Raw genomic sequence first — 132367 nt, 5'->3', positions numbered from 1 at the left:
GGTTGTTATTGTAGTAGTAGTAGTGGTTGTTCTTGTAATAGTAGTAGTAGTAGTAGTGGTTGATCTTGTAGTAGTAGTGGTTGCACTTGTAGTAGTACTAGTAGTTGTAGTGGTTGTTCTTGAAGTAGTAGTAGTGGTAGTAGTGGTTGTCCTTGTAGTAGTAGTAGTGGTTGTTCTTGTAATGGTAGTAGTAGTAGTAGTGGTCTTTGTTCTTGTAGGAGTAGTAGTGATTGTTCTTGTAGTAGCAGTAGTAGTGGTGGTGGTTGTAATTTTAGTAGTAGTAGTGGTTGTTATTGTAATAGTAGTAGTACTAGTAGTAATAGTGGTTTTTGTTGTAATAGTAGTAATAGCAGTAGTGGTTGTTCTTGTAGTAGTAGAGGTTGTTCTTGTAGTAGTAGTGGTTGTTCTTGTAGTAGTAGTAGTAGTAGTAGTAGTAGTTGTAGTAGTAGTACTAATGGTTTTTCTTGTAGTAGTAGTAGTGGTAGTTGTAGTGGTTGTTCTTGTAGTAGTAGTAGTGGCTGTTTTTGTAGTAGTAGTAGTAGTGGTTGTTCTTGTAGTATTAGTAGTGCTTGTTCTTGTAGTAGTAGTAGTAGAAGAGGTTGTTCTTGTAGTAGTAGTAGTGGTTGTTCTTGTAGTAGTAGTAGTAGTAGTAGTAGTAATGGTTCTTCTTGTAGTAGTAGTAGTGGTTGTTGTAGTGATTGTTCTTGTAGTAGTAGTAGTAGAGGTGGTGGTTGTTCTTGTAGTAGAAGTAGTGGTTGTTATTGTAATAGTAGTAGTACTAGTAGTAGTAGTGGTTTTTGTTGTAATAGTAGTAATAGCTGTAGTGGTTGTTCTTGTAGTAGTAGAGGTTGTTCTTGTAGTAGTAGTAGTGGTTGTTCTTGTAGTAGTATTAGAAGTAGTAATAGTAGTAATGGTTCTTCTTGTAGTAATAGTAGTGGTAGTTGTAGTGGTTGTTCTTGTAGTAGTAGTGGTTGTTTTGTAGTAGTAGTAGTAGTGGTTGTTCTTGTAGTATTAGTAGTGTTTGTTCTTGTAGTAGTAGTAGTAGTAGTAGAGGTTGTGCTTGTAGTAGTAGTAGTGGTTGTTCTTGTAGTAGTAGTAGTGGTTGTTCTTGTAATGTTACTAGTAGTAGTAGTGGTTGTTCTTGTAGTAGTAGTAGTGGTTTGTCTTGTAGTAGTAGTAGTGGTTGTTCCAGTAATATTAGTAGTAGTAGTAGTAGTGGTGGTTCTTGTTGTAGAAATAGTGTTTGTTCTTGTAGTAGTAGTAGTGGTTGTTCTTGTAATAGTTGTAGTAGTAGTAGCTGTAGTGGTTGTTCTTAAAATAGTTGTATTAGTAGTATTAGTAGTGGTTGTTCTTGTAATAGTTGTAGTAGTAGTAGTGGTTGTTTTTGTAGTAGTAGTACTGGTTGTTCTTGTAATAGTTGTAGTAGTAGTTGTAGTAGTGGTTTTTCTTGTAGTAGTTGTAGTGGTTGATCTTGTTGTAGTAGTACTACTAGTAGTAGTACTGGTGGTTCTTGTTGTGGTAGTAGTGGTTGTTCTTGTAGTAGTAGTAGTGGTTGTTCTTCTAATAGTAGTAGTAGTAGTAGTGGTTGTTCTTGCAGTAGTATTGGTGTACTTGTAGTAGTAGTAGTAGTAGTAGTAGTAGTAGTTGTAGTGGTTGTTCTTGTAGTAGTAGTAGTAGTAGTAGTAGTAGTAGTAGAGAGTGGTTGTTCTTGTACTAATATTGGTGTACTTCTAGTAGTAGTAGTGGTAGTTGTAGTGTTTTTTCTTGTAGTAGTAGTAGTGGTTGTTCTTGTAATATTAGAAGTAGTAGTAGTGATGTTTCTTGTTGTAGTAGTAGTGGTTGTTATTGTAGTAGTAGAAGTGGTTGTTCTTGTAATAGTAGTAGTAGTAGTAGTGGTTGTTCTTGTAGTATTAGCAGTGGTTGCTCTTGTAGTAGTAGTAGAGTTTTTTCTTGTAGTAGTAGTAGTGGTTGTTCTTGTAGTAGTATTAGTAGTATTAGTAGTAGTAATGGTTCTTCTTGTCGTAGTAGGAGTGGTAGTTGTAGTTGTTGTTCTTGCAGTAGTAGTAGAGGTTGTTTTTGTAGTAGTAGTAGTGGTTGTTCTTGTAGTATTAGTAGTGGTTGTTCTTGAAGTAGTAGTAGTAGTAGAGGTTGTTCTTGTAGTAGTAGTAGTGGTTGTTCTTGTAGTAGTAGTAGTAGAAGTGGTTGTTCTTGTAATAGTAGTAGTAGTAGTGGTTGTTCTTGTAGTAGTAGTAGTGGTTGTTCTTGCAATATTAGAATTAGTAGTAGTGGTGGTTCTTGTTGTAGTAGTAGTGGTTGTTCTTGTAATAGTAGTTGTAGTAGTGGTTGTAGTGGTTGTTCTTGTAGTAGTAGTAGTGATTGTTCTTGTAGTGGTAGTAGTAGTGGTGGTGGTTGTTCTTGTAGTAGTAGTAGTGGTTGTTATTGTAATAGTAGTAGTACTAGTATTAGTAGTGTTTTTTGTTGTAATAGTAGTAATAGCAGTAGTGGTTGTTCTAGTAGTAGTAGAGGTTGATCTTGTAGTAGTAGTAGTGGTTGTTCTTGTAGTAGTAGTAGTAGTAGTAGTAGTAGTAGTAGTAGTAGTAGTAATGGTTCTTCTTGTAGTAGTATTGGTGGTAGTTGTAGTGGTTGTGCTTGTAGTAGTAGTAGTAGTGGTTGTTTTTGTAGTAGTAGTAGTAGTGGTTGTTCTTGTAGTATTAGTAGTGCTTGTTCTTGTAGTAGTAGTAGTAGAAGAGGTTGTTTTTGTAGTAGTAGTAGTGGTTGTTCTTATAGTAGTATTGGTGTACTTGTAGTAGTAGTAGTAGTTGTAGTGGTTGTTCTTGTAGTAGTAGTAGTAGCAGAAGTGGTTGTTCTTGTACTAGTATTGGTGTACTTGTAGTAGTAGTAGTGGTAGTTGTAGTGGTTTTTCTTGTAGTAGTAGTAGTGGTTGTTCTTGTAATATTAGAAGTAGTAGTAGTGATGTTTCTTGTTGTAGTAATAGTGGTTGTTATTGTAGTAGTAGTAGTGGTTGTTCTTGTAATAGTAGTAGTAGTAGTAGTGGTTGTTCTTGTAGTAGTAGTGGTTGCACTTGTAGTAGTACTAGTAGTTGTAGTGGTTGTTCTTGAAGTAGTAGTAGTGGTAGTAGTGGTTGTCCTTGTAGTAGTAGTAGTGGTTGTTCTTGTAATGGTAGTAGTAGTAGTACTGGTCTTTGTTCTTGTAGGAGTAGTAGTGATTGTTCTTGTAGTAGCAGTTGTAGTGGTGGTGGTTGTAATTGTAGTAGTAGTAGTGGTTGTTATTGTAATAGTAGTAGTACTAGTAGTAATAGTGGTTTTTGTTGTAATATTAGTAATAGCAGTAGTGGTTGTTCTTGTAGTAGTAGAGGTTGTTCTTGTAGTAGTAGTAGTGGTTGTTCTTGTAGTAGTAGTAGTAGTAGTAGTAGTAGTAGTTGTAGTAGTAGTACTAATGGTTTTTCTTGTAGTAGTAGTAGTGGTAGTTGTAGTGGTTGTTCTTGTAGTAGTAGTAGCGGCTGTTTTTGTAGTAGTAGTAGTAGTGGTTGTTCTTGTAGTATTAGTTGTGCTTGTTCTTGTAGTAGTAGTAGTAGAAGAGGTTGTTCTTGTAGTAGTAGTAGTGGTTGTTCATGTAGTAGTAGTAGTAGTAGTAGTAATGGTTCTTCTTGTAGTAGTAGTAGTGGTTGTTGTAGTGATTGTTCTTGTAGTAGTAGTAGTAGAGGTGGTGGTTGTTCTTGTAGTAGTAGTAATGGTTGTTATTGTAATAGTAGTAGTACTAGTAGTAGTAGTGGTTTTTGTTGTAATAGTAGTAATAGCTGTAGTGGTTGTTCTTGTAGTAGTAGAGGTTGTTCTTGTAGTAGTAGTAGTGGTTGTTCTTGTAGTAGTATTAGAAGTAGTAATAGTAGTAATGGTTCTTCTTTTAGTAATAGTAGTGGTAGTTGTAGTGGTTGTTCTTGTAGTAGTAGTGGTTGTTTTGTAGTAGTAGTAGTAGTGGTTGTTCTTGTAGTATTAGTAGTGTTTGTTCTTGTAGTAGTAGTAGTAGTAGTAGAGGTTGTGCTTGTAGTAGTAGTAGTGGTTGTTCTTGTAGTAGTAGTAGTAGTAGTAGTAGTAGTAGAAGTGGTTGTTCTTGTACTAATATTGGTGTACTTCTAGTAGTAGTAGTGGTAGTTGTAGTGTTTTTTCTTGTAGTAGTAGTAGTGGTTGTTCTTGTAATATTAGAAGTAGTAGTAGTGATGTTTCTTGTTGTAGTAGTAGTGGTTGTTATTGTAGTAGTAGAAGAGGTTGTTCTTGTAATAGTAGTAGTAGTACTAGTGGTTGTTCTTGTAGTATTAGCAGTGGTTGTTCTTGTAGTAGTAGTAGAGGTTTTTCTTGTAGTAGTAGTAGTGGTTGTTCTTGTAGTAGTATTAGTAGTATTAGTAGTAGTAATGGTTCTTCTTGTCGTAGTAGGAGTGGTAGTTGTAGTTGTTGTTCTTGCAGTAGTAGTAGAGGTTGTTTTTGTAGTAGTAGTAGTAGTGGTTGTTCTTGTAGTATTAGTAGTGGTTGTTCTTGAAGTAGTAGTAGTAGTAGAGGTTGTTCTTGTAGTAGTAGTAGTGGTTGTTCTTGTAATAGTAGTAGTAGTAGTAGTGGTTGTTCTTGTAGTAGTATTGGTGTACTTGTAGTAGTAGTAGTAGTAGTAGTAGTTGTAGTAGTTGTTCTTGTAGTAGTAGTAGTAGTAGTAGTAGTAGTAGTAGTAGTAGTAGTAGAAGTGGTTGTTCTTGTACTAATATTGGTGTACTTCTAGTAGTAGTAGTGGTAGTTGTAGTGTTTTTTCTTGTAGTAGTAGTAGTGGTTGTTCTTGTAATATTTGAAGTAGTAGTAGTGATGTTTCTTGTTGTAGTAGTAGTGGTTGTTATTGTAGTAGTAGAAGTGGTTGTTCTTGTAATAGTAGTATTAGTTGTAGTGGTTGTTCTTGTAGTATTAGCAGTGGTTGTTCTTGTAGTAGTAGTAGAGGTTTTTCTTGTAGTAGTAGTAGTGGTTGTTCTTGTAGTAGTATTAGTAGTGTTAGTAGTAGTAATGGTTCTTCTTGTCGTAGTAGGAGTGGTAGTTGTAGTTGTTGTTCTTGCAGTAGTAGTAGAGGTTGTTTTTGTAGTAGTAGTAGTAGTGGTTGTTCTTGTAGTATTAGTAGTGGTTGTTCTTGAAGTAGTAGTAGTAGTAGAGGTTGTTCTTGTAGTAGTAGTAGTGGTTGTTCTTGTAGTAGTAGAAGTGGTTGTTCTTGTAATATTAGTAGTACTAGTAGTAGTAGTGGTTTTTCTTGTAATATTAGTAGTAGTAGTAGTGGTTGTTCTTGTAGTAGTAGTAGTAGAAGTGGTTGTTCTTGTAATAGTAGTAGTAGTAGTGGTTGTTCTTGTAGTAGTAGTAGTGGTTGTTCTTGCAATATTAGAATTAGTAGTAGTGGTGGTTCTTGTTGTAGTAGTAGTGGTTGTTCTTGTAATAGTAGTTGTAGTAGTGGTTGTAGTGGTTGTTCTTGTAGTAGTAGTAGTGATTGTTCTTGTAGTGGTAGTAGTAGTGGTGGTGGTTGTTCTTGTAGTAGTAGTAGTGGTTGTTATTGTAATAGTAGTAGTACTAGTAGTAGTAGTGGTTTTTGTTGTAATAGTAGTAATAGCAGTAGTGGTTGTTCTAGTAGTAGTAGAGGTTGATCTTGTAGTAGTAGTAGTGGTTGTTCTTGTAGTAGTAGTAGTAGTAGTAGTAGTAGTAGTAGTAGTAGTAATGGTTCTTCTTGTAGTAGTAGTGGTGGTAGTTGTAGTGGTTGTTCTTGTAGTAGTAGTAGTGGTTGTTTTTGTAGTAGTAGTAGTAGTGGTTGTTCTTGTAGTATTAGTAGTGCTTGTTCTTGTAGTAGTAGTAGTAGAAGAGGTTGTTTTTGTAGTAGTAGTAGTGGTTGTTCTTGTAGTAGTATTGGTGTACTTGTAGTAGTAGTAGTAGTTGTAGTGGTTGTTCTTGTAGTAGTAGTAGTAGTAGCAGAAGTGGTTGTTCTTGTACTAGTATTGGTGTACTTGTAGTAGTAGTAGTGGTAGTTGTAGTGGTTTTTCTTGTAGTAGTAGTAGTGGTTGTTCTTGTAATATTAGAAGTAGTAGTAGTGATGTTTCTTGTTGTAGTAATAGTGGTTGTTAATGTAGTAGTAGTAGTGTTTGTTCTTGTAATAGTAGTAGTAGTAGTAGTGGTTGTTCTTGTAGTAGTAGTGGTTGCACTTGTAGTAGTACTAGTAGTTGTAGTGGTTGTTCTTGAAGTAGTAGTAGTGGTAGTAGTGGTTGTCCTTGTAGTAGTAGTAGTGGTTGTTCTTGTAATGGTAGTAGTAGTAGTAGTGGTCTTTGTTCTTGTAGGAGTAGTAGTGATTGTTCTTGTAGTAGCAGTAGTAGTGGTGGTGGTTGTAATTGTAGTAGTAGTAGTGGTTGTTATTGTAATAGTAGTAGTACTAGTAGTAATAGTGGTTTTTGTTGTAATAGTAGTAATAGCAGTAGTGGTTGTTCTTGTAGTAGTAGAGGTTGTTCTTGTAGTAGTAGTAGTGGTTGTTCTTGTAGTAGTAGTAGTAGTAGTAGTAGTTGTAGTAGTAGTACTAATGATTTTTCTTGTAGTAGTAGTAGTGGTAGTTGTAGTGGTTGTTCTTGTAGTAGTAGTAGTGGCTGTTTTTGTAGTAGTAGTAGTAGTGGTTGTTCTTGTAGTATTAGTAGTGCTTGTTCTTGTAGTAGTAGTAGTAGAAGAGGTTCTTCTTCTAGTAGTAGTAGTGGTTGTTCTTGTAGTAGTAGTAGTAGTAGTAGTAGTAGTAATGGTTCTTCTTGTAGTAGTAGTAGTGGTTGTTGTAGTGATTGTTCTTGTAGTAGTAGTAGTAGAGGTGGTGGTTGTTCTTGTAGTAGTAGTAGTGGTTGTTATTGTAATAGTAGTAGTACTAGTAGTAGTAGTGGTTTTTGTTGTAATAGTAGTAATAGCAGTAGTGGTTGTTCTAGTAGTAGTAGAGGTTGATCTTGTAGTAGTAGTAGTGGTTGTTCTTGTAGTAGTAGTAGTAGTAGTAGTAGTAGTAGTAGTAGTAGTAGTAGTAGTAGTAATGGTTCTTCTTGTAGTAGTAGTGGTGGTAGTTGTAGTGGTTGTTCTTGTAGTAGTAGTAGTGGTTGTTTTTGTAGTAGTAGTAGTAGTGGTTGTTCTTGTAGTATTAGTAGTGCTTGTTTTTGTAGTAGTAGTAGTAGAAGAGGTTGTTTTTGTAGTAGTAGTAGTGGTTGTTCTTGTAGTAGTATTGGTGTACTTGTAGTAGTAGTAGTAGTAGTTGTAGTGGTTGTTCTTGTAGTAGTAGTAGTAGTAGTAGCAGAAGTGGTTGTTCTTGTACTAGTATTGGTGTACTTGTAGTAGTAGTAGTGGTAGTTGTAGTGGTTTTTCTTGTAGTAGTAGTAGTGGTTGTTCTTGTAATATTAGAAGTAGTAGTAGTGATGTTTCTTGTTGTAGTAATAGTGGTTGTTATTGTAGTAGTAGTAGTGGTTGTTCTTGTAATAGTAGTAGTAGTAGTAGTGGTTGATCTTGTAGTAGTAGTGGTTGCACTTGTAGTAGTACTAGTAGTTGTAGTGGTTGTTCTTGAAGTAGTAGTAGTGGTAGTAGTGGTTGTCCTTGTAGTAGTAGTAGTGGTTGTTCTTGTAATGGTAGTAGTAGTAGTAGTGGTCTTTGTTCTTGTAGGAGTAGTAGTGATTGTTCTTGTAGTAGCAGTAGTAGTGGTGGTGGTTGTAATTTTAGTAGTAGTAGTGGTTGTTATTGTAATAGTAGTAGTACTAGTAGTAATAGTGGTTTTTGTTGTAATAGTAGTAATAGCAGTAGTGGTTGTTCTTGTAGTAGTAGAGGTTGTTCTTGTAGTAGTAGTGGTTGTTCTTGTAGTAGTAGTAGTAGTAGTAGTAGTAGTTGTAGTAGTAGTACTAATGGTTTATCTTGTAGTAGTAGTAGTGGTAGTTGTAGTGGTTGTTCTTGTAGTAGTAGTAGTGGCTGTTTTTGTAGTAGTAGTAGTAGTGGTTGTTCTTGTAGTATTAGTAGTGCTTGTTCTTGTAGTAGTAGTAGTAGAAGAGGTTCTTCCTGTAGTAGTAGTAGTGGTTGTTCTTGTAGTAGTAGTAGTAGTAGTAGTAGTAATGGTTCTTCTTGTAGTAGTAGTAGTGGTTGTTGTAGTGATTGTTCTTGTAGTAGTAGTAGTAGAGGTGGTGGTTGTTCTTGTAGTAGAAGTAGTGGTTGTTATTGTAATAGTAGTAGTACTAGTAGTAGTAGTGGTTTTTGTTGTAATAGTAGTAATAGCTGTAGTGGTTGTTCTTGTAGTAGTAGAGGTTGTTCTTGTAGTAGTAGTAGTGGTTGTTCTTGTAGTAGTATTAGAAGTAGTAATAGTAGTAATGGTTCTTCTTGTAGTAATAGTAGTGGTAGTTGTAGTGGTTGTTCTTGTAGTAGTAGTGGTTGTTTTGTAGTAGTAGTAGTAGTGGTTGTTCTTGTAGTATTAGTAGTGTTTGTTCTTGTAGTAGTAGTAGTAGTAGTAGAGGTTGTGCTTGTAGTAGTAGTAGTGGTTGTTCTTGTAGTAGTAGTAGTGGTTGTTCTTGTAATGTTACTAGTAGTAGTAGTGGTTGTTCTTGTAGTAGTAGTAGTGGTTTGTCTTGTAGTAGTAGTAGTGGTTGTTCCAGTAATATTAGTAGTAGTAGTAGTAGTGGTGGTTCTTGTTGTAGAAATAGTGTTTGTTCTTGTAGTAGTAGTAGTGGTTGTTCTTGTAATAGTTGTAGTAGTAGTAGCTGTAGTGGTTGTTCTTAAAATAGTTGTATTAGTAGTATTAGTAGTGGTTGTTCTTGTAATAGTTGTAGTAGTAGTAGTGGTTGTTTTTGTAGTAGTAGTACTGGTTGTTCTTGTAATAGTTGTAGTAGTAGTTGTAGTAGTGGTTTTTCTTGTAGTAGTTGTAGTGGTTGATCTTGTTGTAGTAGTACTACTAGTAGTAGTACTGGTGGTTCTTGTTGTGGTAGTAGTGGTTGTTCTTGTAGTAGTAGTAGTGGTTGTTCTTCTAATAGTAGTAGTAGTAGTAGTGGTTGTTCTTGCAGTAGTATTGGTGTACTTGTAGTAGTAGTAGTAGTAGTAGTAGTAGTAGTTGTAGTGGTTGTTCTTGTAGTAGTAGTAGTAGTAGTAGTAGTAGTAGTAGTAGAAGTGGTTGTTCTTGTACTAATATTGGTGTACTTCTAGTAGTAGTAGTGGTAGTTGTAGTGTTTTTTCTTGTAGTAGTAGTAGTGGTTGTTCTTGTAATATTAGAAGTAGTAGTAGTGATGTTTCTTGTTGTAGTAGTAGTGGTTGTTATTGTAGTAGTAGAAGTGGTTGTTCTTGTAATAGTAGTAGTAGTAGTAGTGGTTGTTCTTGTAGTATTAGCAGTGGTTGCTCTTGTAGTAGTAGTAGAGTTTTTTCTTGTAGTAGTAGTAGTGGTTGTTCTTGTAGTAGTATTAGTAGTATTAGTAGTAGTAATGGTTCTTCTTGTCGTAGTAGGAGTGGTAGTTGTAGTTGTTGTTCTTGCAGTAGTAGTAGAGGTTGTTTTTGTAGTAGTAGTAGTGGTTGTTCTTGTAGTATTAGTAGTGGTTGTTCTTGAAGTAGTAGTAGTAGTAGAGGTTGTTCTTGTAGTAGTAGTAGTGGTTGTTCTTGTAGTAGTAGTAGTAGAAGTGGTTGTTCTTGTAATAGTAGTAGTAGTAGTGGTTGTTCTTGTAGTAGTAGTAGTGGTTGTTCTTGCAATATTAGAATTAGTAGTAGTGGTGGTTCTTGTTGTAGTAGTAGTGGTTGTTCTTGTAATAGTAGTTGTAGTAGTGGTTGTAGTGGTTGTTCTTGTAGTAGTAGTAGTGATTGTTCTTGTAGTGGTAGTAGTAGTGGTGGTGGTTGTTCTTGTAGTAGTAGTAGTGGTTGTTATTGTAATAGTAGTAGTACTAGTATTAGTAGTGTTTTTTGTTGTAATAGTAGTAATAGCAGTAGTGGTTGTTCTAGTAGTAGTAGAGGTTGATCTTGTAGTAGTAGTAGTGGTTGTTCTTGTAGTAGTAGTAGTAGTAGTAGTAGTAGTAGTAGTAGTAGTAGTAGTAGTAATGGTTCTTCTTGTAGTAGTATTGGTGGTAGTTGTAGTGGTTGTGCTTGTAGTAGTAGTAGTAGTGGTTGTTTTTGTAGTAGTAGTAGTAGTGGTTGTTCTTGTAGTATTAGTAGTGCTTGTTCTTGTAGTAGTAGTAGTAGAAGAGGTTGTTTTTGTAGTAGTAGTAGTGGTTGTTCTTATAGTAGTATTGGTGTACTTGTAGTAGTAGTAGTAGTTGTAGTGGTTGTTCTTGTAGTAGTAGTAGTAGCAGAAGTGGTTGTTCTTGTACTAGTATTGGTGTACTTGTAGTAGTAGTAGTGGTAGTTGTAGTGGTTTTTCTTGTAGTAGTAGTAGTGGTTGTTCTTGTAATATTAGAAGTAGTAGTAGTGATGTTTCTTGTTGTAGTAATAGTGGTTGTTATTGTAGTAGTAGTAGTGGTTGTTCTTGTAATAGTAGTAGTAGTAGTAGTGGTTGTTCTTGTAGTAGTAGTGGTTGCACTTGTAGTAGTACTAGTAGTTGTAGTGGTTGTTCTTGAAGTAGTAGTAGTGGTAGTAGTGGTTGTCCTTGTAGTAGTAGTAGTGGTTGTTCTTGTAATGGTAGTAGTAGTAGTACTGGTCTTTGTTCTTGTAGGAGTAGTAGTGATTGTTCTTTAGTAGCAGTTGTAGTGGTGGTGGTTGTAATTGTAGTAGTAGTAGTGGTTGTTATTGTAATAGTAGTAGTACTAGTAGTAATAGTGGTTTTTGTTGTAATATTAGTAATAGCAGTAGTGGTTGTTCTTGTAGTAGTAGAGGTTGTTCTTGTAGTAGTAGTAGTGGTTGTTCTTGTAGTAGTAGTAGTAGTAGTAGTAGTAGTAGTTGTAGTAGTAGTACTAATGGTTTTTCTTGTAGTAGTAGTAGTGGTAGTTGTAGTGGTTGTTCTTGTAGTAGTAGTAGCGGCTGTTTTTGTAGTAGTAGTAGTAGTGGTTGTTCTTGTAGTATTAGTTGTGCTTGTTCTTGTAGTAGTAGTAGTAGAAGAGGTTGTTCTTGTAGTAGTAGTAGTGGTTGTTCATGTAGTAGTAGTAGTAGTAGTAGTAATGGTTCTTCTTGTAGTAGTAGTAGTGGTTGTTGTAGTGATTGTTCTTGTAGTAGTAGTAGTAGAGGTGGTGGTTGTTCTTGTAGTAGTAGTAATGGTTGTTATTGTAATAGTAGTAGTACTAGTAGTAGTAGTGGTTTTTGTTGTAATAGTAGTAATAGCTGTAGTGGTTGTTCTTGTAGTAGTAGAGGTTGTTCTTGTAGTAGTAGTAGTGGTTGTTCTTGTAGTAGTATTAGAAGTAGTAATAGTAGTAATGGTTCTTCTTTTAGTAATAGTAGTGGTAGTTGTAGTGGTTGTTCTTGTAGTAGTAGTGGTTGTTTTGTAGTAGTAGTAGTAGTGGTTGTTCTTGTAGTATTAGTAGTGTTTGTTCTTGTAGTAGTAGTAGTAGTAGTAGAGGTTGTGCTTGTAGTAGTAGTAGTGGTTGTTCTTGTAGTAGTAGTAGTAGTAGTAGTAGTAGTAGTAGAAGTGGTTGTTCTTGTACTAATATTGGTGTACTTCTAGTAGTAGTAGTGGTAGTTGTAGTGTTTTTTCTTGTAGTAGTAGTAGTGGTTGTTCTTGTAATATTAGAAGTAGTAGTAGTGATGTTTCTTGTTGTAGTAGTAGTGGTTGTTATTGTAGTAGTAGAAGAGGTTGTTCTTGTAATAGTAGTAGTAGTACTAGTGGTTGTTCTTGTAGTATTAGCAGTGGTTGTTCTTGTAGTAGTAGTAGAGGTTTTTCTTGTAGTAGTAGTAGTGGTTGTTCTTGTAGTAGTATTATTAGTATTAGTAGTAGTAATGGTTCTTCTTGTCGTAGTAGGAGTGGTAGTTGTAGTTGTTGTTCTTGCAGTAGTAGTAGAGGTTGTTTTTGTAGTAGTAGTAGTAGTGGTTGTTCTTGTAGTATTAGTAGTGGTTGTTCTTGAAGTAGTAGTAGTAGTAGAGGTTGTTCTTGTAGTAGTAGTAGTGGTTGTTCTTGTAATAGTAGTAGTAGTAGTAGTGGTTGTTCTTGTAGTAGTATTGGTGTACTTGTAGTAGTAGTAGTAGTAGTAGTAGTTGTAGTAGTTGTTCTTGTAGTAGTAGTAGTAGTAGTAGTAGTAGTAGTAGTAGTAGTAGTAGTAGAAGTGGTTGTTCTTGTACTAATATTGGTGTACTTCTAGTAGTAGTAGTGGTAGTTGTAGTGTTTTTTCTTGTAGTAGTAGTAGTGGTTGTTCTTGTAATATTTGAAGTAGTAGTAGTGATGTTTCTTGTTGTAGTAGTAGTGGTTGTTATTGTAGTAGTAGAAGTGGTTGTTCTTGTAATAGTAGTATTAGTTGTAGTGGTTGTTCTTGTAGTATTAGCAGTGGTTGTTCTTGTAGTAGTAGTAGAGGTTTTTCTTGTAGTAGTAGTAGTGGTTGTTCTTGTAGTAGTATTAGTAGTGTTAGTAGTAGTAATGGTTCTTCTTGTCGTAGTAGGAGTGGTAGTTGTAGTTGTTGTTCTTGCAGTAGTAGTAGAGGTTGTTTTTGTAGTAGTAGTAGTAGTGGTTGTTCTTGTAGTATTAGTAGTGGTTGTTCTTGAAGTAGTAGTAGTAGTAGAGGTTGTTCTTGTAGTAGTAGTAGTGGTTGTTCTTGTAGTAGTAGAAGTGGTTGTTCTTGTAATATTAGTAGTACTAGTAGTAGTAGTGGTTTTTCTTGTAATATTAGTAGTAGTAGTAGTGGTTGTTCTTGTAGTAGTAGTAGTAGAAGTGGTTGTTCTTGTAATAGTAGTAGTAGTAGTGGTTGTTCTTGTAGTAGTAGTAGTGGTTGTTCTTGCAATATTAGAATTAGTAGTAGTGGTGGTTCTTGTTGTAGTAGTAGTGGTTGTTCTTGTAATAGTAGTTGTAGTAGTGGTTGTAGTGGTTGTTCTTGTAGTAGTAGTAGTGATTGTTCTTGTAGTGGTAGTAGTAGTGGTGGTGGTTGTTCTTGTAGTAGTAGTAGTGGTTGTTATTGTAATAGTAGTAGTACTAGTAGTAGTAGTGGTTTTTGTTGTAATAGTAGTAATAGCAGTAGTGGTTGTTCTAGTAGTAGTAGAGGTTGATCTTGTAGTAGTAGTAGTGGTTGTTCTTGTAGTAGTAGAAGTAGTAGTAGTAGTAGTAGTAGTAGTAGTAGTAGTAGTAGTAGTAGTAATGGTTCTTCTTGTAGTAGTAGTGGTGGTAGTTGTAGTGGTTGTTCTTGTAGTAGTAGTAGTGGTTGTTTTTGTAGTAGTAGTAGTAGTGGTTGTTCTTGTAGTATTAGTAGTGCTTGTTCTTGTAGTAGTAGTAGTAGAAGAGGTTGTTCTTGTAGTAGTAGTAGTGGTTGTTCTTGTAGTAGTATTGGTGTACTTGTAGTAGTAGTAGTAGTTGTAGTGGTTGTTCTTGTAGTAGTAGTAGTAGTAGTAGCAGAAGTGGTTGTTCTTGTACTAGTATTGGTGTACTTGTAGTAGTAGTAGTGGTAGTTGTAGTGGTTTTTCTTGTAGTAGTAGTAGTGGTTGTTCTTGTAATATTAGAAGTAGTAGTAGTGATGTTTCTTGTTGTAGTAATAGTGGTTGTTATTGTAGTAGTATTAGTGGTTGTTCTTGTAATAGTAGTAGTAGTAGTAGTGGTTGTTCTTGTAGTAGTAGTGGTTGCACTTGTAGTAGTACTAGTAGTTGTAGTGGTTGTTCTTGAAGTAGTAGTAGTGGTAGTAGTGGTTGTCCTTGTAGTAGTAGTAGTGGTTGTTCTTGTAATGGTAGTAGTAGTAGTAGTGGTCTTTGTTCTTGTAGGAGTAGTAGTGATTGTTCTTGTAGTAGCAGTAGTAGTGGTGGTGGTTGTAATTGTAGTAGTAGTAGTGGTTGTTATTGTAATAGTAGTAGTACTAGTAGTAATAGTGGTTTTTGTTGTAATAGTAGTAATAGCAGTAGTGGTTGTTCTTGTAGTAGTAGAGGTTGTTCTTGTAGTAGTAGTAGTGGTTGTTCTTGTAGTAGTAGTAGTAGTAGTAGTAGTAGTTGTAGTAGCAGTACTAATGGTTTTTCTTGTAGTAGTAGTAGTAGTGGTAGTTGTAGTGGTTGTTCTTGTAGTAGTAGTAGTGGCTGTTTTTGTAGTAGTAGTAGTAGTGGTTGTTCTTGTAGTATTAGTAGTGCTTGTTCTTGTAGTAGTAGTAGTAGAAGAGGTTGTTCTTGTAGTAGTAGTAGTGGTTGTTCTTGTAGTAGTAGTAGTAGTAGTAGTAGTAGTAGTAGTAATGGTTCTTCTTGTAGTAGTAGTAGTGGTTGTTGTAGTGATTGTTCTTGTAGTAGTAGTAGTAGAGGTGGTGGTTGTTCTTGTAGTAGTAGTAGTGGTTGTTATTGTAATAGTAGTAGTACTAGTAGTAGTAGTGTTTTTTGTTGTAATAGTAGTAATAGCTGTAGTGGTTGTTCTTGTAGTAGTAGAGGTTGTTCTTGTAGTAGTAGTAGTGGTTGTTCTTGTAGTAGTATTAGAAGTAGTAATAGTAGTAATGGTTCTTCTTGTAGTAATAGTAGTGGTAGTTGTAGTGGGTGTTCTTGTAGTAGTAGTGGTTGTTTTGTAGTAGTAGTAGTAGTGGTTGTTCTTGTAGTATTAGTAGTGTTTGTTCTTGTAGTAGTAGTAGTAGTAGTAGAGGTTGTGCTTGTAGTAGTAGTAGTGGTTGTTCTTGTAGTAGTAGTAGTGGTTGTTCTTGTAATATTACTAGTAGTAGTAGTGGTTGTTCTTGTAGTAGTAGTAGTGGTTTTTCTTGTATTAGTAGTAGTAGTAGAAGTGGTTTGTCTTGTAGTAGTAGTAGTGGTTGTTCCAGTAATATTAGTAGTAGTAGTAGTAGTGATGGTTCTTGTTGTAGAAATAGTGTTTGTTCTTGTAGTAGTAGTAGTGGTTGTTCTTGTAATAGTTGTAGTAGTAGTAGCTGTAGTGGTTGTTCTTAAAATAGTTGTATTAGTAGTAGTAGTAGTGGTTGTTCTTGTAATAGTTGTAGTAGTAGTAGTGGTTGTTTTTGTAGTAGTAGTAGTGGTTGTTCTTGTAATAGTTGTAGTAGTAGTTGTAGTAGTGGTTTTTCTTGTAGTAGTTGTAGTGGTTGATCTTGTTGTAGTAGTACTACTAGTAGTAGTACTGGTGGTTCTTGTTGTGGTAGTAGTGGTTGTTCTTGTAGTAGTAGTAGTGGTTGTTCTTCTAATAGTAGTAGTAGTAGTAGTAGTGGTTGTTCTTGTAGTAGTATCGGTGTACGTGTAGTAGTAGTAGTAGTAGTAGTTGTAGTGGTTGTTCTTGTAGTAGTAGTAGTAGTAGTAGTAGTAGAAGTGGTTGTTCTTGTACTAATATTGGTGTACTTCTAGTAGTAGTAGTGGTAGTTGTAGTGTTTTTTCTTGTAGTAGTAGTAGTAGTGGTTGTTCTTGTAATATTAGAAGTAGTAGTAGTGATGTTTCTTGTTGTAGTAGTAGTGGTTGTTATTGTAGTAGTAGAAGTGGTTGTTCTTGTAATAGTAGTAGTAGTAGTAGTGGTTGTTCTTGTAGTATTAGCAGTGGTTGTTCTTGTAGTAGTAGTAGAGGTTTTTCTTGTAGTAGTAGTAGTGGTTGTTCTTGTAGTAGTATTAGTAGTATTAGTAGTAGTAATGGTTCTTCTTGTCGTAGTAGGAGTGGTAGTTGTAGTTGTTGTTCTTGCAGTAGTAGTAGAGGTTGTTTTTGTAGTAGTAGTAGTAGTGGTTGTTCTTGTAGTATTAGTAGTGGTTGTTCTTGAAGTAGTAGTAGTAGTAGAGGTTGTTCTTGTAGTAGTAGTAGTGGTTGTTCTTGTAGTAGTAGAAGTGGTTGTTCTTGTAATATTAGTAGTACTAGTAGTAGTAGTGGTTTTTCTTGTAATATTAGTAGTAGTAGTAGTGGTTGTTCTTGTAGTAGTAGTAGTAGAAGTGGTTGTTCTTGTAATAGTAGTAGTAGTAGTGGTTGTTCTTGTAGTAGTAGTAGTGGTTGTTCTTGCAATATTAGAATTAGTAGTAGTGGTGGTTCTTGTTGTAGTAGTAGTGGTTGTTCTTGTAATAGTAGTTGTAGTAGTGGTTGTAGTGGTTGTTCTTGTAGTAGTAGTAGTGATTGTTCTTGTAGTGGTAGTAGTAGTGGTGGTGGTTGTTCTTGTAGTAGTAGTAGTGGTTGTTATTGTAATAGTAGTAGTACTAGTAGTAGTAGTGGTTTTTGTTGTAATAGTAGTAATAGCAGTAGTGGTTGTTCTAGTAGTAGTAGAGGTTGATCTTGTAGTAGTAGTAGTGGTTGTTCTTGTAGTAGTAGTAGTAGTAGTAGTAGTAGTAGTAGTAGTAATGGTTCTTCTTGTAGTAGTAGTGGTGGTAGTTGTAGTGGTTGTTCTTGTAGTAGTAGTAGTGGTTGTTTTTGTAGTAGTAGTAGTAGTGGTTGTTCTTGTAGTATTAGTAGTGCTTGTTCTTGTAGTAGTAGTAGTAGAAGAGGTTGTTTTTGTAGTAGTAGTAGTGGTTGTTCTTGTAGTAGTATTGGTGTACTTGTAGTAGTAGTAGTAGTTGTAGTGGTTGTTCTTGTAGTAGTAGTAGTAGTAGCAGAAGTGGTTGTTCTTGTACTAGTATTGGTGTACTTGTAGTAGTAGTAGTGGTAGTTGTAGTGGTTTTTCTTGTAGTAGTAGTAGTGGTTGTTCTTGTAATATTAGAAGTAGTAGTAGTGATGTTTCTTGTTGTAGTAATAGTGGTTGTTAATGTAGTAGTAGTAGTGTTTGTTCTTGTAATAGTAGTAGTAGTAGTAGTGGTTGTTCTTGTAGTAGTAGTGGTTGCACTTGTAGTAGTACTAGTAGTTGTAGTGGTTGTTCTTGAAGTAGTAGTAGTGGTAGTAGTGGTTGTCCTTGTAGTAGTAGTAGTGGTTGTTCTTGTAATGGTAGTAGTAGTAGTAGTGGTCTTTGTTCTTGTAGGAGTAGTAGTGATTGTTCTTGTAGTAGCAGTAGTAGTGGTGGTGGTTGTAATTGTAGTAGTAGTAGTGGTTGTTATTGTAATAGTAGTAGTACTAGTAGTAATAGTGGTTTTTGTTGTAATAGTAGTAATAGCAGTAGTGGTTGTTCTGGTAGTAGTAGAGGTTGTTCTTGTAGTAGTAGTAGTGGTTGTTCTTGTAGTAGTAGTAGTAGTAGTAGTAGTAGTTGTAGTAGTAGTACTAATGATTTTTCTTGTAGTAGTAGTAGTGGTAGTTGTAGTGGTTGTTCTTGTAGTAGTAGTAGTGGCTGTTTTTGTAGTAGTAGTAGTAGTGGTTGTTCTTGTAGTATTAGTAGTGCTTGTTCTTGTAGTAGTAGTAGTAGAAGAGGTTCTTCTTCTAGTAGTAGTAGTGGTTGTTCTTGTAGTAGTAGTAGTAGTAGTAGTAGTAGTAATGGTTCTTCTTGTAGTAGTAGTAGTGGTTGTTGTAGTGATTGTTCTTGTAGTAGTAGTAGTAGAGGTGGTGGTTGTTCTTGTAGTAGTAGTAGTGGTTGTTATTGTAATAGTAGTAGTACTAGTAGTAGTAGTGGTTTTTGTTGTAATAGTAGTAATAGCAGTAGTGGTTGTTCTAGTAGTAGTAGAGGTTGATCTTGTAGTAGTAGTAGTGGTTGTTCTTGTAGTAGTAGTAGTAGTAGTAGTAGTAGTAGTAGTAGTAGTAGTAGTAGTAATGGTTCTTCTTGTAGTAGTAGTGGTGGTAGTTGTAGTGGTTGTTCTTGTAGTAGTAGTAGTGGTTGTTTTTGTAGTAGTAGTAGTAGTGGTTGTTCTTGTAGTATTAGTAGTGCTTGTTTTTGTAGTAGTAGTAGTAGAAGAGGTTGTTTTTGTAGTAGTAGTAGTGGTTGTTCTTGTAGTAGTATTGGTGTACTTGTAGTAGTAGTAGTAGTAGTTGTAGTGGTTGTTCTTGTAGTAGTAGTAGTAGTAGTAGCAGAAGTGGTTGTTCTTGTACTAGTATTGATGTACTTGTAGTAGTAGTAGTGGTAGTTGTAGTGGTTTTTCTTGTAGTAGTAGTAGTGGTTGTTCTTGTAATATTAGAAGTAGTAGTAGTGATGTTTCTTGTTGTAGTAATAGTGGTTGTTATTGTAGTAGTAGTAGTGGTTGTTCTTGTAATAGTAGTAGTAGTAGTAGTGGTTGATCTTGTAGTAGTAGTGGTTGCACTTGTAGTAGTACTAGTAGTTGTAGTGGTTGTTCTTGAAGTAGTAGTAGTGGTAGTAGTGGTTGTCCTTGTAGTAGTAGTAGTGGTTGTTCTTGTAATGGTAGTAGTAGTAGTAGTGGTCTTTGTTCTTGTAGGAGTAGTAGTGATTGTTCTTGTAGTAGCAGTAGTAGTGGTGGTGGTTGTAATTTTAGTAGTAGTAGTGGTTGTTATTGTAATAGTAGTAGTACTAGTAGTAATAGTGGTTTTTGTTGTAATAGTAGTAATAGCAGTAGTGGTTGTTCTTGTAGTAGTAGAGGTTGTTCTTGTAGTAGTAGTGGTTGTTCTTGTAGTAGTAGTAGTAGTAGTAGTAGTAGTTGTAGTAGTAGTACTAATGGTTTATCTTGTAGTAGTAGTAGTGGTAGTTGTAGTGGTTGTTCTTGTAGTAGTAGTAGTGGCTGTTTTTGTAGTAGTAGTAGTAGTGGTTGTTCTTGTAGTATTAGTAGTGCTTGTTCTTGTAGTAGTAGTAGTAGAAGAGGTTGTTCTTGTAGTAGTAGTAGTGGTTGTTCTTGTAGTAGTAGTAGTAGTAGTAGTAGTAATGGTTCTTCTTGTAGTAGTAGTAGTGGTTGTTGTAGTGATTGTTCTTGTAGTAGTAGTAGTAGAGGTGGTGGTTGTTCTTGTAGTAGAAGTAGTGGTTGTTATTGTAATAGTAGTAGTACTAGTAGTAGTAGTGGTTTTTGTTGTAATAGTAGTAATAGCTGTAGTGGTTGTTCTTGTAGTAGTAGAGGTTGTTCTTGTAGTAGTAGTAGTGGTTGTTCTTGTAGTAGTATTAGAAGTAGTAATAGTAGTAATGGTTCTTCTTGTAGTAATAGTAGTGGTAGTTGTAGTGGTTGTTCTTGTAGTAGTAGTGGTTGTTTTGTAGTAGTAGTAGTAGTGGTTGTTCTTGTAGTATTAGTAGTGTTTGTTCTTGTAGTAGTAGTAGTAGTAGTAGAGGTTGTGCTTGTAGTAGTAGTAGTGGTTGTTCTTGTAGTAGTAGTAGTGGTTGTTCTTGTAATGTTACTAGTAGTAGTAGTGGTTGTTCTTGTAGTAGTAGTAGTGGTTTGTCTTGTAGTAGTAGTAGTGGTTGTTCCAGTAATATTAGTAGTAGTAGTAGTAGTGGTGGTTCTTGTTGTAGAAATAGTGTTTGTTCTTGTAGTAGTAGTAGTGGTTGTTCTTGTAATAGTTGTAGTAGTAGTAGCTGTAGTGGTTGTTCTTAAAATAGTTGTATTAGTAGTATTAGTAGTGGTTGTTCTTGTAATAGTTGTAGTAGTAGTAGTGGTTGTTTTTGTAGTAGTAGTACTGGTTGTTCTTGTAATAGTTGTAGTAGTAGTTGTAGTAGTGGTTTTTCTTGTAGTAGTTGTAGTGGTTGATCTTGTTGTAGTAGTACTACTAGTAGTAGTACTGGTGGTTCTTGTTGTGGTAGTAGTGGTTGTTCTTGTAGTAGTAGTAGTGGTTGTTCTTCTAATAGTAGTAGTAGTAGTAGTGGTTGTTCTTGCAGTAGTATTGGTGTACTTGTAGTAGTAGTAGTAGTAGTAGTAGTAGTAGTTGTAGTGGTTGTTCTTGTAGTAGTAGTAGTAGTAGTAGTAGTAGTAGTAGAAGTGGTTGTTCTTGTACTAATATTGGTGTACTTCTAGTAGTAGTAGTGGTAGTTGTAGTGTTTTTTCTTGTAGTAGTAGTAGTGGTTGTTCTTGTAATATTAGAAGTAGTAGTAGTGATGTTTCTTGTTGTAGTAGTAGTGGTTGTTATTGTAGTAGTAGAAGTGGTTGTTCTTGTAATAGTAGTAGTAGTAGTAGTGGTTGTTCTTGTAGTATTAGCAGTGGTTGCTCTTGTAGTAGTAGTAGAGTTTTTTCTTGTAGTAGTAGTAGTGGTTGTTCTTGTAGTAGTATTAGTAGTATTAGTAGTAGTAATGGTTCTTCTTGTCGTAGTAGGAGTGGTAGTTGTAGTTGTTGTTCTTGCAGTAGTAGTAGAGGTTGTTTTTGTAGTAGTAGTAGTGGTTGTTCTTGTAGTATTAGTAGTGGTTGTTCTTGAAGTAGTAGTAGTAGTAGAGGTTGTTCTTGTAGTAGTAGTAGTGGTTGTTCTTGTAGTAGTAGTAGTAGAAGTGGTTGTTCTTGTAATAGTAGTAGTAGTAGTGGTTGTTCTTGTAGTAGTAGTAGTGGTTGTTCTTGCAATATTAGAATTAGTAGTAGTGGTGGTTCTTGTTGTAGTAGTAGTGGTTGTTCTTGTAATAGTAGTTGTAGTAGTGGTTGTAGTGGTTGTTCTTGTAGTAGTAGTAGTGATTGTTCTTGTAGTGGTAGTAGTAGTGGTGGTGGTTGTTCTTGTAGTAGTAGTAGTGGTTGTTATTGTAATAGTAGTAGTACTAGTAGTAGTAGTGTTTTTTGTTGTAATAGTAGTAATAGCAGTAGTGGTTGTTCTAGTAGTAGTAGAGGTTGATCTTGTAGTAGTAGTAGTGGTTGTTCTTGTAGTAGTAGTAGTAGTAGTAGTAGTAGTAGTAGTAGTAGTAGTAGTAGTAATGGTTCTTCTTGTAGTAGTATTGGTGGTAGTTGTAGTGGTTGTGCTTGTAGTAGTAGTAGTAGTGGTTGTTTTTGTAGTAGTAGTAGTAGTGGTTGTTCTTGTAGTATTAGTAGTGCTTGTTCTTGTAGTAGTAGTAGTAGAAGAGGTTGTTTTTGTAGTAGTAGTAGTGGTTGTTCTTATAGTAGTATTGGTGTACTTGTAGTAGTAGTAGTAGTTGTAGTGGTTGTTCTTGTAGTAGTAGTAGTAGCAGAAGTGGTTGTTCTTGTACTAGTATTGGTGTACTTGTAGTAGTAGTAGTGGTAGTTGTAGTGGTTTTTCTTGTAGTAGTAGTAGTGGTTGTTCTTGTAATATTAGAAGTAGTAGTAGTGATGTTTCTTGTTGTAGTAATAGTGGTTGTTATTGTAGTAGTAGTAGTGGTTGTTCTTGTAATAGTAGTAGTAGTAGTAGTGGTTGTTCTTGTAGTAGTAGTGGTTGCACTTGTAGTAGTACTAGTAGTTGTAGTGGTTGTTCTTGAAGTAGTAGTAGTGGTAGTAGTGGTTGTCCTTGTAGTAGTAGTAGTGGTTGTTCTTGTAATGGTAGTAGTAGTAGTACTGGTCTTTGTTCTTGTAGGAGTAGTAGTGATTGTTCTTGTAGTAGCAGTTGTAGTGGTGGTGGTTGTAATTGTAGTAGTAGTAGTGGTTGTTATTGTAATAGTAGTAGTACTAGTAGTAATAGTGGTTTTTGTTGTAATATTAGTAATAGCAGTAGTGGTTGTTCTTGTAGTAGTAGAGGTTGTTCTTGTAGTAGTAGTAGTGGTTGTTCTTGTAGTAGTAGTAGTAGTAGTAGTAGTAGTAGTTGTAGTAGTAGTACTAATGGTTTTTCTTGTAGTAGTAGTAGTGGTAGTTGTAGTGGTTGTTCTTGTAGTAGTAGTAGCGGCTGTTTTTGTAGTAGTAGTAGTAGTGGTTGTTCTTGTAGTATTAGTTGTGCTTGTTCTTGTAGTAGTAGTAGTAGAAGAGGTTGTTCTTGTAGTAGTAGTAGTGGTTGTTCATGTAGTAGTAGTAGTAGTAGTAGTAATGGTTCTTCTTGTAGTAGTAGTAGTGGTTGTTGTAGTGATTGTTCTTGTAGTAGTAGTAGTAGAGGTGGTGGTTGTTCTTGTAGTAGTAGTAATGGTTGTTATTGTAATAGTAGTAGTACTAGTAGTAGTAGTGGTTTTTGTTGTAATAGTAGTAATAGCTGTAGTGGTTGTTCTTGTAGTAGTAGAGGTTGTTCTTGTAGTAGTAGTAGTGGTTGTTCTTGTAGTAGTATTAGAAGTAGTAATAGTAGTAATGGTTCTTCTTGTAGTAATAGTAGTGGTAGTTGTAGTGGTTGTTCTTGTAGTAGTAGTGGTTGTTTTGTAGTAGTAGTAGTAGTGGTTGTTCTTGTAGTATTAGTAGTGTTTGTTCTTGTAGTAGTAGTAGTAGTAGTAGAGGTTGTGCTTGTAGTAGTAGTAGTGGTTGTTCTTGTAGTAGTAGTAGTAGTAGTAGTAGTAGTAGTAGTAGTAGAACTGGTTGTTCTTGTACTAATATTGGTGTACTTCTAGTAGTAGTAGTGGTAGTTGTAGTGTTTTTTCTTGTAGTAGTAGTAGTGGTTGTTCTTGTAATATTAGAAGTAGTAGTAGTGATGTTTCTTGTTGTAGTAGTAGTGGTTGTTATTGTAGTAGTAGAAGAGGTTGTTCTTGTAATAGTAGTAGTAGTACTAGTGGTTGTTCTTGTAGTATTAGCAGTGGTTGTTCTTGTAGTAGTAGTAGAGGTTTTTCTTGTAGTAGTAGTAGTGGTTGTTCTTGTAGTAGTATTAGTAGTATTAGTAGTAGTAATGGTTCTTCTTGTCGTAGTAGGAGTGGTAGTTGTAGTTGTTGTTCTTGCAGTAGTAGTAGAGGTTGTTTTTGTAGTAGTAGTAGTAGTGGTTGTTCTTGTAGTATTAGTAGTGGTTGTTCTTGAAGTAGTAGTAGTAGTAGAGGTTGTTCTTGTAGTAGTAGTAGTGGTTGTTCTTGTAATAGTAGTAGTAGTAGTAGTGGTTGTTCTTGTAGTAGTATTGGTGTACTTGTAGTAGTAGTAGTAGTAGTAGTTGTAGTAGTTGTTCTTGTAGTAGTAGTAGTAGTAGTAGTAGTAGTAGTAGTAGTAGAAGTGGTTGTTCTTGTACTAATATTGGTGTACTTCTAGTAGTAGTAGTGGTAGTTGTAGTGTTTTTTCTTGTAGTAGTAGTAGTGGTTGTTCTTGTAATATTAGAAGTAGTAGTAGTGATGTTTCTTGTTGTAGTAGTAGTGGTTGTTATTGTAGTAGTAGAAGTGGTTGTTCTTGTAATAGTAGTAGTAGTAGTAGTAGTGGTTGTTCTTGTAGTATTAGCAGTGGTTGTTCTTGTAGTAGTAGTAGAGGTTTTTCTTGTAGTAGTAGTGGTTGTTCTTGTAGTAGTATTAGTAGTATTAGTAGTAGTAATGGTTCTTCTTGTCGTAGTAGGAGTGGTAGTTGTAGTTGTTGTTCTTGCAGTAGTAGTAGAGGTTGTTTTTGTAGTAGTAGTAGTAGTGGTTGTTCTTGTAGTATTAGTAGTGGTTGTTCTTGAAGTAGTAGTAGTAGTAGAGGTTGTTCTTGTAGTAGTAGTAGTGGTTGTTCTTGTAGTAGTATTGGTGTACTTGTAGTAGTAGTAGTAGTAGTTGTAGTGGTTGTTCTTGTAGAAGTAGTAGTAGTAGTAGTAGTAGTAGTAGTAGTAGTAGTAGAAGTGGTTGTTCTTGTACTAATATTGGTGTACTTCTAGTAGTAGTAGTGGTAGTTGTAGTGTTTTTTCTTGTAGTAGTAGTAGTGGTTGTTCTTGTAATATTAGAAGTAGTAGTAGTGATGTTTCTTGTTGTAGTAGTAGTGGTTGTTATTGTAGTAGTAGAAGTGGTTGTTCTTGTAATAGTAGTAGTAGTAGTAGTGGTTGTTCTTGTAGTATTAGCAGTGGTTGTTCTTGTAGTAGTAGTAGAGGTTTTTCTTGTAGTAGTAGTAGTGGTTGTTCTTGTAGTAGTATTAGTAGTATTAGTAGTAGTAATGGTTCTTCTTGTCGTAGTAGGAGTGGTAGTTGTAGTTGTTGTTCTTGCAGTAGTAGTAGAGGTTGTTTTTGTAGTAGTAGTAGTAGTGGTTGTTCTTGTAGTATTAGTAGTGGTTGTTCTTGAAGTAGTAGTAGTAGTAGAGGTTGTTCTTGTAGTAGTAGTAGTGGTTGTTCTTGTAGTAGTAGAAGTGGTTGTTCTTGTAATATTAGTAGTACTAGTAGTAGTAGTGGTTTTTCTTGTAATATTAGTAGTAGTAGTAGTGGTTGTTCTTGTAGTAGTAGTAGTAGAAGTGGTTGTTCTTGTAATAGTAGTAGTAGTAGTGGTTGTTCTTGTAGTAGTAGTAGTGGTTGTTCTTGAAATATTAGAATTAGTAGTAGTGGTGGTTCTTGTTGTAGTAGTAGTGGTTGTTCTTGTAATAGTAGTTGTAGTAGTGGTTGTAGTGGTTGTTCTTGTAGTAGTAGTAGTGATTGTTCTTGTAGTGGTAGTAGTAGTGGTGGTGGTTGTTCTTGTAGTAGTAGTAGTGGTTGTTATTGTAATAGTAGTAGTACTAGTAGTAGTAGTGTTTTTTGTTGTAATAGTAGTAATAGCAGTAGTGGTTGTTCTAGTAGTAGTAGAGGTTGATCTTGTAGTAGTAGTAGTGGTTGTTCTTGTAGTAGTAGTAGTAGTAGTAGTAGTAGTAGTAGTAGTAGTAGTAATGGTTCTTCTTGTAGTAGTATTGGTGGTAGTTGTAGTGGTTGTGCTTGTAGTAGTAGTAGTAGTGGTTGTTTTTGTAGTAGTAGTAGTAGTGGTTGTTCTTGTAGTATTAGTAGTGCTTGTTCTTGTAGTAGTAGTAGTAGAAGAGGTTGTTTTTGTAGTAGTAGTAGTGGTTGTTCTTATAGTAGTATTGGTGTACTTGTAGTAGTAGTAGTAGTTGTAGTGGTTGTTCTTGTAGTAGTAGTAGTAGCAGAAGTGGTTGTTCTTGTACTAGTATTGGTGTACTTGTAGTAGTAGTAGTGGTAGTTGTAGTGGTTTTTCTTGTAGTAGTAGTAGTGGTTGTTCTTGTAATATTAGAAGTAGTAGTAGTGATGTTTCTTGTTGTAGTAATAGTGGTTGTTATTGTAGTAGTAGTAGTGGTTGTTCTTGTAATAGTAGTAGTAGTAGTAGTGGTTGTTCTTGTAGTAGTAGTGGTTGCACTTGTAGTAGTACTAGTAGTTGTAGTGGTTGTTCTTGAAGTAGTAGTAGTGGTAGTAGTGGTTGTCCTTGTAGTAGTAGTAGTGGTTGTTCTTGTAATGGTAGTAGTAGTAGTAGTGGTCTTTGTTCTTGTAGGAGAAGTAGTGATTGTTCTTGTAGTAGCAGTAGTAGTGGTGGTGGTTGTAATTGTAGTAGTAGTAGTGGTTGTTATTGTAATAGTAGTATTACTAGTAGTAATAGTGGTTTTTGTTGTAATATTAGTAATAGCAGTAGTGGTTGTTCTTGTAGTAGTAGAGGTTGTTCTTGTAGTAGTAGTAGTGGTTGTTCTTGTAGTAGTAGTAGTAGTAGTAGTAGTAGTAGTAGTTGTAGTAGTAGTACTAATGTTTTTTCTTGTAGTAGTAGTAGTGGTAGTTGTAGTGGTTGTTCTTGTAGTAGTAGTAGCGGCTGTTTTTGTAGTAGTAGTAGTAGTGGTTGTTCTTGTAGTATTAGTTGTGCTTGTTCTTGTAGTAGTAGTAGTAGAAGAGGTTGTTCTTGTAGTAGTAGTAGTGGTTGTTCTTGTAGTAGTAGTAGTAGTAGTAGTAGTAATGGTTCTTCTTGTAGTAGTAGTAGTGGTTGTTGTAGTGATTGTTCTTGTAGTAGTAGTAGTAGAGGTGGTGGTTGTTCTTGTAGTAGTAGTAATGGTTGTTATTGTAATAGTAGTAGTACTAGTAGTAGTAGTGGTTTTTGTTGTAATAGTAGTAATAGCTGTAGTGGTTGTTCTTGTAGTAGTAGAGGTTGTTCTTGTAGTAGTAGTAGTGGTTGTTCTTGTAGTAGTATTAGAAGTAGTAATAGTAGTAATGGTTCTTCTTGTAGTAATAGTAGTGGTAGTTGTAGTGGTTGTTCTTGTAGTAGTAGTGGTTGTTTTGTAGTAGTAGTAGTAGTGGTTGTTCTTGTAGTATTAGTAGTGTTTGTTCTTGTAGTAGTAGTACTAGTAGTAGAGGTTGTGCTTGTAGTAGTAGTAGTGGTTGTTCTTGTAGTAGTAGTAGTAGTAGTAGTAGTAGTAGTAGTAGTAGAAGTGGTTGTTCTTGTACTAATATTGGTGTACTTCTAGTAGTAGTAGTGGTAGTTGTAGTGTTTTTTCTTGTAGTAGTAGTAGTGGTTGTTCTTGTAATATTAGAAGTAGTAGTAGTGATGTTTCTTGTTGTAGTAGTAGTGGTTGTTATTGTAGTAGTAGAAGAGGTTGTTCTTGTAATAGTAGTAGTAGTAGTAGTGGTTGTTCTTGTAGTATTAGCAGTGGTTGTTCTTGTAGTAGTAGTAGAGGTTTTTCTTGTAGTAGTAGTAGTGGTTGTTCTTCTAGTAGTATTAGTAGTATTAGTAGTAGTAATGGTTCTTCTTGTCGTAGTAGGAGTGGTAGTTGTAGTTGTTGTTCTTGCAGTAGTAGTAGAGGTTGTTTTTGTAGTAGTAGTAGTAGTGGTTGTTCTTGTAGTATTAGTAGTGGTTGTTCTTGAAGTAGTAGTAGTAGTAGAGGTTGTTCTTGTAGTAGTAGTAGTGGTTGTTCTTGTAATAGTAGTAGTAGTAGTAGTGGTTGTTCTTGTAGTAGTATTGGTGTACTTGTAGTAGTAGTAGTAGTAGTAGTAGTTGTAGTAGTTGTTCTTGTAGTAGTAGTAGTAGTAGTAGTAGTAGTAGTAGTAGTAGTAGTAGAAGTGGTTGTTCTTGTACTAATATTGGTGTACTTCTAGTAGTAGTAGTGGTAGTTGTAGTGTTTTTTCTTGTAGTAGTAGTAGTGGTTGTTCTTGTAATATTAGAAGTAGTAGTAGTGATGTTTCTTGTTGTAGTAGTAGTGGTTGTTATTGTAGTAGTAGAAGTGGTTGTTCTTGTAATAGTAGTAGTAGTAGTAGTGGTTGTTCTTGTAGTATTAGCAGTGGTTGTTCTTGTAGTAGTAGTAGAGGTTTTTCTTGTAGTAGTAGTAGTGGTTGTTCTTGTAGTAGTATTAGTAGTATTAGTAGTAGTAATGGTTCTTCTTGTCGTAGTAGGAGTGGTAGTTGTAGTTGTTGTTCTTGCAGTAGTAGTAGAGGTTGTTTTTGTAGTAGTAGTAGTAGTGGTTGTTCTTGTAGTATTAGTAGTGGTTGTTCTTGAAGTAGTAGTAGTAGTAGAGGTTGTTCTTGTAGTAGTAGTAGTGGTTGTTCTTGTAGTAGTAGAAGTGGTTGTTCTTGTAATATTAGTAGTACTAGTAGTAGTAGTGGTTTTTCTTGTAATATTAGTAGTAGTAGTAGTGGTTGTTCTTGTAGTAGTAGTAGTAGAAGTGGTTGTTCTTGTAATAGTAGTAGTAGTAGTGGTTGTTCTTGTAGTAGTAGTAGTGGTTGTTCTTGCAATATTAGAATTAGTAGTAGTGGTGGTTCTTGTTGTAGTAGTAGTGGTTGTTCTTGTAATAGTAGTTGTAGTAGTGGTTGTAGTGGTTGTTCTTGTAGTAGTAGTAGTGATTGTTCTTGTAGTGGTAGTAGTAGTGGTGGTGGTTGTTCTTGTAGTAGTAGTAGTGGTTGTTATTGTAATAGTAGTAGTACTAGTAGTAGTAGTGGTTTTTGTTGTAATAGTAGTAATAGCAGTAGTGGTTGTTCTTGTAGTAGTAGAGGTTGTTCTTGTAGTAGTAGTAGTGGTTGTTCTTGTAGTAGTATTAGAAGTAGTAATAGTAGTAATGGTTCTTCTTGAGTAATAGTAGTGGTAGTTGTAGTGGGTGTTCTTGTAGTAGTAGTGGTTGTTTTGTAGTAGTAGTAGTAGTGGTTGTTCTTGTAGTATTAGTAGTGTTTGTTCTTGTAGTAGTAGTAGTAGTAGTAGAGGTTGTGCTTGTAGTAGTAGTAGTGGTTGTTCTTGTAGTAGTAGTAGTGGTTGTTCTTGTAATATTACTAGTAGTAGTAGTGGTTGTTCTTGTAGTAGTAGTAGTGGTTTTTCTTGTATTAGTAGTAGTAGTAGAAGTGGTTTGTCTTGTAGTAGTAGTAGTGGTTGTTCCAGTAATATTAGTAGTAGTAGTAGTAGTGGTGGTTCTTGTTGTAGAAATAGTGTTTGTTCTTGTAGTAGTAGTAGTGGTTGTTCTTGTAATAGTTGTAGTAGTAGTAGCTGTAGTGGTTGTTCTTAAAATAGTTGTATTAGTAGTAGTAGTAGTGGTTGTTCTTGTAATAGTTGTAGTAGTAGTAGTGGTTGTTTTTGTAGTAGTAGTAGTGGTTGTTCTTGTAATAGTTGTAGTAGTAGTTGTAGTAGTGGTTTTTCTTGTAGTAGTTGTAGTGGTTGATCTTGTTGTAGTAGTACTACTAGTAGTAGTACTGGTGGTTCTTGTTGTGGTAGTAGTGGTTGTTCTTGTAGTAGTAGTAGTGGTTGTTCTTCTAATAGTAGTAGTAGTAGTAGTAGTGGTTGTTCTTGTAGTAGTATCGGTGTACTTGTAGTAGTAGTAGTAGTAGTAGTTGTAGTGGTTGTTCTTGTAGTAGTAGTAGTAGTAGTAGTAGTAGTAGAAGTGGTTGTTCTTGTACTAATATTGGTGTACTTCTAGTAGTAGTAGTGGTAGTTGTAGTGTTTTTTCTTGTAGTAGTAGTAGTAGTGGTTGTTCTTGTAATATTAGAAGTAGTAGTAGTGATGTTTCTTGTTGTAGTAGTAGTGGTTGTTATTGTAGTAGTAGAAGTGGTTGTTCTTGTAATAGTAGTAGTAGTAGTAGTGGTTGTTCTTGTAGTATTAGCAGTGGTTGTTCTTGTAGTAGTAGTAGAGGTTTTTCTTGTAGTAGTAGTAGTGGTTGTTCTTGTAGTAGTATTAGTAGTATTAGTAGTAGTAATGGTTCTTCTTGTCGTAGTAGGAGTGGTAGTTGTAGTTGTTGTTCTTGTAGTAGTAGTAGAGGTTGTTTTTGTAGTAGTAGTAGTAGTGGTTGTTCTTGTAGTATTAGTAGTGGTTGTTCTTGAAGTAGTAGTAGTAGTAGAGGTTGTTCTTGTAGTAGTAGTAGTGGTTGTTCTTGTAGTAGTAGAAGTGGTTGTTCTTGTAATATTAGTAGTACTAGTAGTAGTAGTGGTTTTTCTTGTAATATTAGTAGTAGTAGTAGTGGTTGTTCTTGTAGTAGTAGTAGTAGAAGTGGTTGTTCTTGTAATAGTAGTAGTAGTAGTGGTTGTTCTTGTAGTAGTAGTAGTGGTTGTTCTTGCAATATTAGAATTAGTAGTAGTGGTGGTTCTTGTTGTAGTAGTAGTGGTTGTTCTTGTAATAGTAGTTGTAGTAGTGGTTGTAGTGGTTGTTCTTGTAGTAGTAGTAGTGATTGTTCTTGTAGTGGTAGTAGTAGTGGTGGTGGTTGTTCTTGTAGTAGTAGTAGTGGTTGTTATTGTAATAGTAGTAGTACTAGTAGTAGTAGTGTTTTTTGTTGTAATAGTAGTAATAGCAGTAGTGGTTGTTCTAGTAGTAGTAGAAGTTGATCTTGTAGTAGTAGTAGTGGTTGTTCTTGTAGTAGTGGTAGTAGTAGTAGTAGTAGTAGTAGTAATGGTTCTTCTTGTAGTAGTAGTGGTGGTAGTTGTAGTGGTTGTTCTTGTAGTAGTAGTAGTGGTTGTTTTTGTAGTAGTAGTAGTAGTGGTTGTTCTTGTAGTATTAGTAGTGCTTGTTCTTGTAGTAGTAGTAGTAGAAGAGGTTGTTTTTGTAGCAGTAGTAGTGGTTGTTCTTGTAGTAGTATTGGTGTACTTGTAGTAGTAGTAGTGGTAGTTGTAGTGGTTTTTCTTATAGTAGTAGTAGTGGTTGTTCTTGTAGTATTAGTAGTGCTTGTTCTTGTAGTAGTAGTAGTAGAAGAGGTTCTTCCTGTAGTAGTAGTAGTGGTTGTTCTTGTAGTAGTAGTAGTAGTAGTAGTAATGGTTCTTCTTGTAGTAGTAGTAGTGGTTGTTGTAGTGATTGTTCTTGTAGTAGTAGTAGTAGAGGTGGTGGTTGTTCTTGTAGTAGTAGTAGTGGTTGTTATTGTAATAGTAGTAGTACTAGTAGTAGTAGTGGTTTTTGTTGTAATAGTAGTAATAGCTGTAGTGGTTGTTCTTGTAGTAGTAGAGGTTGTTCTTGTAGTAGTAGTAGTGGTTGTTCTTGTAGTAGTATTAGAAGTAGTAATAGTAGTAATGGTTCTTCTTGTAGTAATAGTAGTGGTAGTTGTAGTGGTTGTTCTTGTAGTAGTAGTGGTTGTTTTGTAGTAGTAGTAGTAGTGGTTGTTCTTGTAGTATTAGTAGTGTTTGTTCTTGTAGTAGTAGTAGTAGTAGTAGAGGTTGTGCTTGTAGTAGTAGTAGTGGTTGTTCTTGTAGTAGTAGTAGTGGTTGTTCTTGTAATGTTACTAGTAGTAGTAGTGGTTGTTCTTGTAGTAGTAGTAGTGGTTTGTCTTGTAGTAGTAGTAGTGGTTGTTCCAGTAATATTAGTAGTAGTAGTAGTAGTGGTGGTTCTTGTTGTAGAAATAGTGTTTGTTCTTGCAGTAGTAGTAGTGGTTGTTCTTGTAATAGTTGTAGTAGTAGTAGCTGTAGTGGTTGTTCTTAAAATAGTTGTATTAGTAGTATTAGTAGTGGTTGTTCTTGTAATAGTTGTAGTAGTAGTAGTGGTTGTTTTTGTAGTAGTAGTACTGGTTGTTCTTGTAATAGTTGTAGTAGTAGTTGTAGTAGTGGTTTTTCTTGTAGTAGTTGTAGTGGTTGATCTTGTTGTAGTAGTACTACTAGTAGTAGTACTGGTGGTTCTTGTTGTGGTAGTAGTGGTTGTTCTTGTAGTAGTAGTAGTGGTTGTTCTTCTAATAGTAGTAGTAGTAGTAGTGGTTGTTCTTGCAGTAGTATTGGTGTACTTGTAGTAGTAGTAGTAGTAGTAGTAGTAGTTGTAGTGGTTGTTCTTGTAGTAGTAGTAGTAGTAGTAGTAGTAGTAGTAGTAGAAGTGGTTGTTCTTGTACTAATATTGGTGTACTTCTAGTAGTAGTAGTGGTAGTTGTAGTGTTTTTTCTTGTAGTAGTAGTAGTGGTTGTTCTTGTAATATTAGAAGTAGTAGTAGTGATGTTTCTTGTTGTAGTAGTAGTGGTTGTTATTGTAGTAGTAGAAGTGGTTGTTCTTGTAATAGTAGTAGTAGTAGTAGTGGTTGTTCTTGTAGTATTAGCAGTGGTTGTTCTTGTAGTAGTAGTAGAGGTTTTTCTTGTAGTAGTAGTGGTTGTTCTTGTAGTAGTATTAGTAGTATTAGTAGTAGTAATGGTTCTTCTTGTCGTAGTAGGAGTGGTAGTTGTAGTTGTTGTTCTTGCAGTAGTAGTAGAGGTTGTTTTTGTAGTAGTAGTAGTAGTGGTTGTTCTTGTAGTATTAGTAGTGGTTGTTCTTGAAGTAGTAGTAGTAGTAGAGGTTGTTCTTGTAGTAGTAGTAGTAGTGGTTGTTCTTGTAGTAGTATTGGTGTACTTGTAGTAGTAGTAGTAGTTGTAGTGGTTGTTCTTGTAGTAGTAGTAGTAGTAGTAGTACTAGTAGTAGTAGTAGTAGTAGAAGTGGTTGTTCTTGTACTAATATTGGTGTACTTCTAGTAGTAGTAGTGGTAGTTGTAGTGTTTTTTCTTGTAGTAGTAGTAGTGGTTGTTCTTGTAATATTAGAAGTAGTAGTAGTGATGTTTCTTGTTGTAGTAGTAGTGGTTGTTATTGTAGTAGTAGAAGTGGTTGTTCTTGTAATAGTAGTAGTAGTAGTAGTGGTTGTTCTTGTAGTATTAGCAGTGGTTGCTCTTGTAGTAGTAGTAGAGTTTTTTCTTGTAGTAGTAGTAGTGGTTGTTCTTGTAGTAGTATTAGTAGTATTAGTAGTAGTAATGGTTCTTCTTGTCGTAGTAGGAGTGGTAGTTGTAGTTGTTGTTCTTGCAGTAGCAGTAGAGGTTGTTTTTGTAGTAGTAGTAGTGGTTGTTCTTGTAGTATTAGTAGTGGTTGTTCTTGAAGTAGTAGTAGTAGTAGAGGTTGTTCTTGTAGTAGTAGTAGTGGTTGTTCTTGTAGTAGTAGAAGTGGTTTCTTCTTGTAATATTAGTAGTACTAGTAGTAGTAGTGGTTTTTCTTGTAATATTAGTAGTAGTAGTAGTGGTTGTTCTTGTAGTAGTAGTAGTAGAAGTGGTTGTTCTTGTAATAGTAGTAGTAGTAGTGGTTGTTCTTGTAGTAGTAGTAGTGGTTGTTCTTGCAATATTAGAATTAGTAGTAGTGGTGGTTCTTGTTGTAGTAGTAGTGGTTGTTCTTGTAATAGTAGTTGTAGTAGTGGTTGTAGTGGTTGTTCTTGTAGTAGTAGTAGTGATTGTTCTTGTAGTGGTAGTAGTAGTGGTGGTGGTTGTTCTTGTAGTAGTAGTAGTGGTTGTTATTGTAATAGTAGTAGTACTAGTAGTAGTAGTGTTTTTTGTTGTAATAGTAGTAATAGCAGTAGTGGTTGTTCTAGTAGTAGTAGAGGTTGATCTTGTAGTAGTAGTAGTGGTTGTTCTTGTAGTAGTAGTAGTAGTAGTAGTAGTAGTAGTAGTAGTAGTAGTAGTAGTAGTAGTAGTAATGGTTCTTCTTGTAGTAGTATTGGTGGTAGTTGTAGTGGTTGTGCTTGTAGTAGTAGTAGTAGTGGTTGTTTTTGTAGTAGTAGTAGTAGTGGTTGTTCTTGTAGTGTTAGTAGTGCTTGTTCTTGTAGTAGTAGTAGTAGAAGAGGTTGTTTTTGTAGTAGTAGTAGTGGTTGTTCTTATAGTAGTATTGGTGTACTTGTAGTAGTAGTAGTAGTTGTAGTGGTTGTTCTTGTAGTAGTAGTAGTAGCAGAAGTGGTTGTTCTTGTACTAGTATTGGTGTACTTGTAGTAGTAGTAGTGGTAGTTGTAGTGGTTTTTCTTGTAGTAGTAGTAGTGGTTGTTCTTGTAATATTAGAAGTAGTAGTAGTGATGTTTCTTGTTGTAGTAATAGTGGTTGTTATTGTAGTAGTAGTAGTGGTTGTTCTTGTAATAGTAGTAGTAGTAGTAGTGGTTGTTCTTGTAGTAGTAGTGGTTGCACTTGTAGTAGTACTAGTAGTTGTAGTGGTTGTTCTTGAAGTAGTAGTAGTGGTAGTAGTGGTTGTCCTTGTAGTAGTAGTAGTGGTTGTTCTTGTAATGGTAGTAGTAGTAGTAGTGGTCTTTGTTCTTGTAGGAGTAGTAGTGATTGTTCTTGTAGTAGCAGTAGTAGTGGTGGTGGTTGTAATTGTAGTAGTAGTAGTGGTTGTTATTGTAATAGTAGTAGTACTAGTAGTAATAGTGGTTTTTGTTGTAATAGTAGTAATAGCAGTAGTGGTTGTTCTTGTAGTAGTAGAGGTTGTTCTTGTAGTAGTAGTAGTGGTTGTTCTTGTAGTAGTAGTAGTAGTAGTAGTAGTAGTAGTAGTTGTAGTAGTAGTACTAATGGTTTTTCTTGTAGTAGTAGTAGTGGTAGTTGTAGTGGTTGTTCTTGTAGTAGTAGTAGTGGCTGTTTTTGTAGTAATAGTAGTGGTTGTTCTTGTAGTATTAGTAGTGCTTGTTCTTGTAGTAGTAGTAGTAGAAGAGGTTCTTCCTGTAGTAGTAGTAGTGGTTGTTCTTGTAGTAGTAGTAGTAGTAGTAGTAATGGTTCTTCTTGTAGTAGTAGTAGTGGTTGTTGTAGTGATTGTTCTTGTAGTAGTAGTAGTAGAGGTGGTGGTTGTTCTTGTAGTAGTAGTAGTGGTTGTTATTGTAATAGTAGTAGTACTAGTAGTAGTAGTGGTTTTTGTTGTAATAGTAGTAATAGCTGTAGTGGTTGTTCTTGTAGTAGTAGAGGTTGTTCTTGTAGTAGTAGTAGTGGTTGTTCTTGTAGTAGTATTAGAAGTAGTAATAGTAGTAATGGTTCTTCTTGTAGTAATAGTAGTGGTAGTTGTAGTGGTTGTTCTTGTAGTAGTAGTGGTTGTTTTGTAGTAGTAGTAGTAGTGGTTGTTCTTGTAGTATTACTAGTGTTTGTTCTTGTAGTAGTAGTAGTAGTAGTAGAGGTTGTGCTTGTAGTAGTAGTAGTGGTTGTTCTTGTAGTAGTAGTAGTGGTTGTTCTTGTAATGTTACTAGTAGTAGTAGTGGTTGTTCTTGTAGTAGTAGTAGTGGTTTTTCTTGTATTATTAGTAGTAGTAGAAGTGGTTTGTCTTGTAGTAGTAGTAGTGGTTTTTCCAGTAATATTAGTAGTAGTAGTAGTAGTGGTGGTTCTTGTTGTAGAAATAGTGTTTGTTCTTGTAGTAGTAGTAGTGGTTGTTCTTGTAATAGTTGTAGTAGTAGTAGCTGTAATGGTTGTTCTTAAAATAGTTGTATTAGTAATATTAGTAGTGGTTGTTCTTGTAATAGTTGTAGTAGTAGTAGTGGTTGTTTTTGTAGTAGTAGTAGTGGTTGTTCTTGTAATAGTTGTAGTAGTAGTTGTAGTAGTGGTTTTTCTTGTAGTAGTTGTAGTGGTTGATCTTGTTGTAGTAGTACTACTAGTAGTAGTACTGGTGGTTCTTGTTGTGGTAGTAGTGGTTGTTCTTGTAGTAGTAGTAGTGGTTGTTCTTCTAATAGTAGTAGTAGTAGTAGTGGTTGTTCTTGCAGTAGTATTGGTGTACTTGTAGTAGTAGTAGTAGTATTAGTAGTAGTAGTAGTAGTAGTTGTAGTGGTTGTTCTTGTAGTAGTAGTAGTAGTAGTAGTAGTAGTAGAAGTGGTTGTTCTTGTACTAATATTGGTGTACTTCTAGTAGTAGTAGTGGTAGTTGTAGTTTTTTTTCTTGTAGTAGTAGTAGTGGTTGTTCTTGTAATATTAGAAGTAGTAGTAGTGATGTTTCTTGTTGTAGTAGTAGTGGTTGTTATTGTAGTAGTAAAAGTGGTTGTTCTTGTAATAGTAGTAGTAGTAGTAGTGGTTGTTCTTGTAGTATTAGCAGTGGTTGTTCTTGTAGTAGTAGTAGAGGTTTTTCTTGTAGTAGTAGTAGTGGTTGTTCTTGTAGTAGTATTAGTAGTATTAGTAGTAGTAATGGTTCTTCTTGTCGTAGTAGGAGTGGTAGTTGTAGTTGTTGTTCTTGCAGTAGTAGTAGAGGTTGTTTTTGTAGTAGTAGTAGTAGTGGTTGTTCTTGTAGTATTAGTAGTGGTTGTTCTTGAAGTAGTAGTAGTAGTAGAGGTTGTTCTTGTAGTAGTAGTAGTGGTTGTTCTTGTAGTAGTAGAAGTGGTTGTTCTTGTAATATTAGTAGTACTAGTAGTAGTAGTGGTTTTTCTTGTAATATTAGTAGTAGTAGTAGTGGTTGTTCTTGTAGTAGTAGTAGTAGAAGTGGTTGTTCTTGTAATAGTAGTAGTAGTAGTGGTTGTTCTTGTAGTAGTAGTAGTGGTTGTTCTTGAAATATTAGAATTAGTAGTAGTGGTGGTTCTTGTTGTAGTAGTAGTGGTTGTTCTTGTAATAGTAGTTGTAGTAGTGGTTGTAGTGGTTGTTCTTGTAGTAGTAGTAGTGATTGTTCTTGTAGTGGTAGTAGTAGTGGTGGTGGTTGTTCTTGTAGTAGTAGTAGTGGTTGTTATTGTAATAGTAGTAGTACTAGTAGTAGTAGTGTTTTTTGTTGTAATAGTAGTAATAGCAGTAGTGGTTGTTCTAGTAGTAGTAGAGGTTGATCTTGTAGTAGTAGTAGTGGTTGTTCTTGTAGTAGTAGTAGTAGTAGTAGTAGTAGTAGTAGTAGTAGTAGTAATGGTTCTTCTTGTAGTAGTATTGGTGGTAGTTGTAGTGGTTGTGCTTGTAGTAGTAGTAGTAGTGGTTGTTTTTGTAGTAGTAGTAGTAGTGGTTGTTCTTGTAGTATTAGTAGTGCTTGTTCTTGTAGTAGTAGTAGTAGAAGAGGTTGTTTTTGTAGTAGTAGTAGTGGTTGTTCTTATAGTAGTATTGGTGTACTTGTAGTAGTAGTAGTAGTTGTAGTGGTTGTTCTTGTAGTAGTAGTAGTAGCAGAAGTGGTTGTTCTTGTACTAGTATTGGTGTACTTGTAGTAGTAGTAGTGGTAGTTGTAGTGGTTTTTCTTGTAGTAGTAGTAGTGGTTGTTCTTGTAATATTAGAAGTAGTAGTAGTGATGTTTCTTGTTGTAGTAATAGTGGTTGTTATTGTAGTAGTAGTAGTGGTTGTTCTTGTAATAGTAGTAGTAGTAGTAGTGGTTGTTCTTGTAGTAGTAGTGGTTGCACTTGTAGTAGTACTAGTAGTTGTAGTGGTTGTTCTTGAAGTAGTAGTAGTGGTAGTAGTGGTTGTCCTTGTAGTAGTAGTAGTGGTTGTTCTTGTAATGGTAGTAGTAGTAGTAGTGGTCTTTGTTCTTGTAGGAGAAGTAGTGATTGTTCTTGTAGTAGCAGTAGTAGTGGTGGTGGTTGTAATTGTAGTAGTAGTAGTGGTTGTTATTGTAATAGTAGTATTACTAGTAGTAATAGTGGTTTTTGTTGTAATATTAGTAATAGCAGTAGTGGTTGTTCTTGTAGTAGTAGAGGTTGTTCTTGTAGTAGTAGTAGTGGTTGTTCTTGTAGTAGTAGTAGTAGTAGTAGTAGTTGTAGTAGTAGTACTAATGGTTTTTCTTGTAGTAGTAGTAGTGGTAGTTGTAGTGGTTGTTCTTGTAGTAGTAGTAGCGGCTGTTTTTGTAGTAGTAGTAGTAGTGGTTGTTCTTGTAGTATTAGTTGTGCTTGTTCTTGCAGTAGTAGTAGTAGAAGAGGTTGTTCTTGTAGTAGTAGTAGTGGTTGTTCTTGTAGTAGTAGTAGTAGTAGTAGTAATGGTTCTTCTTGTAGTAGTAGTAGTGGTTGTTGTAGTGATTGTTCTTGTAGTAGTAGTAGTAGAGGTGGTGGTTGTTCTTGTAGTAGTAGTAATGGTTGTTATTGTAATAGTAGTAGTACTAGTAGTAGTAGTGGTTTTTGTTGTAATAGTAGTAATAGCTGTAGTGGTTGTTCTTGTAGTAGTAGAGGTTGTTCTTGTAGTAGTAGTAGTGGTTGTTCTTGTAGTAGTATTAGAAGTAGTAATAGTAGTAATGGTTCTTCTTGTAGTAATAGTAGTGGTAGTTGTAGTGGTTGTTTTGTAGTAGTAGTAGTAGTGGTTGTTCTTGTAGTATTAGTAGTGTTTGTTCTTGTAGTAGTAGTACTAGTAGTAGAGGTTGTGCTTGTAGTAGTAGTAGTGGTTGTTCTTGTAGTAGTAGTAGTAGTAGTAGTAGTAGTAGTAGTAGTAGAAGTGGTTGTTCTTGTACTAATATTGGTGTACTTCTAGTAGTAGTAGTGGTAGTTGTAGTGTTTTTTCTTGTAGTAGTAGTAGTGGTTGTTCTTGTAATATTAGAAGTAGTAGTAGTGATGTTTCTTGTTGTAGTAGTAGTGGTTGTTATTGTAGTAGTAGAAGAGGTTGTTCTTGTAATAGTAGTAGTAGTAGTAGTGGTTGTTCTTGTAGTATTAGCAGTGGTTGTTCTTGTAGTAGTAGTAGAGGTTTTTCTTGTAGTAGTAGTAGTGGTTGTTCTTCTAGTAGTATTAGTAGTATTAGTAGTAGTAATGGTTCTTCTTGTCGTAGTAGGAGTGGTAGTTGTAGTTGTTGTTCTTGCAGTAGTAGTAGAGGTTGTTTTTGTAGTAGTAGTAGTAGTGGTTGTTCTTGTAGTATTAGTAGTGGTTGTTCTTGAAGTAGTAGTAGTAGTAGAGGTTGTTCTTGTAGTAGTAGTAGTGGTTGTTCTTGTAATAGTAGTAGTAGTAGTAGTGGTTGTTCTTGTAGTAGTATTGGTGTACTTGTAGTAGTAGTAGTAGTAGTAGTAGTTGTAGTAGTTGTTCTTGTAGTAGTAGTAGTAGTAGTAGTAGTAGTAGTAGTAGTAGTAGTAGAAGTGGTTGTTCTTGTACTAATATTGGTGTACTTCTAGTAGTAGTAGTGGTAGTTGTAGTGTTTTTTCTTGTAGTAGTAGTAGTGGTTGTTCTTGTAATATTAGAAGTAGTAGTAGTGATGTTTCTTGTTGTAGTAGTAGTGGTTGTTATTGTAGTAGTAGAAGTGGTTGTTCTTGTAATAGTAGTAGTAGTAGTAGTGGTTGTTCTTGTAGTATTAGCAGTGGTTGTTCTTGTAGTAGTAGTAGAGGTTTTTCTTGTAGTAGTAGTAGTGGTTGTTCTTGTAGTAGTATTAGTAGTATTAGTAGTAGTAATGGTTCTTCTTGTCGTAGTAGGAGTGGTAGTTGTAGTTGTTGTTCTTGCAGTAGTAGTAGAGGTTGTTTTTGTAGTAGTAGTAGTAGTGGTTGTTCTTGTAGTATTAGTAGTGGTTGTTCTTGAAGTAGTAGTAGTAGTAGAGGTTGTTCTTGTAGTAGTAGTAGTGGTTGTTCTTGTAGTAGTAGAAGTGGTTGTTCTTGTAATATTAGTAGTACTAGTAGTAGTAGTGGTTTTTCTTGTAATATTAGTAGTAGTAGTAGTGGTTGTTCTTGTAGTAGTAGTAGTAGAAGTGGTTGTTCTTGTAATAGTAGTAGTAGTAGTGGTTGTTCTTGTAGTAGTAGTAGTGGTTGTTCTTGCAATATTAGAATTAGTAGTAGTGGTGGTTCTTGTTGTAGTAGTAGTGGTTGTTCTTGTAATAGTAGTTGTAGTAGTGGTTGTAGTGGTTGTTCTTGTAGTAGTAGTAGTGATTGTTCTTGTAGTGGTAGTAGTAGTGGTGGTGGTTGTTCTTGTAGTAGTAGTAGTGGTTGTTATTGTAATAGTAGTAGTACTAGTAGTAGTAGTGGTTTTTGTTGTAATAGTAGTAATAGCAGTAGTGGTTGTTCTAGTAGTAGTAGAGGTTGATCTTGTAGTAGTAGTAGTGGTTGTTCTTGTAGTAGTAGTAGTAGTAGTAGTAGTAGTAGTAGTAGTAATGGTTCTTCTTGTAGTAGTAGTGGTGGTAGTTGTAGTGGTTGTTCTTGTAGTAGTAGTAGTGGTTGTTTTTGTAGTAGTAGTAGTAGTGGTTGTTCTTGTAGTATTAGTAGTGCTTGTTCTTGTAGTAGTAGTAGTAGAAGAGGTTGTTTTTGTAGTAGTAGTAGTGCTTGTTCTTGTAGTAGTATTGGTGTACTTGTAGTAGTAGTAGTAGTTGTAGTGGTTGTTCTTGTAGTAGTAGTAGTAGTAGTAGCAGAAGTGGTTGTTCTTGTACTAGTATTGGTGTACTTGTAGTAGTAGTAGTGGTAGTTGTAGTGGTTTTTCTTGTAGTAGTAGTAGTGGTTGTTCTTGTAATATTAGAAGTAGTAGTAGTGATGTTTCTTGTTGTAGTAATAGTGGTTGTTATTGTAGTAGTAGTAGTGGTTGTTCTTGTAATAGTAGTAGTAGTAGTAGTGGTTGTTCTTGTAGTAGTAGTGGTTGCACTTGTAGTAGTACTAGTAGTTGTAGTGGTTGTTCTTGAAGTAGTAGTAGTGGTAGTAGTGGTTGTCCTTGTAGTAGTAGTAGTGGTTGTTCTTGTAATGGTAGTAGTAGTAGTAGTGGTCTTTGTTCTTGTAGGAGTAGTAGTGATTGTTCTTGTAGTAGCAGTAGTAGTGGTGGTGGTTGTAATTGTAGTAGTAGTAGTGGTTGTTATTGTAATAGTAGTAGTACTAGTAGCAATAGTGGTTTTTGTTGTAATAGTAGTAATAGCAGTAGTGGTTGTTCTTGTAGTAGTAGAGGTTGTTCTTGTAGTAGTAGTAGTGGTTGTTCTTGTAGTAGTAGTAGTAGTAGTAGTAGTTGTAGTAGTAGTACTAATGGCTTTTCTTGTAGTAGTAGTAGTGGTAGTTGTAGTGGTTGTTCTTGTAGTATTAGTAGTGCTTGTTCTTGTAGTAGTAGTAGTAGAAGAGGTTCTTCCTGTAGTAGTAGTAGTGGTTGTTCTTGTAGTAGTAGTAGTAGTAGTAGTAATGGTTCTTCTTGTAGTAGTAGTAGTGGTTGTTGTAGTGATTGTTCTTGTAGTAGTAGTAGTAGAGGTGGTGGTTGTTCTTGTAGTAGTAGTAGTGGTTGTTATTGTAATAGTAGTAGTACTAGTAGTAGTAGTGGTTTTTGTTGTAATAGTAGTAATAGCTGTAGTGGTTGTTCTTGTAGTAGTAGAGGTTATTCTTGTAGTAGTAGTAGTGGTTGTTCTTGTAGTAGTATTAGAAGTAGTAATAGTAGTAATGGTTCTTCTTGTAGTAATAGTAGTGGTATTTGTAGTGGTTGTTCTTGTAGTAGTAGTGGTTGTTTTGTAGTAGTAGTAGTAGTGGTTGTTCTTGTAGTATTAGTAGTGTTTGTTCTTGTAGTAGTAGTAGTAGTAGTAGAGGTTGTGCTTGTAGTAATAGTAGTGGTTGTTCTTGTAGTAGTAGTAGTGGTTGTTCTTGTAATATTACTAGTACTAGTAGTGGTTGTTCTTGTAGTAGTAGTAGTGGTTTTTCTTGTATTAGTAGTAGTAGTAGAAGTGGTTTGTCTTGTAGTAGTAGTAGTGGTTGTTCCAGTAATATTAGTAGTAGTAGTAGTAGTGGTGGTTCTTGTTGTAGAAATAGTGTTTGTTCTTGAAGTAGTAGTAGTGGTTGTTCTTGTAATAGTTGTAGTAGTAGTAGCTGTAGTGGTTGTTCTTAAAATAGTTGTATTAGTAGTAGTAGTAGTGGTTGTTCTTGTAATAGTTGTAGTAGTAGTAGTGGTTGTTTTTGTAGTAGTAGTAGTGGTTGTTCTTGTAATAGTTGTAGTAGTAGTTGTAGTAGTGGTTTTTCTTGTAGTAGTTGTAGTGGTTGATCTTGTAGTAGTACTACTAGTAGTAGTACTGGTGGTTCTTGTTGTGGTAGTAGTGGTTGTTCTTGTAGTAGTAGTAGTGGTTGTTCTTCTAATAGTAGTAGTAGTAGTAGTGGTTGTTCTTGCAGTAGTATTGGTGTACTTGTAGTAGTAGTAGTAGTAGTTGTAGTGGTTGTTCTTGTAGTAGTAGTAGTAGTAGTAGTAGTAGTAGTAGTAGTAGAAGAAGTGGTTGTTCTTGTACTAATATTGGTGTACTTCTAGTAGTAGTAGTGGTAGTTGTAGTGTTTTTTCTTGTAGTAGTAGTAGTGGTTGTTCTTGTAATATTAGAAGTAGTAGTAGTGATGTTTCTTGTTGTAGTAGTAGTGGTTGTTATTGTAGTAGTAGAAGTGGTTGTTCTTGTAATAGTAGTAGTAGTAGTAGTGGTTGTTCTTGTAGTATTAGCAGTGGTTGTTCTTGTAGTAGTAGTAGAGGTTTTTCTTGTAGTAGTAGTAGTGGTTGTTCTTGTAGTAGTATTAGTAGTATTATTAGTAGTAATGGTTCTTCTTGTCGTAGTAGGAGTGGTAGTTGTAGTTGTTGTTCTTGCAGTAGTAGTAGAGGTTGTGCTTGTAGTAGTAGTAGTGGTTGTTTTTGTAGTAGTAGTAGTAGTGGTTGTTCTTGTAGTATTAGTAGTGCTTGTTCTTGTAGTAGTAGTAGTAGTAGAAGAGGTTGTTTTTGTAGTAGTAGTAGTGGTTGTTCTTGTAGTAGTATTGGTGTACTTGTAGTAGTAGTAGTAGTTGTAGTGGTTGTTCTTGTAGTAGTAGTAGTAGTAGCAGAAGTGGTTGTTCTTGTACTAGTATTGGTGTACTTGTAGTAGTAGTAGTGGTAGTTGTAGTGGTTTTTCTTGTAGTAGTAGTAGTGGTTGTTCTTGTAATATTAGAAGTAGTAGTAGTGATGTTTCTTGTTGTAGTAATAGTGGTTGTTATTGTAGTAGTAGTAGTGGTTGTTCTTGTAATAGTAGTAGTAGTAGTAGTGGTTGTTCTTGTAGTAGTAGTGGTTGCACTTGTAGTAGTACTAGTAGTTGTAGTGGTTGTTCTTGAAGTAGTAGTAGTGGTAGTAGTGGTTGTCCTTGTAGTAGTAGTAGTGGTTGCTCTTGTAATGGTAGTAGTAGTAGTAGTGGTCTTTGTTCTTGTAGGAGTAGTAGTGATTGTTCTTGTAGTAGCAGTAGTAGTGGTGGTGGTTGTAATTGTAGTAGTAGTAGTGGTTGTTATTGTAATAGTATTAGTACTAGTAGTAATAGTGGTTTTTGTTGTAATAGTAGTAATAGCAGTAGTGGTTGTTCTTGTAGTAGTAGAGGTTGTTCTTGTAGTAGTAGTAGTGGTTGTTCTTGTAGTAGTAGTAGTAGTAGTAGTAGTCGTTGTAGTAGTAGTACTAATGGTTTTTCTTGTGGTAGTAGTAGTGGTAGTTGTAGTGGTTGTTCTTGTAGTAGTAGTAGTGGCTGTTTTTGTAGTAGTAGTAGTAGTGGTTGTTCTTGTAGTATTAGTAGTGCTTGTTCTTGTAGTAGTAGTAGTAGAAGAGGGTGTTCTTGTAGTAGTAGTAGTGGTTGTTCTTGTAGTAGTAGTAGTAGTAGTAGTAGTAGTAATGGTTCTTCTTGTAGTAGTAGTAGTGGTTGTTGTAGTGATTGTTCTTGTAGTAGTAGTAGTAGAGGTGGTGGTTGTTCTTGTAGTAGTAGTAGTGGTTGTTATTGTAATAGTAGTAGTACTAGTAGTAGTAGTGGTTTTTGTTGTAATAGTAGTAATAGCTGTAGTGGTTGTTCTTGTAGTAGTAGAGGTTGTTCTTGTAGTAGTAGTAGTGGTTGTTCTTGTAGTAGTATTAGAAGTAGTAATAGTAGTAATGGTTCTTCTTGTAGTAATAGTAGTGGTAGTTGTAGTGGTTGTTCTTGTAGTAGTAGTGGTTGTTTTGTAGTAGTAGTAGTAGTGGTTGTTCTTGTAGTATTAGTAGTGTTTGTTCTTGTAGTAGTAGTAGTAGTAGAGGTTGTGCTTGTAGTAGTAGTAGTGGTTGTTCTTGTAGTAGTAGTAGTGGTTGTTCTTGTAATATTACTAGTAGTAGTAGTGGTTGTTCTTGTAGTAGTAGTAGTGGTTTTTCTTGTATTAGTAGTAGTAGTAGAAGTGGTTTGTCTTGTAGTAGTAGTAGTGGTCGTTCCAGTAATATTAGTAGTAGTAGTAGTAGTAGTGGTTCTTGTTGTAGAAATAGTGTTTGTTCTTGTAGTAGTAGTAGTGGTTGTTCTTGTAATAGTTGTAGTAGTAGTAGCTGTAGTGGTTGTTCTTAAAATAGTTGTATTAGTAGTAGTAGTAGTGGTTGTTCTTGTAATAGTTGTAGTAGTAGTAGTGGTTGTTTTTGTAGTAGTAGTAGTGGTTGTTCTTGTAATAGTTGTAGTAGTAGTTGTAGTAGTGGTTTTTCTTGTAGTAGTTGTAGTGGTTGATCTTGTTGTAGTAGTACTACTAGTAGTAGTACTGGTGGTTCTTGTTGTGGTAGTAGTGGTTGTTCTTGTAGTAGTAGTAGTGGTTGTTCTTCTAATAGTAGTAGTAGTAGTAGTGGTTGTTCTTGTAGTAGTATTGGTGTACTTGTAGTAGTAGTAGTAGTAGTAGTAGTAGTAGTAGTAGTTGTAGTGGTTGTTCTTGTAGTAGTAGTAGTAGTAGTAGTAGTAGTAGTAGTAGTAGTAGAAGTGGTTGTTCTTGTACTAATATTGGTGTACTTCTAGTAGTAGTAGTGGTAGTTGTAGTGTTTTTTCTTGTAGTAGTAGTAGTGGTTGTTCTTGTAATATTAGAAGTAGTAGTAGTGATGTTTCTTGTTGTAGTAGTAGTGGTTGTTATTGTAGTAGTAGAAGTGGTTGTTCTTGTAATAGTAGTAGTAGTAGTGGTTGTTCTTGTAGTATTAGCAGTGGTTGTTCTTGTAGTAGTAGTAGAGGTTTTTCTTGTAGTAGTAGTAGTGGTTGTTCTTGTAGTAGTATTAGTAGTATTAGTAGTAGTAATGGTTCTTCTTGTCGTAGTAGGAGTGGTAGTTGTAGTCGTTGTTCTTGCAGTAGTAGTAGAGGATGTTTTTGTAGTAGTAGTAGTAGTGGTTGTTCTTGTAGTATTAGTAGTGGTTGTTCTTGAAGTAGTAGTAGTAGTAGAGGTTGTACTTGTAGTAGTAGTAGTGGTTGTTCTTGTAATAGTAGTAGTAGTAGTAGTAGTAGTAGTAGTTGTTCTTGTAGTAGTATTGGTGTACTTGTAGTAGTAGTAGTAGTAGTAGTTGTAGTGGTTGTTCTTGTAGTAGTAGTAGTAGTAGTAGTAGTAGTAGTAGTAGTAGTAGTAGAAGTGGTTGTTCTTGTACTAATATTGGTGTACTTCTAGTAGTAGTAGTGGTAGTTGTAGTGTTTTTTCTTGTAGTAGTAGTAGTGGTTGTTCTTGTAATATTAGAAGTAGTAGTAGTGATGTTTCTTGTTGTAGTAGTAGTGGTTGTTATTGTAGTAGTAGAAGAGGTTGTTCTTGTAATAGTAGTAGTATTAGTAGTGGTTGTTCTTGTAGTATTAGCAGTGGTTGTTCTTGTAGTAGTAGTAGAGGTTTTTCTTGTAGTAGTAGTAGTGGTTGTTCTTGTAGTAGTATTAGTAGTATTAGTAGTAGTAATGGTTCTTCTTGTCGTAGTAGGAGTGGTAGTTGTAGTTGTTGTTCTTGCAGTAGTAGTAGAGGTTGTTTTTGTAGTAGTAGTAGTAGTGGTTGTTCTTGTAGTATTAGTAGTGGTTGTTCTTGAAGTAGTAGTAGTAGTAGAGGTTGTTCTTGTAGTAGTAGTAGTGGTTGTTCTTGTAGTAGTAGAAGTGGTTGTTCTTGTAATATTAGTAGTACTAGTAGTAGTAGTGGTTTTTCTTGTAATATTAGTAGTAGTAGTAGTGGTTGTTCTTGTAGTAGTAGTAGTAGAAGTGGTTGTTCTTGTAATAGTAGTAGTAGTAGTGGTTGTTCTTGTAGTAGTAGTAGTGGTTGTTCTTGCAATATTAGAATTAGTAGTAGTGGTGGTTCTTGTTGTAGTAGTAGTGGTTGTTCTTGTAATAGTAGTTGTAGTAGTGGTTGTAGTGGTTGTTCTTGTAGTAGTAGTAGTGATTGTTCTTGTAGTGGTAGTAGTAGTGGTGGTGGTTGTTCTTGTAGTAGTAGTAGTGGTTGTTATTGTAATAGTAGTAGTACTAGTAGTAGTAGTGGTTTTTGTTGTAATAGTAGTAATAGCAGTAGTGGTTGTTCTAGTAGTAGTAGAGGTTGATCTTGTAGTAGTAGTAGTGGTTGTTCTTGTAGTAGTAGTAGTAGTAGTAGTAGTAGTAGTAGTAATGGTTCTTCTTGTAGTAGTAGTGGTGGTAGTTGTAGTGGTTGTTCTTGTAGTAGTAGTAGTGGTTGTTTTTGTAGTAGTAGTAGTAGTGGTTGTTCTTGTAGTATTAGTAGTGCTTGTTCTTGTAGTAGTAGTAGTAGAAGAGGTTGTTTTTGTAGTAGTAGTAGTGCTTGTTCTTGTAGTAGTATTGGTGTACTTGTAGTAGTAGTAGTAGTTGTAGTGGTTGTTCTTGTAGTAGTAGTAGTAGTAGTAGCAGAAGTGGTTGTTCTTGTACTAGTATTGGTGTACTTGTAGTAGTAGTAGTGGTAGTTGTAGTGGTTTTTCTTGTAGTAGTAGTAGTGGTTGTTCTTGTAATATTAGAAGTAGTAGTAGTGATGTTTCTTGTTGTAGTAATAGTGGTTGTTATTGTAGTAGTAGTAGTGGTTGTTCTTGTAATAGTAGTAGTAGTAGTAGTGGTTGTTCTTGTAGTAGTAGTGGTTGCACTTGTAGTAGTACTAGTAGTTGTAGTGGTTGTTCTTGAAGTAGTAGTAGTGGTAGTAGTGGTTGTCCTTGTAGTAGTAGTAGTGGTTGTTCTTGTAATGGTAGTAGTAGTAGTAGTGGTCTTTGTTCTTGTAGGAGTAGTAGTGATTGTTCTTGTAGTAGCAGTAGTAGTGGTGGTGGTTGTAATTGTAGTAGTAGTAGTGGTTGTTATTGTAATAGTAGTAGTACTAGTAGCAATAGTGGTTTTTGTTGTAATAGTAGTAATAGCAGTAGTGGTTGTTCTTGTAGTAGTAGAGGTTGTTCTTGTAGTAGTAGTAGTGGTTGTTCTTGTAGTAGTAGTAGTAGTAGTAGTAGTTGTAGTAGTAGTACTAATGGCTTTTCTTGTAGTAGTAGTAGTGGTAGTTGTAGTGGTTGTTCTTGTAGTATTAGTAGTGCTTGTTCTTGTAGTAGTAGTAGTAGAAGAGGTTCTTCCTGTAGTAGTAGTAGTGGTTGTTCTTGTAGTAGTAGTAGTAGTAGTAGTAATGGTTCTTCTTGTAGTAGTAGTAGTGGTTGTTGTAGTGATTGTTCTTGTAGTAGTAGTAGTAGAGGTGGTGGTTGTTCTTGTAGTAGTAGTAGTGGTTGTTATTGTAATAGTAGTAGTACTAGTAGTAGTAGTGGTTTTTGTTGTAATAGTAGTAATAGCTGTAGTGGTTGTTCTTGTAGTAGTAGAGGTTGTTCTTGTAGTAGTAGTAGTGGTTGTTCTTGTAGTAGTATTAGAAGTAGTAATAGTAGTAATGGTTCTTCTTGTAGTAATAGTAGTGGTATTTGTAGTGGTTGTTCTTGTAGTAGTAGTGGTTGTTTTGTAGTAGTAGTAGTGGTTGTTCTTGTAGTATTAGTAGTGTTTGTTCTTGTAGTAGTAGTAGTAGTAGTAGAGGTTGTGCTTGTAGTAATAGTAGTGGTTGTTCTTGTAGTAGTAGTAGTGGTTGTTCTTGTAATATTACTAGTACTAGTAGTGGTTGTTCTTGTAGTAGTAGTAGTGGTTTTTCTTGTATTAGTAGTAGTAGTAGAAGTGGTTTGTCTTGTAGTAGTAGTAGTGGTTGTTCCAGTAATATTAGTAGTAGTAGTAGTAGTGGTGGTTCTTGTTGTAGAAATAGTGTTTGTTCTTGAAGTAGTAGTAGTGGTTGTTCTTGTAATAGTTGTAGTAGTAGTAGCTGTAGTGGTTGTTCTTAAAATAGTTGTATTAGTAGTAGTAGTAGTGGTTGTTCTTGTAATAGTTGTAGTAGTAGTAGTGGTTGTTTTTGTAGTAGTAGTAGTGGTTGTTCTTGTAATAGTTGTAGTAGTAGTTGTAGTAGTGGTTTTTCTTGTAGTAGTTGTAGTGGTTGATCTTGTAGTAGTACTACTAGTAGTAGTACTGGTGGTTCTTGTTGTGGTAGTAGTGGTTGTTCTTGTAGTAGTAGTAGTGGTTGTTCTTCTAATAGTAGTAGTAGTAGTAGTGGTTGTTCTTGCAGTAGTATTGGTGTACTTGTAGTAGTAGTAGTAGTAGTTGTAGTGGTTGTTCTTGTAGTAGTAGTAGTAGTAGTAGTAGTAGTAGTAGTAGTAGAAGAAGTGGTTGTTCTTGTACTAATATTGGTGTACTTCTAGTAGTAGTAGTGGTAGTTGTAGTGTTTTTTCTTGTAGTAGTAGTAGTGGTTGTTCTTGTAATATTAGAAGTAGTAGTAGTGATGTTTCTTGTTGTAGTAGTAGTGGTTGTTATTGTAGTAGTAGAAGTGGTTGTTCTTGTAATAGTAGTAGTAGTAGTAGTGGTTGTTCTTGTAGTATTAGCAGTGGTTGTTCTTGTAGTAGTAGTAGAGGTTTTTCTTGTAGTAGTAGTAGTGGTTGTTCTTGTAGTAGTATTAGTAGTATTAGTAGTAGTAATGGTTCTTCTTGTCGTAGTAGGAGTGGTAGTTGTAGTTGTTGTTCTTGCAGTAGTAGTAGAGGTTGTGCTTGTAGTAGTAGTAGTGGTTGTTTTTGTAGTAGTAGTAGTAGTGGTTGTTCTTGTAGTATTAGTAGTGCTTGTTCTTGTAGTAGTAGTAGTAGTAGAAGAGGTTGTTTTTGTAGTAGTAGTAGTGGTTGTTCTTGTAGTAGTATTGGTGTACTTGTAGTAGTAGTAGTAGTTGTAGTGGTTGTTCTTGTAGTAGTAGTAGTAGTAGTAGCAGAAGTGGTTGTTCTTGTACTAGTATTGGTGTACTTGTAGTAGTAGTAGTGGTAGTTGTAGTGGTTTTTCTTGTAGTAGTAGTAGTGGTTGTTCTTGTAATATTAGAAGTAGTAGTAGTGATGTTTCTTGTTGTAGTAATAGTGGTTGTTATTGTAGTAGTAGTAGTGGTTGTTCTTGTAATAGTAGTAGTAGTAGTAGTGGTTGTTCTTGTAGTAGTAGTGGTTGCACTTGTAGTAGTACTAGTAGTTGTAGTGGTTGTTCTTGAAGTAGTAGTAGTGGTAGTAGTGGTTGTCCTTGTAGTAGTAGTAGTGGTTGCTCTTGTAATGGTAGTAGTAGTAGTAGTGGTCTTTGTTCTTGTAGGAGTAGTAGTGATTGTTCTTGTAGTAGCAGTACTAGTGGTGGTGGTTGTAATTGTAGTAGTAGTAGTGGTTGTTATTGTAATAGTATTAGTACTAGTAGTAATAGTGGTTTTTGTTGTAATAGTAGTAATAGCAGTAGTGGTTGTTCTTGTAGTAGTAGAGGTTGTTCTTGTAGTAGTAGTAGTGGTTGTTCTTGTAGTAGTAGTAGTAGCAGTAGTAGTAGTTGTAGTAGTAGTACTAATGGCTTTTCTTGTAGTAGTAGTAGTGGTAGTTGTAGTGGTTGTTCTTGTAGTATTAGTAGTGCTTGTTCTTGTAGTAGTAGTAGTAGAAGAGGTTCTTCCTGTAGTAGTAGTAGTGGTTGTTCTTGTAGTAGTAGTAGTAGTAGTAGTAGTAATGGTTCTTCTTGTAGTAGTAGTAGTGGTTGTTGTAGTGATTGTTCTTGTAGTAGTAGTAGTAGAGGTGGTGGTTGTTCTTGTAGTAGTAGTAGTGGTTGTTATTGTAATAGTAGTAGTACTAGTAGTAGTAGTGGTTTTTGTTGTAATAGTAGTAATAGCTGTAGTGGTTGTTCTTGTAGTAGTAGAGGTTGTTCTTGTAGTAGTAGTAGTGGTTGTTCTTGTAGTAGTATTAGAAGTAGTAATAGTAGTAATGGTTCTTCTTGTAGTAATAGTAGTGGTAGTTGTAGTGGTTGTTCTTGTAGTAGTAGTGGTTGTTTTGTAGTAGTAGTAGTGGTTGTTCTTGTAGTATTAGTAGTGTTTGTTCTTGTAGTAGTAGTAGTAGTAGTAGAGGTTGTGCTTGTAGTAATAGTAGTGGTTGTTCTTGTAGTAGTAGTAGTGGTTGTTCTTGTAATATTACTAGTACTAGTAGTGGTTGTTCTTGTAGTAGTAGTAGTGGTTTTTCTTGTATTAGTAGTAGTAGTAGAAGTGGTTTGTCTTGTAGTAGTAGTAGTGGTTGTTCCAGTAATATTAGTAGTAGTAGTAGTAGTGGTGGTTCTTGTTGTAGAAATAGTGTTTGTTCTTGAAGTAGTAGTAGTGGTTGTTCTTGTAATAGTTGTAGTAGTAGTAGTTGTAGTGGTTGTTCTTAAAATAGTTGTATTAGTAGTAGTAGTAGTGGTTGTTCTTGTAATAGTTGTAGTAGTAGTAGTGGTTGTTTTTGTAGTAGTAGTAGTGGTTGTTCTTGTAATAGTTGTAGTAGTAGTTGTAGTAGTGGTTTTTCTTGTAGTAGTTGTAGTGGTTGATATTGTAGTAGTACTACTAGTAGTAGTACTGGTGGTTCTTGTTGTGGTAGTAGTGGTTGTTCTTGTAGTAGTAGTAGTGGTTGTTCTTCTAATAGTAGTAGTAGTAGTAGTGGTTGTTCTTGCAGTAGTATTGGTGTACTTGTAGTAGTAGTAGTAGTAGTAGTAGTAGTTGTAGTGGTTGTTCTTGTAGTAGTAGTAGTAGTAGTAGTAGTAGTAGTAGTAGAAGAAGTGGTTGTTCTTGTACTAATATTGGTGTACTTCTAGTAGTAGTAGTGGTAGTTGTAGTGTTTTTTCTTGTAGTAGTAGTAGTGGTTGTTCTTGTAATATTAGAAGTAGTAGTAGTGATGTTTCTTGTTGTAGTAGTAGTGGTTGTTATTGTAGTAGTAGAAGTGGTTGTTCTTGTAATAGTAGTAGTAGTAGTAGTGGTTGTTCTTGTAGTATTAGCAGTGGTTGTTCTTGTAGTAGTAGTAGAGGTTTTTCTTGTAGTAGTAGTAGTGGTTGTTCTTGTAGTAGTATTAGTAGTATTATTAGTAGTAATGGTTCTTCTTGTCGTAGTAGGAGTGGTAGTTGTAGTTGTTGTTCTTGCAGTAGTAGTAGAGGTTGTGCTTGTAGTAGTAGTAGTGGTTGTTTTTGTAGTAGTAGTAGTAGTGGTTGTTCTTGTAGTATTAGTAGTGCTTGTTCTTGTAGTAGTAGTAGTAGTAGAAGAGGTTGTTTTTGTAGTAGTAGTAGTGGTTGTTCTTGTAGTAGTATTGGTGTACTTGTAGTAGTAGTAGTAGTTGTAGTGGTTGTTCTTGTAGTAGTAGTAGTAGTAGTAGCAGAAGTGGTTGTTCTTGTACTAGTATTGGTGTACTTGTAGTAGTAGTAGTGGTAGTTGTAGTGGTTTTTCTTGTAGTAGTAGTAGTGGTTGTTCTTGTAATATTAGAAGTAGTAGTAGTGATGTTTCTTGTTGTAGTAATAGTGGTTGTTATTGTAGTAGTAGTAGTGGTTGTTCTTGTAATAGTAGTAGTAGTAGTAGTGGTTGTTCTTGTAGTAGTAGTGGTTGCACTTGTAGTAGTACTAGTAGTTGTAGTGGTTGTTCTTGAAGTAGTAGTAGTGGTAGTAGTGGTTGTCCTTGTAGTAGTAGTAGTGGTTGCTCTTGTAATGGTAGTAGTAGTAGTAGTGGTCTTTGTTCTTGTAGGAGTAGTAGTGATTGTTCTTGTAGTAGCAGTAGTAGTGGTGGTGGTTGTAATTGTAGTAGTAGTAGTGGTTGTTATTGTAATAGTATTAGTACTAGTAGTAATAGTGGTTTTTGTTGTAATAGTAGTAATAGCAGTAGTGGTTGTTCTTGTAGTAGTAGAGGTTGTTCTTGTAGTAGTAGTAGTGGTTGTTCTTGTAGTAGTAGTAGTAGTAGTAGTAGTCGTTGTAGTAGTAGTACTAATGGTTTTTCTTGTGGTAGTAGTAGTGGTAGTTGTAGTGGTTGTTCTTGTAGTAGTAGTAGTGGCTGTTTTTGTAGTAGTAGTAGTAGTGGTTGTTCTTGTAGTATTAGTAGTGCTTGTTCTTGTAGTAGTAGTAGTAGAAGAGGTTGTTCTTGTAGTAGTAGTAGTGGTTGTTCTTGTAGTAGTAGTAGTAGTAGTAGTAGTAATGGTTCTTCTTGTAGTAGTAGTAGTGGTTGTTGTAGTGATTGTTCTTGTAGTAGTAGTAGTAGAGGTGGTGGTTGTTCTTGTAGTAGTAGTAGTGGTTGTTATTGTAATAGTAGTAGTACTAGTAGTAGTAGTGGTTTTTGTTGTAATAGTAGTAATAGCTGTAGTGGTTGTTCTTGTAGTAGTAGAGGTTGTTCTTGTAGTAGTAGTAGTGGTTGTTCTTGTAGTAGTATTAGAAGTAGTAATAGTAGTAATGGTTCTTCTTGTAGTAATAGTAGTGGTAGTTGTAGTGGTTTTTCTTGTAGTAGTAGTGGTTGTTTTGTAGTAGTAGTAGTAGTGGTTGTTCTTGTAGTATTAGTAGTGTTTGTTCTTGTAGTAGTAGTAGTAGTAGAGGTTGTGCTTGTAGTAGTAGTAGTGGTTGTTCTTGTAGTAGTAGTAGTGGTTGTTCTTGTAATATTACTAGTAGTAGTAGTGGTTGTTCTTGTAGTAGTAGTAGTGGTTTTTCTTGTATTAGTAGTAGTAGTAGAAGTGGTTTGTCTTGTAGTAGTAGTAGTGGTTGTTCCAGTAATATTAGTAGTAGTAGTAGTAGTAGTGGTTCTTGTTGTAGAAATAGTGTTTGTTCTTGTAGTAGTAGTAGTGGTTGTTCTTGTAATAGTTGTAGTAGTAGTAGCTGTAGTGGTTGTTCTTAAAATAGTTGTATTAGTAGTAGTAGTAGTGGTTGTTCTTGTAATAGTTGTAGTAGTAGTAGTGGTTGTTTTTGTAGTAGTAGTAGTGGTTGTTCTTGTAATAGTTGTAGTAGTAGTTGTAGTAGTGTTTTTTCTTGTAGTAGTTGTAGTGGTTGATCTTGTTGTAGTAGTACTACTAGTAGTAGTACTGGTGGTTCTTGTTGTGGTAGTAGTGGTTGTTCTTGTAGTAGTAGTAGTGGTTGTTCTTCTAATAGTAGTAGTAGTAGTAGTGGTTGTTCTTGCAGTAGTATTGGTGTACTTGTAGTAGTAGTAGTAGTAGTAGTAGTAGTAGTAGTAGTAGTTGTAGTGGTTGTTCTTGTAGTAGTAGTAGTAGTAGTAGTAGTAGTAGTAGTAGTAGTAGTAGAAGTGGTTGTTCTTGTACTAATATTGGTGTACTTCTAGTAGTAGTAGTGGTAGTTGTAGTGTTTTTTCTTGTAGTAGTAGTAGTGGTTGTTCTTGTAATATTAGAAGTAGTAGTAGTGATGTTTCTTGTTGTAGTAGTAGTGGTTGTTATTGTAGTAGTAGAAGTGGTTGTTCTTGTAATAGTAGTAGTAGTAGTGGTTGTTCTTGTAGTATTAGCAGTGGTTGTTCTTGTAGTAGTAGTAGAGGTTTTTCTTGTAGTAGTAGTAGTGGTTGTTCTTGTAGTAGTATTAGTAGTATTAGTAGTAGTAATGGTTCTTCTTGTCGTAGTAGGAGTGGTAGTTGTAGTCGTTGTTCTTGCAGTAGTAGTAGAGGTTGTTTTTGTAGTAGTAGTAGTAGTGGTTGTTCTTGTAGTATTAGTAGTGGTTGTTCTTGAAGTAGTAGTAGTAGTAGAGGTTGTACTTGTAGTAGTAGTAGTGGTTGTTCTTGTAATAGTAGTAGTAGTAGTAGTAGTAGTAGTAGTAGTTGTTCTTGTAGTAGTATTGGTGTACTTGTAGTAGTAGTAGTAGTAGTAGTTGTAGTGGTTGTTCTTGTAGTAGTAGTAGTAGTAGTAGTAGTAGTAGTAGTAGTAGTAGAAGTGGTTGTTCTTGTACTAATATTGGTGTACTTCTAGTAGTAGTAGTGGTAGTTGTAGTGTTTTTTCTTGTAGTAGTAGTAGTGGTTGTTCTTGTAATATTAGAAGTAGTAGTAGTGATGTTTCTTGTTGTAGTAGTAGTGGTTGTTATTGTAGTAGTAGAAGAGGTTGTTCTTGTAATAGTAGTAGTATTAGTAGTGGTTGTTCTTGTAGTATTAGCAGTGGTTGTTCTTGTAGTAGTAGTAGAGGTTTTTCTTGTAGTAGTAGTAGTGGTTGTTCTTCTAGTAGTATTAGTAGTATTAGTAGTAGTAATGGTTCTTCTTGTCGTAGTAGGAGTGGTAGTTGTAGTTGTTGTTCTTGCAGTAGTAGTAGAGGTTGTTTTTGTAGTAGTAGTAGTAGTGGTTGTTCTTGTAGTATTAGTAGTGGTTGTTCTTGAAGTAGTAGTAGTAGTAGAGGTTGTTCTTGTAGTAGTAGTAGTGGTTGTTCTTGTAGTAGTAGAAGTGGTTGTTCTTGTAATATTAGTAGTACTAGTAGTAGTAGTGGTTTTTCTTGTAATATTAGTAGTAGTAGTAGTGGTTGTTCTTGTAGTAGTAGTAGTAGAAGTGGTTGTTCTTGTAATAGTAGTAGTAGTAGTGGTTGTTCTTGTAGTAGTAGTAGTGGTTGTTCTTGAAATATTAGAATTAGTAGTAGTGGTGGTTCTTGTTGTAGTAGTAGTGGTTGTTCTTGTAATAGTAGTTGTAGTAGTGGTTGTAGTGGTTGTTCTTGTAGTAGTAGTAGTGATTGTTCTTGTAGTGGTAGTAGTAGTGGTGGTGGTTGTTCTTGTAGTAGTAGTAGTGGTTGTTATTGTAATAGTAGTAGTACTAGTAGTAGTAGTGTTTTTTGTTGTAATAGTAGTAATAGCAGTAGTGGTTGTTCTAGTAGTAGTAGAGGTTGATCTTGTAGTAGTAGTAGTGGTTGTTCTTGTAGTAGTAGTAGTAGTAGTAGTAGTAGTAGTAGTAGTAGTAGTAATGGTTCTTCTTGTAGTAGTATTGGTGGTAGTTGTAGTGGTTGTGCTTGTAGTAGTAGTAGTAGTGGTTGTTTTTGTAGTAGTAGTAGTAGTGGTTGTTCTTGTAGTATTAGTAGTGCTTGTTCTTGTAGTAGTAGTAGTAGAAGAGGTTGTTTTTGTAGTAGTAGTAGTGGTTGTTCTTATAGTAGTATTGGTGTACTTGTAGTAGTAGTAGTAGTTGTAGTGGTTGTTCTTGTAGTAGTAGTAGTAGCAGAAGTGGTTGTTCTTGTACTAGTATTGGTGTACTTGTAGTAGTAGTAGTGGTAGTTGTAGTGGTTTTTCTTGTAGTAGTAGTAGTGGTTGTTCTTGTAATATTAGAAGTAGTAGTAGTGATGTTTCTTGTTGTAGTAATAGTGGTTGTTATTGTAGTAGTAGTAGTGGTTGTTCTTGTAATAGTAGTAGTAGTAGTAGTGGTTGTTCTTGTAGTAGTAGTGGTTGCACTTGTAGTAGTACTAGTAGTTGTAGTGGTTGTTCTTGAAGTAGTAGTAGTGGTAGTAGTGGTTGTCCTTGTAGTAGTAGTAGTGGTTGTTCTTGTAATGGTAGTAGTAGTAGTAGTGGTCTTTGTTCTTGTAGGAGAAGTAGTGATTGTTCTTGTAGTAGCAGTAGTAGTGGTGGTGGTTGTAATTGTAGTAGTAGTAGTGGTTGTTATTGTAATAGTAGTATTACTAGTAGTAATAGTGGTTTTTGTTGTAATATTAGTAATAGCAGTAGTGGTTGTTCTTGTAGTAGTAGAGGTTGTTCTTGTAGTAGTAGTAGTGGTTGTTCTTGTAGTAGTAGTAGTAGTAGTAGTAGTAGTAGTTGTAGTAGTAGTACTAATGGTTTTTCTTGTAGTAGTAGTAGTGGTAGTTGTAGTGGTTGTTCTTGTAGTAGTAGTAGCGGCTGTTTTTGTAGTAGTAGTAGTAGTGGTTGTTCTTGTAGTATTAGTTGTGCTTGTTCTTGTAGTAGTAGTAGTAGAAGAGGTTGTTCTTGTAGTAGTAGTAGTGGTTGTTCTTGTAGTAGTAGTAGTAGTAGTAGTAATGGTTCTTCTTGTAGTAGTAGTAGTGGTTGTTGTAGTGATTGTTCTTGTAGTAGTAGTAGTAGAGGTGGTGGTTGTTCTTGTAGTAGTAGTAATGGTTGTTATTGTAATAGTAGTAGTACTAGTAGTAGTAGTGGTTTTTGTTGTAATAGTAGTAATAGCTGTAGTGGTTGTTCTTGTAGTAGTAGAGGTTGTTCTTGTAGTAGTAGTAGTGGTTGTTCTTGTAGTAGTATTAGAAGTAGTAATAGTAGTAATGGTTCTTCTTGTAGTAATAGTAGTGGTAGTTGTAGTGGTTGTTCTTGTAGTAGTAGTGGTTGTTTTGTAGTAGTAGTAGTAGTGGTTGTTCTTGTAGTATTAGTAGTGTTTGTTCTTGTAGTAGTAGTACTAGTAGTAGAGGTTGTGCTTGTAGTAGTAGTAGTGGTTGTTCTTGTAGTAGTAGTAGTAGTAGTAGTAGTAGTAGTAGTAGTAGAAGTGGTTGTTCTTGTACTAATATTGGTGTACTTCTAGTAGTAGTAGTGGTAGTTGTAGTGTTTTTTCTTGTAGTAGTAGTAGTGGTTGTTCTTGTAATATTAGAAGTAGTAGTAGTGATGTTTCTTGTTGTAGTAGTAGTGGTTGTTATTGTAGTAGTAGAAGAGGTTGTTCTTGTAATAGTAGTAGTAGTAGTAGTGGTTGTTCTTGTAGTATTAGCAGTGGTTGTTCTTGTAGTAGTAGTAGAGGTTTTTCTTGTAGTAGTAGTAGTGGTTGTTCTTCTAGTAGTATTAGTAGTATTAGTAGTAGTAATGGTTCTTCTTGTCGTAGTAGGAGTGGTAGTTGTAGTTGTTGTTCTTGCAGTAGTAGTAGAGGTTGTTTTTGTAGTAGTAGTAGTAGTGGTTGTTCTTGTAGTATTAGTAGTGGTTGTTCTTGAAGTAGTAGTAGTAGTAGAGGTTGTTCTTGTAGTAGTAGTAGTGGTTGTTCTTGTAATAGTAGTAGTAGTAGTAGTGGTTGTTCTTGTAGTAGTATTGGTGTACTTGTAGTAGTAGTAGTAGTAGTAGTAGTTGTTGTAGTGGTTGTTCTTCTAGTAGTAGTAGTAGTAGTAGTAGTAGTAGTAGTAGTAGTAGTAGTAGAAGTGGTTGTTCTTGTACTAATATTGGTGTACTTCTAGTAGTAGTAGTGGTAGTTGTAGTGTTTTTTCTTGTAGTAGTAGTAGTGGTTGTTCTTGTAATATTAGAAGTAGTAGTAGTGATGTTTCTTGTTGTAGTAGTAGTGGTTGTTATTGTAGTAGTAGAAGAGGTTGTTCTTGTAATAGTAGTAGTAGTAGTAGTGGTTGTTCTTGTAGTATTAGCAGTGGTTGTTCTTGTAGTAGTAGTAGAGGTTTTTCTTGTAGTAGTAGTAGTGGTTGTTCTTGTAGTAGTATTAGTAGTATTAGTAGTAGTAATGGTTCTTCTTGTCGTAGTAGGAGTGGTAGTTGTAGTTGTTGTTCTTGCAGTAGTAGTAGAGGTTGTTTTTGTAGTAGTAGTAGTAGTGGTTGTTCTTGTAGTATTAGTAGTGGTTGTTCTTGAAGTAGTAGTAGTAGTAGAGGTTGTTCTTGTAGTAGTAGTAGTGGTTGTTCTTGTAGTAGTAGAAGTGGTTGTTCTTGTAATATTAGTAGTACTAGTAGTAGTAGTGGTTTTTCTTGTAATATTAGTAGTAGTAGTAGTGGTTGTTCTTGTAGTAGTAGTAGTAGAAGTGGTTGTTCTTGTAATAGTAGTAGTAGTAGTGGTTGTTCTTGTTGTAGTAGTAGTGGTTGTTCTTGTAATAGTAGTTGTAGTAGTGGTTGTAGTGGTTGTTCTTGTAGTAGTAGTAGTGATTGTTCTTGTAGTGGTAGTAGTAGTGGTGGTGGTTGTTCTTGTAGTAGTAGTAGTGGTTGTTATTGTAATAGTAGTAGTACTAGTAGTAGTAGTGGTTTTTGTTGTAATAGTAGTAATAGCAGTAGTGGTTGTTCTAGTAGTAGTAGAGGTTGATCTTGTAGTAGTAGTAGTGGTTGTTCTTGTAGTAGTAGTAGTAGTAGTAGTAGTAGTAGTAGTAATGGTTCTTCTTGTAGTAGTAGTGGTGGTAGTTGTAGTGGTTGTTCTTGTAGTAGTAGTAGTGGTTGTTTTTGTAGTAGTAGTAGTAGTGGTTGTTCTTGTAGTATTAGTAGTGCTTGTTCTTGTAGTAGTAGTAGTAGAAGAGGTTGTTTTTGTAGTAGTAGTAGTGCTTGTTCTTGTAGTAGTATTGGTGTACTTGTAGTAGTAGTAGTAGTTGTAGTGGTTGTTCTTGTAGTAGTAGTAGTAGTAGTAGCAGAAGTGGTTGTTCTTGTACTAGTATTGGTGTACTTGTAGTAGTAGTAGTGGTAGTTGTAGTGGTTTTTCTTGTAGTAGTAGTAGTGGTTGTTCTTGTAATATTAGAAGTAGTAGTAGTGATGTTTCTTGTTGTAGTAATAGTGGTTGTTATTGTAGTAGTAGTAGTGGTTGTTCTTGTAATAGTAGTAGTAGTAGTAGTGGTTGTTCTTGTAGTAGTAGTGGTTGCACTTGTAGTAGTACTAGTAGTTGTAGTGGTTGTTCTTGAAGTAGTAGTAGTGGTAGTAGTGGTTGTCCTTGTAGTAGTAGTAGTGGTTGTTCTTGTAATGGTAGTAGTAGTAGTAGTGGTCTTTGTTCTTGTAGGAGTAGTAGTGATTGTTCTTGTAGTAGCAGTAGTAGTGGTGGTGGTTGTAATTGTAGTAGTAGTAGTGGTTGTTATTGTAATAGTAGTAGTACTAGTAGCAATAGTGGTTTTTGTTGTAATAGTAGTAATAGCAGTAGTGGTTGTTCTTGTAGTAGTAGAGGTTGTTCTTGTAGTAGTAGTAGTGGTTGTTCTTGTAGTAGTAGTAGTAGTAGTAGTAGTAGTTGTAGTAGTAGTACTAATGGCTTTTCTTGTAGTAGTAGTAGTGGTAGTTGTAGTGGTTGTTCTTGTAGTATTAGTAGTGCTTGTTCTTGTAGTAGTAGTAGTAGAAGAGGTTCTTCCTGTAGTAGTAGTAGTGGTTGTTCTTGTAGTAGTAGTAGTAGTAGTAGTAATGGTTCTTCTTGTAGTAGTAGTAGTGGTTGTTGTAGTGATTGTTCTTGTAGTAGTAGTAGTAGAGGTGGTGGTTGTTCTTGTAGTAGTAGTAGTGGTTGTTATTGTAATAGTAGTAGTACTAGTAGTAGTAGTGGTTTTTGTTGTAATAGTAGTAATAGCTGTAGTGGTTGTTCTTGTAGTAGTAGAGGTTGTTCTTGTAGTAGTAGTAGTGGTTGTTCTTGTAGTAGTATTAGAAGTAGTAATAGTAGTAATGGTTCTTCTTGTAGTAATAGTAGTGGTATTTGTAGTGGTTGTTCTTGTAGTAGTAGTGGTTGTTTTGTAGTAGTAGTAGTAGTGGTTGTTCTTGTAGTATTAGTAGTGTTTGTTCTTGTAGTAGTAGTAGTAGTAGTAGAGGTTGTGCTTGTAGTAATAGTAGTGGTTGTTCTTGTAGTAGTAGTAGTGGTTGTTCTTGTAATATTACTAGTACTAGTAGTGGTTGTTCTTGTAGTAGTAGTAGTGGTTTTTCTTGTATTAGTAGTAGTAGTAGAAGTGGTTTGTCTTGTAGTAGTAGTAGTGGTTGTTCCAGTAATATTAGTAGTAGTAGTAGTAGTGGTGGTTCTTGTTGTAGAAATAGTGTTTGTTCTTGAAGTAGTAGTAGTGGTTGTTCTTGTAATAGTTGTAGTAGTAGTAGCTGTAGTGGTTGTTCTTAAAATAGTTGTATTAGTAGTAGTAGTAGTGGTTGTTCTTGTAATAGTTGTAGTAGTAGTAGTGGTTGTTTTTGTAGTAGTAGTAGTGGTTGTTCTTGTAATAGTTGTAGTAGTAGTTGTAGTAGTGGTTTTTCTTGTAGTAGTTGTAGTGGTTGATCTTGTAGTAGTACTACTAGTAGTAGTACTGGTGGTTCTTGTTGTGGTAGTAGTGGTTGTTCTTGTAGTAGTAGTAGTGGTTGTTCTTCTAATAGTAGTAGTAGTAGTAGTGGTTGTTCTTGCAGTAGTATTGGTGTACTTGTAGTAGTAGTAGTAGTAGTTGTAGTGGTTGTTCTTGTAGTAGTAGTAGTAGTAGTAGTAGTAGTAGTAGTAGAAGAAGTGGTTGTTCTTGTACTAATATTGGTGTACTTCTAGTAGTAGTAGTGGTAGTTGTAGTGTTTTTTCTTGTAGTAGTAGTAGTGGTTGTTCTTGTAATATTAGAAGTAGTAGTAGTGATGTTTCTTGTTGTAGTAGTAGTGGTTGTTATTGTAGTAGTAGAAGTGGTTGTTCTTGTAATAGTAGTAGTAGTAGTGGTTGTTCTTGTAGTATTAGCAGTGGTTGTTCTTGTAGTAGTAGTAGAGGTTTTTCTTGTAGTAGTAGTAGTGGTTGTTCTTGTAGTAGTATTAGTAGTATTATTAGTAGTAATGGTTCTTCTTGTCGTAGTAGGAGTGGTAGTTGTAGTTGTTGTTCTTGCAGTAGTAGTAGAGGTTGTGCTTGTAGTAGTAGTAGTGGTTGTTTTTGTAGTAGTAGTAGTAGTGGTTGTTCTTGTAGTATTAGTAGTGCTTGTTCTTGTAGTAGTAGTAGTAGTAGAAGAGGTTGTTTTTGTAGTAGTAGTAGTGGTTGTTCTTGTAGTAGTATTGGTGTACTTGTAGTAGTAGTAGTAGTTGTAGTGGTTGTTCTTGTAGTAGTAGTAGTAGTAGTAGCAGAAGTGGTTGTTCTTGTACTAGTATTGGTGTACTTGTAGTAGTAGTAGTGGTAGTTGTAGTGGTTTTTCTTGTAGTAGTAGTAGTGGTTGTTCTTGTAATATTAGAAGTAGTAGTAGTGATGTTTCTTGTTGTAGTAATAGTGGTTGTTATTGTAGTAGTAGTAGTGGTTGTTCTTGTAATAGTAGTAGTAGTAGTAGTGGTTGTTCTTGTAGTAGTAGTGGTTGCACTTGTAGTAGTACTAGTAGTTGTAGTGGTTGTTCTTGAAGTAGTAGTAGTGGTAGTAGTGGTTGTCCTTGTAGTAGTAGTAGTGGTTGTTCTTGTAATGGTAGTAGTAGTAGTAGTGGTCTTTGTTCTTGTAGGAGTAGTAGTGATTGTTCTTGTAGTAGCAGTAGTAGTGGTGGTGGTTGTAATTGTAGTAGTAGTAGTGGTTGTTATTGTAATAGTATTAGTACTAGTAGTAATAGTGGTTTTTGTTGTAATAGTAGTAATAGCAGTAGTGGTTGTTCTTGTAGTAGTAGAGGTTGTTCTTGTAGTAGTAGTAGTGGTTGTTCTTGTAGTAGTAGTAGTAGTAGTAGTAGTCGTTGTAGTAGTAGTACTAATGGTTTTTCTTGTGGTAGTAGTAGTGGTAGTTGTAGTGGTTGTTCTTGTAGTAGTAGTAGTGGCTGTTTTTGTAGTAGTAGTAGTAGTGGTTGTTCTTGTAGTATTAGTAGTGCTTGTTCTTGTAGTAGTAGTAGTAGAAGAGGTTGTTCTTGTAGTAGTAGTAGTGGTTGTTCTTGTAGTAGTAGTAGTAGTAGTAGTAGTAGTAATGGTTCTTCTTGTAGTAGTAGTAGTGGTTGTTGTAGTGATTGTTCTTGTAGTAGTAGTAGTAGAGGTGGTGGTTGTTCTTGTAGTAGTAGTAGTGGTTGTTATTGTAATAGTAGTAGTACTAGTAGTAGTAGTGGTTTTTGTTGTAATAGTAGTAATAGCTGTAGTGGTTGTTCTTGTAGTAGTAGAGGTTGTTCTTGTAGTAGTAGTAGTGGTTGTTCTTGTAGTAGTATTAGAAGTAGTAATAGTAGTAATGGTTCTTCTTGTAGTAATAGTAGTGGTAGTTGTAGTGGTTGTTCTTGTAGTAGTAGTGGTTGTTTTGTAGTAGTAGTAGTAGTGGTTGTTCTTGTAGTATTAGTAGTGTTTGTTCTTGTAGTAGTAGTAGTAGTAGAGGTTGTGCTTGTAGTAGTAGTAGTGGTTGTTCTTGTAGTAGTAGTAGTGGTTGTTCTTGTAATATTACTAGTAGTAGTAGTGGTTGTTCTTGTAGTAGTAGTAGTGGTTTTTCTTGTATTAGTAGTAGTAGTAGAAGTGGTTTGTCTTGTAGTAGTAGTAGTGGTTGTTCCAGTAATATTAGTAGTAGTAGTAGTAGTAGTGGTTCTTGTTGTAGAAATAGTGTTTGTTCTTGTAGTAGTAGTAGTGGTTGTTCTTGTAATAGTTGTAGTAGTAGTAGCTGTAGTGGTTGTTCTTAAAATAGTTGTATTAGTAGTAGTAGTAGTGGTTGTTCTTGTAATAGTTGTAGTAGTAGTAGTGGTTGTTTTTGTAGTAGTAGTAGTGGTTGTTCTTGTAATAGTTGTAGTAGTAGTTGTAGTAGTGGTTTTTCTTGTAGTAGTTGTAGTGGTTGATCTTGTTGTAGTAGTACTACTAGTAGTAGTACTGGTGGTTCTTGTTGTGGTAGTAGTGGTTGTTCTTGTAGTAGTAGTAGTGGTTGTTCTTCTAATAGTAGTAGTAGTAGTAGTGGTTGTTCTTGCAGTAGTATTGGTGTACTTGTAGTAGTAGTAGTAGTAGTAGTAGTAGTAGTAGTTGTAGTGGTTGTTCTTGTAGTAGTAGTAGTAGTAGTAGTAGTAGTAGTAGTAGTAGTAGTAGTAGTAGAAGTGGTTGTTCTTGTACTAATATTGGTGTACTTCTAGTAGTAGTAGTGGTAGTTGTAGTGTTTTTTCTTGTAGTAGTAGTAGTGGTTGTTCTTGTAATATTAGAAGTAGTAGTAGTGATGTTTCTTGTTGTAGTAGTAGTGGTTGTTATTGTAGTAGTAGAAGTGGTTGTTCTTGTAATAGTAGTAGTAGTAGTGGTTGTTCTTGTAGTATTAGCAGTGGTTGTTCTTGTAGTAGTAGTAGAGGTTTTTCTTGTAGTAGTAGTAGTGGTTGTTCTTGTAGTAGTATTAGTAGTATTAGTAGTAGTAATGGTTCTTCTTGTCGTAGTTGGAGTGGTAGTTGTAGTCGTTGTTCTTGCAGTAGTAGTAGAGGTTGTTTTTGTAGTAGTAGTAGTAGTGGTTGTTCTTGTAGTATTAGTAGTGGTTGTTCTTGAAGTAGTAGTAGTAGTAGAGGTTGTACTTGTAGTAGTAGTAGTGGTTGTTCTTGTAATAGTAGTAGTAGTAGTAGTAGTAGTAGTAGTTGTTCTTGTAGTAGTATTGGTGTACTTGTAGTAGTAGTAGTAGTAGTAGTTGTAGTGGTTGTTCTTGTAGTAGTAGTAGTAGTAGTAGTAGTAGTAGTAGTAGTAGTAGAAGTGGTTGTTCTTGTACTAATATTGGTGTACTTCTAGTAGTAGTAGTGGTAGTTGTAGTGTTTTTTCTTGTAGTAGTAGTAGTGGTTGTTCTTGTAATATTAGAAGTAGTAGTAGTGATGTTTCTTGTTGTAGTAGTAGTGGTTGTTATTGTAGTAGTAGAAGTGGTTGTTCTTGTAATAGCAGTAGTAGTAGTAGTGGTTGTTCTTGTAGTATTAGCAGTGGTTGTTCTTGTAGTAGTAGTAGAGGTTTTTCTTGTAGTAGTAGTAGTGGTTGTTCTTGTAGTAATATTAGTAGTATTAGTAGTAGTAATGGTTCTTCTTGTCGTAGTAGGAGTGGTAGTTGTAGTTGTTGTTCTTGCAGTAGTAGTAGAGGTTGTTTTTGTAGTAGTAGTAGTAGTAGTGGTTGTTCTTGTAGTATTAGTAGTGGTTGTTCTTGAAGTAGTAGTAGTAGTAGAGGTTGTTCTTGTAGTAGTAGTAGTGGTTGTTCTTGTAGTAGTAGAAGTGGTTGTTCTTGTAATATTAGTAGTACTAGTAGTAGTAGTGGTTTTTCTTGTAATATTAGTAGTAGTAGTAGTGGTTGTTCTTGTAGTAGTAGTAGTAGAAGTGGTTGTTCTTGTAATAGTAGTAGTAGTGGTGGTTGTTCTTGTAGTAGTAGTAGTGGTTGTTCTTGCAATATTAGAATTAGTAGTAGTGGTGGTTCTTGTTGTAGTAGTAGTGGTTGTTCTTGTAATAGTAGTTGTAGTAGTGGTTGTAGTGGTTGTTCTTGTAGTAGTAGTAGTGATTGTTCTTCTAGTGGTAGTAGTAGTGGTGGTGGTTGTTCTTGTAGTAGTAGTAGTGGTTGTTATTGTAATAGTAGTAGTGGTTTTTGTTGTAATAGTAGTAATAGCAGTAGTGGTTGTTCTAGTAGTAGTAGAGGTTGATCTTGTAGTAGTAGTAGTGGTTGTTCTTGTAGTAGTAGTAGTAGTAGTAGTAGTAGTAGTAGTAGTAGTAATGGTTCTTCTTGTAGTAGTAGTGGTGGTAGTTGTAGTGGTTGTTCTTGTAGTAGTAGTAGTGGTTGTTTTTGTAGTAGTAGTAGTAGTGGTTGTTCTTGTAATATTAGAAGTAGTAGTAGTGATGTTTCTTGTTGTAGTAGTAGTGGTTGTTATTGTAGTAGTAGAAGTGGTTGTTCTTGTAATAGTAGTAGTAGTAGTAGTAGTGGTTGTTCTTGTAGTATTAGCAGTGGTTGTTCTTGTAGTAGTAGTAGAGGTTTTTCTTGTAGTAGTAGTAGTGGTTGTTCTTGTAGTAGTATTAGTAGTATTAGTAGTAGTAATGGTTCTTCTTGTCGTAGTAGGAGTGGTAGTTGTAGTCGTTGTTCTTGCAGTAGTAGTAGAGGTTGTTTTTGTAGTAGTAGTAGTAGTGGTTGTTCTTGTAGTATTAGTAGTGGTTGTTCTTGAAGTAGTAGTAGTAGTAGAGGTTGTACTTGTAGTAGTAGTAGTGGTTGTTCTTGTAATAGTAGTAGTAGTAGTAGTAGTAGTTGTTCTTGTAGTAGTATTGGTGTACTTGTAGTAGTAGTAGTAGTAGTAGTTGTAGTGGTTGTTCTTGTAGTAGTAGTAGTAGTAGTAGTAGTAGTAGTAGTAGTAGTAGTAGTAGTAGAAGTGGTTGTTCTTGTACTAATATTGGTGTACTTCTAGTAGTAGTAGTGGTAGTTGTAGTGTTTTTTCTTGTAGTAGTAGTAGTGGTTGTTCTTGTAATATTAGAAGTAGTAGTAGTGATGTTTCTTGTTGTAGTAGTAGTGGTTGTTATTGTAGTAGTAGAAGTGGTTGTTCTTGTAATAGCAGTAGTAGTAGTAGTGGTTGTTCTTGTAGTATTAGCAGTGGTTGTTCTTGTAGTAGTAGTAGAGGTTTTTCTTGTAGTAGTAGTAGTGGTTGTTCTTGTAGTAGTATTAGTAGTATTAGTAGTAGTAATGGTTCTTCTTGTCGTAGTAGGAGTGGTAGTTGTAGTTGTTGTTCTTGCAGTAGTAGTAGAGGTTGTTTTTGTAGTAGTAGTAGTAGTAGTGGTTGTTCTTGTAGTATTAGTAGTGGTTGTTCTTGAAGTAGTAGTAGTAGTAGAGGTTGTTCTTGTAGTAGTAGTAGTGGTTGTTCTTGTAGTAGTAGAAGTGGTTGTTCTTGTAATATTAGTAGTACTAGTAGTAGTAGTGGTTTTTCTTGTAATATTAGTAGTAGTAGTAGTGGTTGTTCTTGTAGTAGTAGTAGTAGAAGTGGTTGTTCTTGTAATAGTAGTAGTAGTAGTGGTTGTTCTTGTAGTAGTAGTAGTGGTTGTTCTTGCAATATTAGAATTAGTAGTAGTGGTGGTTCTTGTTGTAGTAGTAGTGGTTGTTCTTGTAATAGTAGTTGTAGTAGTGGTTGTAGTGGTTGTTCTTGTAGTAGTAGTAGTGATTGTTCTTGTAGTGGTAGTAGTAGTGGTGGTGGTTGTTCTTGTAGTAGTAGTAGTGGTTGTTATTGTAATAGTAGTAGTGGTTTTTGTTGTAATAGTAGTAATAGCAGTAGTGGTTGTTCTAGTAGTAGTAGAGGTTGATCTTGTAGTAGTAGTAGTGGTTGTTCTTGTAGTAGTAGTAGTAGTAGTAGTAGTAGTAATGGTTCTTCTTGTAGTAGTAGTGGTGGTAGTTGTAGTGGTTGTTCTTGTAATATTAGAAGTAGTAGTAGTGATGTTTCTTGTTGTAGTAGTAGTGGTTGTTATTGTAGTAGTAGAAGTGGTTGTTCTTGTAATAGTAGTAGTAGTAGTAGTAGTGGTTGTTCTTGTAGTATTAGCAGTGGTTGTTCTTGTAGTAGTAGTAGAGGTTTTTCTTGTAGTAGTAGTAGTGGTTGTTCTTGTAGTAGTATTAGTAGTATTAGTAGTAGTAATGGTTCTTCTTTTCGTAGTAGGAGTGGTAGTTGTAGTTGTTGTTCTTGCAGTAGTAGTAGAGGTTGTTTTTGTAGTAGTAGTAGTAGTAGTGGTTGTTCTTGTAGTATTAGTAGTGGTTGTTCTTGAAGTAGTAGTAGTAGTAGAGGTTGTTCTTGTAGTAGTAGTAGTGGTTGTTCTTGTAGTAGTAGAAGTGGTTGTTCTTGTAATATTAGTAGTACTAGTAGTAGTAGTGGTTTTTCTTGTAATATTAGTAGTAGTAGTAGTGGTTGTTCTTGTAGTAGTAGTAGTAGAAGTGGTTGTTCTTGTAATAGTAGTAGTAGTGGTTGTTGTTGTAGTAGTAGTAGTGGTTGTTCTTGCAATATTAGAATTAGTAGTAGTGGTGGTTCTTGTTGTAGTAGTAGTGGTTGTTCTTGTAATAGTAGTTGTAGTAGTGGTTGTAGTGGTTGTTCTTGTAGTAGTAGTAGTGATTGTTCTTGTATTGGTAGTAGTAGTGGTGGTGGTTGTTCTTGTAGTAGTAGTAGTGGTTGTTATTGTAATAGTAGTAGTACTAGTAGTAGTAGTGGTTTTTGTTGTAATAGTAGTAATAGCAGAAGTGGTTGTTCTAGTAGTAGTAGAGGTTGATCTTGTAGTAGTAGTAGTGGTTGTTCTTGTAGTAGTAGTAGTAGTAGTAGTAGTAGTAGTAGTAGTAGTAGTAATGGTTCTTCTTGTAGTAGTAGTGGTGGTAGTTGTAGTGGTTGTTCTTGTAGTAGTAGTAGTGGTTGTTTTTGTAGTAGTAGTAGTAGTGGTTGTTCTTGTAGTATTAGTAGTGCTTGTTCTTGTAGTAGTAGTAGTAGAAGAGGTTGTTTTTGTAGTAGTAGTAGTGGTTGTTCTTGTAGTAGTATTGGTGTACTTGTAGTAGTAGTAGTAGTTGTAGTGGTTGTTCTTGTATTAGTAGTAGTAGTAGTAGCAGAAGTGGTTGTTCTTGTACTAGTATTGGTGTACTTGTAGTAGTAGTAGTGGTAGTTGTAGTGGTTTTTCTTGTAGTAGTAGTAGTGGTTGTTCTTGTAATATTAGAAGTAGTAGTAGTGATGTTTCTTGTTGTAGTAATAGTGGTTGTTATTGTAGTAGTAGTAGTGGTTGTTCTTGTAATGGTAGTAGTAGTAGTAGTGGTCTTTGTTCTTGTAGGAGTAGTAGTGATTGTTCTTGTGGTAGCAGTAGTAGTGGTGGTGGTTGTAATTGTAGTAGTAGTAGTGGTTGTTATTGTAATAGTAGTAGTACTAGTAGTAATAGTGTTTTTTGTTGTAATAGTAGTAATAGCAGTAGTGGTTGTTCTTGTAGTAGTAGAGGTTGTTCTTGTAGTAGTAGTAGTGGTTGTTCTTGTAGTAGTAGTAGTAGTAGTAGTAGTAGTAGTAGTAGTTGTAGTAGTAGTACTAATGGTTTTTCTTGTAGTAGTAGTAGTGGTAGTTGTAGTGGTTGTTCTTGTAGTAGTAGTAGTGGCTGTTTTTGTAGTAGTAGTAGTAGTGGTTGTTCTTGTAGTATTAGTAGTGCTTGTTCTTGTAGTAGTAGTAGTAGAAGAGGTTCTTCCTGTAGTAGTAGTAGTGGTTGTTCTTGTAGTAGTAGTAGTAGTAGTAGTAATGGTTCTTCTTGTAGTAGTAGTAGTGGTTGTTGTAGTGATTGTTCTTGTAGTAGTAGTAGTAGAGGTGGTGGTTGTTCTTGTAGTAGTAGTAGTGGTTGTTATTGTAATAGTAGTAGTACTAGTAGTAGTAGTGGTTTTTGTTGTAATAGTAGTAATAGCTGTAGTGGTTGTTCTTGTAGTAGTAGAGGTTGTTCTTGTAGTAGTAGTAGTGGTTGTTCTTGTAGTAGTATTAGAAGTAGTAATAGTAGTAATGGTTCTTCTTGTAGTAATAGTAGTGGTAGTTGTAGTGGTTGTTCTTGTAGTAGTAGTGGTTGTTTTGTAGTAGTAGTAGTAGTGGTTGTTCTTGTAGTATTAGTAGTGTTTGTTCTTGTAGTAGTAGTAGTAGTAGTAGAGGTTGTGCTTGTAGTAATATTAGTGGTTGTTCTTGTAGTAGTAGTAGTGGTTGTTCTTGTAATATTACTAGTACTAGTAGTGGTTGTTCTTGTAGTAGTAGTAGTGGTTTTTCTTGTATTAGTAGTAGTAGTAGAAGTGGTTTGTCTTGTAGTAGTAGTAATGGTTGTTCCAGTAATATTAGTAATAGTAGTAGTAGTGGTGGTTCTTGTTGTAGAAATAGTGTTTGTTCTTGAAGTAGTAGTAGTGGTTGTTCTTGTAATAGTTGTAGTAGTAGTAGCTGTAGTGGTTGTTCTTAAAATAGTTGTATTAGTAGTAGTAGTAGTGGTTGTTCTTGTAATAGTTGTAGTAGTAGTAGTGGTTGTTTTTGTAGTAGTAGTAGTGGTTGTTCTTGTAATAGTTGTAGTAGTAGTTGTAGTAGTGGTTTTTCTTGTAGTAGTTGTAGTGGTTGATCTTGTAGTAGTAGTACTGGTGGTTCTTGTTGTGGTAGTAGTGGTTGTTCTTGTAGTAGTAGTAGTGGTTGTTCTTCTAATAGTAGTAGTAGTAGTAGTGGTTGTTCTTGCAGTAGTATTAGTGTACTTGTAGTAGTAGTTGTTGTTGTAGTGGTTGTTCTTGTAGTAGTAGTAGTAGTAGTAGTAGTAGAAGAAGTGGTTGTTCTTGTACTAATATTGGTGTACTTCTAGTAGTAGTAGTGGTAGTTGTAGTGTTTTTTCTTGTAGTAGTAGTAGTGGTTGTTCTTGTAATATTAGAAGTAGTAGTAGTGATGTTTCTTGTTGTAGTAGTAGTGGTTGTTATTGTAGTAGTAGAAGTGGTTGTTCTTGTAATAGTAGTAGTAGTAGTAGTGGTTGTTCTTGTAGTATTAGCAGTGGTTGTTCTTGTAGTAGTAGTAGAGGTTTTTCTTGTAGTAGTAGTAGTGGTTGTTCTTGTAGTAGTATTAGTAGTATTAGTAGTAGTAATGGTTCTTCTTGTCGTAGTAGGAGTGGTAGTTGTAGTTGTTGTTCTTGCAGTAGTAGTAGAGGTTGTTCTTGTAGTAGTAGTAGTGGTTGTTTTTGTAGTAGTAGTAGTAGTGGTTGTTCTTGTAGTATTAGTAGTGCTTGTTCTTGTAGTAGTAGTAGTAGAAGAGGTTGTTTTTGTAGTAGTAGTAGTGGTTGTTCTTGTAGTAGTATTGGTGTACTTGTAGTAGTAGTAGTAGTTGTAGTGGTTGTTCTTGTAGTAGTAGTAGTAGTAGTAGTAGCAGAAGTGGTTGTTCTTGTACTAGTATTGGTGTACTTGTAGTAGTAGTAGTGGTAGTTGTAGTGGTTTTTCTTGTAGTAGTAGTAGTAGTGGTTGTTCTTGTAATATTAGAAGTAGTAGTAGTGATGTTTCTTGTTGTAGTAATAGTGGTTGTTATTGTAGTAGTATTAGTGGTTGTTCTTGTAATAGTAGTAGTAGTAGTAGTGGTTGTTCTTGTAGTAGTAGTGGTTGCACTTGTAGTAGTACTAGTAGTTGTAGTGGTTGTTCTTGAAGTAGTAGTAGTGGTAGTAGTGGTTGTCCTTGTAGTAGTAGTAGTGGTTGTTCTTGTAATGGTAGTAGTAGTAGTAGTGGTCTTTGTTCTTGTAGGAGTAGTAGTGATTGTTCTTGTAGTAGCAGTAGTAGTGGTGGTGGTTGTAATTGTAGTAGTAGTAGTGGTTGTTATTGTAATAGTAGTAGTACTAGTAGTAATAGTGGTTTTTGTTGTAATAGTAGTAATAGCAGTAGTGGTTGTTCTTGTAGTAGTAGAGGTTGTTCTTGTAGTAGTAGTAGTGGTTGTTCTTGTAGTAGTAGTAGTAGTAGTAGTAGTAGTTGTAGTAGTAGTACTAATTGTTTTTCTTGTAGTAGTAGTAGTGGTAGTTGTAGTGGTTGTTCTTGTAGTAGTAGTAGTGGCTGTTTTTGTAGTAGTAGTAGAAGTGGTTGTTCTTGTAGTATTAGTAGTGCTTGTTCTTGTAGTAGTAGTAGTAGAAGAGGTTGTTCTTGTAGTAGTAGTAGTGGTTGTTCTTGTAGTAGTAGTAGTAGTAGTAGTAATGGTTCTTCTTGTAGTAGTAGTGGTTGTTGTAGTGATTGTTCTTGTAGTAGTAGTAGTAGAGGTGGTGGTTGTTCTTGTAGTAGTAGTAGTGGTTGTTATTGTAATAGTAGTAGTACTAGTAGTAGTAGTGGTTTTTGTTGTAATAGTAGTAATAGCTGTAGTGGTTGTTCTTGTAGTAGTAGAGGTTGTTCTTGTAGTAGTAGTAGTGGTTGTTCTTGTAGTAGTATTAGAAGTAGTAATAGTAGTAATGGTTCTTCTTGTAGTAATAGTAGTGGTAGTTGTAGTGGTTGTTCTTGTAGTAGTTGTGGTTGTTTTGTAGTAGTAGTAGTAGTGGTTGTTCTTGTAGTATTAGTAGTGTTTGTTCTTGTAGTAGTAGTAGTAGTAGAGGTTGTGCTTGTAGTAGTAGTAGTGGTTGTTCTTGTACTAGTAGTAGTGGTTGTTCTTGTAATATTAAGTAGTAGTAGTAGTGGTTGTTCTTGTAGTAGTAGTAGTGGTTTTTCTTGTATTAGTAGTAATAGTAGAAGTGGTTTGTCTTGTAGTAGTAGTAGTAGTGGTTGTTCCAGTAATATTAGTAGTAGTAGTAGTGGTGGTGGTTCTTGTTGTAGAAATAGTGTTTGTTCTTGTAGTAGTAGTAGTGGTTGTTCTTGTAATAGTTGTAGTAGTAGTAGCTGTAGTGGTTGTTCTTAAAATAGTTGTATTAGTAGTAGTAGTAGTGGTTGTTCTTGTAATAGTTGTAGTAGTAGTAGTGGTTGTTTTTGTAGTAGTAGTAGTGGTTGTTCTTGTAATAGTTGTAGTAGTAGTTGTAGTAGTGGTTTTTCTTGTAGTAGTTGTAGTGGTTGATTTTGTTGTAGTAGTACTACTAGTGGTAGTACTGGTGGTTCTTGTTGTGGTAGTAGTGGTTGTTCTTGTAGTAGTAGTAGTGGTTGTTCTTCTAATAGTAGTAGTAGTAGTAGTGGTTGTTCTTGCAGTAGTATTGGTGTACTTGTAGTAGTAGTAGTAGTAGTAGTAGTAGTAGTAGTTGTAGTGGTTGTTCTTCTAGTAGTAGTAGTAGTAGTAGTAGTAGTAGTAGTAGAAGTGGTTGTTCTTGTACTAATATTGGTGTACTTCTAGTAGTAGTAGTGGTAGTTGTAGTGTTTTTTCTTGTAGTAGTAGTAGTGGTTGTTCTTGTAATATTAGAAGTAGTAGTAGTGATGTTTCTTGTTGTAGTAGTAGTGGTTGTTATTGTAGTAGTAGAAGTGGTTGTTCTTGTAATAGTAGTAGTAGTAGTAGTGGTTGTTCTTGTAGTAGTAGTAGAGGTTTTTCTTGTAGTAGTAGTAGTGTTTGTTCTTGTAGTAGTATTAGTAGTATTAGTAGTAGTAATGGTTCTTCTTGTCGTAGTAGGAGTGGTAGTTGTAGTTGTTGTTCTTGCAGTAGTAGTAGAGGTTGTTTTTGTAGTAGTAGTAGTGGTGGTTGTTCTTGTAGTATTAGTAGTGGTTGTTCTTGAAGTAGTAGTAGTAGTAGAGGTTGTTCTTGTAGTAGTAGTAGTGGCTGTTCTTGTAGTAGTAGAAGTGGTTGTTCTTGTAATATTAGTAGTACTAGTAGTAGTAGTGGTTTTTCTTGTAATATTAGTAGTAGTAGTAGTGGTTGTTCTTGTAGTAGTAGTAGTAGAAGTGGTTGTTCTTGTAATAGTAGTAGTAGTAGTGGTTGTTCTTGTAGTAGTAGTAGTGGTTGTTCTTGCAATATTAGAATTAGTAGTAGTGGTGGTTCTTGTTGTAGTAGTAGTGGTTGTTCTTGTAATAGTAGTTGTAGTAGTGGTTGTAGTGGTTGTTCTTGTAGTAGTAGTAGTGATTGTTCTTGTAGTGGTAGTAGTAGTGGTGGTGGTTGTTCTTGTAGTAGTATTAGTGGTTGTTATTGTAATAGTAGTAGTACTAGTAGTAGTAGTGGTTTTTGTTGTAATAGTAGTAATAGCAGTAGTGGTTGTTCTAGTAGTAGTAGAGGTTGATCTTGTAGTAGTAGTAGTGGTTGTTCTTGTAGTAGTAGTAGTAGTAGTAGTAGTAGTAGTAGTAGTAATGGTTCTTCTTGTAGTAGTAGTGGTGGTAGTTGTAGTGGTTGTTCTTGTAGTAGTAGTAGTGGTTGTTTTTGTAGTAGTAGTAGTAGTGGTTGTTCTTGTAGAATTAGTAGTGCTTGTTCTTGTAGTAGTAGTAGTAGAAGAGGTTGTTTTTGTAGTAGTAGTAGTGGTTGTTCTCGTAGTAGTATTGGTGTACTTGTAGTAGTAGTAGTAGTTGTAGTGGTTGTTCTTGTAGTAGTAGTAGTAGTAGTAGCAGAAGTGGTTGTTCTTGTACTAGTATTGGTGTACTTTTAGTAGTAGTAGTGGTAGTTGTAGTGGTTTTTCTTGTAGTAGTAGTAGTGGTTGTTCTTGTAATATTAGAAGTAGTAGTAGTGATGTTTCTTGTTGTAGTAATAGTGGTTGTTATTGTAGTAGTAGTAGTGTTTGTTCTTGTAATAGTAGTAGTAGTAGTAGTGGTTGTTCTTGTAGTAGTAGTGGTTGCACTTGTAGTAGTACTAGTAGTTGTAGTGGGTGTTCTTGAAGTAGTAGTAGTGGTAGTAGTGGTTGTCCTTGTAGTAGTAGTAGTGGTTGTTCTTGTAATGGTAGTAGTAGTAGTAGTGGTCTTTGTTCTTGTAGGAGTAGTAGTGATTGTTCTTGTAGTAGCAGTAGTAGTGGTGGTGGTTGTAATTGTAGTAGTAGTAGTGGTTGTTATTGTAATAGTAGTAGTACTAGTAGTAATAGTGGTTTTTGTTGTAATAGTAGTAATAGCAGTAGTGGTTGTTCTTGTAGTAGTAGAGGTTGTTCTTGTAGTAGTAGTAGTGGTTGTTCTTGTAGTAGTAGTAGTAGTAGTAGTTGTAGTAGTAGTACTAATGGTTTTTCTTGTAGTAGTAGTAGTGGTAGTTGTAGTGGTTGTTCTTGTAGTAGTAGTAGTGGCTGTTTTTGTAGTAGTAGTAGTAGTAGTGGTTGTTCTTGTAGTATTAGTATTGCTTGTTCTTGTAGTAGTAGTAGTAGAAGAGGTTCTTCTTCTAGTAGTAGTAGTGGTTGTTCTTGTAGTAGTAGTAGTAGTAGTAGTAGTAGTAGTAATGGTTCTTCTTGTAGTAGTAGTAGTGGTTGTTGTAGTGATTGTTCTTGTAGTAGTAGTAGTAGAGGTGGTGGTTGTTCTTGTAGTAGTAGTAGTGGTTGTTATTGTAATAGTAGTAGTACTAGTAGTAGTAGTGGTTTTTGTTGTAATAGTAGTAATAGCAGTAGTGGTTGTTCTAGTAGTAGTAGAGGTTGATCTTGTAGTAGTAGTAGTGGTTGTTCTTGTAGTAGTAGTAGTAGTAGTAGTAGTAGTAGTAGTAGTAGTAGTAGTAGTAGTAGTAATGGTTCTTCTTGTAGTAGTAGTGGTGGTAGTTGTAGTGGTTGTTCTTGTAGTAGTAGTAGTGGTTGTTTTTGTAGTAGTAGTAGTAGTGGTTGTTCTTGTAGTATTAGTAGTGCTTGTTTTTGTTGTAGTAGTAGTAGAAGAGGTTGTTTTTGTAGTAGTAGTAGTGGTTGTTCTTGTAGTAGTATTGGTGTACTTGTAGTAGTAGTAGAAGTAGTTGTAGTGGTTGTTCTTGTAGTAGTAGTAGTAGTAGTAGCAGAAGTGGTTGTTCTTGTACTAGTATTGGTGTACTTGTAGTAGTAGTAGTGGTAGTTGTAGTGGTTTTTCTTGTAGTAGTAGTAGTGGTTGTTCTTGTAATATTAGAAGTAGTAGTAGTGATGTTTCTTGTTGTAGTAATAGTGGTTGTTATTGTAGTAGTAGTAGTGGTTGTTCTTGTAATAGTAGTAGTAGTAGTAGTGGTTGATCTTGTAGTAGTAGTGGTTGCACTTGTAGTAGTACTAGTAGTTGTAGTGGTTGTTCTTGAAGTAGTAGTAGTGGTAGTAGTGGTTGTCCTTGTAGTAGTAGTAGTGGTTGTTCTTGTAATGGTAGTAGTAGTAGTAGTGGTCTTTGTTCTTGTAGGAGTAGTAGTGATTGTTCTTGTAGTAGCAGTAGTAGTGGTGGTGGTTGTAATTGTAGTAGTAGTAGTGGTTGTTATTGTAATAGTAGTAGTACTAGTAGTAATAGTGGTTTTTGTTGTAATAGTAGTAATAGCAGTAGTGGTTGTTCTTGTAGTAGTAGAGGTTGTTCTTGTAGTAGTAGTAGTGGTTGTTCTTGTAGTAGTAGTAGTAGTAGTAGTAGTAGTTGTAGTAGTAGTACTAATGGTTTTTCTTGTAGTAGTAGTAGTGGTAGTTGTAGTGGTTGTTCTTGTAGTAGTAGTAGTGGCTGTTTTTGTAGTAGTAGTAGTAGTGGTTGTTCTTGTAGTATTAGTAGTGCTTGTTCTTGTAGTAGTAGTAGTAGAAGAGGTTGTTCTTGTAGTAGTAGTAGTGGTTGTTCTTGTAGTAGTAGTAGTAGTAGTAGTAATGGTTCTTCTTGTAGTAGTAGTAGTGGTTGTTGTAGTGATTGTTCTTGTAGTAGTAGTAGTAGAGGTGGTGGTTGTTCTTGTAGTAGTAGTAGTGGTTGTTATTGTAATAGTAGTAGTACTAGTAGTAGTAGTGGTTTTTGTTGTAATAGTAGTAATAGCTGTAGTGGTTGTTCTTGTAGTAGTAGAGGTTGTTCTTGTAGTAGTAGTAGTGGTTGTTCTTGTAGTAGTATTAGAAGTAGTAATAGTAGTAATGGTTCTTCTTGTAGTAATAGTAGTGGTAGTTGTAGTGGTTGTTCTTGTAGTAGTAGTGGTTGTTTTGTAGTAGTAGTAGTAGTGGTTGTTCTTGTAGTATTAGTAGTGTTTGTTCTTGTAGTAGTAGTAGTAGTAGTAGAGGTTGTGCTTGTAGTAGTAGTAGTGGTTGTTCTTGTAGTAGTAGTAGTGGTTGTTCTTGTAATGTTACTAGTAGTAGTAGTGGTTGTTCTTGTAGTAGTAGTAGTGGTTTGTCTTGTAGTAGTAGTAGTGGTTGTTCCAGTAATATTAGTAGTAGTAGTAGTAGTGGTGGTTCTTGTTGTAGAAATAGTGTTTGTTCTTGTAGTAGTAGTAGTGGTTGTTCTTGTAATAGTTGTAGTAGTAGTAGCTGTAGTGGTTGTTCTTAAAATAGTTGTATTAGTAGTATTAGTAGTGGTTGTTCTTGTAATAGTTGTAGTAGTAGTAGTGGTTGTTTTTGTAGTAGTAGTAGTGGTTGTTCTTGTAATAGTTGTAGTAGTAGTTGTAGTAGTGGTTTTTCTTGTAGTAGTTGTAGTGGTTGATCTTGTTGTAGTAGTACTACTAGTAGTAGTACTGGTGGTTCTTGTTGTGGTAGTAGTGGTTGTTCTTGTAGTAGTAGTAGTGGTTGTTCTTCTAATAGTAGTAGTAGTAGTAGTGGTTGTTCTTGCAGTAGTATTGGTGTACTTGTAGTAGTAGTAGTAGTAGTAGTAGTAGTTGTAGTGGTTGTTCTTGTAGTAGTAGTAGTAGTAGTAGTAGTAGTAGTAGAAGTGGTTGTTCTTGTACTAATATTGGTGTACTTCTAGTAGTAGTAGTGGTAGTTGTAGTGTTTTTTCTTGTAGTAGTAGTAGTGGTTGTTCTTGTAATATTAGAAGTAGTAGTAGTGATGTTTCTTGTTGTAGTAGTAGTGGTTGTTATTGTAGTAGTAGAAGTGGTTGTTCTTGTAATAGTAGTAGTAGTAGTAGTGGTTGTTCTTGTAGTATTAGCAGTGGTTGCTCTTGTAGTAGTAGTAGAGTTTTTTCTTGTAGTAGTAGTAGTGGTTGTTCTTGTAGTAGTATTAGTAGTATTAGTAGTAGTAATGGTTCTTCTTGTCGTAGTAGGAGTGGTAGTTGTAGTTGTTGTTCTTGCAGTAGTAGTAGAGGTTGTTTTTGTAGTAGTAGTAGTGGTTGTTCTTGTAGTATTAGTAGTGGTTGTTCTTGAAGTAGTAGTAGTAGTAGAGGTTGTTCTTGTAGTAGTAGTAGTGGTTGTTCTTGTAGTAGTAGAAGTGGTTTCTTCTTGTAATATTAGTAGTACTAGTAGTAGTAGTGGTTTTTCTTGTAATATTAGTAGTAGTAGTAGTGGTTGTTCTTGTAGTAGTAGTAGTAGAAGTGGTTGTTCTTGTAATAGTAGTAGTAGTAGTGGTTGTTCTTGTAGTAGTAGTAGTGGTTGTTCTTGCAATATTAGAATTAGTAGTAGTGGTGGTTCTTGTTGTAGTAGTAGTGGTTGTTCTTGTAATAGTAGTTGTAGTAGTGGTTGTAGTGGTTGTTCTTGTAGTAGTAGTAGTGATTGTTCTTGTAGTGGTAGTAGTAGTGGTGGTGGTTGTTCTTGTAGTAGTAGTAGTGGTTGTTATTGTAATAGTAGTAGTACTAGTAGTAGTAGTGTTTTTTGTTGTAATAGTAGTAATAGCAGTAGTGGTTGTTCTAGTAGTAGTAGATGTTGATCTTGTAGTAGTAGTAGTGGTTGTTCTTGTAGTAGTAGTAGTAGTAGTAGTAGTAGTAGTAGTAGTAGTAGTAGTAATGGTTCTTCTTGTAGTAGTATTGGTGGTAGTTGTAGTGGTTGTTTTTGTAGTAGTAGTAGTAGTGGTTGTTCTTGTAGTATTAGTAGTGCTTGTTCTTGTAGTAGTAGTAGTAGAAGAGGTTGTTTTTGTAGTAGTAGTAGTGGTTGTTCTTATAGTAGTATTGGTGTACTTGTAGTAGTAGTAGTAGTTGTAGTGGTTGTTCTTGTAGTAGTAGTAGTAGCAGAAGTGGTTGTTCTTGTACTAGTATTGGTGTACTTGTAGTAGTAGTAGTGGTAGTTGTAGTGGTTTTTCTTGTAGTAGTAGTAGTGGTTGTTCTTGTAATATTAGAAGTAGTAGTAGTGATGTTTCTTGTTGTAGTAATAGTGGTTGTTATTGTAGTAGTATTAGTGGTTGTTCTTGTAATAGTAGTAGTAGTAGTAGTGGTTGTTCTTGTAGTAGTAGTGGTTGCACTTGTAGTAGTACTAGTAGTTGTAGTGGTTGTTCTTGAAGTAGTAGTAGTGGTAGTAGTGGTTGTCCTTGTAGTAGTAGTAGTGGTTGTTCTTGTAATGGTAGTAGTAGTAGTAGTGGTCTTTGTTCTTGTAGGAGTAGTAGTGATTGTTCTTGTAGTAGCAGTAGTAGTGGTGGTGGTTGTAATTGTAGTAGTAGTAGTGGTTGTTATTGTAATAGTAGTAGTACTAGTAGTAATAGTGGTTTTTGTTGTAATAGTAGTAATAGCAGTAGTGGTTGTTCTTGTAGTAGTAGAGGTTGTTCTTGTAGTAGTAGTAGTGGTTGTTCTTGTAGTAGTAGTAGTAGTAGTAGTAGTTGTAGTAGTAGTACTAATTGTTTTTCTTGTAGTAGTAGTAGTGGTAGTTGTAGTGGTTGTTCTTGTAGTAGTAGTAGTGGCTGTTTTTGTAGTAGTAGTAGAAGTGGTTGTTCTTGTAGTATTAGTAGTGCTTGTTCTTGTAGTAGTAGTAGTAGAAGAGGTTGTTCTTGTAGTAGTAGTAGTGGTTGTTCTTGTAGTAGTAGTAGTAGTAGTAGTAATGGTTCTTCTTGTAGTAGTAGTAGTGGTTGTTGTAGTGATTGTTCTTGTAGTAGTAGTAGTAGAGGTGGTGGTTGTTCTTGTAGTAGTAGTAGTGGTTGTTATTGTAATAGTAGTAGTACTAGTAGTAGTAGTGGTTTTTGTTGTAATAGTAGTAATAGCTGTAGTGGTTGTTCTTGTAGTAGTAGAGGTTGTTCTTGTAGTAGTAGTAGTGGTTGTTCTTGTAGTAGTATTAGAAGTAGTAATAGTAGTAATGGTTCTTCTTGTAGTAATAGTAGTGGTAGTTGTAGTGGTTGTTCTTGTAGTAGTTGTGGTTGTTTTGTAGTAGTAGTAGTAGTGGTTGTTCTTGTAGTATTAGTAGTGTTTGTTCTTGTAGTAGTAGTAGTAGTAGAGGTTGTGCTTGTAGTAGTAGTAGTGGTTGTTCTTGTACTAGTAGTAGTGGTTGTTCTTGTAATATTAAGTAGTAGTAGTAGTGGTTGTTCTTGTAGTAGTAGTAGTGGTTTTTCTTGTATTAGTAGTAATAGTAGAAGTGGTTTGTCTTGTAGTAGTAGTAGTAGTGGTTGTTCCAGTAATATTAGTAGTAGTAGTAGTGGTGGTGGTTCTTGTTGTAGAAATAGTGTTTGTTCTTGTAGTAGTAGTAGTGGTTGTTCTTGTAATAGTTGTAGTAGTAGTAGCTGTAGTGGTTGTTCTTAAAATAGTTGTATTAGTAGTAGTAGTAGTGGTTGTTCTTGTAATAGTTGTAGTAGTAGTAGTGGTTGTTTTTGTAGTAGTAGTAGTGGTTGTTCTTGTAATAGTTGTAGTAGTAGTTGTAGTAGTGGTTTTTCTTGTAGTAGTTGTAGTGGTTGATTTTGTTGTAGTAGTACTACTAGTGGTAGTACTGGTGGTTCTTGTTGTGGTAGTAGTGGTTGTTCTTGTAGTAGTAGTAGTGGTTGTTCTTCTAATAGTAGTAGTAGTAGTAGTGGTTGTTCTTGCAGTAGTATTGGTGTACTTGTAGTAGTAGTAGTAGTAGTAGTAGTAGTAGTAGTAGTTGTAGTGGTTGTTCTTCTAGTAGTAGTAGTAGTAGTAGTAGTAGTAGTAGAAGTGGTTGTTCTTGTACTAATATTGGTGTACTTCTAGTAGTAGTAGTGGTAGTTGTAGTGTTTTTTCTTGTAGTAGTAGTAGTGGTTGTTCTTGTAATATTAGAAGTAGTAGTAGTGATGTTTCTTGTTGTAGTAGTAGTGGTTGTTATTGTAGTAGTAGAAGTGGTTGTTCTTGTAATAGTAGTAGTAGTAGTAGTGGTTGTTCTTGTAGTAGTAGTAGAGGTTTTTCTTGTAGTAGTAGTAGTGTTTGTTCTTGTAGTAGTATTAGTAGTATTAGTAGTAGTAATGGTTCTTCTTGTCGTAGTAGGAGTGGTAGTTGTAGTTGTTGTTCTTGCAGTAGTAGTAGAGGTTGTTTTTGTAGTAGTAGTAGTGGTGGTTGTTCTTGTAGTATTAGTAGTGGTTGTTCTTGAAGTAGTAGTAGTAGTAGAGGTTGTTCTTGTAGTAGTAGTAGTGGCTGTTCTTGTAGTAGTAGAAGTGGTTGTTCTTGTAATATTAGTAGTACTAGTAGTAGTAGTGGTTTTTCTTGTAATATTAGTAGTAGTAGTAGTGGTTGTTCTTGTAGTAGTAGTAGTAGAAGTGGTTGTTCTTGTAATAGTAGTAGTAGTAGTGGTTGTTCTTGTAGTAGTAGTAGTGGTTGTTCTTGCAATATTAGAATTAGTAGTAGTGGTGGTTCTTGTTGTAGTAGTAGTGGTTGTTCTTGTAATAGTAGTTGTAGTAGTGGTTGTAGTGGTTGTTCTTGTAGTAGTAGTAGTGATTGTTCTTGTAGTGGTAGTAGTAGTGGTGGTGGTTGTTCTTGTAGTAGTATTAGTGGTTGTTATTGTAATAGTAGTAGTACTAGTAGTAGTAGTGGTTTTTGTTGTAATAGTAGTAATAGCAGTAGTGGTTGTTCTAGTAGTAGTAGAGGTTGATCTTGTAGTAGTAGTAGTGGTTGTTCTTGTAGTAGTAGTAGTAGTAGTAGTAGTAGTAGTAGTAGTAATGGTTCTTCTTGTAGTAGTAGTGGTGGTAGTTGTAGTGGTTGTTCTTGTAGTAGTAGTAGTGGTTGTTTTTGTAGTAGTAGTAGTAGTGGTTGTTCTTGTAGAATTAGTAGTGCTTGTTCTTGTAGTAGTAGTAGTAGAAGAGGTTGTTTTTGTAGTAGTAGTAGTGGTTGTTCTTGTAGTAGTATTGGTGTACTTGTAGTAGTAGTAGTAGTTGTAGTGGTTGTTCTTGTAGTAGTAGTAGTAGTAGTAGCAGAAGTGGTTGTTCTTGTACTAGTATTGGTGTACTTGTAGTAGTAGTAGTGGTAGTTGTAGTGGTTTTTCTTGTAGTAGTAGTAGTGGTTGTTCTTGTAATATTAGAAGTAGTAGTAGTGATGTTTCTTGTTGTAGTAATAGTGGTTGTTATTGTAGTAGTAGTAGTGTTTGTTCTTGTAATAGTAGTAGTAGTAGTAGTGGTTGTTCTTGTAGTAGTAGTGGTTGCACTTGTAGTAGTACTAGTAGTTGTAGTGGTTGTTCTTGAAGTAGTAGTAGTGGTAGTAGTGGTTGTCCTTGTAGTAGTAGTAGTGGTTGTTCTTGTAATGGTAGTAGTAGTAGTAGTGGTCTTTGTTCTTGTAGGAGTAGTAGTGATTGTTCTTGTAGTAGCAGTAGTAGTGGTGGTGGTTGTAATTGTAGTAGTAGTAGTGGTTGTTATTGTAATAGTAGTAGTACTAGTAGTAATAGTGGTTTTTGTTGTAATAGTAGTAATAGCAGTAGTGGTTGTTCTTGTAGTAGTAGAGGTTGTTCTTGTAGTAGTAGTAGTGGTTGTTCTTGTAGTAGTAGTAGTAGTAGTAGTTGTAGTAGTAGTACTAATGGTTTTTCTTGTAGTAGTAGTAGTGGTAGTTGTAGTGGTTGTTCTTGTAGTAGTAGTAGTGGCTGTTTTTGTAGTAGTAGTAGTAGTGGTTGTTCTTGTAGTATTAGTATTGCTTGTTCTTGTAGTAGTAGTAGTAGAAGAGGTTCTTCTTCTAGTAGTAGTAGTGGTTGTTCTTGTAGTAGTAGTAGTAGTAGTAGTAGTAGTAATGGTTCTTCTTGTAGTAGTAGTAGTGGTTGTTGTAGTGATTGTTCTTGTAGTAGTAGTAGTAGAGGTGGTGGTTGTTCTTGTAGTAGTAGTAGTGGTTGTTATTGTAATAGTAGTAGTACTAGTAGTAGTAGTGGTTTTTGTTGTAATAGTAGTAATAGCAGTAGTGGTTGTTCTAGTAGTAGTAGAGGTTGATCTTGTAGTAGTAGTAGTGGTTGTTCTTGTAGTAGTAGTAGTAGTAGTAGTAGTAGTAGTAGTAGTAGTAGTAGTAGTAGTAGTAGTAGTAATGGTTCTTCTTGTAGTAGTAGTGGTGGTAGTTGTAGTGGTTGTTCTTGTAGTAGTAGTAGTGGTTGTTTTTGTAGTAGTAGTAGTAGTGGTTGTTCTTGTAGTATTAGTAGTGCTTGTTTTTGTTGTAGTAGTAGTAGAAGAGGTTGTTTTTGTAGTAGTAGTAGTGGTTGTTCTTGTAGTAGTATTGGTGTACTTGTAGTAGTAGTAGAAGTAGTTGTAGTGGTTGTTCTTGTAGTAGTAGTAGTAGTAGTAGCAGAAGTGGTTGTTCTTGTACTAGTATTGGTGTACTTGTAGTAGTAGTAGTGGTAGTTGTAGTGGTTTTTCTTGTAGTAGTAGTAGTGGTTGTTCTTGTAATATTAGAAGTAGTAGTAGTGATGTTTCTTGTTGTAGTAATAGTGGTTGTTATTGTAGTAGTAGTAGTGGTTGTTCTTGTAATAGTAGTAGTAGTAGTAGTGGTTGATCTTGTAGTAGTAGTGGTTGCACTTGTAGTAGTACTAGTAGTTGTAGTGGTTGTTCTTGAAGTAGTAGTAGTGGTAGTAGTGGTTGTCCTTGTAGTAGTAGTAGTGGTTGTTCTTGTAATGGTAGTAGTAGTAGTAGTGGTCTTTGTTCTTGTAGGAGTAGTAGTGATTGTTCTTGTAGTAGCAGTAGTAGTGGTGGTGGTTGTAATTGTAGTAGTAGTAGTGGTTGTTATTGTAATAGTAGTAGTACTAGTAGTAATAGTGGTTTTTGTTGTAATAGTAGTAATAGCAGTAGTGGTTGTTCTTGTAGTAGTAGAGGTTGTTCTTGTAGTAGTAGTAGTGGTTGTTCTTGTAGTAGTAGTAGTAGTAGTAGTAGTAGTTGTAGTAGTAGTACTAATGGTTTTTCTTGTAGTAGTAGTAGTGGTAGTTGTAGTGGTTGTTCTTGTAGTAGTAGTAGTGGCTGTTTTTGTAGTAGTAGTAGTAGTGGTTGTTCTTGTAGTATTAGTAGTGCTTGTTCTTGTAGTAGTAGTAGTAGAAGAGGTTGTTCTTGTAGTAGTAGTAGTGGTTGTTCTTGTAGTAGTAGTAGTAGTAGTAGTAATGGTTCTTCTTGTAGTAGTAGTAGTGGTTGTTGTAGTGATTGTTCTTGTAGTAGTAGTAGTAGAGGTGGTGGTTGTTCTTGTAGTAGTAGTAGTGGTTGTTATTGTAATAGTAGTAGTACTAGTAGTAGTAGTGGTTTTTGTTGTAATAGTAGTAATAGCTGTAGTGGTTGTTCTTGTAGTAGTAGAGGTTGTTCTTGTAGTAGTAGTAGTGGTTGTTCTTGTAGTAGTATTAGAAGTAGTAATAGTAGTAATGGTTCTTCTTGTAGTAATAGTAGTGGTAGTTGTAGTGGTTGTTCTTGTAGTAGTAGTGGTTGTTTTGTAGTAGTAGTAGTAGTGGTTGTTCTTGTAGTATTAGTAGTGTTTGTTCTTGTAGTAGTAGTAGTAGTAGTAGAGGTTGTGCTTGTAGTAGTAGTAGTGGTTGTTCTTGTAGTAGTAGTAGTGGTTGTTCTTGTAATGTTACTAGTAGTAGTAGTGGTTGTTCTTGTAGTAGTAGTAGTGGTTTGTCTTGTAGTAGTAGTAGTGGTTGTTCCAGTAATATTAGTAGTAGTAGTAGTAGTGGTGGTTCTTGTTGTAGAAATAGTGTTTGTTCTTGTAGTAGTAGTAGTGGTTGTTCTTGTAATAGTTGTAGTAGTAGTAGCTGTAGTGGTTGTTCTTAAAATAGTTGTATTAGTAGTATTAGTAGTGGTTGTTCTTGTAATAGTTGTAGTAGTAGTAGTGGTTGTTTTTGTAGTAGTAGTAGTGGTTGTTCTTGTAATAGTTGTAGTAGTAGTTGTAGTAGTGGTTTTTCTTGTAGTAGTTGTAGTGGTTGATCTTGTTGTAGTAGTACTACTAGTAGTAGTACTGGTGGTTCTTGTTGTGGTAGTAGTGGTTGTTCTTGTAGTAGTAGTAGTGGTTGTTCTTCTAATAGTAGTAGTAGTAGTAGTGGTTGTTCTTGCAGTAGTATTGGTGTACTTGTAGTAGTAGTAGTAGTAGTAGTAGTAGTTGTAGTGGTTGTTCTTGTAGTAGTAGTAGTAGTAGTAGTAGTAGTAGTAGTAGAAGTGGTTGTTCTTGTACTAATATTGGTGTACTTCTAGTAGTAGTAGTGGTAGTTGTAGTGTTTTTTCTTGTAGTAGTAGTAGTGGTTGTTCTTGTAATATTAGAAGTAGTAGTAGTGATGTTTCTTGTTGTAGTAGTAGTGGTTGTTATTGTAGTAGTAGAAGTGGTTGTTCTTGTAATAGTAGTAGTAGTAGTAGTGGTTGTTCTTGTAGTATTAGCAGTGGTTGCTCTTGTAGTAGTAGTAGAGTTTTTTCTTGTAGTAGTAGTAGTGGTTGTTCTTGTAGTAGTATTAGTAGTATTAGTAGTAGTAATGGTTCTTCTTGTCGTAGTAGGAGTGGTAGTTGTAGTTGTTGTTCTTGCAGTAGTAGTAGAGGTTGTTTTTGTAGTAGTAGTAGTGGTTGTTCTTGTAGTATTAGTAGTGGTTGTTCTTGAAGTAGTAGTAGTAGTAGAGGTTGTTCTTGTAGTAGTAGTAGTGGTTGTTCTTGTAGTAGTAGAAGTGGTTTCTTCTTGTAATATTAGTAGTACTAGTAGTAGTAGTGGTTTTTCTTGTAATATTAGTAGTAGTAGTAGTGGTTGTTCTTGTAGTAGTAGTAGTAGAAGTGGTTGTTCTTGTAATAGTAGTAGTAGTAGTGGTTGTTCTTGTAGTAGTAGTAGTGGTTGTTCTTGCAATATTAGAATTAGTAGTAGTGGTGGTTCTTGTTGTAGTAGTAGTGGTTGTTCTTGTAATAGTAGTTGTAGTAGTGGTTGTAGTGGTTGTTCTTGTAGTAGTAGTAGTGATTGTTCTTGTAGTGGTAGTAGTAGTGGTGGTGGTTGTTCTTGTAGTAGTAGTAGTGGTTGTTATTGTAATAGTAGTAGTACTAGTAGTAGTAGTGTTTTTTGTTGTAATAGTAGTAATAGCAGTAGTGGTTGTTCTAGTAGTAGTAGATGTTGATCTTGTAGTAGTAGTAGTGGTTGTTCTTGTAGTAGTAGTAGTAGTAGTAGTAGTAGTAGTAGTAGTAGTAGTAGTAATGGTTCTTCTTGTAGTAGTATTGGTGGTAGTTGTAGTGGTTGTTTTTGTAGTAGTAGTAGTAGTGGTTGTTCTTGTAGTATTAGTAGTGCTTGTTCTTGTAGTAGTGTTGTAGAAGAGGTTGTTTTTGTAGTAGTAGTAGTGGTTGTTCTTATAGTAGTATTGGTGTACTTGTAGTAGTAGTAGTAGTTGTAGTGGTTGTTCTTGTAGTAGTAGTAGTAGCAGAAGTGGTTGTTCTTGTACTAGTATTGGTGTACTTGTAGTAGTAGTAGTGGTAGTTGTAGTGGTTTTTCTTGTAGTAGTAGTAGTGGTTGTTCTTGTAATATTAGAAGTAGTAGTAGTGATGTTTCTTGTTGTAGTAATAGTGGTTGTTATTGTAGTAGTAGTAGTGGTTGTTCTTGTAATAGTAGTAGTAGTAGTAGTGGTTGTTCTTGTAGTAGTAGTGGTTGCACTTGTAGTAGTACTAGTAGTTGTAGTGGTTGTTCTTGAAGTAGTAGTAGTGGTAGTAGTGGTTGTCCTTGTAGTAGTAGTAGTGGTTGTTCTTGTAATGGTAGTAGTAGTAGTAGTGGTCTTTGTTCTTGTAGGAGTAGTAGTGATTGTTCTTGTAGTAGCAGTAGTAGTGGTGGTGGTTGTAATTGTAGTAGTAGTAGTGGTTGTTATTGTAATAGTAGTAGTACTAGTAGTAATAGTGTTTTTTGTTGTAATATTAGTAATAGCAGTAGTGGTTGTTCTTGTAGTAGTAGAGGTTGTTCTTGTAGTAGTAGTAGTGGTTGTTCTTGTAGTAGTAGTAGTAGTAGTAGTAGTAGTAGTTGTAGTAGTAGTACTAATGGTTTTTCTTGTAGTAGTAGTAGTGGTAGTTGTAGTGGTTGTTCTTGTAGTAGTAGTAGCGGCTGTTTTTGTAGTAGTAGTAGTAGTGGTTGTTCTTGTAGTATTAGTTGTGCTTGTTCTTGTAGTAGTAGTAGTAGAAGAGGTTGTTCTTGTAGTAGTAGTAGTGGTTGTTCTTGTAGTAGTAGTAGTAGTAGTAGTAATGGTTCTTCTTGTAGTAGTAGTAGTGGTTGTTGTAGTGATTGTTCTTGTAGTAGTAGTAGTAGAGGTGGTGGTTGTTCTTGTAGTAGTAGTAATGGTTGTTATTGTAATAGTAGTAGTACTAGTAGTAGTAGTGGTTTTTGTTGTAATAGTAGTAATAGCTGTAGTGGTTGTTCTTGTAGTAGTAGAGGTTGTTCTTGTAGTAGTAGTAGTGGTTGTTCTTGTAGTAGTATTAGAAGTAGTAATAGTAGTAATGGTTCTTCTTGTAGTAATAGTAGTGGTAGTTGTAGTGGTTGTTCTTGTAGTAGTAGTGGTTGTTTTGTAGTAGTAGTAGTAGTGGTTGTTCTTGTAGTATTAGTAGTGTTTGTTCTTGTAGTAGTAGTAGTAGTAGTAGAGGTTGTGCTTGTAGTAGTAGTAGTGGTTGTTCTTGTAGTAGTAGTAGTAGTAGTAGTAGTAGTAGTAGTAGAAGTGGTTGTTCTTGTACTAATATTGGTGTACTTCTAGTAGTAGTAGTGGTAGTTGTAGTGTTTTTTCTTGTAGTAGTAGTAGTGGTTGTTCTTGTAATATTAGAAGTAGTAGTAGTGATGTTTCTTGTTGTAGTAGTAGTGGTTGTTATTGTAGTAGTAGAAGAGGTTGTTCTTGTAATAGTAGTAGTATTAGTAGTGGTTGTTCTTGTAGTATTAGCAGTGGTTGTTCTTGTAGTAGTAGTAGAGGTTTTACTTGTAGTAGTAGTAGTGGTTGTTCTTCTAGTAGTATTAGTAGTATTAGTAGTAGTAATGGTTCTTCTTTTCGTAGTAGGAGTGGTAGTTGTAGTTGTTGTTCTTGCAGTAGTAGTAGAGGTTGTTTTTGTAGTAGTAGTAGTAGTGGTTGTTCTTGTAGTATTAGTAGTGGTTGTTCTTGAAGTAGTAGTAGTAGTAGAGGTTGTTCTTGTAGTAGTAGTAGTGGTTGTTCTTGTAATAGTAGTAGTAGTAGTAGTGGTTGTTCTTGTAGTAGTATTGGTGTACTTGTAGTAGTAGTAGTAGTAGTAGTAGTTGTAGTAGTTGTTCTTGTAGTAGTAGTAGTAGTAGTAGTAGTAGTAGTAGTAGTAGAAGTGGTTGTTCTTGTACTAATATTGGTGTACTTCTAGTAGTAGTAGTGGTAGTTGTAGTGTTTTTTCTTGTAGTAGTAGCAGTGGTTGTTCTTGTAATATTAGAAGTAGTAGTAGTGATGTTTCTTGTTGTAGTAGTAGTGGTTGTTATTGTAGTAGTAGAAGTGGTTGTTCTTGTAATAGTAGTATTAGTAGTAGTGGTTGTTCTTGTAGTATTAGCAGTGGTTGTTCTTGTAGTAGTAGTAGAGGTTTTTCTTGTAGTAGTAGTAGTGGTTGTTCTTGTAGTAGTATTAGTAGTATTAGTAGTAGTAATGGTTCTTCTTGTCATAGTAGGAGTGGTAGTTGTAGTTGTTGTTCTTGCAGTAGTAGTAGAGGTTGTTTTTGTAGTAGTAGTAGTGGTTGTTCTTGTAGTATTAGTAGTGGTTGTTCTTGAAGTAGTAGTAGTAGTAGAGGTTGTTCTTGTAGTAGTAGTAGTGGTTGTTCTTGTAGTAGTAGAAGTGGTTGTTCTTGTAATATTAGTAGTACTAGTAGTAGTAGTGGTTTTTCTTGTAATATTAGTAGTAGTAGTAGTGGTTGTTCTTGTAGTAGTAGTAGTAGAAGTGGTTGTTCTTGTAATAGTAGTAGTAGTAGTGGTTGTTCTTGTAGTAGTAGTAGTGGTTGTTCTTGCAATATTAGAATTAGTAGTAGTGGTGGTTCTTGTTGTAGTAGTAGTGGTTGTTCTTGTAATAGTAGTTGTAGTAGTGGTTGTAGTGGTTGTTCTTGTAGTAGTAGTAGTGATTGTTCTTGTAGTGGTAGTAGTAGTGGTGGTGGTTGTTCTTGTAGTAGTAGTAGTGGTTGTTATTGTAATAGTAGTAGTACTAGTAGTAGTAGTGGTTTTTGTTGTAATAGTAGTAATAGCAGTAGTGGTTGTTCTAGTAGTAGTAGAGGTTGATCTTGTAGTAGTAGTAGTGGTTGTTCTTGTAGTAGTAGAAGTAGTAGTAGTAGTAGTAGTAGTAGTAGTAATGGTTCTTCTTGTAGTAGTAGTGGTGGTAGTTGTAGTGGTTGTTCTTGTAGTAGTAGTAGTGGTTGTTTTTGTAGTAGTAGTAGTAGTGGTTGTTCTTGTAGTATTAGTAGTGCTTGTTCTTGTAGTAGTAGTAGTAGAAGAGGTTGTTCTTGTAGTAGTAGTAGTGGTTGTTCTTGTAGTAGTATTGGTGTACTTGTAGTAGTAGTAGTAGTTGTAGTGGTTGTTCTTGTAGTAGTAGTAGTAGTAGTAGTAGCAGAAGTGGTTGTTCTTGTACTAGTATTGGTGTACTTGTAGTAGTAGTAGTGGTAGTTGTAGTGGTTTTTCTTGTAGTAGTAGTAGTGGTTGTTCTTGTAATATTAGAAGTAGTAGTAGTGATGTTTCTTGTTGTAGTAATAGTGGTTGTTATTGTAGTAGTAGTAGTGGTTGTTCTTGTAATAGTAGTAGTAGTAGTAGTGGTTGTTCTTGTAGTAGTAGTGGTTGCACTTGTAGTAGTACTAGTAGTTGTAGTGGTTGTTCTTGAAGTAGTAGTAGTGGTAGTAGTGGTTGTCCTTGTAGTAGTAGTAGTGGTTGTTCTTGTAATGGTAGTAGTAGTAGTAGTGGTCTTTGTTCTTGTAGGAGTAGTAGTGATTGTTCTTGTAGTAGCAGTAGTAGTGGTGGTGGTTGTAATTGTAGTAGTGGTTGTTATTGTAATAGTAGTAGTACTAGTAGTAATAGTGGTTTTTGTTGTAATAGTAGTAATAGCAGTAGTGGTTGTTCTTGTAGTAGTAGAGGTTGTTCTTGTAGTAGTAGTAGTGGTTGTTCTTGTAGTAGTAGTAGTAGTAGTAGTAGTAGTAGTAGTTGTAGTAGTAGTACTAATGGTTTTTCTTGTAGTAGTAGTAGTGGAAGTTGTAGTGGTTGTTCTTGTAGTAGTAGTAGTGGCTGTTTTTGTAGTAGTAGTAGTAGTGGTTGTTCTTGTAGTATTAGTAGTGCTTGTTCTTGTAGTAGTAGTAGTAGAAGAGGTTCTTCTTGTAGTAGTAGTAGTGGTTGTTCTTGTAGTAGTAGTAGTAGTAGTAGTAATGGTTCTTCTTGTAGTAGTAGTAGTGGTTGTTGTAGTGATTGTTCTTGTAGTAGTAGTAGTAGAGGTGGTGGTTGTTCTTGTAGTAGTAGTAGTGGTTGTTATTGTAATAGTAGTAGTACTAGTAGTAGTAGTGGTTTTTGTTGTAATAGTAGTAATAGCTGTAGTGGTTGTTCTTGTAGTAGTAGAGGTTGTTCTTGTAGTAGTAGTAGTGGTTGTTCTTGTAGTAGTATTAGAAGTAGTAATAGTAGTAATGGTTCTTCTTGTAGTAATAGTAGTGGTAGTTGTAGTGGGTGTTCTTGTAGTAGTAGTGGTTGTTTTGTAGTAGTAGTAGTAGTGGTTGTTCTTGTAGTATTAGTAATGTTTGTTCTTGTAGTAGTAGTAGTAGTAGTAGTAGAGGTTGTGCTTGTAGTAGTAGTAGTGGTTGTTCTTGTAGTAGTAGTAGTGGTTGTTCTTGTAATATTACTAGTAGTAGTAGTGGTTGTTCTTGTAGTAGTAGTAGTGGTTTTTCTTGTATTAGTAGTAGTAGTAGAAGTGGTTTGTCTTGTAGTAGTAGTAGTGGTTGTTCCAGTAATATTAGTAGTAGTAGTAGTAGTGGTGGTTCTTGTTGTAGAAATAGTGTTTGTTCTTGTAGTAGTAGTAGTGGTTGTTCTTGTAATAGTTGTAGTAGTAGTAGCTGTAGTGGTTGTTCTTAAAATAGTTGTATTAGTAGTAGTAGTAGTGGTTGTTCTTGTAATAGTTGTAGTAGTAGTAGTGGTTGTTTTTGTAGAAGTAGTAGTGGTTGTTCTTGTAATAGTTGTAGTAGTAGTTGTAGTAGTGGTTTTTCTTGTAGTAGTTGTAGTGGTTGATCTTGTTGTAGTAGTACTACTAGTAGTAGTACTGGTGGTTCTTGTTGTGGTAGTAGTGGTTGTTCTTGTAGTAGTAGTAGTGGTTGTTCTTCTAATAGTAGTAGTAGTAGTAGTAGTGGTTGTTCTTGTAGTAGTATCGGTGTACTTGTAGTAGTAGTAGTAGTAGTAGTTGTAGTGGTTGTTCTTGTAGTAGTAGTAGTAGTAGTAGTAGTAGAAGTGGTTGTTCTTGTAGTAGTAGTAGTGATTGTTCTTGTAGTGGTAGTAGTAGTGGTGGTGGTTGTTCTTGTAGTAGTAGTAGTGGTTGTTATTGTAATAGTAGTAGTACTAGTAGTAGTAGTGGTTTTTGTTGTAATAGTAGTAATAGCAGTAGTGGTTGTTCTAGTAGTAGTAGAAGTTGATCTTGTAGTAGTAGTAGTGGTTGTTCTTGTAGTAGTGGTAGTAGTAGTAGTAGTAGTAGTAGTAGTAATGGTTCTTCTTGTAGTAGTAGTGGTGGTAGTTGTAGTGGTTGTTCTTGTAGTAGTAGTAGTGGTTGTTTTTGTAGTAGTAGTAGTAGTGGTTGTTCTTGTAGTATTAGTAGTGCTTGTTCTTGTAGTAGTAGTAGTAGAAGAGGTTGTTTTTGTAGCAGTAGTAGTGGTTGTTCTTGTAGTAGTATTGGTGTACTTGTAGTAGTAGTAGTGGTAGTTGTAGTGGTTTTTCTTGTAGTAGTAGTAGTGGTTGTTCTTGTAGTATTAGTAGTGCTTGTTCTTGTAGTAGTAGTAGTAGTAGAAGAGGTTCTTCCTGTAGTAGTAGTAGTGGTTGTTCTTGTAGTAGTAGTAGTAGTAGTAGTAATGGTTCTTCTTGTAGTAGTAGTAGTGGTTGTTGTAGTGATTGTTCTTGTAGTAGTAGTAGTAGAGGTGGTGGTTGTTCTTGTAGTAGTAGTAGTGGTTGTTATTGTAATAGTAGTAGTACTAGTAGTAGTAGTGGTTTTTGTTGTAATAGTAGTAATAGCTGTAGTGGTTGTTCTTGTAGTAGTAGAGGTTGTTCTTGTAGTAGTAGTAGTGGTTGTTCTTGTAGTAGTATTAGAAGTAGTAATAGTAGTAATGGTTCTTCTTGTAGTAATAGTAGTGGTAGTTGTAGTGGTTGTTCTTGTAGTAGTAGTGGTTGTTTTGTAGTAGTAGTAGTAGTGGTTGTTCTTGTAGTATTAGTAGTGTTTGTTCTTGTAGTAGTAGTAGTAGTAGTAGAGGTTGTGCTTGTAGTAGTAGTAGTGGTTGTTCTTGTAGTAGTAGTAGTGGTTGTTCTTGTAATGTTACTAGTAGTAGTAGTGGTTGTTCTTGTAGTAGTAGTAGTGGTTTGTCTTGTAGTAGTAGTAGTGGTTGTTCCAGTAATATTAGTAGTAGTAGTAGTAGTGGTGGTTCTTGTTGTAGAAATAGTGTTTGTTCTTGTAGTAGTAGTAGTGGTTGTTCTTGTAATAGTTGTAGTAGTAGTAGCTGTAATGGTTGTTCTTAAAATAGTTGTATTAGTAGTATTAGTAGTGGTTGTTCTTGTAATAGTTGTAGTAGTAGTAGTGGTTGTTTTTGTAGTAGTAGTAGTGGTTGTTCTTGTAATAGTTGTAGTAGTAGTTGTAGTAGTGGTTTTTCTTGTAGTAGTTGTAGTGGTTGATCTTGTTGTAGTAGTACTACTAGTAGTAGTACTGGTGGTTCTTGTTGTGGTAGTAGTGGTTGTTCTTGTAGTAGTAGTAGTGGTTGTTCTTCTAATAGTAGTAGTAGTAGTAGTGGTTGTTCTTGCAGTAGTATTGGTGTACTTGTAGTAGTAGTAGTAGTAGTAGTAGTAGTAGTGGTTGTTCTTGTAGTAGTAGTAGTAGTAGTAGTAGTGGTAGTAGTAGAAGTGGTTGTTCTTGTACTAATATTGGTGTACTTCTAGTAGTAGTAGTGGTAGTTGTAGTGTTTTTTCTTGTAGTAGTAGTAGTGGTTGTTCTTGTAATATTAGAAGTAGTAGTAGTGATGTTTCTTGTTGTAGTAGTAGTGGTTGTTATTGTAGTAGTAGAAGTGGTTGTTCTTGTAATAGTAGTAGTAGTCGTGGTTGTTCTTGTAGTATTAGCAGTGGTTGTTCTTGTAGTAGTAGTAGAGGTTTTTCTTGTAGTAGTAGTAGTGGTTGTTCTTGTAGTAGTATTAGTAGTATTAGTAGTAGTAATGGTTCTTCTTGTCGTAGTAGGAGTGGTAGTTGTAGTTGTTGTTCTTGCAGTAGTAGTAGAGGTTGTTTTTGTAGTAGTAGTAGTAGTGGTTGTTCTTGTAGTATTAGTAGTGGTTGTTCTTGAAGTAGTAGTAGTAGTAGAGGTTGTTCTTGTAGTAGGAGTAGTGGTTGTTCTTGTAATAGTAGTAGTAGTAGTAGTGGTTGTTCTTGTAGTAGTATTGGTGTACTTGTAGTAGTAGTAGTAGTAGTAGTTGTAGTGGTTGTTCTTGTAGTAGTAGTAGTAGTAGTAGTAGTAGTAGAAGTGGTTGTTCTTGTACTAATATTGGTGTACTTCTAGTAGTAGTAGTGGTAGTTGTAGTGTTTTTTCTTGTAGTAGTAGTAGTGGTTGTTCTTGTAATATTAGAAGTAGTAGTAGTGATGTTTCTTGTTGTAGTAGTAGTGGTTGTTATTGTAGTAGTAGAAGTGGTTGTTCTTGTAATAGTAGTAGTAGTAGTAGTGGTTGTTCTTGTAGTAGTAGTAGAGGTTGTTCTTGTAGTAGTAGTAGTGGTTGTTCTTGTAGTAGTAGAAGTGGTTGTTCTTGTAATATTAGTAGTACTAGTAGTAGTAGTGGTTTTTCTTGTAATATTAGTAGTAGTAGTAGTGGTTGTTCTTGTAGTAGTAGTAGTAGAAGTGGTTGTTCTTGTAATAGTAGTAGTAGTAGTGGTTGTTCTTGTAGTAGTAGTAGTGGTTGTTCTTGCAATATTAGAATTAGTAGTAGTGGTGGTTCTTGTTGTAGTAGTAGTGGTTGTTCTTGTAATAGTAGTTGTAGTAGTGGTTGTAGTGGTTGTTCTTGTAGTAGTAGTAGTGATTGTTCTTGTAGTGGTAGTAGTAGTGGTGGTGGTTGTTCTTGTAGTAGTAGTAGTGGTTGTTATTGTAATAGTAGTAGTACTAGTAGTAGTAGTGGTTTTTGTTGTAATAGTAGTAATAGCAGTAGTGGTTGTTCTAGTAGTAGTAGAGGTTGATCTTGTAGTAGTAGTAGTGGTTGTTCTTGTAGTAGTAGTAGTAGTAGTAGTAGTAGTAGTAGTAGTAGTAGTAGTAATGGTTCTTCTTGTAGTAGTAGTGGTGGTAGTTGTAGTGGTTGTTCTTGTAGTAGTAGTAGTGGTTGTTTTTGTAGTAGTAGTAGTAGTGGTTGTTCTTGTAGTATTAGTAGTGCTTGTTCTTGTAGTAGTAGTAGTAGAAGAGGTTGTTTTTGTAGCAGTAGTAGTGGTTGTTCTTGTAGTAGTATTGGTGTACTTGTAGTAGTAGTAGTAGTTGTAGTGGTTGTTCTTGTAGTAGTAGTAGTAGTAGTAGCAGAAGTGGTTGTTCTTGTACTAGTATTGGTGTACTTGTAGTAGTAGTAGTGGTAGTTGTAGTGGTTTTTCTTGTAGTAGTAGTAGTGGTTGTTCTTGTAATATTAGAAGTAGTAGTAGTGATGTTTCTTGTTGTAGTAATAGTGGTTGTTATTGTAGTAGTAGTAGTGGTTGTTCTTGTTATAGTTGTAGTAGTATTTGTAGTAGTGGTTTTTCTTGTAGTAGTTGTAGTTTTTGATCTTGTTGTAGTAGTACTACTAGTAGTAGTACTGGTGGTTCTTGTTGTGGTAGTAATGGTTGTTCTTGTAGTAGTAGTAGTTGTTGTTCTTCTAATAGTAGTAGTAGTAGTAGTGGTTGTTCTTGTAGTAGTATTGGTGTACTTGTAGTAGTAGTAGTAGTAGTAGTTGTAGTGGTTGTTCTTGTAGTAGTAGTAGTAGTAGTAGTAGTAGTAGAAGTGGTTGTTCTTGTACTAATATTGGTGTACTGAGAGTAGTAGTAGTGGTAGTTGTAGTGTTTTTTCTTGTAGTAGTAGTAGTGGTTGTTCTTGTAATATTAGTAGTAGTAGTAGTGATGTTTCTTGTTGTAGTAGTAGTGGTTGTTATTGTAGTAGTAGAAGTGGTTGTTCTTGTAATAGTAGTAGTAGTAGTAGTGGTTGTTCTTGTAGTATTAGCAGTGTTTGTTCTTGTAGTAGTAGTAGAGGTTTTTCTTGTAGTAGTAGTAGTGGTTGTTCTTGTAGTAGTATTAGTAGTATTAGTAGTAGTAATGGTTCTTCTTGTTGTAGTAGGAGTGGTAGTTGTAGTTGTTGTTCTTGCAGTAGTAGTAGAGGTTGTTTTTGTAGTAGTAGTAGTAGTGGTTGTTCTTGTAGTATTAGTAGTGGTTGTTCTTGAAGTAGTAGTAGTAGTAGAGGTTGTTCTTGTAGTAGTAGTAGTGGTTGTTCTTGTAATAGTAGTAGTAGTAGTAGTGGTTGTTCTTGTAGTAGTATTGGTGTACTTGTAGTAGTAGTAGTAGTTGTTGTAGTGGTTGTTCTTGTAGTAGTAGTAGTAGTAGTAGTAGTAGTAGTAGCAGTAGTAGTAGTAGTAGTAGTAGTAGTAGTAGAAGTGGTTGTTCTTGTACTAATATTGGTGTACTTCTAGTAGTAGTAGTGGTAGTTGTAGTGTTTTTTCTTGTAGTAGTAGTAGTGGTTGTTCTTGTAATATTAGAAGTAGTAGTAGTGATGTTTCTTGTTGTAGTAGTAGTGGTTGTTATTGTAGTAGTAGAAGTGGTTGTTCTTGTAATAGTAGTAGTAGTAGTAGTGGTTGTTCTTGTAGTATTAGCAGTGGTTGTTCTTGTAGTAGTAGTAGAGGTTTTTCTTGTAGTAGTAGTAGTGGTTGTTCTTGAAGTAGTAGTAGTAGTAGAGGTTGTTCTTGTAGTAGTAGTAATGGTTGTTCTTGTAGTAGTAGAAGTGGTTGTTCTTGTAATATTAGTAGTACTAGTAGTAGTAGTGGTTTTTCTTGTAATATTAGTAGTAGTAGTAGTGGTTGTTCTTGTAGTAGTAGTAGTAGAAGTGGTTGTTCTTGTAATAGTAGTAGTAGTAGTGGTTGTTCTTGTAGTAGTAGTAGTGGTTGTTCTTGCAATATTAGAATTAGTAGTAGTGGTGGTTCTTGTTGTAGTAGTAGTGGTTGTTCTTGTAATAGTAGTTGTAGTAGTGGTTGTAGTGGTTGTTCTTGTAGTAGTAGTAGTGATTGTTCTTGTAGTGGTAGTAGTAGTGGTGGTGGTTGTTTTTGTAGTAGTAGTAGTGGTTGTTATTGTAATAGTAGTAGTACTAGTAGTAGTAGTGGTTTTTGTTGTAATAGTAGTAATAGCAGTAGTGGTTGTTCTAGTAGTAGTAGAGGTTGATCTTGTAGTAGTAGTAGTGGTTGTTCTTGTAGTAGTAGTAGTAGTAGTAGTAGTAGTAGTAGTAGTAGTAATGGTTCTTCTTGTAGTAGTAGTGGTGGTAGTTGTAGTGGTTGTTCTTGTAGTAGTAGTAGTGGTTGTTTTTGTAGTAGTAGTAGTAGTGGTTGTTCTTGTAGTATTAGTAGTGCTTGTTCTTGTAGTAGTAGTAGTAGAAGAGGTTGTTTTTGTAGTAGTAGTAGTGGTTGTTCTTGTAGTAGTATTGGTGTACTTGTAGTAGTAGTAGTAGTTGTAGTGGTTGTTCTTGTAGTAGTAGTAGTAGTAGCAGAAGTGGTTGTTCTTGTACTAGTATTGGTGTACTTGTAGTAGTAGTAGTGGTAGTTGTAGTGGTTTTTCTTGTAGTAGTAGTAGTGGTTGTTCTTGTAATAGTAGAAGTAGTAGTAGTGATGTTTCTTGTTGTAGTAATAGTGGTTGTTATTGTAGTAGTAGTAGTGGTTGTTCTTGTAATAGTAGTAGTAGTAGTAGTGGTTGTTCTTGTAGTAGTAGTGGTTGCACTTGTAGTAGTACTAGTAGTTGTAGTGGTTGTTCTTGAAGTAGTAGTAATGGTAGTAGTGGTTGTCCTTGTAGTAGTAGTAGTGGTTGTTCTTGTAATGGTAGTAGTAGTAGTAGTGGTCTTTGTTCTTGTAGGAGTAGTAGTGATTGTTCTTGTGGTAGCAGTAGTAGTGGTGGTGGTTGTAATTGTAGTAGTAGTAGTGGTTGTTATTGTAATAGTAGTAGTACTAGTAGTAATAGTGGTTTTTGTTGTAATAGTAGTAATAGCAGTAGTGGTTGTTCTTGTAGTAGTAGAGGTTGTTCTTGTAGTAGTAGTAGTGGTTGTTCTTGTAGTAGTAGTAGTGGTTGTTTTTGTAGTAGTAGTAGTAGTGGTTGTTCTTGTAGTATTAGTAGTGCTTGTTCTTGTAGTAGTAGTAGTAGAAGAGGTTGTTTTTGTAGTAGTAGTAGTGGTTGTTCTTGTAGTAGTATTGGTGTACTTGTAGTAGTAGTAGTAGTTGTAGTGGTTGTTCTTGTAGTAGTAGTAGTAGTAGTAGCAGAAGTGGTTGTTCTTGTACTAGTATTGGTGTACTTGTAGTAGTAGTAGTGGTAGTTGTAGTAGTTTTTCTTGTAGTAGTAGTAGTGGTTGTTCTTGTAATAGTAGAAGTAGTAGTAGTGATGTTTCTTGTTGTAGTAATAGTGGTTGTTATTGTAGTAGTAGTAGTGGTTGTTCTTGTAATAGTAGTAGTAGTAGTAGTGGTTGTTCTTGTAGTAGTAGTGGTTGCACTTGTAGTAGTACTAGTAGTTGTAGTGGTTGTTCTTGAAGTAGTAGTAATGGTAGTAGTGGTTGTCCTTGTAGTAGTAGTAGTGGTTGTTCTTGTAATGGTAGTAGTAGTAGTGGTCTTTGTTCTTGTAGGAGTAGCAGTGATTGTTCTTGTGGTAGCAGTAGTAGTGGTGGTGGTTGTAATTGTAGTAGTAGTAGTGGTTGTTAGTGTAATAGTAGTAGTACTAGTAGTAATAGTGGTTTTTGTTGTAATAGTAGTAATAGCAGTAGTGGTTGTTCTTGTAGTAGTAGAGGTTGTTCTTGTAGTAGTAGTAGTGGTTGTTCTTGTAGTAGTAGTAGTAGTAGTAGTAGTAGTAGTTGTAGTAGTAGTACTAATGGTTTTTCTTGTAGTAGTAGTAGTGGTAGTTGTAGTGGTTGTTCTTGTAGTAGTAGTAGTGGCTGTTTTTGTAGTAGTAGTAGTAGTGGTTGTTCTTGTAGTATTAGTAGTGCTTGTTCTTGTAGTAGTAGTAGTAGAAGAGGTTCTTCCTGTAGTAGTAGTAGTGGTTGTTCTTGTAGTAGTAGTAGTAGTAGTAGTAATGGTTCTTCTTGTAGTAGTAGTAGTGGTTGTTGTAGTGATTGTTCTTGTAGTAGTAGTAGTAGAGTTGGTGGTTGTTCTTGTAGTAGTAGTAGTGATTGTTCTTGTAGTAATAGTAGTAGTGGTGGTGGTTGTTCTTGTAGTAGTAGTAGTGGTTGTTATTGTAATAGTAGTAGTACTAGTAGTAGTAGTGTTTTTTGTTGTAATAGTAATAATAGCAGTAGTGGTTGTTCTTGTAGTAGTAGTGGTTGTTCTTGTAGTAGTAGTAGTAGTAGTAGTAGTAGTAGTAGTAGTAATGGTTCTTCTTTTAGTAGTAGTAGTGGTAGTTGTAGTGGTTGTTCTTGTAGTAGTAGTAGTGGTTGTTTTTGTAGTAGTAGTAGTAGTGGTTGTTCTTGTAGTATTAGTAGTGCTTGTTCTTGTAGTAGTAGTAGTAGAAGAGGTTGTTCTTGTAGTAGTAGTGGTTATTCTTTTAGTAGTAGTAGTAGTAGTAGTAGTAGTAGTAGTAGTAGTAGTAATGGTTCTTCTTGTAGTAGTAGTAGTGGTTGTTGTAGTGGTTGTTCTTGTAGTTGTAGTAGTGGTTGTTTTTGTAGGAGTAGTAGTAGTGGTTGTTCTTGCAGTAGTAGTAGTGGTTGTTCTTGTAATATTAGTACTAGTAGAAGTGGTTGTTCTTGTAGTAGTAGTAGTGGTTGTTCTTGTAATAGTAATAGTAGTAGTGGTTGTTCTTGTATTATTAGTGTTTGTACTTGTAGTAGTAGTAGTAGTAGTAGTTGTAGTGCTTGTTCTTGTGGAAGTAGTAGTAGTAGAAGTGGTTGTTCTTGTAGTAGTACTAGTGGTTGTTCTCGTAATAGTAGTAGTAGTAGTAGTGGCGGTTCTTGTTGTAGTAGTAGTGGTTGTTATTGTAGTAGTAGTAGTGGTTGTTCTTGTAATAGTAGTAGTAGTAGTAGTAGTAGTGGTTGTTCTTGTTTTAGTAGTGGTTGTAGTTGTAGTAGTAGTAATAGTAGTAGTAGTTGTAGTGGTTGTTCTTTTAGTAGTAGTAGAGGTTGTTCTTGTAGTAGTAGTAGTAGTAGTAGTGGTGGTTGTTCTTGTATTAGTAGTAGTGGTTGTTCTTGTAATAGTTGTAGTACTACTAGTAGTAGTGGTTTTTCTTGTAATAGTAGTAGTAGCAGAAGTGGTTGTTCTTGTAGTAGTAGTAGTAGAGGTTGTTCTTGTAGTAGTAGTAGTGGTTGTTCTTGTAGTAGTATTAGCATTATTAGTAGTAGTAATGATTCTTCTTGTACTAGTAATAGTGGTAATTGTAGTGGTTGTTCTTGTAGTAGTAGTAGTGGTTGTTTTTGTAGTACTAGTAGTAGTAGTGGTTGTTCTTGTAGTATTAGTAGTGGTTGATCTCGTAGTAGTAGTAGTAGTAGAGGTTGTTTTTGTAGTAGTAGTAGTGGTTGTTCTTGTAGTAGTATTAGTAGTAGTAATAGTAGTAATGGTTCTTCTTGTAGTAATAGTAGTGGTAGTTGTAGTGGTTGTTCTTGTAGTAGTAGTAGTGGTTGTTTTTGTAGTAGTAGTGGTTGTTCTTGTAGTATTAGTAGAGGTTGTTCTTGTAGTAGTAGTTGTAGTAGTAGAGGTTGTGCTTGTAGTAGTAGTAGTGGTTGTTCTTGTAGTAGTAGTAGTGGTTGTTCTTGTAATATTACTAGTAGTAGTAGTGGTTGTTCTTGTAGTAGTAGTGGTGGTTTTTCTTGTATTAGTAGTAGTAGTAGAAGTGGTTTGTCTTGTAGTAGTAGTAGTGGTTGTTCCAGTAATATTAGTAGTAGTAGTAGTAGTGGTGGTTCTTGTTGTAGAAATAGTGTTTGTTCTTGTAGTAGTAGTAGTGGTTGTTCTTGTAATAGTTGTAGTAGTAGTAGCTGCAGTGGTTGTTCTTAAAATAGTTGTATTAGTAGTAGTAGTAGTGGTTGTTCTTGTTATAGTTGTAGTAGTATTTGTAGTAGTGGTTTTTCTTGTAGTAGTTGTAGTTTTTGATCTTGTTGTAGTAGTACTACTAGTAGTAGTACTGGTGGTTCTTGTTGTGGTAGTAATGGTTGTTCTTGTAGTAGTAGTAGTTGTTGTTCTTCTAATAGTAGTAGTAGTAGTAGTGGTTGTTCTTGTAGTAGTATTGGTGTACTTGTAGTAGTAGTAGTAGTAGTAGTTGTAGTGGTTGTTCTTGTAGTAGTAGTAGTAGTAGTAGTAGTAGTAGAAGTGGTTGTTCTTGTACTAATATTGGTGTACTGAGAGTAGTAGTAGTGGTAGTTGTAGTGTTTTTTCTTGTAGTAGTAGTAGTGGTTGTTCTTGTAATATTAGAAGTAGTAGTAGTGATGTTTCTTGTTGTAGTATTAGTGGTTGTTATTGTAGTAGTAGAAGTGGTTGTTCTTGTAATAGTAGTAGTAGTAGTAGTAGTAGAAGTGGTTGTTCTTGTACTAGTATTGGTGTACTTGTAGTAGTAGTAGTGGTAGTGGTAGTGGTTGTTCTTGTAGTAGCAGTAGTGGTTGTTCTTGTAATAGTAGTAGTAGTAGTAGTGGTTGTTCTTGTAGTAGTATTGGTGTACTTGTAGTAGTAGTAGTAGTAGTAGTTGTAGTGGTTGTTCTTGTAGTAGTAGTAGTAGTAGTAGTAGTAGTAGTAGAAGTGGTTGTTCTTGTACTAATATTGGTGTACTTCTAGTAGTAGTAGTGGTAGTTGTAGTGTTTTTTCTTGTAGTAGTAGTAGTGGTTGTTCTTGTAATATTAGAAGTAGTAGTAGTGATGTTTCTTGTTGTAGTAGTAGTGGTTGTTATTGTAGTAGTAGAAGTGGTTGTTCTTGTAATAGTAGTAGTAGTAGTAGTGGTTGTTCTTGTAGTATTAGCAGTGGTTGTTCTTGTAGTAGTAGTAGAGGTTTTTCTTGTAGTAGTAGTAGTGGTTGTTCTTGTAGTAGTATTAGTAGTATTAGTAGTAGTAATGGTTCTTCTTGTCGTAGTAGGAGTGGTAGTTGTAGTTGTTGTTCTTGCAGTAGTAGTAGAGGTTGTTTTTGTAGTAGTAGTAGTAGTGGTTGTTCTTGTAGTATTAGTAGTGGTTGTTCTTGAAGTAGTAGTAGTAGTAGAGGTTGTTCTTGTAGTAGTAGTAGTGGTTGTTCTTGTAGTAGTAGAAGTGGTTGTTCTTGTAATATTAGTAGTACTAGTAGTAGTAGTGGTTTTTCTTGTAATATTAGTAGTAGTAGTAGTGGTTGTTCTTGTAGTAGTAGTAGTAGAAGTGGTTGTTCTTGTAATAGTAGTAGTAGTAGTGGTTGTTCTTGTAGTAGTAGTAGTGGTTGTTCTTGCAATATTAGAATTAGTAGTAGTGGTGGTTCTTGTTGTAGTAGTAGTGGTTGTTCTTGTAATAGTAGTTGTAGTAGTGGTTGTAGTGGTTGTTCTTGTAGTAGTAGTAGTGATTGTTCTTGTAGTGGTAGTAGTAGTGGTGGTGGTTGTTCTTGTAGTAGTAGTAGTGGTTGTTATTGTAATAGTAGTAGTACTAGTAGTAGTAGTGGTTTTTGTTGTAATAGTAGTAATAGCAGTAGTGGTTGTTCTAGTAGTAGTAGAGGTTGATCTTGTAGTAGTAGTAGTGGTTGTTCTTGTAGTAGTAGTAGTAGTAGTAGTAGTAGTAGTAGTAATGGTTCTTCTTGTAGTAGTAGTGGTGGTAGTTGTAGTGGTTGTTCTTGTAGTAGTAGTAGTGGTTGTTTTTGTAGTAGTAGTAGTAGTGGTTGTTCTTGTAGTATTAGTAGTGCTTGTTCTTGTAGTAGTAGTAGTAGAAGAGGTTGTTTTTGTAGTAGTAGTAGTGGTTGTTCTTGTAGTAGTATTGGTGTACTTGTAGTAGTAGTAGTAGTTGTAGTGGTTGTTCTTGTAGTAGTAGTAGTAGTAGTAGCAGAAGTGGTTGTTCTTGTACTAGTATTGGTGTACTTGTAGTAGTAGTAGTGGTAGTTGTAGTGGTTTTTCTTGTAGTAGTAGTAGTGGTTGTTCTTGTAATATTAGAAGTAGTAGTAGTGATGTTTCTTGTTGTAGTAATAGTGGTTGTTATTGTAGTAGTAGTAGTGGTTGTTCTTGTAATGGTAGTAGTAGTAGTAGTGGTCTTTGTTCTTGTAGGAGTAGTAGTGATTGTTCTTGTGGTAGCAGTAGTAGTGGTGGTGGTTGTAATTGTAGTAGTAGTAGTGGTTGTTATTGTAATAGTAGTAGTACTAGTAGTAATAGTGGTTTTTGTTGTAATAGTAGTAATAGCAGTAGTGGTTGTTCTTGTAGTAGTAGAGGTTGTTCTTGTAGTAGTAGTAGAGGTTGTGCTTGTAGTAGTAGTAGTGGCTGTTTTTGTAGTAGTAGTAGTAGTGGTTGTTCTTGTAGTATTAGTAGTGCTTGTTCTTGTAGTAGTAGTAGTAGAAGAGGTTCTTCCTGTAGTAGTAGTAGTGGTTGTTCTTGTAGTAGTAGTAGTAGTAGTAGTAATGGTTCTTCTTGTAGTAGTAGTAGTGGTTGTTGTAGTGATTGTTCTTGTAGTAGTAGTAGTAGAGGTGGTGGTTGTTCTTGTAGTAGTAGTAGTGGTTGTTATTGTAATAGTAGTAGTACTAGTAGTAGTAGTGGTTTTTGTTGTAATAGTAGTAATAGCTGTAGTGGTTGTTCTTGTAGTAGTAGAGGTTGTTCTTGTAGTAGTAGTAGTGGTTGTTCTTGTAGTAGTATTAGAAGTAGTAATAGTAGTAATGGTTCTTCTTGTAGTAATAGTAGTGGTAGTTGTAGTGGTTGTTCTTGTAGTAGTAGTGGTTGTTTTGTAGTAGTAGTAGTAGTGGTTGTTCTTGTAGTATTAGTAGTGTTTGTTCTTGTAGTAGTAGTAGTAGTAGAGGTTGTGCTTGTAGTAATAGTAGTGGTTGTTCTTGTAGTAGTAGTAGTGGTTGTCCTTGTAGTATTAGCAGTGGTTGTTCTTGTAGTAGTAGTAGAGGTTTTTCTTGTAGTAGTAGTAGTGGTTGTTCTTGTAGTAGTATTAGTAGTATTAGTAGTAGTAATGGTTCTTCTTGTCGTAGTAGGAGTGGTAGTTGTAGTTGTTGTTCTTGCAGTAGTAGTAGAGGTTGTTCTTGTAGTAGTAGTAGTGGTTGTTTTTGTAGTAGTAGTAGTAGTGGTTGTTCTTGTAGTATTAGTAGTGCTTGTTCTTGTAGTAGTAGTAGTAGAAGAGGTTGTTTTTGTAGTAGTAGTAGTGGTTGTTCTTGTAGTAGTATTGGTGTACTTGTAGTAGTAGTAGTAGTTGTAGTGGTTGTTCTTGTAGTAGTAGTAGTAGTAGTAGTAGCAGAAGTGGTTGTTCTTGTACTAGTATTGGTGTACTTGTAGTAGTAGTAGTGGTAGTTGTAGTGGTTTTTCTTGTAGTAGTAGTAGTAGTGGTTGTTCTTGTAATATTAGAAGTAGTAGTAGTAGTGATGTTTCTTGTTGTAGTAATAGTGGTTGTTATTGTAGTAGTATTAGTGGTTGTTCTTGTAATAGTAGTAGTAGTAGTAGTGGTTGTTCTTGTAGTAGTAGTGGTTGCACTTGTAGTAGTACTAGTAGTTGTAGTGGTTGTTCTTGAAGTAGTAGTAGTGGTAGTAGTGGTTGTCCTTGTAGTAGTAGTAGTGGTTGTTCTTGTAATGGTAGTAGTAGTAGTAGTGGTCTTTGTTCTTGTAGGAGTAGTAGTGATTGTTCTTGTAGTAGCAGTAGTAGTGGTGGTGGTTGTAATTGTAGTAGTAGTAGTGGTTGTTATTGTAATAGTAGTAGTACTAGTAGTAATAGTGGTTTTTGTTGTAATAGTAGTAATAGCAGTAGTGGTTGTTCTTGTAGTAGTAGAGGTTGTTCTTGTAGTAGTAGTAGTAGTAGTAGTAGTAGTAGTTGTAGTAATAGTACTAATGTTTTTCTTGTAGTAGTAGTAGTGGTAGTTGTAGTGGTTGTTCTTGTAGTAGTAGTAGTGGCTGTTTTTGTAGTAGTAGTAGAAGTGGTTGTTCTTGTAGTATTAGTAGTGCTTGTTCTTGTAGTAGTAGTAGTAGAAGAGGTTGTTCTTGTAGTAGTAGTAGTGGTTGTTCTTGTAGTAGTAGTAGTAGTAGTAGTAATGGTTCTTCTTGTAGTAGTAGTAGTGGTTGTTGTAGTGATTGTTCTTGTAGTAGTAGTAGTAGAGGTGGTGGTTGTTCTTGTAGTAGTAGTAGTGGTTGTTATTGTAATAGTAGTAGTACTAGTAGTAGTAGTGTTTTTTGTTGTAATAGTAGTAATAGCTGTAGTGGTTGTTCTTGTAGTAGTAGAGGTTGTTCTTGTAGTAGTAGTAGTGGTTGTTCTTGTAGTAGTATTAGAAGTAGTAATAGTAGTAATGGTTCTTCTTGTAGTAATAGTAGTGGTAGTTGTAGTGGTTGTTCTTGTAGTAGTTGTGGTTGTTTTGTAGTAGTAGTAGTAGTGGTTGTTCTTGTAGTATTAGTAGTGTTTGTTCTTGTAGTAGTAGTAGTAGTAGAGGTTGTGCTTGTAGTAGTAGTAGTAGTTGTTCTTGTACTAGTAGTAGTGGTTGTTCTTGTAATATTAAGTAGTAGTAGTAGTGGTTGTTCTTGTAGTAGTAGTAGTGGTTTTTCTTGTATTAGTAGTAATAGTAGAAGTGGTTTGTCTTGTAGTAGTAGTAGTAGTGGTTGTTCCAGTAATATTAGTAGTAGTAGTAGTGGTGGTGGTTCTTGTTGTAGAAATAGTGTTTGTTCTTGTAGTAGTAGTAGTGGTTGTTCTTGTAATAGTTGTAGTAGTAGTAGCTGTAGTGGTTGTTCTTAAAATAGTTGTATTAGTAGTAGTAGTAGTGGTTGTTCTTGTAATAGTTGTAGTAGTAGTAGTGGTTGTTTTTGTAGTAGTAGTAGTGGTTGTTCTTGTAATAGTTGTAGTAGTAGTTGTAGTAGTGGTTTTTCTTGTAGTAGTTGTAGTGGTTGATCTTGTTGTAGTAGTACTACTAGTAGTAGTATTGGTGGTTCTTGTTGTGGTAGTAGTGGTTGTTCTTGTAGTAGTAGTAGTAGTGGTTGTTCTTCTAATAGTAGTAGTAGTAGTAGTGGTTGTTCTTGCAGTAGTATTGGTGTACTTGTAGTAGTAGTAGTAGTAGTAGTAGTTGTAGTGGTTGTTCTTCTAGTAGTAGTAGTAGTAGTAGTAGTAGTAGAAGTGGTTGTTCTTGTACTAATATTGGTGTACTTCTAGTAGTAGTAGTGGTAGTTGTAGTGTTTTTTCTTGTAGTAGTAGTAGTGGTTGTTCTTGTAATATTAGAAGTAGTAGTAGTGATGTTTCTTGTTGTAGTAGTAGTGGTTGTTATTGTAGTAGTAGAAGAGGTTGTTCTTGTAATAGTAGTAGTAGTAGTAGTGGTTGTTCTTGTAGTATTAGCAGTGGTTGTTCTTGTAGTAGTAGTAGAGGTTTTTCTTGTAGTAGTAGTAGTGGTTGTTCTTGTAGTAGTATTAGTAGTATTAGTAGTAGTAATGGTTCTTCTTGTCGTAGTAGGAGTGGTAGTTGTAGTTGTTGTTCTTGCAGTAGTAGTAGAGGTTGTTTTTGTAGTAGTAGTAGTAGTGGTTGTTCTTGTAGTATTAGTAGTGCTTGTTCTTGCAGTAGTAGTAGTAGTAGAGGTTGTTCTTGTAGTAGTAGTAGTGGTTGTTCTTGTAATAGTAGTAGTAGTAGTAGTGGTTGTTCTTGTAGTAGTATTGGTGTACTTGCAGTAGTAGTAGTAGTAGTAGTTGTAGTGGTTGTTCTTGTAGTAGTAGTAGTAGTAGTAGTAGTAGTAGTAGAAGTGGTTTTTCTTGTACTAATATTGGTGTACTTCTAGTAGTAGTAGTGGTAGTTGTAGTGTTTTTTCTTGTAGTAGTAGTAGTGGTTGTTCTTGTAATATTAGAAGTAGTAGTAGTGATGTTTCTTGTTGTAGTAGTAGTGGTTGTTATTGTAGTAGTAGAAGTGGTTGTTCTTGTAATAGTAGTAGTAGTAGTAGTGGTTTTTCTTGTAGTATTAGCAATGGTTGTTCTTGTAGTAGTAGTAGAGGTTTTTCTTGTAGTAGTAGTAGTGTTTGTTCTTGTAGTAGTATTAGTAGTATTAGTAGTAGTAATGGTTCTTCTTGTCGTAGTAGGAGTGGTAGTTGTAGTTGTTGTTCTTGCAGTAGTAGTAGAGGTTGTTTTTGTAGTAGTAGTAGTGGTGGTTGTTCTTGTAGTATTAGTAGTGGTTGTTCTTGAAGTAGTAGTAGTAGTAGAGGTTGTTCTTGTAGTAGTAGTAGTGGCTGTTCTTGTAGTAGTAGAAGTGGTTGTTCTTGTAATATTAGTAGTACTAGTAGTAGTAGTGGTTTTTCTTGTAATATTAGTAGTAGTAGTAGTGGTTGTTCTTGTAGTAGTAGTAGTAGAAGTGGTTGTTCTTGTAATAGTAGTAGTAGTAGTGGTTGTTCTTGTAGTAGTAGTAGTGGTTGTTCTTGCAATATTAGAATTAGTAGTAGTGGTGGTTCTTGTTGTAGTAGTAGTGGTTGTTCTTGTAATAGTAGTTGTAGTAGTGGTTGTAGTGGTTGTTCTTGTAGTAGTAGTAGTGATTGTTCTTGTAGTGGTAGTAGTAGTGGTGGTGGTTGTTCTTGTAGTAGTAGTAGTGGTTGTTATTGTAATAGTAGTAGTACTAGTAGTAGTAGTGGTTTTTGTTGTAATAGTAGTAATAGCAGTAGTGGTTGTTCTAGTAGTAGTAGAGGTTGATCTTGTAGTAGTAGTAGTGGTTGTTCTTGTAGTAGTAGTAGTAGTAGTAGTAGTAGTAGTAGTAGTAGTAATGGTTCTTCTTGTAGTAGTAGTGGTGGTAGTTGTAGTGGTTGTTCTTGTAGTAGTAGTAGTGGTTGTTTTTGTAGTAGTAGTAGTAGTGGTTGTTCTTGTAGAATTAGTAGTGCTTGTTCTTGTAGTAGTAGTAGTAGAAGAGGTTGTTTTTGTAGTAGTAGTAGTGGTTGTTCTTGTAGTAGTATTGGTGTACTTGTAGTAGTAGTAGTAGTTGTAGTGGTTGTTCTTGTAGTAGTAGTAGAAGTAGCAGTAGTGGTTGTTCTTGTACTAGTATTGGTGTACTTGTAGTAGTAGTAGTGGTAGTTGTAGTGGTTTTTCTTGTAGTAGTAGTAGTGGTTGTTCTTGTAATATTAGAAGTAGTAGTAGTGATGTTTCTTGTTGTAGTAATAGTGGTTGTTATTGTAGTAGTAGTAGTGTTTGTTCTTGTAATAGTAGTAGTAGTAGTAGTGGTTGTTCTTGTAGTAGTAGTGGTTGCACTTGTAGTAGTACTAGTAGTTGTAGTGGTTGTTCTTGAAGTAGTAGTAGTGGTAGTAGTGGTTGTCCTTGTAGTAGTAGTAGTGGTTGTTCTTGTAATGGTAGTAGTAGTAGTAGTGGTCTTTGTTCTTGTAGGAGTAGTAGTGATTGTTCTTGTAGTAGCAGTAGTAGTGGTGGTGGTTGTAATTGTAGTAGTAGTAGTGGTTGTTATTGTAATAGTAGTAGTACTAGTAGTAATAGTGGTTTTTGTTGTAATAGTAGTAATAGCAGTAGTGGTTGTTCTTGTAGTAGTAGAGGTTGTTCTTGTAGTAGTAGTAGTGGTTGTTCTTGTAGTAGTAGTAGTAGTAGTAGTAGTAGTAGTAGTAGTAGTAGTTGTAGTAGTAGTACTAATGGTTTTTCTTGTAGTAGTAGTAGTGGTAGTTGTAGTGGTTGTTCTTGTAGTAGTAGTAGTGGCTGTTTTTGTAGTAGTAGTAGTAGTGGTTGTTCTTGTAGTATTAGTAGTGCTTGTTCTTGTAGTAGTAGTAGTAGAAGAGGTTCTTCTTCTAGTAGTAGTAGTGGTTGTTCTTGTAGTAGTAGTAGTAGTAGTAGTAGTAATGGTTCTTCTTGTAGTAGTAGTAGTGGTTGTTGTAGTGATTGTTCTTGTAGTAGTAGTAGTAGAGGTGGTGGTTGTTCTTGTAGTAGTAGTAGTGGTTGTTATTGTAATAGTAGTAGTACTAGTAGTAGTAGTGGTTTTTGTTGTAATAGTAGTAATAGCTGTAGTGGTTGTTCTTGTAGTAGTAGAGGTTGTTCTTGTAGTAGTAGTAGTGGTTGTTCTTGTAGTAGTATTAGAAGTAGTAATAGTAGTAATGGTTCTTCTTGTAGTAATAGTAGTGGTAGTTGTAGTGGTTGGTCTTGTAGTAGTAGTAGTTGTTTTGTAGTAGTAGTAGTAGTGGTTGTTCTTGTAGTATTAGTAATGTTTGTTCTTGTAGTAGTAGTAGTAGTAGTAGTAGTAGTAGTAGAGGTTGTGCTTGTAGTAGTAGTAGTGGTTGTTCTTGTAGTAGTAGTAGTGGTTGTTCTTGTAATATTACTAGTAGTAGTAGTGGTTGTTCTTGTAGTAGTAGTAGTGGTTTTTCTTGTATTAGTAGTAGTAGTAGAAGTGGTTTGTCTTGTAGTAGTAGTAGTGGTTGTTCCAGTAATATTAGAAGTAGTAGTAGTAGTGGTGGTTCTTGTTGTAGAAATAGTGTTTGTTCTTGTAGTAGTAGTAGTGGTTGTTCTTGTAATAGTTGTAGTAGTAGTAGTGGTTGTTTTTGTAGTAGTAGTAGTGGTTGTTCTTGTAATAGTTGTAGTAGGAGATGTAGTAGTGGTTTTTCTTGTAGTAGTTGTAGTGGTTGATCTTGTTGTAGTAGTACTACTAGTAGTAGTACTGGTGGTTCTTGTTGTGGTAGTAGTGGTTGTTCTTGTAGTAGTAGTAGTCGTTGTTCTTCTAATAGTAGTAGTAGTAGTAGTAGTAGTGGTTGTTCTTGCAGTAGTATTGGTGTACTTGTAGTAGTAGTAGTAGTAGTAGTAGTAGTAGTAGTTGTAGTGGTTGTTCTTGTAGTAGTAGTAGTAGTAGTAGTAGTAGTCGTAGAAGTGGTTGTAATTCTACTAATATTGGTGTACTTCTAGTAGTAGTAGTGGTAGTTGTAGTGTTTTTTTCTTGTAGTAGTAGTAGTGGTTGTTCTTGTAATATTAGAAGTAGTAGTAGTGATGTTTCTTGTAGTAGTAGTGGTTGTTATTGTAGTAGTAGAAGTGGTTGTTCTTGTAATAGTAGTAGTAGTGGTTTTTCTTGTAGTATTAGCAGTGGTTGTTCTTGTAGTAGTAGTAGAGGTTTTTCTTGTAGTAGTAGTAGTGGTTGTTCTTGTAGTAGTATTAGTAGTATTAGTAGTAGTAATGGTTCTTCTTGTCGTAGTAGGAGTGGTAGTTGTAGTTGTTGTTCTTGCAGTAGTAGTAGAGGTTGTTTTTGTAGTAGTAGTAGTAGTGGTTGTTCTTGTAGTATTAGTAGTGGTTGTTCTTGAAGTAGTAGTAGTAGTAGAGGTTGTTCTTGTAGTAGTAGTAGTGGTTGTTCTTGTAATAGTAGTAGTAGTAGTAGTGGTTGTTCTTGTAGTAGTATTGGTGTACTTGTAGTAGTAGTAGTAGTAGTAGTTGTAGTGGTTGTTCTTGTAGTAGTAGTAGTAGTAGTAGTAGTAGTAGTAGTAGTAGAAGTGGTTGTTCTTGTACTAATATTGGTGTACTTCTAGTAGTAGTAGTGGTAGTTGTAGTGTTTTTTCTTGTAGTAGTAGTAGTGGTTGTTCTTGTAATATTAGAAGTAGTAGTAGTGATGTTTCTTGTTGTAGTAGTAGTGGTTGTTATTGTAGTAGTAGAAGTGGTTGTTCTTGTAATAGTAGTAGTAGTAGTAGTGGTTGTTCTTGTAGTATTAGCAGTGGTTGTTCTTGTAGTATTAGCAGTGGTTTTTCTTGTAGTAGTAGTAGTGGTTGTTCTTGTCGTAGTAGGAGTGGTAGTTGTAGTTGTTGTTCTTGCAGTAGTAGTAGAGGTTGTTTTTGTAGTAGTAGTAGTAGTGGTTGTTCTTGTAGTATTGGTAGTGGTTGTTCTTGAAGTAGTAGTAGTAGTAGAGGTTGTTCTTGTAGTAGTAGTAGTGGTTGTTCTTGTAGTAGTAGAAGTGGTTGTTCTTGTAATATTAGTAGTACTAGTAGTAGTAGTGGTTTTTCTTGTAATATTAGTAGTAGTAGTAGTAGTGGTTGTTCTTGTAGTAGTAGTAGTAGAAGTGGTTGTTCTTGTAATAGTAGTAGTAGTAGTGGTTGTTCTTGTAGTAGTAGTAGTGGTTGTTCTTGCAATATTAGAATTAGTAGTAGTGGTGGTTCTTGTTGTAGTAGTAGTGGTTGTTCTTGTAATAGTAGTTGTAGTAGTGGTTGTAGTGGTTGTTCTTGTAGTAGTAGTAGTGATTGTTCTTGTAGTGGTAGTAGTAGTGGTGGTGGTTGTTCTTGTAGTAGTAGTAGTGGTTGTTATTGTAATAGTAGTAGTACTAGTAGTAGTAGTGGTTTTTGTTGTAATAGTAGTAATAGCAGTAGTGGTTGTTCTAGTAGTAGTAGAGGTTGATCTTGTAGTAGTAGTAGTGGTTGTTCTTGTAGTAGTAGTAGTAGTAGTAGTAGTAGTAGTAGTAGTAGTAGTAGTAGTAGTAGTAGTAGTAATGGTTCTTCTTGTAGTAGTAGTGGTGGTAGTTGTAGTGGTTGTTCTTGTAGTAGTAGTAGTGGTTGTTTTTGTAGTAGTAGTAGTAGTGGTTGTTCTTGTAGTATTAGTAGTGCTTGTTCTTGTAGTAGTAGTAGTAGAAGAGGTTGTTTTTGTAGCAGTAGTAGTGGTTGTTCTTGTAGTAGTATTGGTGTACTTGTAGTAGTAGTAGTAGTTGTAGTGGTTGTTCTTGTAGTAGTAGTAGTAGTAGTAGCAGAAGTGGTTGTTCTTGTACTAGTATTGGTGTACTTGTAGTAGTAGTAGTGGTAGTTGTAGTGGTTTTTCTTGTAGTAGTAGTAGTGGTTGTTCTTGTAATATTAGAAGTAGTAGTAGTGATGTTTCTTGTTGTAGTAATAGTGGTTGTTATTGTAGTAGTAGTAGTGGTTGTTCTTGTAATAGTAGTAGTAGTAGTAGTGGTTGTTCTTGTAGTAGTAGTGGTTGCACTTGTAGTAGTACTAGTAGTTGTAGTGGTTGTTCTTGAAGTAGTAGTAATGGTAGTAGTGGTTGTCCTTGTAGTAGTAGTAGTGGTTGTTCTTGTAATGGTAGTAGTAGTAGTAGTGGTCTTTGTTCTTGTAGGAGTAGTAGTGATTGTTCTTGTGGTAGCAGTAGTAGTGGTGGTGGTTGTAATTGTAGTAGTAGTAGTGGTTGTTATTGTAATAGTAGTAGTACTAGTAGTAATAGTGGTTTTTGTTGTAATAGTAGTAATAGCAGTAGTGGTTGTTCTTGTAGTAGTAGAGGTTGTTCTTGTAGTAGTAGTAGTGGTTGTTCTTGTAGTAGTAGTAGTAGTAGTAGTAGTAGTAGTAGTTGTAGTAGTAGTACTAATGGTTTTTCTTGTAGTAGTAGTAGTGGTAGTTGTAGTGGTTGTTCTTGTAGTAGTAGTAGTGGCTGTTTTTGTAGTAGTAGTAGTAGTGGTTGTTCTTGTAGTATTAGTAGTGCTTGTTCTTGTAGTAGTAGTAGTAGTAGAAGAGGTTCTTCCTGTAGTAGTAGTAGTGGTTGTTCTTGTAGTAGTAGTAGTAGTAGTAGTAATGGTTCTTCTTGTAGTAGTAGTAGTGGTTGTTGTAGTGATTGTTCTTGTAGTAGTAGTAGTAGAGGTGGTGGTTGTTCTTGTAGTAGTAGTAGTGGTTGTTATTGTAATAGTAGTAGTACTAGTAGTAGTAGTGGTTTTTGTTGTAATAGTAGTAATAGCTGTAGTGGTTGTTCTTGTAGTAGTAGAGGTTGTTCTTGTAGTAGTAGTAGTGGTTGTTCTTGTAGTAGTATTAGAAGTAGTAATAGTAGTAATGGTTCTTCTTGTAGTAATAGTAGTGGTAGTTGTAGTGGTTGTTCTTGTAGTAGTAGTGGTTGTTTTGTAGTAGTAGTAGTAGTGGTTGTTCTTGTAGTATTACTAGTGTTTGTTCTTGTAGTAGTAGTAGTAGTAGTAGAGGTTGTGCTTGTAGTAGTAGTAGTGGTTGTTCTTGTAGTAGTAGTAGTGGTTGTTCTTGTAATGTTACTAGTAGTAGTAGTGGTTGTTCTTGTAGTAGTAGTAGTGGTTTTTCTTGTATTAGTAGTAGTAGTAGAAGTGGTTTGTCTTGTAGTAGTAGTAGTGGTTGTTCCAGTAATATTAGTAGTAGTAGTAGTAGTGGTGGTTCTTGTTGTAGAAATAGTGTTTGTTCTTGTAGTAGTAGTAGTGGTTGTTCTTGTAATAGTTGTAGTAGTAGTAGCTGTAGTGGTTGTTCTTAAAATAGTTGTATTAGTAGTATTAGTAGTGGTTGTTCTTGTAATAGTTGTAGTAGTAGTAGTGGTTGTTTTTGTAGTAGTAGTAGTGGTTGTTCTTGTAATAGTTGTAGTAGTAGTTGTAGTAGTGGTTTTTCTTGTAGTAGTTGTAGTGGTTGATCTTGTTGTAGTTATACTACTAGTAGTAGTACTGGTGGTTCTTGTTGTGGTAGTAGTGGTTGTTCTTGTAGTAGTAGTAGTGGTTGTTCTTCTAATAGTAGTAGTAGTAGTAGTGGTTGTTCTTGCAGTAGTATTGGTGTACTTGTAGTAGTAGTAGTAGTAGTAGTAGTAGTTGTAGTGGTTGTTCTTGTAGTAGTAGTAGTAGTAGTAGTAGTAGTAGTAGTAGTAGTAGTAGTAGAAGTGGTTGTTCTTGTACTAATATTGGTGTACTTCTATAGTAGTAGTGGTAGTTGTAGTGTTTTTTCTTGTAGTGGTAGTAGTGGTTGTTCTTGTAATATTAGAAGTAGTAGTAGTGATGTTTCTTGTTGTAGTAGTAGTGGTTGTTATTGTAGTAGTAGAAGTGGTTGTTCTTGTAATAGTAGTAGTAGTAGTAGTGGTTGTTCTTGTAGTATTAGCAGTGGTTGTTCTTGTAGTAGTAGTAGAGGTTTTTCTTGTAGTAGTAGTAGTGGTTGTTCTTGTAGTAGTATTAGTAGTATTAGTAGTAGTAATGGTTCTTCTTGTCGTAGTAGGAGTGGTAGTTGTAGTTGTTGTTCTTGCAGTAGTAGTAGAGGTTGTTTTTGTAGTAGTAGTAGTAGTGGTTGTTCTTGTAGTATAAGTAGTGGTTGTTCTTGAAGTAGTAGTAGTAGTAGAGGTTGTTCTTGTAGTAGTAGTAGTGGTTGTTCTTGTAATAGTAGTAGTAGTAGTAGTAGTGGTTGTTCTTGTAGTAGTATTGGTGTACTTGTAGTAGTAGTAGTAGTAGTAGTTGTAGTGGTTGTTCTTGTAGTAGTAGTAGTAGTAGTAGTAGTAGTAGTAGTAGTAGTAGAAGTGGTTCTTCTTGTACTAATATTGGTGTACTTCTAGTAGTAGTAGTGGTAGTTGTAGTGTTTTTTCTTGTAGTAGTAGTAGTGGTTGTTCTTGTAATATTAGAAGTAGTAGTAGTGATGTTTCTTGTTGTAGTAGTAGTGGTTGTTATTGTAGTAGTAGAAGTGGTTGTTCTTGTAATAGTAGTAGTAGTAGTAGTAGTAGTGGTTGTTCTTGTAGTATTAGTAGTGGTTGTTCTTGTAGTAGTAGTAGAGGTTTTTCTTGTAGTAGTAGTAGTGGTTGTTCTTGTAGTAGTATTAGTAGTATTAGTAGTAGTAATGGTTCTTCTTGTCGTAGTAGGAGTGGTAGTTGTAGTTGTTGTTCTTGCAGTAGTAGTAGAGGTTGTTTTTGTAGTAGTAGTAGTAGTGGTTGTTCTTGTAGTATTAGTAGTGGTTGTTCTTGAAGTAGTAGTAGTAGTAGAGGTTGTTCTTGTAGTAGTAGTAGTGGTTGTTCTTGTAGTAGTAGAAGTGGTTGTTCTTGTAATATTAGTAGTACTAGTAGTAGTAGTGGTTTTTCTTGTAATATTAGTAGTAGTAGTAGTGGTTGTTCTTGTAGTAGTAGTAGTAGAAGTGGTTGTTCTTGTAATAGTAGTAGTAGTAGTGGTTGTTCTTGTAGTAGTAGTAGTGGTTGTTCTTGCAATATTAGAATTAGTAGTAGTGGTGGTTCTTGTTGTAGTAGTAGTGGTTGTTCTTGTAATAGTAGTTGTAGTAGTGGTTGTAGTGGTTGTTCTTGTAGTAGTAGTAGTGATTGTTCTTGTAGTGGTAGTAGTAGTGGTGGTGGTTGTTCTTGTAGTAGTAGTAGTGGTTGTTATTGTAATAGTAGTAGTACTAGTAGTAGTAGTGGTTTTTGTTGTAATAGTAGTAATAGCAGTAGTGGTTGTTCTAGTAGTAGTAGAGGTTGATCTTGTAGTAGTAGTAGTGGTTGTTCTTGTAGTAGTAGTAGTAGTAGTAGTAGTAGTAGTAGTAGTAATGGTTCTTCTTGTAGTAGTAGTGGTGGTAGTTGTAGTGGTTGTTCTTGTAGTAGTAGTAGTGGTTGTTTTTGTAGTAGTAGTAGTAGTGGTTGTTCTTGTAGTATTAGTAGTGCTTGTTCTTGTAGTAGTAGTAGTAGAAGAGGTTGTTTTTGTAGTAGTAGTAGTGGTTGTTCTTGTAGTAGTATTGGTGTACTTGTAGTAGTAGTAGTAGTTGTAGTGGTTGTTCTTGTAGTAGTAGTAGTAGTAGTAGCAGAAGTGGTTGTTCTTGTACTAGTATTGGTGTACTTGTAGTAGTAGTAGTGGTAGTTGTAGTGGTTTTTCTTGTAGTAGTAGTAGTGGTTGTTCTTGTAATATTAGAAGTAGTAGTAGTGATGTTTCTTGTTGTAGTAATAGTGGTTGTTATTGTAGTAGTAGTAGTGGTTGTTCTTGTAATAGTAGTAGTAGTAGTAGTGGTTGTTCTTGTAGTAGTAGTGGTTGCACTTGTAGTAGTACTAGTAGTTGTAGTGGTTGTTCTTGAAGTAGTAGTAATGGTAGTAGTGGTTGTCCTTGTAGTAGTAGTAGTGGTTGTTCTTGTAATGGTAGTAGTAGTAGTAGTGGTCTTTGTTCTTGTAGGAGTAGTAGTGATTGTTCTTGTGGTAGCAGTAGTAGTGGTGGTGGTTGTAATTGTAGTAGTAGTAGTGGTTGTTATTGTAATAGTAGTAGTACTAGTAGTAATAGTGGTTTTTGTTGTAATAGTAGTAATAGCAGTAGTGGTTGTTCTTGTAGTAGTAGAGGTTGTTCTTGTAGTAGTAGTAGTGGTTGTTCTTGTAGTAGTAGTAGTAGTAGTAGTAGTAGTTGTAGTAGTAGTACTAATGGTTTTTCTTGTAGTAGTAGTAGTGGTAGTTGTAGTGGTTGTTCTTGTAGTAGTAGTAGTGGCTGTTTTTGTAGTAGTAGTAGTAGTGGTTGTTCTTGTAGTATTAGTAGTGCTTGTTCTTGTAGTAGTAGTAGTAGTAGAAGAGGTTCTTCCTGTAGTAGTAGTAGTGGTTGTTCTTGTAGTAGTAGTAGTAGTAGTAGTAATGGTTCTTCTTGTAGTAGTAGTAGTGGTTGTTGTAGTGATTGTTCTTGTAGTAGTAGTAGTAGAGGTGGTGGTTGTTCTTGTAGTAGTAGTAGTGGTTGTTATTGTAATAGTAGTAGTACTAGTAGTAGTAGTGGTTTTTGTTGTAATAGTAGTAATAGCTGTAGTGGTTGTTCTTGTAGTAGTAGAGGTTGTTCTTGTAGTAGTAGTAGTGGTTGTTCTTGTAGTAGTATTAGAAGTAGTAATAGTAGTAATGGTTCTTCTTGTAGTAATAGTAGTGGTAGTTGTAGTGGTTGTTCTTGTAGTAGTAGTGGTTGTTTTGTAGTAGTAGTAGTAGTGGTTGTTCTTGTAGTATTACTAGTGTTTGTTCTTGTAGTAGTAGTAGTAGTAGAGGTTGTGCTTGTAGTAGTAGTAGTGGTTGTTCTTGTAGTAGTAGTAGTGGTTGTTCTTGTAATGTTACTAGTAGTAGTAGTGGTTGTTCTTGTAGTAGTAGTAGTGGTTTTTCTTGTATTAGTAGTAGTAGTAGAAGTGGTTTGTCTTGTAGTAGTAGTAGTGGTTGTTCCAGTAATATTAGTAGTAGTAGTAGTAGTGGTGGTTCTTGTTGTAGAAATAGTGTTTGTTCTTGTAGTAGTAGTAGTGGTTGTTCTTGTAATAGTTGTAGTAGTAGTAGCTGTAGTGGTTGTTCTTAAAATAGTTGTATTAGTAGTATTAGTAGTGGTTGTTCTTGTAATAGTTGTAGTAGTAGTAGTGGTTGTTTTTGTAGTAGTAGTAGTGGTTGTTCTTGTAATAGTTGTAGTAGTAGTTGTAGTAGTGGTTTTTCTTGTAGTAGTTGTAGTGGTTGATCTTGTTGTAGTTATACTACTAGTAGTAGTACTGGTGGTTCTTGTTGTGGTAGTAGTGGTTGTTCTTGTAGTAGTAGTAGTGGTTGTTCTTCTAATAGTAGTAGTAGTAGTAGTGGTTGTTCTTGCAGTAGTATTGGTGTACTTGTAGTAGTAGTAGTAGTAGTAGTAGTAGTTGTAGTGGTTGTTCTTGTAGTAGTAGTAGTAGTAGTAGTAGTAGTAGTAGTAGTAGTAGTAGTAGTAGTAGTAGTAGAAGTGGTTGTTCTTGTACTAATATTGGTGTACTTCTATAGTAGTAGTGGTAGTTGTAGTGTTTTTTCTTGTAGTGGTAGTAGTGGTTGTTCTTGTAATATTAGAAGTAGTAGTAGTGATGTTTCTTGTTGTAGTAGTAGTGGTTGTTATTGTAGTAGTAGAAGTGGTTGTTCTTGTAATAGTAGTAGTAGTAGTAGTGGTTGTTCTTGTAGTATTAGCAGTGGTTGTTCTTGTAGTAGTAGTAGAGGTTTTTCTTGTAGTAGTAGTAGTGGTTGTTCTTGTAGTAGTATTAGTAGTATTAGTAGTAGTAATGGTTCTTCTTGTCGTAGTAGGAGTGGTAGTTGTAGTTGTTGTTCTTGCAGTAGTAGTAGAGGTTGTTTTTGTAGTAGTAGTAGTAGTGGTTGTTCTTGTAGTATTAGTAGTGGTTGTTCTTGAAGTAGTAGTAGTAGTAGAGGTTGTTCTTGTAGTAGTAGTAGTGGTTGTTCTTGTAATAGTAGTAGTAGTAGTAGTGGTTGTTCTTGTAGTAGTATTGGTGTACTTGTAGTAGTAGTAGTAGTAGTAGTTGTAGTGGTTGTTCTTGTAGTAGTAGTAGTAGTAGTAGTAGTAGTAGTAGTAGTAGTAGTAGAAGTGGTTGTTCTTGTACTAATATTGGTGTACTTCTAGTAGTAGTAGTGGTAGTTGTAGTGTTTTTTCTTGTAGTAGTAGTAGTGGTTGTTCTTGTAATATTAGAAGTAGTAGTAGTGATGTTTCTTGTTGTAGTAGTAGTGGTTGTTATTGTAGTAGTAGAAGTGGTTGTTCTTGTAATAGTAGTAGTAGTAGTAGTAGTAGTGGTTGTTCTTGTAGTATTAGTAGTGGTTGTTCTTGTAGTAGTAGTAGAGGTTTTTCTTGTAGTAGTAGTAGTGGTTGTTCTTGTAGTAGTATTAGTAGTATTAGTAGTAGTAATGGTTCTTCTTGTCGTAGTAGGAGTGGTAGTTGTAGTTGTTGTTCTTGCAGTAGTAGTAGAGGTTGTTTTTGTAGTAGTAGTAGTAGTGGTTGTTCTTGTAGTATTAGTAGTGGTTGTTCTTGAAGTAGTAGTAGTAGTAGAGGTTGTTCTTGTAGTAGTAGTAGTGGTTGTTCTTGTAGTAGTAGAAGTGGTTGTTCTTGTAATATTAGTAGTACTAGTAGTAGTAGTGGTTTTTCTTGTAATATTAGTAGTAGTAGTAGTGGTTGTTCTTGTAGTAGTAGTAGTAGAAGTGGTTGTTCTTGTAATAGTAGTAGTAGTAGTGGTTGTTCTTGTAGTAGTAGTAGTGGTTGTTCTTGCAATATTAGAATTAGTAGTAGTGGTGGTTCTTGTTGTAGTAGTAGTGGTTGTTCTTGTAATAGTAGTTGTAGTAGTGGTTGTAGTGGTTGTTCTTGTAGTAGTAGTAGTGATTGTTCTTGTAGTGGTAGTAGTAGTGGTGGTGGTTGTTCTTGTAGTAGTAGTAGTGGTTGTTATTGTAATAGTAGTAGTACTAGTAGTAGTAGTGGTTTTTGTTGTAATAGTAGTAATAGCAGTAGTGGTTGTTCTAGTAGTAGTAGAGGTTGATCTTGTAGTAGTAGTAGTGGTTGTTCTTGTAGTAGTAGTAGTAGTAGTAGTAGTAGTAGTAGTAATGGTTCTTCTTGTAGTAGTAGTGGTGGTAGTTGTAGTGGTTGTTCTTGTAGTAGTAGTAGTGGTTGTTTTTGTAGTAGTAGTAGTAGTGGTTGTTCTTGTAGTATTAGTAGTGCTTGTTCTTGTAGTAGTAGTAGTAGAAGAGGTTGTTTTTGTAGTAGTAGTAGTGGTTGTTCTTGTAGTAGTATTGGTGTACTTGTAGTAGTAGTAGTAGTTGTAGTGGTTGTTCTTGTAGTAGTAGTAGTAGTAGTAGCAGAAGTGGTTGTTCTTGTACTAGTATTGGTGTACTTGTAGTAGTAGTAGTGGTAGTTGTAGTGGTTTTTCTTGTAGTAGTAGTAGTGGTTGTTCTTGTAATATTAGAAGTAGTAGTAGTGATGTTTCTTGTTGTAGTAATAGTGGTTGTTATTGTAGTAGTAGTAGTGGTTGTTCTTGTAATAGTAGTAGTAGTAGTAGTGGTTGTTCTTGTAGTAGTAGTGGTTGCACTTGTAGTAGTACTAGTAGTTGTAGTGGTTGTTCTTGAAGTAGTAGTAATGGTAGTAGTGGTTGTCCTTGTAGTAGTAGTAGTGGTTGTTCTTGTAATGGTAGTAGTAGTAGTGGTCTTTGTTCTTGTAGGAGTAGTAGTGATTGTTCTTGTGGTAGCAGTAGTAGTGGTGGTGGTTGTAATTGTAGTAGTAGTAGTGGTTGTTATTGTAATAGTAGTAGTACTAGTAGTAATAGTGGTTTTTGTTGTAAAGTAGTAATAGCAGTAGTGGTTGTTCTTGTAGTAGTAGAGGTTGTTCTTGTAGTAGTAGTAGTGGTTGTTCTTGTAGTAGTAGTAGTAGTAGTAGTAGTAGTAGTTGTAGTAGTAGTACTAATGGTTTTTCTTGTAGTAGTAGTAGTGGTAGTTGTAGTGGTTGTTCTTGTAGTAGTAGTAGTGGCTGTTTTTGTAGTAGTAGTAGTAGTGGTTGTTGTTGTAGTATTAGTAGTGCTTGTTCTTGTAGTAGTAGTAGTAGAAGAGGTTCTTCCTGTAGTAGTAGTAGTGGTTGTTCTTGTAGTAGTAGTAGTAGTAGTAGTAGTAATGGTTCTTCTTGTAGTAGTAGTAGTGGTTGTTGTAGTGATTGTTCTTGTAGTAGTAGTAGTAGAGGTGGTGGTTGTTCTTGTAGTAGTAGTAGTGGTTGTTATTGTAATAGTAGTAGTACTAGTAGTAGTAGTGGTTTTTGTTGTAATAGTAGTAATAGCTGTAGTGGTTGTTCTTGTAGTAGTAGAGGTTGTTCTTGTAGTAGTAGTAGTGGTTGTTCTTGTAGTAGTATTAGAAGTAGTAATAGTAGTAATGGTTCTTCTTGTAGTAATAGTAGTGGTAGTTGTAGTGGTTGTTCTTGTAGTAGTAGTGGTTGTTTTGTAGTAGTAGTAGTAGTGGTTGTTCTTGTAGTATTAGTAGTGTTTGTTCTTGTAGTAGTAGTAGTAGTAGAGGTTGTGCTTGTAGTAGTAGTAGTGGTTGTTCTTGTAGTAGTAGTAGTGGTTGTTCTTGTAATATTACTAGTAGTAGTAGTGGTTGTTCTTGTAGTAGTAGTAGTGGTTTTTCTTGTATTAGTAGTAGTAGTAGAAGTGGTTTGTCTTGTAGTAGTAGTAGTGGTTGTTCCAGTAATATTAGTAGTAGTAGTAGTAGTGGTTCTTGTTGTAGAAATAGTGTTTGTTCTTGTAGTAGTAGTAGTGGTTGTTCTTGTAATAGTTGTAGTAGTAGTAGCTGTAGTGGTTGTTCTTAAAATAGTTGTATTAGTAGTAGTAGTGGTTGTTCTTGTAATAGTTGTAGTAGTAGAAGTGGTTGTTTTTGTAGTAGTAGTAGTGGTTGTTCTTGTAATAGTTGTAGTAGTAGTTGTAGTAGTGGTTTTTCTTGTAGTAGTTGTAGTGGTTGATCTTGTTGTAGTAGTACTACTAGTAGTAGTACTGGTGGTTCTTGTTGTGGTAGTAGTGGTTGTTCTTGTAGTAGTAGTAGTGGTTGTTCTTCTAATAGTAGTAGTAGTAGTGGTTGTTCTTGCAGTAGTATTGGTGTACTTGTAGTAGTAGTAGTAGTAGTAGTAGTAGTAGTAGTAGTAGTAGTTGTAGTGGTTGTTCTTGTAGTAGTAGTAGTAGTAGTAGTAGTAGTAGTAGTAGAAGTGGTTGTTCTTGTACTAATATTGGTGTACTTCTAGTAGTAGTAGTGGTAGTTGTAGTGTTTTTTCTTGTAGTAGTAGTAGTGGTTGTTCTTGTAATATTAGAAGTAGTAGTAGTGATGTTTCTTGTTGTAGTAGTAGTGGTTGTTATTGTAGTAGTAGAAGTGGTTGTTCTTGTAATAGTAGTAGTAGTAGTAGTGGTTGTTCTTGTAGTATTAGCAGTGGTTGTTCTTGTAGTAGTAGTAGAGGTTTTTCTTGTAGTAGTAGTAGTGGTTGTTCTTGTAGTAGTATTAGTAGTATTAGTAGTAGTAATGGTTCTTCTTGTCGTAGTAGGAGTTGTAGTTGTAGTTGCTGTTCTTGCAGTAGTAGTAGAGGTTGTTTTTGTAGTAGTAGTAGTAGTGGTTGTTCTTGTAGTATTAGTACTGGTTGTTCTTGAAGTAGTAGTACTAGTAGAGGTTGTTCTTGTAGTAGTAGTAGTGGTTGTTCTTGTAGTAGTATTGGTGTACTTGTAGTAGTAGTAGTAGTAGTTGTAGTGGTTGTTCTTGTAGTAGTAGTAGTAGTAGTAGTAGTAGTAGTAGTAGTAGTAGAAGTGGTTGTTCTTGTACTAATATTGGTGTACTTCTAGTAGTAGTAGTGGTAGTTGTAGTGTTTTTTCTTGTAGTAGTAGTAGTGGTTGTTCTTGTAATATTAGAAGTAGTAGTAGTGATGTTTCTTGTTGTAGTAGTAGTGGTTGTTATTGTAGTAGTAGAAGTGGTTGTTCTTGTAATAGTAGTAGTAGTAGTAGTGGTTGTTCTTGTAGTATTAGCAGTGGTTGTTCTTGTAGTAGTAGTAGAGGTTTTTCTTGTAGTAGTAGTAGTGGTTGTTCTTGTAGTATTAGTAGTGGTTGTTCTTGAAGTAGTAGTAGTAGTAGAGGTTGTTCTTGTAGTAGTAGTAGTGGTTGTTCTTGTAGTAGTAGAAGTGGTTGTTCTTGTAATATTAGTAGTACTAGTAGTAGTAGTGTTTTTTCTTGTAATATTAGTAGTAGTAGTAGTGGTTGTTCTTGTAGTAGTAGTAGTAGAAGTGGTTGTTCTTGTAATAGTAGTAGTAGTAGTGGTTGTTCTTGTAGTAGTAGTAGTGGTTGTTCTTGCAATATTAGAATTAGTAGTAGTGGTGGTTCTTGTTGTAGTAGTAGTGGTTGTTCTTGTAATAGTAGTTGTAGTAGTGGTTGTAGTGGTTGTTCTTGTAGTAGTAGTAGTGATTGTTCTTGTAGTGGTAGTAGTAGTGGTGGTGGTTGTTCTTGTAGTAGTAGTAGTGGTTGTTATTGTAATAGTAGTAGTACTAGTAGTAGTAGTGGTTTTTGTTGTAATAGTAGTAATAGCAGTAGTGGTTGTTCTAGTAGTAGTAGAGGTTGATCTTGTAGTAGTAGTAGTGGTTGTTCTTGTAGTAGTAGTAGTAGTAGTAGTAGTAGTAGTAGTAGTAGTAGTAGTAATGGTTCTTCTTGTAGTAGTAGTGGTGGTAGTTGTAGTGGTTGTTCTTGTAGTAGTAGTAGTGGTTGTTTTTGTAGTAGTAGTAGTAGTGGTTGTTCTTGTAGTATTAGTAGTGCTTGTTCTTGTAGTAGTAGTAGTAGAAGAGGTTGTTTTTGTAGTAGTAGTAGTGGTTGTTCTTGTAGTAGTATTGGTGTACTTGTAGTAGTAGAAGTAGTTGTAGTGGTTGTTCTTGTAGTAGTAGTAGTAGTAGTAGCAGAAGTGGTTGTTCTTGTACTAGTATTGGTGTACTTGTAGTAGTAGTAGTGGTAGTTGTAGTGGTTTTTCTTGTAGTAGTAGTAGTGGTTGTTCTTGTAATATTAGAAGTAGTAGTAGTGATGTTTCTTGTTTTAGTAATAGTGGTTGTTATTGTAGTAGTAGTAGTGGTTGTTCTTGTAATAGTAGTAGTAGTAGTAGTGGTTGTTCTTGTAGTAGTAGTGGTTGCACTTGTAGTAGTACTAGTAGTTGTAGTGGTTGTTCTTGAAGTAGTAGTAATGGTAGTAGTGGTTGTCCTTGTAGTAGTAGTAGTGGTTGTTCTTGTAATGGTAGTAGTAGTAGTAGTGGTCTTTGTTCTTGTAGGAGTAGTAGTGATTGTTCTTGTGGTAGCAGTAGTAGTGGTGGTGGTTGTAATTGTAGTAGTAGTAGTGGTTGTTATTGTAATAGTAGTAGTACTAGTAGTAATAGTGGTTTTTGTTGTAATAGTAGTAATAGCAGTAGTGGTTGTTCTTGTAGTAGTAGAGGTTGTTCTTGTAGTAGTAGTAGTGGTTGTTCTTGTAGTAGTAGTAGTAGTAGTAGTAGTAGTAGTTGTAGTAGTAGTACTAATGGTTTTTCTTGTAGTAGTAGTAGTGGTAGTTGTAGTGGTTGTTCTTGTAGTAGTAGTAGTGGCTGTTTTTGTAGTAGTAGTAGTAGTGTTTGTTCTTGTAGTATTAGTAGTGCTTGTTCTTGTAGTAGTAGTAGTAGAAGAGGTTCTTCCTGTAGTAGTAGTAGTGGTTGTTCTTGTAGTAGTAGTAGTAGTAGTAGTAATGGTTCTTCTTGTAGTAGTAGTAGTGGTTGTTGTAGTGATTGTTCTTGTAGTAGTAGTAGTAGAGGTGGTGGTTGTTCTTGTAGTAGTAGTAGTGGTTGTTATTGTAATAGTAGTAGTACTAGTAGTAGTAGTGGTTTTTGTTGTAATAGTAGTAATAGCTGTAGTGGTTGTTCTTGTAGTAGTAGAGGTTGTTCTTGTAGTAGTAGTAGTGGTTGTTCTTGTAGTAGTATTAGAAGTAGTAATAGTAGTAATGGTTCTTCTTGTAGTAGTAGTAGTGGTTGTTGTAGTGATTGTTCTTGTAGTAGTAGTAGTAGAGGTGGTGGTTGTTCTTGTAGTAGTAGTAGTGGTTGTTATTGTAATAGTAGTAGTACTAGTAGTAATAGTGGTTTTTGTTGTAATAGTAGTAATAGCAGTAGTGGTTGTTCTTGTAGTAGTAGAGGTTGTTCTTGTAGTAGTAGTAGTGGTTGTTCTTGTAGTAGTAGTAGTAGTAGTAGTAGTAGTAGTAGTTGTAGTAGTAGTACTAATGGTTTTTCTTGTAGTAGTAGTAGTGGTAGTTGTAGTGGTTGTTCTTGTAGTAGTAGTAGTGGCTGTTTTTGTAGTAGTAGTAGTAGTGGTTGTTCTTGTAGTATTAGTAGTGCTTGTTCTTGTAGTAGTAGTAGTAGAAGAGGTTCTTCCTGTAGTAGTAGTAGTGGTTGTTCTTGTAGTAGTAGTAGTAGTAGTAGTAATGGTTCTTCTTGTAGTAGTAGTAGTGGTTGTTGTAGTGATTGTTCTTGTAGTAGTAGTAGTAGAGGTGGTGGTTGTTCTTGTAGTAGTAGTAGTGGTTGTTATTGTAATAGTAGTAGTACTAGTAGTAGTAGTGGTTTTTGTTGTAATAGTAGTAATAGCTGTAGTGGTTGTTCTTGTAGTAGTAGAGGTTGTTCTTGTAGTAGTAGTAGTGGTTGTTCTTGCAATATTAGAATTAGTAGTAGTGGTGGTTCTTGTTGTAGTAGTAGTGGTTGTTCTTGTAATAGTAGTTGTAGTAGTGGTTGTAGTGGTTGTTCTTGTAGTAGTAGTAGTGATTGTTCTTGTAGTGGTAGTAGTAGTGGTGGTGGTTGTTCTTGTAGTAGTAGTAGTGGTTGTTATTGTAATAGTAGTAGTACTAGTAGTAGTAGTGGTTTTTGTTGTAATAGTAGTAATAGCAGTAGTGGTAGTTCAAGTAGTAGTAGAGGTTGATCTTGTAGTAGTAGTAGTGGTTGTTCTTGTAGTAGTAGTAGTAGTAGTAGTAGTAGTAGTAGTAGTAGTAATGGTTCTTCTTGTAGTAGTAGTGGTGGTAGTTGTAGTGGTTGTTCTTGTAGTAGTAGTAGTGGTTGTTTTTGTAGTAGTAGTAGTAGTGGTTGTTCTTGTAGTATTAGTAGTGCTTGTTCTTGTAGTAGTAGTAGTAGAAGAGGTTGTTTTTGTAGTAGTAGTAGTGGTTGTTCTTGTAGTAGTATTGGTGTACTTGTAGTAGTAGTAGTAGTTGTAGTGGTTGTTCTTGTAGTAGTAGTAGTAGTAGTAGTAGCAGAAGTGGTTGTTCTTGTACTAGTATTGGTGTACTTGTAGTAGTAGTAGTGGTAGTTGTAGTGGTTTTTCTTGTAGTAGTAGTAGTGGTTGTTCTTGTAATATTAGAAGTAGTAGTAGTGATGTTTCTTGTTGTAGTAATAGTGGTTGTTATTGTAGTAGTAGTAGTGGTTGTTCTTGTAATAGTAGTAGTAGTAGTAGTGGTTGTTCTTGTAGTAGTAGTGGTTGCACTTGTAGTAGTACTAGTAGTTGTAGTGGTTGTTCTTGAAGTAGTAGTAATGGTAGTAGTGGTTGTCCTTGTAGTAGTAGTAGTGGTTGTTCTTGTAATGGTAGTAGTAGTAGTAGTGGTCTTTGTTCTTGTAGGAGTAGTAGTGATTGTTCTTGTGGTAGCAGTAGTAGTGGTGGTGGTTGTAATTGTAGTAGTAGTAGTGGTTGTTATTGTAATAGTAGTAGTACTAGTAGTAATAGTGGTTTTTGTTGTAATAGTAGTAATAGCAGTAGTGGTTGTTCTTGTAGTAGTAGAGGTTGTTCTTGTAGTAGTAGTAGTGGTTGTTCTTGTAGTAGTAGTAGTAGTAGTAGTTGTAGTAGTAGTACTAATGGTTTTTCTTGTAGTAGTAGTAGTGGTAGTTGTAGTGGTTGTTCTTGTAGTAGTAGTAGTGGCTGTTTTTGTAGTAGTAGTAGTAGTGGTTGTTCTTGTAGTATTAGTAGTGCTTGTTCTTGTAGTAGTAGTAGTAGAAGAGGTTCTTCCTGTAGTAGTAGTAGTGGTTGTTCTTGTAGTAGTAGTAGTAGTAGTAGTAATGGTTCTTCTTGTAGTAGTAGTAGTGGTTGTTGTAGTGATTGTTCTTGTAGTAGTAGTAGTAGAGGTGGTGGTTGTTCTTGTAGTAGTAGTAGTGGTTGTTATTGTAATAGTAGTAGTACTAGTAGTAGTAGTGGTTTTTGTTGTAATAGTAGTAATAGCTGTAGTGGTTGTTCTTGTAGTAGTAGAGGTTGTTCTTGTAGTAGTAGTAGTGGTTGTTCTTGTAGTAGTATTAGAAGTAGTAATAGTAGTAATGGTTCTTCTTGTAGTAATAGTAGTGGTAGTTGTAGTGGTTGTTCTTGTAGTAGTAGTGGTTGTTTTGTAGTAGTAGTAGTAGTGGTTGTTCTTGTAGTATTAGTAGTGTTTGTTCTTGTAGTAGTAGTAGTAGTAGAGGTTGTGCTTGTAGTAGTAGTAGTGGTTGTTCTTGTAGTAGTAGTAGTGGTTGTTCTTGTAATATTACTAGTAGTAGTAGTGGTTGTTCTTGTAGTAGTAGTAGTGGTTTTTCTTGTATTAGTAGTAGTAGTAGAAGTGGTTTGTCTTGTAGTAGTAGTAGTGGTTGTTCCAGTAATATTAGTAGTAGTAGTAGTAGTAGTGGTTCTTGTTGTAGAAATAGTGTTTGTTCTTGTAGTAGTAGTAGTGGTTGTTCTTGTAATAGTTGTAGTAGTAGTAGCTGTAGTGGTTGTTCTTAAAATAGTTGTATTAGTAGTAGTAGTGGTTGTTCTTGTAATAGTTGTAGTAGTAGAAGTGGTTGTTTTTGTAGTAGTAGTAGTGGTTGTTCTTGTAATAGTTGTAGTAGTAGTTGTAGTAGTGGTTTTTCTTGTAGTAGTTGTAGTGGTTGATCTTGTTGTAGTAGTACTACTAGTAGTAGTACTGGTGGTTCTTGTTGTGGTAGTAGTGGTTGTTCTTGTAGTAGTAGTAGTGGTTGTTCTTCTAATAGTAGTAGTAGTAGTAGTGGTTGTTCTTGCAGTAGTATTGGTGTACTTGTAGTAGTAGTAGTAGTAGTAGTAGTAGTAGTAGTAGTTGTAGTGGTTGTTCTTGTAGTAGTAGTAGTAGTAGTAGTAGTAGTAGTAGAAGTGGTTGTTCTTGTACTAATATTGGTGTACTTCTAGTAGTAGTAGTGGTAGTTGTAGTGTTTTTTCTTGTAGTAGTAGTAGTGGTTGTTCTTGTAATATTAGAAGTAGTAGTAGTGATGTTTCTTGTTGTAGTAGTAGTGGTTGTTATTGTAGTAGTAGAAGTGGTTGTTCTTGTAATAGTAGTAGTAGTAGTAGTGGTTGTTCTTGTAGTATTAGCAGTGGTTGTTCTTGTAGTAGTAGTAGAGGTTTTTCATGTAGTAGTAGTAGTGGTTGTTCTTGTAGTAGTATTAGTAGTATTAGTAGTAGTAATGGTTCTTCTTGTCGTAGTAGGAGTGGTAGTTGTAGTTGTTGTTCTTGCAGTAGTAGTAGAGGTTGTTTTTGTAGTAGTAGTAGTAGTGGTTGTTCTTGTAGTATTAGTAGTGGTTGTTCTTGAAGTAGTAGTAGTAGTAGAGGTTGTACTTGTAGTAGTAGTAGTGGTTGTTCTTGTAATAGTAGTAGTAGTAGTAGTGGTTGTTCTTGTAGTAGTATTGGTGTACTTGTAGTAGTAGTAGTAGTAGTAGTTGTAGTGGTTGTTCTTGTAGTAGTAGTAGTAGTAGTAGTAGTAGTAGTAGTAGTAGTAGTAGTAGACGTGGTTGTTCTTGTACTAATATTGGTGTACTTCTAGTAGTAGTAGTGGTAGTTGTAGTGTTTTTTCTTGTAGTAGTAGTAGTGGTTGTTCTTGTAATATTAGAAGTAGTAGTAGTGATGTTTCTTGTTGTAGCAGTAGTGGTTGTTATTGTAGTAGTAGAAGTGGTTGTTCTTGTAATAGTAGTAGTAGTAGTAGTGGTTGTTCTTGTAGTATTAGCAGTGGTTGTTCTTGTAGTAGTAGTAGAGGTTTTTCTTGTAGTAGTAGTAGTGGTTGTTCTTGTAGTAGTATTAGTAGTATTAGTAGTAGTAATGGTTCTTCTTGTCGTAGTAGGAGTGGTAGTTGTAGTTGTTGTTCTTGCAGTAGTAGTAGAGGTTGTTTTTGTAGTAGTAGTTGTTGTTCTTGTAGTATTAGTAGTGGTTTTTCTTGAAGTAGTAGTAGTAGTAGAGGTTGTTCTTGTTGTAGTAGTAGTGGTTGTTCTTGTAGTAGTAGAAGTGGTTGTTCTTGTAATATTAGTAGTACTAGTAGTAGTAGTGGTTTTTCTTGTAATATTAGTATTAGTAGTAGTGGTTGTTCTTGTAGTAGTAGTAGTAGAAGTGGTTGTTCTTGTATTAGTAGTAGTGGTAGTTCTTGTAATATTAGTAGTAGTAGTAGTGGTGGTTCTTGTTGTAGTAGTACTGGTTGTTCTTGTAGTAGTAGTAGTAGTGGTTGTTCTTGTAATAGTAGTAGTAGTAGTGGTTGTTCTTGTAGTAGTAGTAGTGGTTGTTCTTGCAATATTAGAATTAGTAGTAGTGGTGGTTCTTGTTGTAGTAGTAGTGGTTGTTCATGTAATAGTAGTTGTAGTAGTGGTTGTAGTGGTTGTTCTTGTAGTAGTAGTAGTGATTGTTCTTGTAGTGGTAGTAGTAGTGGTGGTGGTTGTTCTTGTAGTAGTAGTAGTGGTTGTTATTGTAATAGTAGTAGTACTAGTAGTAGTAGTGTTTTTTGTTGTAATAGTAGTAATAGCAGTAGTGGTTGTTCTAGTAGTAGTAGAGGTTGATCTTGTAGTAGTAGTAGTGGTTGTTCTTGTAGTAGTAGTAGTAGTAGTAGTAGTAGTAGTAATGGTTCTTCTTGTAGTAGTAGTAGTGGTAGTTGTAGTGGTTGTTCTTGTAGTAGTAGTAGTGGTTGTTTTTGTAGTAGTAGTAGTAGTGGTTGTTCTTGTAGTATTAGTAGTGCTTGTTCTTGTACTAGTAGTAGTAGAAGAGGTTGTTCTTGTAGTAGTAGTAGTGGTTGTTCTTGTAGTAGTATTGGTGTACTTGTAGTAGTAGTAGTAGTTGTAGTGGTTGTTCTTGTAGTAGTAGTAGTAGTAGTAGCAGAAGTGGTTGTTCTTGTACTAGTATTGGTGTACTTGTAGTAGTAGTAGTGGTAGTTGTAGTGGTTTTTCTTGTAGTAGTAGTAGTGGTTGTTCTTGTAATAGTAGAAGTAGGAGTAGTGATGTTTCTTGTTGTAGTAATAGTGGTTGTTATTGTAGTAGTAGTAGTGGTTGTTCTTGTAATAGTAGTAGTAGTAGTAGTGGTTGTTCTTGTAGTAGTAGTGGTTGCACTTGTAGTAGTACTAGTAGTTGTAGTGGTTGTTCTTGAAGTAGTAGTAGTGGTAGTAGTGGTTGTCCTTGTAGTAGTAGTAGTGGTTGTTCTTGTAATGGTAGTAGTAGTAGTAGTGGTCTTTGTTCTTGTAGGAGTAGTAGTGATTGTTCTTGAAGTAGCAGTAGTAGTGGTGGTGGTTGTAATTGTAGTAGTAGTAGTGGTTGTTATTGTAATAGTATTAGTACTAGTAGTAATAGTGGTTTTTGCTGTAATAGTAGTAATAGCAGTAGTGGTTGTTCTTGTAGTAGTAGAGGTTGTTTTTGTAGTAGTAGTAGTGGTTGTTCTTGTAGTAGTAGTAGTAGTAGTAGTAGTTGTAGTAGTAGTACTAATGGTTTTTCTTGTAGTAGTAGTACTGGTAGTTGTAGTGGTTGTTCTTGTAGTAGTAGTAGTGGCTGTTTTTGTAGTAGTAGTAGTAGTGGTTGTTCTTGTAGTATTAGTAGTGCTTGTTCTTGTAGTAGTAGTAGTAGAAGAGGTTGTTCTTGTAGTAGTAGTAGTGGTTGTTCTTGTAGTAGTAGTAGTAGTAGTAGTAATGGTTCTTCTTGTAGTAGTAGTAGTGGTTGTTGTAGTGATTGTTCTTGTAGTAGTAGTAGTAGAGGTGGTGGTTGTTCTTGTAGTAGTAGTAGTGGTTGTTATTGTAATAGTAGTAGTACTAGTAGTAGTAGTGGTTTTTGTTGTAATAGTAGTAATAGCTGTAGTGGTTGTTCTTGTAGTAGTAGAGGTTGTTCTTGTAGTAGTAGTAGTGGTTGTTCTTGTAGTAGTATTAGAAGTAGTAATAGTAGTAATGGTTCTTCTTGTAGTAATAGTAGTGGTAGTTGTAGTGGTTGTTCTTGTAGTAGTAGTAGTGGTTGTTTTGTAGTAGTAGTAGTAGTGGTTGTTCTTGTAGTATTAGTAGTGTTTGTTCTTGTAGTAGTAGTAGTAGTAGTAGAGGTTGTGCTTGCAGTAGTAGTAGTGGTTGTTCTTGTAGTAGTAGTAGTGGTTGTTCTTGTAATATTACTAGTAGTAGTAGTGGTTGTTCTTGTAGAAGTAGTAGTGGTTTTTCTTGTATTAGTAGTAGTAGTAGAAGTGGTTTGTCTTGTAGTAGTAGTAGTGGTTGTTCCAGTAATATTAGTAGTAGTAGTAGTAGTGGTGGTTCTTGTTGTAGAAATAGTGTTTGTTCTTGTAGTAGTAGTAGTGGTTGTTCTTGTAATAGTTGTAGTAGTAGTAGCTCTAGTGGTTGTTCTTAAAATAGTTGTATTAGTAGTAGTAGTAGTGGTTGTTCTTGTAATAGTTGTAGTAGTAATAGTGGTTGTTTTTGTAGTAGTAGTAGTGGTTGTTCTTGTAATAGTTGTAGTAGTAGTTGTAGTAGTGGTTTTTCTTGTAGTAGTTGTAGTGGTTGATCTTGTTGTAGTAGTACTACTAGTAGTAGTACTGGTGGTTCTTGTTGTGGTAGTAGTGGTTGTTCTTGTAGTAGTAGTAGTGGTTGTTCTTCTAATAGTAGTAGTAGTAGTGGTTGTTCTTGCAGTAGTATTGGTGTACTTGTAGTAGTAGTAGTAGTAGTTGTAGTGGTTGTTCTTGTAGTAGTGGTAGTAGTAGTAGTAGTAGTAGTAGTAGTATTAGAAGTGGTTGTTCTTGTACTAATATTGGTGTACTTCTAGTAGTAGTAGTGGTAGTTGTAGTGTTTTTTCTTGTAGTAGTAGTAGTGGTTGTTCTTGTAATATTAGAAGTAGTAGTAGTGATGTTTCTTGTTGTAGTAGTAGTGGTTGTTATTGTAGTAGTAGAAGTGGTTGTTCTTGTAATAGTAGTAGTAGTAGTAGTGGTTGTTCTTGTAGTATTAGCAGTGGTTGTTCTTGTAGTAGTAGTAGAGGTTTTTCTTGTAGTAGTAGTAGTGGTTGTTCTTGTAGTAGTATTAGTAGTATTAGTAGTAGTAATGGTTCTTCTTGTCGTAGTAGGAGTGGTAGTTGTAGTCGTTGTTCTTGCAGTAGTAGTAGAGGTTGTTTTTGTAGTAGTAGTAGTAGTGGTTGTTCTTGTAGTATTAGTAGTGGTTGTTCTTGAAGTAGTAGTAGTAGGAGAGGTTGTACTTGTAGTAGTAGTAGTGGTTGTTCTTGTAATAGTAGTAGTAGTAGTAGTAGTTGTTCTTGTAGTAGTATTGGTGTACTTGTAGTAGTAGTAGTAGTAGTAGTTGTAGTGGTTGTTCTTGTAGTAGTAGTAGTAGTAGTAGTAGTAGTAGTAGTAGTAGTAGAAGTGGTTGTTCTTGTACTAATATTGGTGTACTTCTAGTAGTAGTAGTGGTAGTTGTAGTGTTTTTTCTTGTAGTAGTAGTAGTGGTTGTTCTTGTAATATTAGAAGTAGTAGTAGTGATGTTTCTTGTTGTAGTAGTAGTGGTTGTTATTGTAGTAGTAGAAGTGGTTGTTCTTGTAATAGCAGTAGTAGTAGTAGTGGTTGTTCTTGTAGTATTAGCAGTGGTTGTTCTTGTAGTAGTAGTAGAGGTTTTTCTTGTAGTAGTAGTAGTGGTTGTTCTTGTAGTAGTATTAGTAGTATTAGTAGTAGTAATGGTTCTTCTTGTCGTAGTAGGAGTGGTAGTTGTAGTTGTTGTTCTTGCAGTAGTAGTAGAGGTTGTTTTTGTAGTAGTAGTAGTAGTGGTTGTTCTTGTAGTATTAGTAGTGGTTGTTCTTGAAGTAGTAGTAGTAGTAGAGGTTGTTCTTGTAGTAGTAGTAGTGGTTGTTCTTGTAGTAGTATTGGTGTACTTGTAGTAGTAGTAGTAGTAGTTGTAGTGGTTGTTCTTGTAGTAATAGTAGTAGTAGTAGTAGTAGTAGTAGTAGTAGAAGTGGTTGTTCTTGTACTAATATTGGTGTACTTATAGTAGTAGTAGTGGTAGTTGTAGTGTTTTTTCTTGTAGTAGTAGTAGTGGTTGTTCTTGTAATATTAGAAGTAGTAGTAGTGATGTTTCTTGTTGTAGTAGTAGTGGTTGTTATTGTAGTAGTAGAAGTGGTTGTTCTTGTAATAGTAGTAGTAGTAGTAGTGGTTGTTCTTGTAGTATTAGCAGTGGTTGTTCTTGTAGTAGTAGTAGAGGTTTTTCTTGTAGTAGTAGTAGTGGTTGTTCTTGTAGTAGTATTAGTAGTATTAGTAGTAGTAATGGTTCTTCTTGTCGTAGTAGGAGTGGTAGTTGTAGTTGTTGTTCTTGCAGTAGTAGTAGAGGTTGTTTTTGTAGTAGTAGTAGTAGTGGTTGTTCTTGTAGTATTAGTAGTGGTTGTTCTTGAAATAGTAGTAGTAGTAGAGGTTGTTCTTGTAGTAGTAGTAGTGGTTGTTCTTGTAGTAGTAGAAGTGGTTGTTCTTGTAATATTAGTAGTACTAGTAGTAGTAGTGGTTTTTCTTGTAATATTAGTAGTAGTAGTAGTGGTTGTTCTTGTAGTAGTAGTAGTAGAAGTGGTTGTTCTTGTAATAGTAGTAGTAGTAGTGGTTGTTCTTGTAGTAGTAGTAGTGGTTGTTCTTGCAATATTAGAATTAGTAGTAGTGGTGGTTCTTGTTGTAGTAGTAGTGGTTGTTCTTGTAATAGTAGTTGTAGTAGTGGTTGTAGTGGTTGTTCTTGTAGTAGTAGTAGTGATTGTTCTTGTAGTGGTAGTAGTAGTGGTGGTGGTTGTTCTTGTATTAGTAGTAGTGGTTGTTATTGTAATAGTAGTAGTACTAGTAGTAGTAGTGTTTTTTGTTGTAATAGTAGTAATAGCAGTAGTGGTTGTTCTAGTAGTAGTAGAGGTTGATCTTGTAGTAGTAGTAGTGGTTGTTCTTGTAGTAGTAGTAGTAGTAGTAGTAGTAGTAGTAGTAGTAATGGTTCTTCTTGTAGTAGTAGTGGTGGTAGTTGTAGTGGTTGTTCTTGTAGTAGTAGTAGTGGTTGTTTTTGTAGTAGTAGTAGTAGTGGTTGTTCTTGTAGTATTAGTAGTGCTTGTTCTTGTAGTAGTAGTAGTAGAAGAGGTTGTTTTTGTAGTAGTAGTAGTGGTTGTTCTTGTAGTAGTATTGGTGTACTTGTAGTAGTAGTAGTAGTTGTAGTGGTTGTTCTTGTAGTAGTAGTAGTAGTAGTAGCAGAAGTGGTTGTTCTTGTACTAGTATTGGTGTACTTGTAGTAGTAGTAGTGGTAGTTGTAGTGGTTTTTCTTGTAGTAGTAGTAGTGGTTGTTCTTGTAATATTAGAAGTAGTAGTAGTGATGTTTCTTGTTGTAGTAATAGTGGTTGTTATTGTAGTAGTAGTAGTGGTTGTTCTTGTAATAGTAGTAGTAGTAGTAGTGGTTGTTCTTGTAGTAGTAGTGGTTGCACTTGTAGTAGTACTAGTAGTTGTAGTGGTTGTTCTTGAAGTAGTAGTAGTGGTAGTAGTGGTTGTCCTTGTAGTAGTAGTAGTGGTTGTTCTTGTAATGGTAGTAGTAGTAGTAGTGGTCTTTGTTCTTGTAGGAGTAGTAGTGATTGTTCTTGTAGTAGCAGTAGTAGTGGTGGTGGTTGTAATTGTAGTAGTAGTAGTGGTTGTTATTGTAATAGTAGTAGTACTAGTAGTAATAGTGGTTTTTGTTGTAATATTAGTAATAGCAGTAGTGGTTGTTCTTGTAGTAGTAGAGGTTGTTCTTGTAGTAGTAGTAGTGGTTGTTCTTGTAGTAGTAGTAGTAGTAGTAGTAGTAGTTGTAGTAGTAGTACTAATGGTTTTTCTTGTAGTAGTAGTAGTGGTAGTTGTAGTGGTTGTTCTTGTAGTAGTAGTAGCGGCTGTTTTTGTAGTAGTAGTAGTAGTGGTTGTTCTTGTAGTATTAGTAGTGCTTTTTCTTGTAGTAGTAGTAGTAGAAGAGGTTGTTCTTGTAGTAGTAGTAATGGTTGTTATTGTAATAGTAGTAGTACTAGTAGTAGTAGTGTTTTTTTGTTGTAATAGTAGTAATAGCTGTAGTGGTTGTTCTTGTAGTAGTTGAGGTTGTTCTTGTAGTAGTAGTAGTGGTTGTTCTTGTAGTAGTATTAGAGGTAGTAATAGTAGTAATGGTTCTTCTTGTAGTAATAGTAGTGGTAGTTGTAGTGGTTGTTCTTGTAGTATTAGTAGTGTTTGTTCTTGTAGTAGTAGTAGTAGTAGTAGAGGTTGTGCTTGTAGTAGTAGTAGTGGTTGTTCTTGTAGTAGTAGTAGTGGTTGTTCTTGTAATATTACTAGTAGTAGTAGTGGTTGTTCTTGTAGTAGTAGTAGTGGTTTTTCTTGTATTAGTAGTAGTAGTAGAAGTGGTTTGTCTTGTAGTAGTAGTAGTGGTTGTTCCAGTAATATTAGTAGTAGTCGTAGTGGTGGTGGTTCTTGTTGTAGAAATAGTGTTTGTTCTTGTAGTAGTAGTAGTGGTTGTTCTTGTAATAGTTGTAGTAGTAGTAGCTGTAGTGGTTGTTCTTAAAATAGTTGTATTAGTAGTAGTAGTAGTGGTTGCTCTTGTAATAGTTGTAGTAGTAGAAGTGGTTGTTTTTGTAGTAGTAGTAGTGGTTGTTCTTGTAATAGTTGTAGTAGTAGTTGTAGTAGTGGTTTTTCTTGTAGTAGTTGTAGTGGTTGATCTTGTTGTAGTAGTACTACTAGTAGTAGTACTTATGGTTCTTGTTGTGGTAGTAGTGGTTGTTCTTGTAGTAGTAGTAGTAGTAGTAGTAGTAGTAGTAGTAGTAGTAGTAGAAGTGGTTGTTCTTGTACTAATATTGGTGTACTTCTAGTAGTAGTAGTGGTAGTTGTAGTGTTTTTTCTTGTAGTAGTAGTAGTGGTTGTTCTTGTAATATTAGAAGTAGTAGTAGTGATGTTTCTTGTTGTAGTAGTAGTGGTTGTTATTGTAGTAGTAGAAGTGGTTGTTCTTGTAATAGTAGTAGTAGTAGTAGTGGTTGTTCTTGTAGTATTAGCAGTGGTTGTTCTTGTAGTAGTAGTAGAGGTTTTTCTTGTATTAGTAGTAGTGGTAGTTCTTGTAGTAGTATTAGTAGTATTAGTAGTAGTAATGGTTCTTCTTGTCGTAGTAGGTGTGGTAGTTGTAGTCGTTCTTGCAGTAGTAGTAGAGGTTGTTTTTGTAGTAGTAGTAGTAGTGGTTGTTCTTGTAGTATTAGTAGTGGTTGTTCTTGAAGTAGTAGTAGTAGTAGAGGTTGTTCTTGTAGTAGTAGTAGTGGTTGTTCTTGTAATAGTAGTAGTAGTAGTAGTGGTTGTTCTTGTAATAGTATTGGTGTACTTGTAGTAGTAGTAGTAGTTGTAGTTGTAGTGGTTGTTCTTGTAGTAGTAGTAGTAGTAGTAGTAGTAGTAGTAGTAGTAGTAGTAGAAGTGGTTGTTCTTGTACTAATATTGGTGTACTTCTAGTAGTAGTAGTGGTAGTTGTAGTGTTTTTTCTTGTAGTAGTAGTAGTGGTTGTTCTTGTAATATTAGAAGTAGTAGTAGTGATGTTTCTTGTTGTAGTAGTAGTGGTTGTTATTGTAGTAGTAGAAGTGGTTGTTCTTGTAATAGTAGTAGTAGTAGTAGTGGTTGTTCTTGTAGTATTAGCAGTGGTTGTTCTTGTAGTAGTAGTAGAGGTTTTTCTTGTAGTAGTAGTAGTGGTTGTTCTTGTAGTAGTATTAGTAGTATTAGTAGTAGTAATGGTTCTTCTTGTCGTAGTAGGAGTGGTAGTTGTAGTTGTTGTTCTTGCAGTAGTAGTAGAGGTTGTTTTTGTAGTAGTAGTAGTAGTGGTTGTTCTTGTAGTATTAGTAGTGGTTGTTCTTGAAGTAGTAGTAGTAGTAGAGGTTGTTCTTGTAGTAGTAGTAGTGGTTGTTCTTGTAGTAGTATTGGTGTACTTGTAGTAGTAGTAGTAGTAGTTGTAGTGGTTGTTCTTGTAGTAGTAGTAGTAGTAGTAGTAGTAGTAGAAGTGGTTGTTCTTGTACTAATATTGGTGTACTTCTAGTAGTAGTAGTGGTAGTTGTAGTGTTTTTTCTTGTAGTAGTAGTAGTAGTGGTTGTTCTTGTAATAGTAGAAGTAGTAGTAGTGATGTTTCTTGTTGTAGTAGTAGTGTTTGTTATTGTAGTAGTAGAAGTGGTTGTTCTTGTAATAGTAGTAGTAGTAGTAGTGGTTGTTCTTGTAGTATTAGCAGTGGTTGTTCTTGTAGTAGTAGTAGAGGTTTTTCTTGTAGTAGTAGTAGTGGTTGTTCTTGTAGTAGTATTAGTAGTATTAGTAGTAGTAATGGTTCTTCTTGTCGTAGTAGGAGTGGTAGTTGTAGTTGTTG

The sequence above is a fragment of the Alligator mississippiensis genome, chromosome 14 (assembly GCF_030867095.1).
Source record: "Alligator mississippiensis isolate rAllMis1 chromosome 14, rAllMis1, whole genome shotgun sequence".
Classification (NCBI taxonomy): Eukaryota; Metazoa; Chordata; order Crocodylia; family Alligatoridae; genus Alligator; species Alligator mississippiensis.
Note: the sequence above shows the minus strand (reverse complement) of the source record.